This window comes from Salvelinus fontinalis, chromosome 1 (genome assembly GCF_029448725.1).
Source record: "Salvelinus fontinalis isolate EN_2023a chromosome 1, ASM2944872v1, whole genome shotgun sequence".
Taxonomy (NCBI): domain Eukaryota; kingdom Metazoa; phylum Chordata; class Actinopteri; order Salmoniformes; family Salmonidae; genus Salvelinus; species Salvelinus fontinalis.
This window is the reverse complement of record NC_074665.1, coordinates 35,432,131-35,559,872: the sequence shown is the minus strand read 5'-3', so window position 1 is coordinate 35,559,872 and position 127,742 is coordinate 35,432,131. Positions and strand designations below refer to the sequence as shown.

At 41.5% G+C, this 127,742-nt stretch overlaps 3 protein-coding genes across 3 annotated transcripts; all 3 read right to left on the bottom strand.

The window, feature by feature from the left end:
- Nucleotides 1–7,165: 7,165 nt before the first annotated feature.
- On the bottom strand, nucleotides 7,166–9,948 carry npm3 (nucleophosmin/nucleoplasmin, 3). Its single transcript, XM_055920118.1, has 5 exons — nucleotides 9,764–9,948; nucleotides 9,397–9,482; nucleotides 9,010–9,129; nucleotides 8,601–8,694; nucleotides 7,166–8,250 (listed from the first exon to the last, which is right to left on the bottom strand). The coding sequence occupies exons 1-5, from the start codon at nucleotides 9,846–9,848 to the stop codon at nucleotides 8,153–8,155; spliced, it is 483 nt and encodes a 160-aa protein (XP_055776093.1). The 5' UTR covers nucleotides 9,849–9,948; the 3' UTR covers nucleotides 7,166–8,152.
- Nucleotides 9,949–13,461: 3,513 nt separating this feature from the next.
- On the bottom strand, nucleotides 13,462–50,639 carry LOC129853742 (protein O-GlcNAcase-like). Its single transcript, XM_055920108.1, has 18 exons — nucleotides 49,913–50,639; nucleotides 41,245–41,296; nucleotides 40,950–41,047; nucleotides 40,422–40,552; nucleotides 39,966–40,137; nucleotides 39,714–39,812; nucleotides 39,262–39,546; nucleotides 38,164–38,322; nucleotides 36,584–36,771; nucleotides 36,066–36,320; nucleotides 35,333–35,536; nucleotides 31,647–31,821; nucleotides 26,603–26,688; nucleotides 20,572–20,676; nucleotides 20,204–20,295; nucleotides 19,920–20,112; nucleotides 19,404–19,563; nucleotides 13,462–19,073 (listed from the first exon to the last, which is right to left on the bottom strand). Exons 1-18 carry the CDS (start codon nucleotides 50,082–50,084, stop codon nucleotides 18,937–18,939), a joined length of 2,763 nt encoding a protein of 920 aa, XP_055776083.1. The 5' UTR covers nucleotides 50,085–50,639; the 3' UTR covers nucleotides 13,462–18,936.
- A 10,750-nt stretch (nucleotides 50,640–61,389) lies between these two features.
- Nucleotides 61,390–108,052, bottom strand: pprc1 (PPARG related coactivator 1). The gene is made up of 14 exons (XM_055920096.1): nucleotides 107,957–108,052; nucleotides 98,309–98,446; nucleotides 97,959–98,111; nucleotides 96,669–96,749; nucleotides 94,334–96,407; nucleotides 94,123–94,176; nucleotides 85,129–85,189; nucleotides 84,770–84,837; nucleotides 83,732–84,449; nucleotides 80,717–80,911; nucleotides 79,587–79,665; nucleotides 79,232–79,353; nucleotides 75,528–75,679; nucleotides 61,390–65,545 (listed from the first exon to the last, which is right to left on the bottom strand). Exons 1-14 carry the CDS (start codon nucleotides 108,035–108,037, stop codon nucleotides 65,442–65,444), a joined length of 4,080 nt encoding a protein of 1,359 aa, XP_055776071.1. The 5' UTR covers nucleotides 108,038–108,052; the 3' UTR covers nucleotides 61,390–65,441.
- Nucleotides 108,053–127,742: the final 19,690 nt, after the last annotated feature.

The window sequence follows — 127,742 nt, the reverse complement described above, 5'->3', positions numbered from 1 at the left end:
TAAAGCAAGAAGCACCAGTGACTCGGTCTAGAAAAAAGTGGTCAGATGAAACAGACTGGAATATGTTCCGGGATTCTTCCGATGGCATTGAGGAGTACACCACATCAGTCACTGGCTTCATCAATAAGTGCATCGATGACATCGTCCCCACAGTGACTGTACGTACATACCCAAACCAGAAGCCATTAATTACAGGCAACATTCTCACTGAGCTAAAGGGTAGAGCTGCCGCTTTCAAGGAGCGGGACTTTAACACGGAAGCTTATAATAAATCCCGCTATGCCCTCCGATGAACCATCAAACAGGCAAAGCGTCAATACAGGACTAAGATCGAATCGTACTATACTGGCTCCGACGCTCGTCGGTTGTGGCAGGGCTTGCAAACTATTACAGACTACAAAGGGAAGCACAGCCAAGAGCTGCCCAGTGACACAAGCTAAATAACCTTTGCTCGCTTCGAGGCTTGTAACACTGAAACATGCATGAGAGCTTCAGCTGTTCCGGACGACTGTGTGATCACGTTCTCTGCAGCCAATGTGAGTAAGACCTTTAAACACGTCAACATTCACAAGGCCAGACGGATTACCAGGACGTGGACTCTGAGCATTATCCCAGAAACCCACTCAATTTGCATACCGCACCAACAGATCCACAGATGATGCAATCTCTATTGCACTCCACACTGCCCTTTCACACCTAGACAAAAGGAACACCCATGTGAGAATGCTATTCATTGATTACAGCTCAGCGTTCAACACCATAGTACCCTCAAAGCTCATCACTAAGCTAAGGACCCTGGGACTAAGCACCTCCCTCTGAGACTGGATCCTGGACTTCTTAACGGGCCGTCCCCAGGTGGTAAGGGTAGGCAACAACACATCTGCCACGCTGATCCTCAACACGGGTTCTCCTCGGTGCGTGCTCAGTCCCCTCCTGTACTCCCTGTTCACCCACGACTGCATGGCCAGGCACGACTCCAACACCATCATTAAGTTTGGAGATGACACAACAGTTGTAGGCCGATCAATGACGATGATGAGACAGCCTATAGGGAGGAGGTCAGAGACCTGACCGTGTGGTGCAAAGACAACCTCTCCCTCAAAGTGATCAAGACAAAGGGGATGATTGTGGACTACAGGAAAAGGAGGACAGAGCACGCCCCCATTCTCATTGACGGGGCTGTGGTGGAGCAGGTTGAGAGCTTCAAGTTCCTTGGCGTCCACATCATCCACAAACTAACATGGTCCAAGCACACCAAGACCGTTGTGAAGAGGGCACAACAAAACCTATTCCCCCTTAGGAGACTGAAAAGATTTGGCATGGGTTCTCAGATCCTCAAATGGTTTTACAGCTGCACCATCAAGAGCATCCTGACGGGTTGCATCACTGCCTGGTATGGCAATTGGTCGGCCTCTGACCACAAGGCACTACAGAGAGTAGTGCGTTCGGCCCAGTACATCACTGGGGCCAAGCTTCCTGCCATCCAGGACCTCTATACCAGGCAGTGTCAGAGGAAGGCCCTAAAAATTGTCAAAGTCTTCAGCCAACCTAGTAATAGACTATTCTCTCTGCTACCGCACAGCCAGTGGTACCGGAGCACAAGTCTAGGTCCAAGAGGCTTCTAAACAGCTTCTACCCCCAAGCCATAAGACTCCTGAACAGCTAGTCAAATGGCTACCCAGACTATTTGCATGCCCCCCTCCCCCCTATTCTATGCTGCTCCTACTCTCTGTTATTATGTATGCATAGTCACTTTATAACTCTACCTACATGTGCATGTTACCTCAATTACCTCGACATCGGTGCCCCCGCACATTGACCCTGTACTGGTACCTCCTGTATTGTGCCCCGCTATTGTTATTTACTACTGCTCTTTTTAATGATTTGTTATTGTTATTTCTTACTTTTTTAGGCATTTTCTTAAAACTGCATTGTTGGTTAAGAGCTTGTAAGTAAGCATTTCACTGTAACGTCTACTCCTGTTGTATTCGGCGCATGTGACAAATAAAATCTGATTTGCAAAAATGATGTAATATGCCAGAGAGGTATGCATACTGTAGCTAAGAAAGTAATACTAAGTGTATGTTGTGTAGTAAGCTGTTAGTAGCCCATGTGCCTCACCCTAATAATTTGGTCTAATTTCACGTCTTAATTTCGCCCACTGTTCTGACTTGGTGGTGCACATGTAGTCTATAACCTGTTTTTGAGAAGGGCAATCATCAAATATTGTTAGAGCTTTCATTGTCTGCTTATATGCCCACTTTATTTATCCTACGGTTCTGACTTGGTGTACTGGGAGAACACTGTAAGAACGGCCCATGTTCTGAATTCTGTCACTGTACATTTCAAAAGTGCTGAACAAATTGTTATATTGACTACGTACGTCCTAGCTCGCTCATTAATGTCTTAATCGAAAAGACGGATTTCCTCTTATTCGCTTGTCGTCCCCTTATGCCATAGTGTGTACAACTCAATTGTCAGTAGAAACCACATTTGTTAAAGCAAGTCAGCCATATCAGCTATGCTTTTTTTAAAGGCAATAAATGAGGCTGACTTGTTTTGCTGCCAGACAAGGCTCCGCTGATAGCCAGGTGTAGCAGCGGTAAGGTGTTGGGACATAGGCGGAAATCCCAGGGGGGACGGGGGGGGACACGACCCCCCCATCTTGGGAAAAAGATGATTTGTCCCCCCCAATATATCACTGTAAACATAACTATGTAATTTCAATAATATTAATAATACGCAATGAAAGCACTTGTGCTGATTATAGACACTTAATAGCGCATTTAAATTTCAAAAGATTGCGACCCCCCCCGCCCTTTGCCTCACAATGGTTTGATCCACTGCCAGTTCTTTAGCTGGCAAGGTAATAAAGGGTTCGTATCTACTGTCCGAAAGGGACATGTACGTAACTGACGCGAGGTTAATCCAGTCAGTCCATAGCAGGTCCATAGCAATGTTATTTATTTATTTTTATGTTGGCAGGATTCACACACACTATAGCTGAATTTGCAGAGCTAGCGCGCAAACTAAAGCAAACATTAACTATCAAGCTAGCTAGTTCCTATTCCATTTATGTGGCGTCGTCAAAGATGGAATCTTTGCTATCGTCAGTTTATTCCAAGATCAGCATGCAGCTGTAGTGCTTCGACGTCCCTGTGATAAGGTTAGCAATAAACTGAAGTCCAAACTGAACAGAACAGAACTACACTCTCTTCTACCATTGTCTTAAATATATATAATGGTCTTGTTGCAAAAGATAAATTGTCGCTAGTGAACTTTTTTTATTTTATTTTATTTCACCTTTATTTAACCAGGTAGCAAAGATTATAGCAAACACACAGAAACGGAATTGGTGCTCGCTAGCTTTACAAATTCAGCTATTGTTGGAAGCCAGCCAATATGAAACAAACTATTTAAATTACAAAAGGTTGCAGCATGTGTTGTGTAAATGTGTGTGTGTGCAGCTAGGCCAGCCAGCCAGCCAGGTAGAAATATGGCAGAAAAAAGTAAGAAGACGGACATCAGAGTATTTGTCAGTACACCAAAACGCATAGTAAGAACTCTAGTATCCTAATATCTCAAAGACTAGTTGATAAAATGTTCATAAGAAAGAAGTGAAATGCTAATGGAAATGTTTCACAATGATGTCATTAGGCAGAGCAGGCAAGAGATGGCACACAGACAGCAGAGCTGGGGACAGATATGCAGGGAAAGATTGGCAGACAGGGAGTCTCAGGTAAGTTTGTTGAGTCTTTGTTTGGCAACATTATGAAAGGTTCTCAATTTTTTTGACTTGTAAAATAGGGACATAATTGGAAAATGCCATGGATACCCCCACTCTCAACTTAAACTGGTGACTAAACTAAGATTTGTTTACGGCAATGGTATTGCTGTTGTGATTAATTGTGTAGTTTTGGGTACCGGTAGTTAGGAGTACAGCAAACACCTTATTTATTTTCTAGGAGACAGACTGAGTCAGTTAGGGTGGTGAAAGGGAAAGAGCCAGGGAGAGAGACTTCAGAGGACAGTGTCACAGCCACGGCAGGACCAAGTGTCACCCTTGTTGCCAGCAGCACCAGTATAGGGGACAGTGGCACAGCATTGTCCAGTTACCACAGTGATGGCACAAAACCATATCAGCCACACCCACAATTTATAGAACCGCAAACTCTTGCCAACAGAGTGTTGACGTTTCAAGAGAGATGGTGTCGCGATTTCCCCTGGCTACATTATAATCCATCAATAAAAGGAGTTGTTGTGTTTTCACTGTAGCCAAGGGTTTTCAAGCCAGCCATCTTTTGGCCAAAGAGCTGATGCTGCCTTCATTAGTGCAGGATTTAGGAACTGGAGAAAAGGCATTGAAAAATTCACAGCACATCAAAATAGCCAAACCCACCGCCACTTTGTAATTGTAACAGCACACCAGCTAAATCCAATCAGTGTCCAGTTATGTCCAGCGCGTGGGGTAAACTGCAGGATGACGCAAGGCATTGCTTGATGAAAATTGTTAGTTCGGTGCGGCATGTAGTAAGACAGGGACAAGCTTTTAGAGGCCACACGGATGACAGTGGGAATTTATACCAGATTTTGAAACTTAGGGCAGAAGAGGATGATCCCATTTTACTGAAGTGGTTAACAGAGCGTACCACAATGTACACAGGCCCCAAAGCACAGAATGAAATTCTGAACATCATGGCCAATAGTCATTCGAGGCATTGCAGCTGAGATTAGGTCTCTTCCGATTGTACAATTTTCATTAATTGTTGATGGTACTCAAGATGTCTCTGGTGCTGAACAGGAGAATGTCTGTCTGCATTATGTTGACCATGACCTTGTCCCTCACAAGGAGTTTATTGGGCTATACAGGGTGTCGGAGACAACAGGCGAGGGCATTGCGAAAGTGCCAACTGATGTGTTGTTGAGGAAACCCGCAAACATATGCTCGGTTCTTTTGTTCAGTAGTGTGTATAGCAGTGGTTCTCAACCTTTTTGGGGTACTGGAACCCCTACATATTTTGAGGCAAGGCAGGCAAGGTTTTGAGCGGTCCTCAGGGACCTCCACCCCCTCTATATTATATGTAAACTTACTGGAAACCTTGTGGTACTGACTACATTCATTACACTTTTTTATTTCACGGACCCCTTGCAATTAGTCCATGGATCCCTGTTTGAGAACCCATGGTGTAATTGATAGTTGTTCTTTTGTTTAGTAGTTTTTAGTACACTTACAAATGATTTATTTCATGTTATTTTATTTAAAATTGCATACTTTGTGCAACATACTTGTCCATAGCTGCTGTTTGAAGAGTTGAGACACTGACTGAAGGATATTTTGGTTGATTTATTTGGGTTTTTCATTGAAGTAGTTATTTTGCTTTTAGAACTGTACTTATTTTAAGCTTTTTGTTCTTGTAAAGATATTGTATTAGACTCAGGCCAGGTGGACATATTTAATGACTATATAAATGTATCAGAAAAAGTCAAATTAAAAGGTCAATTCAATACGGAGACCAACTTTGTGATGGTTCTCAATGGAGATTCTTTTAGATGTGATCACACCATGTTCATTGTATTTATGAAAACTACACCCATACAGTGTACAGTACCATTGTCACCTACTGACCTTTCTTGATATTGCTGGTTGTAAGTACGAATACCTGCATACATACTGGACTGGTAAGGAGCACTGCTATAACTATTATTAGTAGTAGAATTATAATGATTTAAACATTTGAACAAGTTGGGAAAACCCTTCAGTTAACTACTGTACCTATCAATTATCCAGTTGTAGGAATTATGGTTCCTCAATATACATTTAACAACGTATGCTATGTGTTACAGCACTACTTTTGGTGTCCCCCTCAGGAATTGCTCTTGAGAAAAGTTAATGTAATTGTCCCCTCCAAGGTTGATCTCAGATTTTCGCCCCTGTGTTGGGACTGCTGTTGGGACAGCTTTATGTAGTCCCTAACCGTTTGTGGGCACCATTTGTCACCATTATAGTGCAACTAATGTATTGTTTAGTGTTGTGTAATGGATGTGCTTGCATGCATCCCACAAATTATATATATTTTTTGCCCCACCAAGATTTATGTGCTAAAATCACCACTGCCAAGGACACATCATTATCGTATAGATCAGTCTGTTACATAGTTACAATATTTCCCTGCCAAAGATGTATTTTTGTAATATCGATCTTGTTAGAATACTTTGATTTTAAGTGGCTGCTTGATACGTTTACTGGAGTGGAGATATACTGCATAACTGGAGAGATAGAAATCATGTTTATATGCAAAACAGCATTGTTTTGTATGGTGAGTTACATGTTGAAGGGATGTCAGACAAACACACTAAGGCATTGGATCTATTCTGTAGAGATCGAACCAACAGCTGTCTGTGCAGAGGATTTCTGTTTAGTGGTTTTCACACAGAAATCTGTTACGCCCCCTAGTGTTTATATTTCTCACCTATTAGTAGATATGTATTGGTTGTTTTAATTTTATGAAGTCAATCATGTCTGATCTACCCTCCTACAGTTCTCAGCCATGTTCTGCTATTAGCCATAGTACATCTGCAAGCCTTTAAAGTGAGGGAAAACAAATGTCTTCTATGTGTGAAACTATTCCTAAAGCTCTCAAAGTTCTCTTCCATAAATTACATTCAGCCAGATTCCCCTCTAAACCAATAAATATCTGGAAAGAGAAACACATCTATTAGCCTTTGAAACTGGGCTGCGTTTATCAAGTGCCTGCATTTAAGCCAAATGGAATGCCTTATACCAGGGTTTCCCAAACTCGGTCCTGGGGCCCCCACTAGGTTCACATTTAGTTTTTTTGACCTAGCACTAACCAGCTGATTCAAATAACCAACCCACCATCAAGCTTTGATTATTTGAATCCGCTGAGTAGCACTAGGGCAAAAACCAACACATGCACCCAGGACCGAGTTTGGGAAACCCTGTCTTACACCTAGAGCTATGTGTAAGGGTACGTCTGCCTATTGTTTGTGTGTGAAGGGGCAGGGGGCAAGGCATATCTTAAGAATAACACAATTCAATGAAATACCATAGCCTCTGATGGCCAATCAACACTGGGCATAACATGAGATGTCAGACTCAGAAATGTACAATTGATTTGATAAAAAGCCAATAAATGAGACTTAATAATACCAAAAGTGTTTTTATTTATAGAATCTGAAAATGTACAACAAAAACGTTCAAAGATAATATCTCAAATGATCAATTAGCCAGCTTTAATTTCCCTAAATAGTACAAAACTGACAATATTTTTTTTGTGCTGCTATTTTCAATAACCTATGTTCAATGTTAGCTTGAGTGTTTCTCAAAGCTACCTGGCTAACTTATTTATCCCGATTTGTTCAAATCCAACCCAGCCAGAAGAGCAAGAAAACCAATACATTAACACCCACCTTTCCAACCCCCTTCCCCACCAACCTGGAAACCCCATTTACAATTAGGTTTAATATGTTATCCAAATAAACGATAGCATGCAAACATGAATGTATATCCACTTCAGCAACAAAAATAGTACATTTCAACTCTGAAAGTCAATAGTAAAAAAATTCAGTCAACTGATGGTGCTGTAACCACGTGAAGAAAGTATGTAGGAAACTATGGCAGGGATTCATTCAGATCAGCTTTTGATCATTGACAATTAAAAGGTATTTTCTGACTGAACCGACATATGTACCATTTACCGTGAATGCGGTTTCCGATCGGACCCCAGCCTAAAAGCGTAGTTATCCATTTCCACTCAACCAAACACTTGTTACAATAATAATAAAACCATCTTAGGATCTTGATTGTATTTAATACATTGCAATTGATTCTTTATAATGAAACCAAACACTTCCGCAGCCGAAAACAAGAGCTCGCTCCAACAGGCCAAAGAGTAGACTAATCCCTAGGACATGGTTCAGTAACCACAACCCAAACATGGCCACAGTCAAAGATAAAAAATGAGGTCCGTATTCGTGCACCTTTCATCCATAATTTCCCCCCGGTATTTTTCTTCCCACATTTCTAAACAACTTTGCAGTGGGGTAGAAAATCTGAATTTCATGTTTCCTATTGGTACAAGAAAATCTTTATTCCCTAACAAAACATTTATTAATCAGATATCCAGTCCCGTTACAACTTCTGTTTCTTTTTGGCTGGTTTGATGGGGATTATCTCTTCATCCAAGTCTTCTTCTTCACTAGACAAGTCAGAGTCAGCGTTGTCAGAGGCTGGTAGAGGGGGACACAAGTTATCAATCACTAGGAAAAAAGCAGTTTCTCGGTTAGGACTGTTAACTCTGTCTCACTGCCAACAGGTCAGAGAACTTAGACTATCCCTTTAAAAGAAAAGATTCATCTATTTTGAATGTTATATAGTTTTTTGTGCATCTCTAAGCACTGTACCCATTCCCAGGGTCATTTCATGTTTTCATGTGTATTTGAGCCATTGCCGCTCAAATAGGCAGAAATACAGCCGGTATGACGAGTTTTGCATTATATGATGGGTGAATCTTCTCCTTTAATGTATATGTGGTCATGATCATGTCCTTACAGGCCAATTATTAAAGCAATCATTTTACCAATGAGGTGCAGACCGCTAACGGTCACTGGTCCGGTACCCGACTTCAGTCTAATGGTGACAGGGGCCTTCAGCTCAAACTCCCCAAGACTCACCTGAGGAAGACAATTGAGATTCCCAACCACACACACACACACCACAAGGCAGACCGGCAAAGCAGACATTTAATCCAAAATCAACCCCTAGCCCTTTCAGATCCACACAAATGCCTAACAACTAGACAAACATCTGAAGCCTCAGTGTTACGGGTGGCCAGTGCATTATGAGATTGTTTCATTTCCCACATGTGGAAAGTCAGAAACTTTACAAATAAGCAGTGTGTAGGAGAATGTAGAAGTGTCTTCTTTTGAATCTCATGTTTCCTTCCCCTCCCAGTCTGAAGTAGGTGGTGGTGTATGTGTGCCACTCACCATTGGCAGGCAGTTGATATGGAGGTTGGCGACAGGTACAGAAATAGTTTTCCCCTGGTGGTTCATAGCAGTCACCTCCACCACATTACTCTCCTCCTTCGCTCCCTCTCCCAAGCAAACCTAGAGATGTATACAATATTTGTACAGCAGGGACTTCACTCCCTCAAAATAGAATCATACAGTGGATTTGAAGAAGCATTACATAATTGATTCACGAACGTTTCTGTATCAGAGGCATGTAAGCTATGCTAGAGCAACATAACTCTGGATCCTGGCACACCTGATACCACTGGTTCCAATGTCATGAGTATCATGTCTTAGAAAAAAGTTAGTCTAATTGTAAAGAGAGTTAAGTGATATAGTTAGCTAGCTTAAAGTAAAACCCACCGTCCGTAGCTCGAGAAAGTGTTCCAAATCCTCCTCTTCGTCCCCTTGGAATGTGTAGAACGGTACTTTGGAGGATAATTCACAACCTACGAAGATACAATGTTGCAATTTTAGCTAACGTTACACGTGTGGTTCAGAGACGGATGTAACATTAGCGCGTACAGTTGTGGTGTATAATAATTAGGACAAAATCTAAATATATTTTAGCAGTCTTTCTTACAATATATTAGTCTCTAAATCGGTTACTCTCATTGTAAAATAAAAAATGCAATCAAACAAGATCCAAAATACAACGTGATGGCATCCCCACGTGTGCTGCTACCAATAATTTTATACGACAGATTGTTTTGGAAAAGGCGATCCTTACTGAATACATAGCTCTCCAATCTCGATTGGCCAACACTCCCGTGGTCTTCCGAGCAGCAATCGTCTTCTCCGTGACTGTGCGACATTTTTGATTGTGTGAAAATAAAGTAAATGTATTAGCTAGCTCGATGGAAGATCAGACTCGCATTCAAGAGATGCAACATATGACGTCAAAAACAAATCGCGTCGCAGGCGTAAATACGTTTCAACGTGTGTTTGAAGGGGAGGGGCCAACGGGCTTTGGTTTGGGTCTGGAGTTTACTTGTTACAGCATCAGTTATTGTTGGTCTTTCAATATAAGAAGTTAGAACAACTAATTCCTTATCATAAGTTTCCATCCAATTGGTTTCCATCCAATTGGTGACAGATTTTCATGCGAATATTCTAGAATCCACATAACGTAAGTATTTAAATACGTAAGTATTTACTCGCATTTTCCCATCAGTGGTGTTTCCACCAAATGGTCTTGTGGCTAAAAATCAGCGCGTGATTGTATAGTGCACACAACATACATTTTTCACTTAAGTTTTCATGCACCAAATAAAAAGTTAATATGTTTCCATCGCATGTTCAACTCTACTGATAGTTTTGTCACAAACACTTTTGCGTTAAATAGCAAATATGCCTACTTTGGTCTTGGCAAGTGTGCCCTAGCCAAAAACTGTCAGATACAGTGCGGGTAGACTGTGCGGTACTCTACATGATGCTATTATATACAGTACCAGTCAAAAGTTTGGACACACATACTCATTCAAGGGTTTTTCTTTATTTTTACTATTTTCTACATTGTAGAATAATAGTGAAGACATCAAAACTATGGAATAACACATGATATCATGTAGTAACCAAACAAGTGTTAAACAAATCAAAATATATTTGAGATTTGAGATTCTTCAAAGTAGCCACCCTTTGCCTTGATGACAGCCTTTGTACACTCTTGGAATTCTCTCAACCAGTTTCACCTGAAATGCTTTTCAAACAGTCTTGAAGAAGTTCCCATATATGCTGAGCACGTGTTGGCTGCTTTTTATTCACTCTGCGGTCCAACTCATCCCAACTAATGGGGATCCTAATAAATACTAAATACAGTAGTCTATATAATACCTGTTACATAGTTACAGCTATTTACTTGCTTGTTCTGCCCACTATGATTCACTTGCTCCCATTGGAAACGACAGGCTCTGGTCTATTTTGGGTTAGTTATAAACACCTTTGGTATGACTTTACGCGAATAAAAACTATGGATGGAAATGTGATCGAATCCTATGTATAGTCGTGGCCAAAAGCTTTGAGAATGACACAAATATTAATTTTCACAAAGTCTGCTGCCTCAGTTTGTATGATGGCAATTTGCATATACTCCAGAATGTTATGAAGAGTGATCAGATTAATTGCAAAGTCCCTCTTTGCCATGCAAATGTACTGAATCCCCAAAAAACATTTCCACTGCATTTCAGCCCTGCCACAAAAGTACCAGCTGACATGTCAGTGATTCTCTCGTTAACACAAGTGTGAGTGTTGACGACGACAAGGCTGGAGATCACTCTGTCATGCTGATTGAGTTCGAATAACAGACTGGAAGCTTCAAAAGGAGGGTGGTGCTTGGAATCATTGTTCTTCCTCTGTCAACCATGGTTACCTGCAAGGAAACACGTGCCGTCATCATTGCTTTGCACAAAAAGGGCTTCACAGGCAAGGATATTGCTGCCAGTAAGATTGCACCTAAATCAAACATTTATCGGATCATCAAGAACTTCAAGGAGAGCGGTTCAATTGTTGTGAAGAAGGCTTCAGGGTGCCCAAGAAAGTTCAGCAAGCGCCAGGACCGTCTCCTAAAGTTGATTCAGCTGCGGGATCGGGGCACCACCAGTACAGAGCTTGCTCAGGAATGGCAGCAGGCAGGTGTGAGTGCATCTGCACACACAGTGAGGCAAAGACTTTTGGAGGATGGCCTGGTAGCAAGAAGGGCAGCAAAGAAGCCACTTCTCTCCAGTAAAAACATCAGGGACAGACTGATATTCTGCAAAAGGTATAGGGATTGGACTGCTGAGGACTGGGGTAAAGTCATTTTCTCTGATGAATCCCCTTTTCGATTGTTTGGGGCATCCGGAAAAAAGCTTGTCCGGAGAAGACAAGGTGAGCGCTACCATCAGTCCTGTGTCATGCCAACAGTAAAGCATCCTGAGACCATTCATGTGTGGGGTTGCTTCTCAGCCAAGGGAGTGGGCTCACTCACAATTTTGCCTAAGAACACAGCCATGAATAAAGAATGGTACCAACACATTCTCCGAGAGCAACTGCTCCCAACCTTCCAGGAACAGTTTGGTGACGAACAATGGCTTTTCCAGCACGATGGAGCACCTTGGCATAAGACAAAAGTGATAACTAAGTGGCTTGGGGAACAAAACATCAATATTCTGGGTCCATGGCCAGGAAACTCCCCAGACCTTAATCCTATTGAGAACTTGTGGTCAATCCTCAAGAGGCGGGTGGACAAACAAAAACCCACAAATTCTGACAAACTCCAAGCATTGATTATGTAAGAATGGGCTGCCATCAGTCAGGATGTGGCCCAGAAGTTAATTGACAGCATGCCAGGGCAGATTGCAGAGGTCTTGAAAAAGAAGGGTCAACACTGCAAATATTGACTCTTTGCATCAACTTCATGTAATTGTCAATAAAAGCCTTTGACACTTATGAAATGCTTGTAATTATACTTCAGGATTCCATAGTAACATCTGACAAAAATATCTAAAGACACTGAAGCAGCAAACTTTGTGGAAATTAATATTTGTATCATTCAAAACTTTTGGCCACGACTGTACACTTCAGGGCACAACGCGGGACTGTGAAGACATACACGCATACACATATTGTATTATTTTAGTACTGTACATTTTAGATTGTAATTTTGTAGTAAGAGTAATGTAACTATGTCATGTATGACGTATCATTTTATTTATGAAGTAGGCTGTTGTTTTGTGATGTAGCCTAATTGTTTAGTTCCTGTTTGGACCCCAGGAACAGTTGCTCAAGGCAGCAGCTAATGTAGCATTGACAGCAGATGCAAATCTAGCGCCCATGCATGGTCGTCTAGGCTTGATGTGAATTCCCGGTAATACCTACACTCGTGTCCCCCGTGGACCGGCTCATATATAAAGCATCCTTCATTCAGGCTGGAGAAGTCATAATCTTCCTCTTTTGACTAGATTTATTGGCGTCAGGGAGGAAAAAAACAAGGAAAATATGCTTACTTTCTTTATGAAACACCATTTTTGTATTTTTGAACAATTTAGGATGTAGCACACCGCATTCAGCCAAATGTGTGCAACATTCTACATTGTCAGAACATTCAAAAATGGTGGTGCATAAAGAAAGTAGGCCTACCCATGTTTCCACCTTCTCGAAATTAAAACTAGTTGAGGGAAATTTGCAGCCTGAATGGAGGATGCTTTCTGTTTGAGCCGGTCCATGGGGTACACGAGTATATTACTGGGCACATCCAGCCTAGTGCAGATATAGTACACATGCACTGTCGGCTGCTTAGGCTATAACTAATGGGGATCCTAATAAATACTAAATACAGTAGTCTACACAATACCTGTTAAATAGTTAGTTGTTTACATAACTCAACACCCAGTCATATCAGTAATCATAACACATTTTTCACGAGTTCATACAATAATACACTACTCAAAACACTTTTTACATTGTTTATTAATATTATAAACCATCATTTTCCTTTTACATACACATTTTACAGAAATGAGTTACATTATCAGTAAACGGCCCCCTCAAAAAAACCTATGTCCCTATGTATGTATCATCAAATGCAGGCCTACAATAATCCCTTTCAACTGCAGCTATACTTTCAAAATCAGGAGGCAGAAAAAAAAGCAGTCGTCACAATAGCACAAGCAATGACAAAATGTCTGACGTTATGGAAAAGTGAATCCTTCAATATCAGTGGAGAACTGGAAGGATACATGTTTTATTCTCTCTGGGAAATTTACTTGACCACCACAGAATAACATAGTACGGAGGGTGACGTGTTGAATAGAGAAGACAAATACTTCAATCTAACTACTGTTTAAAATGTTTCAACTGATTCAGGCTTGTGCTCATTGAGAAATGACAAAAATCAGAAAACAAAAATGAGCTAACCAAATACTTGTCTTATTTCCCCCCTATTCCTTTACAGGGTTTAATTGACTTGTCTATTGTCTGCGGTGACGTCATAGGTTGAGGAAGGGCATCAAGCTATCAACTACCCCCGGTGAACTAGACTGTAATATGGATGTGATTTTTTTCTGCTGATGTTTGCTAAACCAAACAAATCTAATAAGCATCATGCACAGCACAGATGTACTGTATGTAGCAGTATCAAAACATCACATTGGCAGGCAGCTAGGACAAAGCAACATGAGCTACGGCTGATCCTCCTGTTACAAAGAGAAGGCTTCATGTTAGGATCAAAGTGCTTTTTACTCGCTTTACATAAACAAAAACAGCAAAATGAGAAACACTGAGTATAAAACATTTAACACATATGTAGATACAAAAGGCCCAGGTATAGTATATCACTCCCTCCATTTCTCTTGACACAGCCAGGGCCAGTGAAGGTAGTCAGTCAATGTCACTCTAGCTTAACAACCCTAAGAAGGGCAGCAATGGTATTCAAGTGAGTGCAAAGTTGTAGGACGTTGCAGATAGAAATGTGGCGTACAGAGCCGACATGGTTCCTCATTCTGCTTTGCATGGAATCGCGTCTGTTCTACACAGTATATTTCTAACTGAACATGATGTCCTGGATAAGATTATGGTTAGTGGTTAGCATTCCTCAGCACATCATGGGAAGTTGAGAAATAGAGCAGCTGTATTATAGTGGGAGTGCTAAAGCATCTGCAAACTGTTTCGTCCTATTTTCACATTTTCTAACATTAAGATTTGGCTCATCTCTCTTGGCTTAAGAGCCAGAGCACTGGATTTGTGACTGAATCTAGAGACCTTTCAGAGCAGATGACCCACCCTTGAGGCAAGGTGCGTTCATTTTTAGCTCGCCTGGGGTACCGGAAGGTAGATTATTCCATGGTAATTAAATGTCAAAACTCAGCCCACCCTGGGCACCAAGTAATCTAAAATGAACCCACCCATTCTCAAGTCCCCTTATGTATATGTCAGGTGGATTGACAGTAGATAAGAGTGTGTGATAATCACCTGTGAGCTACAGTACAGGGCAATAGGGCCCTTGGAGATATCCACAGGTAGAAAAATCATATAGAAAGGCAATGAACCAAAAGGCAATACAAAAGCAATATATAAACATACTGTAAAAAATAGGGATGTGCATCTTTCCTTTTTAAGACGATTCTATACGTATCTAGATACGATACAGGAACGATACGTTTTAGTTTGAAACAATTCTGTGCCATTAGGTTTGATTAGAGAACGAATCGATGCGATTCGGTCGAGGCGATGCACTAACATTTGTTGCATAAACACATTCATTTTCCATTCTAAATTAAAATCTGCTGTTGATGGAGCTAATGAGCTGGGCCTCTGTGTGTGTGTGTTTGTGTAAATTATGTATTTCTATGCGGTGTATGTACTATGCAGGCACCTGAGATGAGCCATAAAGGAGACTAGGCATCTACCAACCCACTACCAGATTGGGGGGGGGGGGGGGGGGGGGGGGGGGGGGGGGGCATGTTTTTTGTCCCCCCACTGTTTCTGAAATCAAAATTGAGAAATTTAGCAGATTAAGTGTTAGAGCTAGCAATGTATCAATATTTATTGTTCACAAATTAGCTATGACATAGGCAATGAATATATAGCACAACTTTCTTTCAAAATCAAATGGTTTTGACCATTTGGAGTGATATCCTCTTGCGTCGACCATGCCTCGCAAAAGTGATTGGTGTCCTTGTCATGAAATTATCAAATTTACCCTGTATATCTAAAAATGACCATCTACACTGATTGTTTAAAGTAAAACTATCAAAACTATTGCTGATGGTGAACCTGAATAATCAAAACAAAATCTAGTGTAAGCCCTGTTCAGCAGGTATAGCCAGATGAGTTGTCTCTGGTAGCTTACTTTTATTCCGGTAAAACACAATTTTCAACAGCACATAGATAGCAATAACGTAGCAAATTACATAGGTTGTCACTCAACTAATAAAGCCTAATATCATGCAAGCCATTTCAGCATTTGCACGCTGAAGGTGCCGCACAGATGTGCAAGAGCAGGAACAGGTCGCCTACCTTGTGCAAAACTGGGCACTGTGCGCAGTTTGACCAACAGTGTGTGAATGCAGCCTGCAATTTGGGGCATTCCTGAATGTGGGCATTCTTATCCTGAATATGCAGAAGCAGGAATACCAACATACAGGAACTCCACGAATTGCGGGCCGCAATTGCACCCTTCTCATACACCTTCCAAACCAAGATGTTTTTCCGCTTTTTCATTTAGCATCCCGATAACTTTTTGCTGACTTCTCTTTATATATGAAAGGTATTGCTGGCGACTTGGTTGCGGTACAGTTCTGCCTACGGCTTAGTATGAAATGTAGCCGTAGTGTTGAGGCGGCATTGGCACGCTCTTAAGTTCTTGATGGTTGCTAGGCACCAACAGTTACTACTATCATCCTGGCAGTTCTGAACTTTGCGAGACATGTCACTTCACCCATCTTCGCATAGCCCACCATATACACAGTATCCTTAACTATAACTGGATGGATCCATAAAGAATTATCGTTGGAATAGACATCACCGAATGACAAAAATATTGGAATAAAGTAGGCTAATCCAATTGAAGGCATCAAATTGTTGCTTACTGAAACTCCCAGTCATCCAACTGTTATAATACATTTCATTGACGCAGCAGCCTACATGCGTGTGGTCAACTATTTCAACACCGTTTCGCACTGCTTTGAGACAAGCATGGGGTCTTGATAAATCAATGTCAGATTTTTATTTTCACCGAACCTCTGGATATTGGTTAACTACAATTAGGCTGTGGTAATGTTAGCTAAGTTGAGGTGAGTGCTGCTCATGATCATCTTGTCTGGTTGGGTCATTTATTAGCACCAATCAGAACATTTTGCCAGCATGTTATGTAGCTTAACAAGTGAATTATTTTGCTCTTCACTGGCAGTCGCCTAGTAGCCTAGGCCTACTCCCGACCAAAAGCCTGTGACTTGTCTTAATCAATCAATGTGATTTTGTTTCACTGAATCTCGTCTGTATATTTGGTTAATTCTCTGGCTGGGAAAATAAGTGGAGGTGGTATAGCTCATCGATCGGTTTGCTCATCCATCACTGATCAGAAACATTTAGCACGCAATAATGTAGCCCAAGTATGTTTCGTCTGTTTAATTAACAAAATAAATATTGATTTCACGTGCATGCCACAGCCATATAGGCCGCACAGACCAGTAACAAAATTAAACTCAAAACATGGCATTCTATTATTTTTGGGGAAAAAATGGGTTTTGTTTCTTAGGTCCAGCCTAAAACTAATTAATAATGGATTTATTTGTGATGGAGTATATTCAATGGATTTATTAAAATAGGATGTCCACCCACATTGGCCCCACGTCTACTCCCACACTTGCCGGCATGTGCACGGGAGATATAAAAAAAGGCTTATCCTGGCAAGAATGTGGTAAAAATGTGACTGAATTGTGCCCTAAAAACATTGCCTGTTTTTATTTTTATTTTTAACAGGCAACATACCGTAAAGTCTGTCTGTAAAGGGTATCAGTTTGACTAGGCTACTGATATTGCCTGGGGTTGTTCGGCATGCAAAATGACTTGTAGATCAATGACTGTCAACACAGTTACATGCAGTTCGACACTGAAGGAAAGACGACGCATCAGTTGTCACAAAAGTTGAGAAGTATTTTCAGAAGGTAGAAAGAATGTAATATGAGCAAAACATTTTGGTGAACCGGCAATTTGTAACGTTTAAATCGTTTTCTGACCGATGCATGCTACATTTGGATCGGTTTGGGGTCCGTGGACCCGTACACTTATATCTTAAAACATTTTAAAATCGGGTACCAATGCGTATTGGTAAATCGTTACATCCCTAGTAAAAAACATGGCCAAAAGCAAAGGGTTAAGGGAATAAACAAACCATAACATAAGTGACAACTTCCACATATTCCTTTCTCTCTCTTCAAGGTTATCCATTTCTACTCAGGTGGGTTTCAAGAAAATAACTCGTTACTTAAGTCTTCAGAAGTTTCCTCGAACACTCAAACATATGATTTCATCTGCATGTCTTGGTTAGGTAAACTATTGAGGAATCTGTAACACACCAGAAAGATACCATTTTTCAAACTCAAGAGTGAAATGGATGCACTAGAAAACAGTATTGGTGGAATCATAAACCACTCTCCACTCTGTTAGCTAGGAGGACCACCTGTGGTGCAGGAGAAAACTGTAATATACTTTAAAGGCCCCTTTTCCCCAACCAGCACCCCATCAGCTAGGCCTATACTAGGGTGTAGTGTCATGATCTACTACCAAGTCTCAAATAACTCCCTATTCTCTATACACTGCACTACCTTTAACCAGACAAAAGTAATGTGTTACACGGGGAGCAATTTCAGATGGAGTAATATCTCAATACACCCCCTGACTGTGTCTGCGTGAGACACAGACAGACCCCCACTCGCGGCTACTGACAGTCAAGTCGAATGGTCTGAAAGGCTAATGGGAGTGGATGGCACCTGACCAGCTCCTACTTCCTGCAGCCGCACGGGGAACAGTCATCACCTCCATTCTGGAGACCAAAGACAGAGGGAAACCGTCCGCCATCTTGGCTCAAATCAACACACACAGGGCTTTACAGATAACCTCTGTGGCTCTTAACAGTTTCGGATTCTGTTTCAATCCGGCAGAGCTCTTGGCCTTTAGCGGCAGCACAGTGAATCTGTACAAGATGCGATGTTTCTGAACACTGTCTAAAAACAGGCTGCCTCTAGCCTTGTCTAGTCCAGCTGGTTGAAGTATAAAATCATCAAGTATTGGTTGTTTTGTAAAGGTAACAGACAGTGATCCTTAGCCTGGCTGACTTAAGCTTTCTATACAGCTCCATGGTTGCTTGGTTAGCAAGGCTAACTGTCTCAGAAGCTGCGTCCCGTGTTGATGATGTTGTAGTTGTTCTCAAAGGCTGCGGCCCATGATGATTATGTCTTTGGGGAAGCCCTCCATCTTGGCAACCTCGAAGCAGCCAAGCTTACTGTAGAAGTCCATCATCCTCTTGTCTGCCTGACGCACCTCACAGAACGCACCAATGGAACCTGGGGGGAAAGAGTAAACAGCTTAGCAACATAACAGTTATGGTAACACTACTTAGAACCTGCCGATATGTGTTAGAATTTGTTATAAGCATGTATGAGCCTTTATATACGTCTCTCTACGTAGGACATTTTCAACAGACTCAAAATGGCTGGTATTTAGCTAGGACCATTATGAGATGACGATACAACATAAGGGGGTCATACATGCTCATGACAAGCATCCTTATACATTATAATTGGGATGTGGACGACTGAAGTTTTCGATAATGGATCATAGACGTTTGCTAATGTGCTTGATTGATTAAGACAGGTTCTGTCAACTCCGCCTACCATTGGCCTTTAGGGAAGAGAGCAGGCACCCCATCATGCTCTTGGCCACGCTGGGGTCGGTGACCTTGGCATGGATGTCCACTTTGATGAGGGACGGGAAGTTGGAGAGGAACGATTCTGGGAGGCCCTCCTCCTCCTCATGGAAACTCAACATCATCTTCTACGGGAGATGGAGAGAGATCGTTTGCCATTTTAGTAATTTAACAGACACTATCATCCAGAGCAATGTACAATAATACCCGTCACACTACCATGCCCACCTGAACTGTACTGAGCGGTCTCGGTTATTTTCCTTTGACATCGTCCTTACCAGAAACTATGGTGGATGCGTAACCAGGCCAGCCCAGTACAGCTCAGTTCAGTAGTGCGAAAGGGGTATTTGTGCATTCGACCAAAGTAGGTAAGACAACCAGATATCATGTTCATGGCACAACTAAAATATATATATAAAAAAGTATCACAGAACTAGAATGAAAACAGTCAAGCGAAAGAGACTCCGTCAACCCAGTCTCCTACCTCAGCCTCAGAGAGGTCCTTCTGGCAGTCGGGCTTGTTGTATTTCTCCTGCATGGAGGGGATCCAGCTCATTTTACACTTCTTGACAAAGGGCTTGACGTCCACAGTGCCCAGAGCGTAACCACAGATCCCCTCCTCGTCCTCCAGGACAAACCCATAGTCTGGACTCAGGTTCAGGAACCCTCCTACTAACCTGGAGAAACAATTCACATTAGGGTGAATTGTCTCCACTTTCATAGTTTTCAAAATAAATGTTAGATGACAACGGGAAAAAAAGTTCTTACCTGTCGCCTATGAGGTCTGGCTCCTCTCCAGAGAAGGGCAGTTCCTCCACTCCTTCAGAGTACATCTCTCTGCAGATCTTATAAATCGCATGCTGGAACACACGATCAGTTAGAAAGGACTCAGAATGACACGCGCACACACACAGGAATGGAGGAGACCCGCTGACAGTGCAGAATGGGTAAACAGGCCTACCGATGAACCTCAAAGCAGTGTTTAAGTGAGGACAGCTCAGATACCAATAGCATGTAGTTACACCCAGTCTGTTCAGCTAATCAGTGACTGCATACAGGGAAATAACACCCACCTATACCCACACACAGACACACCTACTGATGTAGGACAAAGGTGCCATAAAAACTCTCCTTACCTCATCTTTAGCATAGTAGGGCCTGATGGAATAGATTTTGGATGTTGGCAGTGCGGGAGGAGGCTGGAAGAAAAGATCGTTTGCCCCGTCGATTGGCAACAATCTCTGTCGAGGGATCAAAACAGAAAGGTTCAGTATAACTGACATCAGGCACGGTCTCTGCATTCAATGTCTCAGAGCTCCTTTGCTACTGCTAAGACACTGTGGCACCAACAACAGCTGGGTGTCAAAGTAAGGTTAAACCAGCCAATGGTCCAAGACATGGAAGCAACATTACTAAAAATGGCTTCTGTGGCACTTTTGGCTAGACAGTGAACAGCAGTAGCAAATCAACCCATCTGTTTTTATGAGAGTATAGCACAAAGAATGTTTTCTTTTAAAAGACAGAGGAATATGAGTTACAGGTGTATATTGGAGGAGTAAAGGCTTGGTCTGAGAAAGGTGCTGCTGGCTAAAGGAGATACTGCTGCTCCATTCCCCGTGTCTGGTCTAAGGCATCACTTCGAGTCGCTGCGCTGGGCAGGGCCCTCCTGTAGAGAGAAGTCATGATGCTGGCGCTGACACAGTCACAAAACTCCAGGAGCAAAACTACACAAGTCTAACATACAGGACCAGTCAAAAGTTCATTCAAGGGTTTATCTTTATTTGTACATTTTTCTACATTGTAGAATAATAGTGAAGACATCAAAACTATGAAATAACACACATGGAATCATGTAGTAACCAAAAAAAGTGTTCGGTGGCTACTTTGAAGAATCATGTAGTAACCTTTGCCTTGATGACAGCGTTGCACTTTTGGCATTCTCTCAACCAGCGTCACCTGGAATGCTTTTCCAACAGTCTTGAAGGAGTTCCCACATACAGTATTTGATACACTGCTGATTTTGCAGGTTTTTCTACTTACAAAGCATGTAGAGGTCTGTCATTTTTATCATAGGTACACTTCAACTGTGAGACGGAATCTAAAACAAAAATCCAGAAAATCACATTGTATGATTTTTAAGTAATTAATTTGCATTTTATTGCATGACATAAGTATTTGATACATCAGAAAAGCAGAACTTAATATTTGGTACAGAAACCTTTGTTTGCAATTACAGAGATCATACGTTTCCTGTAGTTCTTGACCAGGTTTGCACACACTGCAGCAGGGATTTTGGCCCAGTCCGCCATACACACCTTCTTCAGATCCTTCAGGTTTCGGGGCTGTCGCTGGGCAATACGGACTTTCAGCTCCCTCCAAATATTTTCTATTGGGTTCAGGTCTGGAGACTGGCTAGGCCACTCCAGGACCTTGAGATGCTCCTTACGGAGCCACTCCTTAGTTGCCCTGGGTGTGTGTTTCTGGCCGTTGATGGGTCATGCTGGAAGACACAGCCACGACCCATCTTCAATGCTCTTACTGAGGGAAGGAGGTTGTTGACCAAGATCTCGCGATACATGGCCCCATCCATCCTCCCCTCAGTACGGTGCAGTCGTCCTGTCCCCTTTGCAGAAAAGCATCCCCAAAGAATGATGTTTCCACCTCCAAGCTTCACGGTTGGGATGGTGTTCTTGGGTTTGAACTCATCCTTCTTCTTCCTCCAAACACGGCAAGTGGAGTTTAAACCAAAAAGCTCTATTTTTGTCTCATCAGACCACATGACCTTCTCCCATTCCTCCTCTGGATTATCCAGATGGTCATTGGCAAACTTCAGACGGGCCTGGACATGCGCTGGCTTGAGCAGGGGGTCCTTGCGTGCGCTGCAGGATTTTAATCCATGACGGCGTAGTGTGTTACTAATGGTTTTCTTTGAGACTGTGGTCCCAGCTCTCTTCAGGTCATTGACCAGGTCCTGCCGTGTAGTTCTGGGCTGATCCCTCACCTTCCTCATGATCATTGATGCCCCACGAGGTGAGATCTTGCATGGAGCCCTAAACCGAGGGTGATTGACCGTCATCTTGAACTTCTTCCATTTTCTAATAATTGCGTCAACAGTTGTTGCCTTCTCACCAAGCTGCTTGCCTATTGTCCTGTAGCCCATCCTAGCCTTGTGCAGGTCTACAATTTTATCCCTGATGTCCTTACACAGCTCTCTGGTCTTGACCATTGTGGAGAGGTTGGAGTCTGTTTGATTGAGTGTGTGGACAGGTGCCTTTTATACAGGTAACGAGTTCAAACAGGTGCAGTTAATACAGGTAATGAGTGGAGAACAGGAGGGCTTCTTAAAGAAAAACTAACAGGTCTGTGAGAGCCGGAATTCTTACTGGTTGGTAGGTGTTCAAATACTAATGTCATGCAATAAAATGCAAATTAATTACTTAAAAATCATACAATGTGATTTTCTGGAATTTTTTTAATAGATTCAGTCTCTCACAGTTGAAGTGTACCTATGTTAAAAATTACAGACCTCTACATGCTTTGTAAGTAGGAAAACCTGCAAAATTGGCAGTGTATCAAATACTTGTTCTCCCCACTGTATGTTGAGCATTTTTTGGCTGCTTTTCCTTCACTCCAACTTATCCCAAACCATCTCAATTGGGTTGAGGTCAGGTGATTGTGGAGGCCAGGTCATCTGATGCAGCACTCCATCACTCTCTTTCTTGGTCAAATTGCCCTTACACAGCCTGGAGGTGTGTTGGGTCATTGTCCTGTTGAAAAATGATAGTCCCACTAAGCGCAACCAGATGGGATGGCGTATCGCTGCAGAATGCTGTGGTTGCCATGCTTGTTAAGCGTGACTTCAATTCTAAATAAAATCACCAACAGCGTCACCAGCAAATCACTCCAACACCACCGCCTCCATGCTTCATGGTGGAAACCACACATGCGGAGATCATCCGTTCACTTACTCAGGGTCTCACAAAGACACGGTGGTTGGAACAAAAACAATTCTAATTTGGACTCATCAGACCCTCTAATGTCCATTGCTTGTGTTTCTTGGCCCAAGCAAGTCTCTTCTTATTGGTGTCCTTTAGCAGTGGTTTCTTTGCAGCAATTCGACCATGAAGGCCTGATTCACGCAATCCCCTCTGAATAGTTGATGTTGAGATGTGTCTCTTACTTGAACTCTGTGAAGCATTTACAGTTGAAGTCGAAGTTAACATACACTTAGGTTGGAGTCATTAAAACTCATTTTTCAACCACTCTACAAATTTCTTGTTAACACACTATAGTTTTGGCAAGTCGGTTAGGACATCTACTTTGTGCATGACACAATTCATTTTTAAAACAATTGTTTACAGACAGATTATTTCACTTATAGTTCACTGTATCGCAATTCCAGTGGGTAACACATTTACATACACTAAGTTGACTGTGCCTTTAAACAGCTTGGAAAATTCCAGAAAATTATGTCAAGGCTTTAGAAGCTTCTGACAGGCTAATTGACATCATTTGAGTCAATTGGAGGTGTACCTGTGGATGCATTTCAAGGCCTAGCTTCAAACTCAGTGCCTCTTTGCTTGACATCATGAGAAAATAAAAAGAAATCAGCCAAGAGCTCAGAAAAAAAAAATTGTAGACCTCCACAAGTCTGGTTCATCCTTGGGAGCAATTTCCAAATGCCAAATGTACGCAAGTATAAACACCATGGGACCACTCAGCCGTCATACCACTCAGGAAGGAGACGTGTTCTGTCTCCTACAGATGAACGTACTTTGGTGCAAAAAGTGCAAATCAATCCCAGAACAACAGCAAAGGACCTTGTGAAGATGCTGGAGGAAACAGGTACAAAAGTATCTATATTCACAGTAAAACGAGTCCTATATCGACATAACCTGAAAGGCCGCTCAGCAAGGAAGAAGCCACTGCTCCAAAACCCCCATAAAAAAGCCAGCCTACAGTTTGCAACTGCACATGGGGACAAAGGTCATACTTTTTGGAGAAATGTCCTCTGGTCTGATGAAACATAAATATAACTGTTTGGCCATAATGACCATCGTTATGTTTGGAGGAAAAAGGGAGAGGTTTGCAAGCCGAAGAACACTATCCCAACCTTGAAGCACGGGGGTGGCAGCATCATGTTGTGGGGGTGCTTTGCTGCAGGAGGGACTGGTGCACTTCACAAAATAGATGGCAACATGAGGTAGGAAAATTATGTGGATATATTGAAGCAACATCTCAAGACATCAGTCAGGAAAGTAAAGCTTGGCCGCAAATGGGTCTTCCAAATGGACAATGACCCGAAGCATACTTCCAAAGTTGTGGCAAAATGGCTTAAGGACAACGTCAAGGTAAAGTCAAGGTATTAGAGTGGCCATCACAAAGCCCTGACCTAAATCCTATATAAAATTTGTGGGCAGAACTGAAAAAGCGTGTGCGAGCAAGGAGGCCTACAAACCTGACTCAGTTACACCAGCTCTGTCAGGAGGAATGGGCCCAAATTCACCCAACTTATTGTGGGAAGCTTGTGGAAGGCTACCCGAAACATTTTACCCAAGTTAAACAATTTAAAGGCAATGCTACCAAAATTGAATTGAGTGTATGTAAACTTCTGATCCACTGGGAATGTGATGAAAGGAATTAAAGCTGAAATAAATCACTCTACTATTATTCTGACATTTCACATTCTTAAAACAAAGTTGTGATCCTAACTGAGCTAAGACAGGGGATTTTACTAGGATTAAATGTCAGGAATTGTGAAAATTGAGTTTAAATGTATTTGGCTATGGTGTATGTAAACTTCCAACTTCAACTGTATTTGAGCTGCAATCTGAGGTGCAGTTATTCTAATGAATTTATCCTCTGCAGCAGAGGTAACTCTGGGTCTTCCTTTCCTGTGGCAGTCCTCATGAGAGTCAGTTTCATCATAGTGCTTGATGTTTTTTGCGACTGTACTTGAAGAAACTTTCAAAGTTCTTGACATTTTCCAGATTGACTGACAGTCCCTCTGAAAGTAACGAGGGACTGTGGTTTCTCTTTGATTATTAGATTTTTTCTTGCCATAATATGGACGTGGTCTCTTACCAAACAGGGCTATCTTCTGTATACCACTCCTACCTTGTCACAACACAACTTATTGTTTCAAACGCATTAAGAAATAAATTCCACAAAGTAACTTTAAACAAGCCACACCTTTTAATTTAAATGCATTCCAGGTGACTACCTCATGAAGCTGGTTGAGAGAATGCCAAGAGTGTGCAAAGCTGTCATCAAGGCAAAGGATGGCTACTTTGAAGAATCTCAAATAGATTTAGATTTTTTTGGTTACTACATGATTCCATATGTGTTATTTCATTGTGCTGATGTCTTCACTATTACTCTACAATGTCGAAAATAGAAAAAAAAAAAATGGAATGAGTAGGTGTGTCCAAACTTTTGACTGGTATTGTATATTAAACATTAGATACAGCTAAAGACTAACCACCAAGTCTTTTAAAGATCATCTACTACAGAGTTGAGAAAAAAACTGTTTCCAACAGTCTAGGCGTATCATCCAACAGTATATTCTAGTCTAGGAGTATCGTGTTTGCTCATGGAGTTCTTTGTGCGTGCGGACTCGCTTGCGTTCTCGCTGGCGCTGCGATGCATACGCTTCCGTGTGCAAAGGGGTGATTTTTGCACTGAGCTTTTCCTGCAAAGAAATGAGATGTCATGGAAATCCAACCCTAGCCATGCCACACGTTCAGGGGAGAGGTGGCAGAACGCTTACCCCAAGGAAAAGCAGCATCTCCTTTGGGCAGTCAGCTGAAAGAAATTCGAATTTGAGACACTTTGGAGATTAGAAAACCAGTGTGACTGCTTTAGATTTTTAAGATGTAAGTTCACCCTTTCCCTTTTTAGACTGATCAGACCATACCAGATGCTGGTTGGACCAATACCTTTAGAAATTCACAGGCACTCTGTCCCAAGACATGGACTTATTTATATAATGATTCTGAGGTATACACCTTTTAAAGAGATTTAAACCTTGTAATAAGCCCACCTTAGACAGACCAAACCCTTTCGCGTCTGCTGTGCGCAACAACCACTTTCTCTTCAAAACAATTATTTTCTTTACTAGCATTACATCACATTAATGATCTGTGAAGTCAGTGCATTGGTATATACCTGAAACTCTCCTGCTAGACCGCCCCTAAAGGCCCAAGGCTCTTGGTCTCCACTAAGGAACTGTGCAGTGGCCTGACTACGGCACCCTGTTAGGAGCACACAGCGGCGGATGGACACAGCATTACCATGGGACCCAGAGATAGAACGGAACTTGCAGATAGGTGGTGGGCGGGGGTTCAAGGAGGGTCAGGTTATCGTTATTTTCCAATAACTCTAAAGAAAATAAAAAGCTTTTTTAAATAATAAAATGTGTAAGAAATGGGTTTGGTTGGACTTGGGGCTCGAGCAACTAAAGCTTACTTTTGTGTGTTTCACTGGGAAGAATCATTGAGGTCATAAAGCCTGAATCAATTAGACTCAAACAGTCTGGTTCACTTGCAGTGAGAACCTCCAAGTCATCCATACTCTAACTAGCTTAACTGACCTTAGATCAGTGTTTAGGGGGAACTCGTCCTACTGTGTAAGCTTCAGCTGCCGTCGCCCCACTGATCCCAGCACCTCATCTGAAGTCACATTCTCATCTAACCTGCCTCAGCACATGACTAGGGAGCAGTACTCAAACCAGGAAGAGCGAGAGGCTTTGAATTTTTTGTTTGTTTTTAAACTCAACATAGAGAGTATAGTTCCGTGCAGACACATAACTAAAAGGGGTGCAGTTTCAGTGCACCTCAAGTGCTCGCTTAACTGGGGAGTATCTACTATGGTGTTGGCACTCTGCTCCATTCTTACGAGAGCAGCCTTGAAAATTGTATTGTCAGTCACACCTTTCAAATATATGAGTGATTGCCATCATTGGTTGTTGTGCCTGTGAAGCACTTTGTTACAAAAAAAGTGCTATATAGAGTAAGATCAGATTGATAGACGATGCCACATCTGGTGATGAGGTCTCCTGTCATGTGTAGACACAGATGCAGCACGAGAACATTACAGTAGAGTTAACACTTCTGCTATAGCATACCGTAACAACCTCACCCTGACTAGAACACTTCCTCTGACGAGGCTGGCTCCACTCATCACATAGATGCACCCACACAGAGGAACTCACAGCTAGCTTTTAGCTGCTTGGGAGTGAAGCACCACCACACGCCATTTGTTGACATCAAATAATCACTGGAGACACAGATCTCTATCTTAATAAAACTGTTATTTCACAGTTTTGTTCTGCTTGCCTCAGCGTGTCATGTTGCAATGTAAGTTGCTAGTCGCTTCGTGAAGGAACGACTAGTCACTTTCAAAGCATATTAAAGACTGAAAAATGTGGTGTATACTGTAGTTAGTACCCCCAAACTAAAGGATGGTAGAGAGACTAACAATCTGAAAGCCTGGTGTGAACCCCAGTGTGTAGGTGCACCCAGTGCCTGTCCAAGCCACATCTATGAAAAGGCCTACTGGTAAAAACATACATGTTAGAGAGAAACAAACACTGTCAGAGAAAAAAAGATTGAAATACGTTAACGCTTATCGCTCACTACTACAGCTCGCTGCGCAAAATGTGACTGTGACTTCATCCGGAGGGCAGCTTTCCTTCCATCTCCCAAATCAAATCTGATATGAAAATCAATCAAAACAAAAACCAATTACAAAAGGTGACAAGGCCTGCAGTGGGCATACGTCAGCCACTGTGATCCAATAGCAGTAGAAACTGGTACTGAGGATTTGTCCATCTGCACACGATGAAAGGAGAGAACAGTAGAAGATGGTCGTTAGTAAATGTGTCCAAGTAACAACACCAGGGAGGAGAAGGTAAGACTGACTGCCGGTTGCACAACTACAGACCAGTAAGGGGATGGATACATAGAATAGAGCTCTGATAGGGCCTTGAGGGCGGTTTAGTAATAAAAGAGAAGCTGTTGTCTACACAACAATAGATTGACCTGATGAGGGAAAGCCTATATGTTGCTTAATGTTCTGTTTAGCTAGCCCACAGCCAGTGCTGTTTAGAAAGACAGACCTCCACTAAATTATTCACAAAGACCTAGAAAATGGTTCTCTACAGTCTAAAATGTTATACTGGTTTATAATGCCATTATAGCTATGATATAGCAGTGGTTCTGCCAGTGTGGGTTTGCTGCCTGCTGTTTACTGTATAGGTTAGAGTCTTCTGCTCTGGACAGAAACCTGTGAATGAAACATGGTTACTGTGTAACCTACAGGCCATGCTAGTGCTTCAGGATTGATCAAAACAGCTTTCTATGGCTGCAGACGACCTCTCACAGAAAAGTTGTTCTAACTGTATAATGGTGCATTTGGGATCCCTGACTGGTTGACTCATTATCAAGACATGTTCCATGTAGTTGAGGTGTGTGTAAGATGGAGTGTTTTTAAGTCCAAAGAGAATTGGCTCCGATACAGTTAGAAGAAACTATTCACGAGAGGCCAGCGAGAGGCCACTCAGAGCCAGCAATAACACTGGTACACAGAGCATGTGTTGAGAATAGGCTCTGCACTGACCTTGCAGACCTCTGCAGTTACTGCATTAGGGAGGGCATTTAATGAAATTAATAGTTTCAATACGGTAACATTTTGTACCGGTAATACATTGGCTCTGAGCATTCATTGTTATCTTTGTTCCTGCACCAGAATGGCCTTCCACAGTCAGTCACCTTGCTCTCCAAGCTCGTTGGCACGCTAAGGGGTGGGAGTGAAAGCAGAAGCCCGTTACTTGACACACAGCAAGCAGCAGTACCCCATATCTGGACCTATCACCACTGATACTGGCAATTCACTTAGTTGTGGTGGACCAATTTATTTCGGGGGGCTAGCAGTGCAAGCGGCATTCAGTCAGTCGAAAAGTAAAATGAACAAATCAAGAAGTTCAATAAAAACAGAATCAAAACCACGATTGAAAAGCAATGTAGAAGATGTCTGTCTGGCACTGGTGGATATATAAACTAAGCCTAAATTATCCTAATACTAGCCGTAAGAGCTGACAACAAGAGTGCTCTAGACTCACCTTGAACACAGGTGAAAGCCAAGAGAGGTGAAATATTGCGTTACCATTTCAAATATGCTTTATCCATCTGTTAAGCAGACTGGGCAGTGGGCACTAGTTACAGTACCTGTGCAGATGATTAATATGTGCATGACTAAGACTGGATGGCAGATGAAAAATCATACAGCCGCACTATCAATTCTTATCATGGAGAAACTGTAATATGGTCATAAACATATCTGTAATGCTCATAAAGATGCTTACCTCAATGATATTCACCTCTGTCAATTTTCAGCTCATCTAAAACTAGCCATGAGAACAGCTGCATTTTCACTGGATTAATACTTCACCATGAAGCTTAAAGACGTGACATTTATTTTTTGATGCCTACAGTATATGCGTTTCATGTCCTACACTTACTAACTGTTCTGCTGCTCTGAGGAGTCGGAGTCATGCTGAATTGTTCCAGGTGTTCATACAATACGTACCTAGTTGGTCTGTGTGTATGAGTAGGGACGTCAGACATTCAGGCTGCTGCACGGACACTATGGAGACTCTAGTCTAGAGCATTTATAAACTCTCTAAATGGTTAAATAAGTGAGAAACAGATGCCATTGTTGTAATAGTTTGTGTGGGCAACACATACTGTCATCTTAAATTGAAATGTTGAATGACTTAGTATTTTACATCAAATTATTGTATATTGCGCTAATTTCCCTAACGTGGACAATTTGTGTTACTACCTTACACAAGCTTGCATTGTCACCCTATAAAATTAAGTGGAATTACACAACCTTTTTTACCTCCGATTGGTGATGTTAGTATAAAAGTTTATAGTCATCACAATGACATAAGATTGATTGCTTAAAGCATATCAATATCTTAGGTTTTGTACCGTTGATTTTGTAACATGCTGGGATGCGCAGGACTTAGAATGCAGAGTTAATGAAACGGCACGGAACATTCAGGGCGGTCTCTCTATCAAAGTCACTGGCCACACACCAATACATGGATTTGACATTCAAACGATCACTTAAATAACAGCCAACCATTGTCACTGTTGATGTCCTATGCCACGTCGTGATTATTTTACATTAACTAACAGAAAATTAAGTCTATCCCCTTTTCCACGATGGTAGCCTCCCGAAATCAACATCCAATATATAGATATAAGCAAGTTCTCATCTAACCAACCATGTATAGGTTATACCAAGTTTCAGTGTGGCCGTTGAATAGTGTTAGTTTGAACAGCGCTACAGTCCAAACATTTGCCCCCTGCTTTATTGATTTCAGCGTGATATCGATGGAAGCGATTAACAAAAAAAGTGTTACGTACACTGACCGCGTTGGCGACCCACTTGAATCAAAATGCAACACTTCAAAATGCTGTCTTCCACAAATTGTCCTATAACCAGTGATGTACACATCATTCCCAGATTCAGTGTGTTTTTTTTGAGCTGTGTTAGTTCTCCCCCCTCTCACGCAATTGATTTCAACATGACATCAATATGAATGGTTGACAAATAAGAGTTGTGTTTCTCTTTCTGTTTCGGTGACCCACAAATCAAAGTGCATCACTCCAAAATGTAACGGACTGTCTTTTGCAGGTTGTTGTCTAACCAGTTATGTAAAAAATCTCAGTTTCCATGTGTTTTTTTTGTTGTTGTGTTAGTTTCAAAAGCATGTACAACATGATTTCCTCGCTATATCAGTGAATTATTGACACTTGTCAAGACAACTGTATTTTTGGTGCATGTGCAGTTTATAAGGGGCTTTTATGATTACTATTGTTGTACATGTATGTGTAGATTGAAAACAGAAACATAAAATGTTCTAAGTGTCACAAACTGTTTCTGCATATTAGTTATTGATTTGGACACATTAAAATTGTTTTGACATTGGGCTATTTATGAAAATGTATTGTCAACAGGAGGCAGCGTCAGCATTAATTTCCAATGGCATTGTACTTAAAATCAGGTAAAAACTGCTGAATGATTCCAAAAATGTGCCGCGATTAATTTATTTTGATGATATATCAGAAATCACCAAAACGGGTTTGCCCTGCCTAATATGAGTGTGGTTGTGTGAGCGTGTGTGTGTGTCTGTGCGTACCTAGCCACTGGACAAAGGACTTGACCATGGAGGTGATGCTCTTGATGTCCCAGATGTAGGGGTAGAGGTCGTAGAGGATGGTGCGGTTGGCTGAATTAGACAGCCTGGTGAACATCTGGATGACCGAGCAACACATCTCCTCAAACTTCGCCGCCCGGGACTTCCACTCCACAACCTGGGGGCAGACAACAGGGTGGTGTTCTTTAGGGCACCTTATGTCTTTAAACAGAATCTTAAATACCCCCCCCCCCCCTCCTTTCTATGCCTGTGATATGTGGTTGTCCCACCTAGCTATCTTAAGATGAATGCACTAACTAAGTTACTCTGGATAAGAGCATCTGCTAAATGACTAAAATCCTGGTAGTCTCTCCCTGTTTCTGTCCATTTTCTTCTGTTTGGTGCTTAATGAACATGACCCAGTTGAGACTTGTTTAAAGAAAACATCTCCAATGGTACCATGGTCACTGATAGAACTCATCCAGTCTTTAAAAAAATATATGTTTTATTAACAAACAAACAAGGAATAGTCACATGCAAACAAACTTTTTACATTGCCAGGAATCATAAACAAACAAATCATATTCATTAATAATAAAACATGTTATAATTGCCTTCTTGTTTTTCATTTTAGTTAGAGTAGTGCCATATTATTTAATTCATTTATAAAGTGAAAAAAGTTAGGTTTTGAATTAGACCATTTCCATTTGTGAATATGAAATGTACCTAATATTAATTCAATATACAATATCTTTATTATTAATGTCAGAATTTCTCAAATAAACCATTATATCAAAACAATTAAATATTACAACTGGTCTTGTTTTCTGTGTAACAAAGTTCTATATGTCAATCCAAAACATTATACTATAAATACAGGTTAAAAAAAACTAATGAAAAAGGGTTTCCTCCATTCCACAGAAATCACAATTAGTCAATATTCAGCTTGAATCTTTCCAAAATGTTGTTTCACAGGAAGATTCTATGTATAATATTAAATGAAACTTCCTTTACCGTGTTACTGATACAATATTTTCCATGCTTTCCCCCTTTGTATATACCATAGATATTAGACCAAAACAATCTTGCTGAGGGAAATGTAGCATCACAAACAATATTCCTAATCTGTTTATTACTATTATTTATCTTTTAGGATGTTAATATGGCCAATGAATATATTTTCATGTAAATCGATGTTACTCACATCAAACAGAGGAATACAAAAAATAAATAATAATCTTGGAATCGCATCAAACAATTGCATATTCTTTCATGGTTATTGGAATTCTACAATTATCAAGAAATTCCCCATATAAGAGTATCCATCCCCATTCAGTAACTGCCCAAATAATTTTTTGTTTGTTCTTAAACCAGTTAACAAAAAAAGAGAGACTTATTTTTAAATAGTATATCTTTGTTGTTCCATAGAAAGTATCTGTGAGGGGGAAAATTATGTTTATATGCTAACATCCAAGCTAAAAGTGCCTGCTCATGGAATTTGGCCAATTCTAGAAGGATTTCTATAAACATCAAAATTATACCGGAGCAGAAATTCTAAACCACCAAGAGTCAAATAAATACATACGGAAGACATTCCAAATACTATTTTGGTTCTTAATATACTTCAGAATCCAATTTATTTTCAAAAAGTATTATTTAGAGTATTGAAATCTAAAACCTCAAGGTATCCGTGTTCTTTGGATTACTGAGAATATCTTTCCATAGATAGTGAGGCTTGTTCCTCCAAATAAAATTATAAATGGGGATAAGGGATAAGATAACAAGACATGGATAACCCGACCTGGATAACCATCAGCTTCGGACAATAAAACCTGACCATTTGAAATAATCTCTCAGTAACTAGAGGTTCAATTTCTTATTTATTTTCAAGAAAAACTCTACCATTCAGGAAACTGCTTTAGAAACCCTATTCCCGTCTCTCAAAAATATGGTGGTATCATAGTTTAAATTCATTGCTGAAATACCTTAAATTCCCTTTCTTGATATGAAAAGCCATAATTTGAGTAACCAATACAAATATAAATGCTAAATTGGGTACCTCTGCCTAATGCCATGTCCAACATCAAATCTTTGAGATGTCCCGTGCGCTAATTTCACAGAGCTAATACAACCACTGTATAAAGTTGACTGCTTAAAAAAGTAATCAAACCCCAAAAAACATACTGCTATGAACAAACTCATCTTCTACAGTGTCAAAAGCTTTATTAAATCTACAAACTTGAGAAAATGATCACGGATGAGGTTATTATAGTCAATCATATCTAAGATCAACCTGATGTTATTACTAATGTGTTGACCATACATAAACCAGACTGTTCTTCATCAATTATATGACGTAAATCTTGTTTCCACCTCTTAGCAAATACAAGGGCAAATAACTTTTGTTCATTATTTAACAGGCCAATGGGCCTCTAGTTGTCTATATAAAAGAATAGCCTTATTAGGTTTGGAGATCAAAGTAATTACACCTTGCTTTAAGGAAGCCGGTAACTCCCCGTTTTCTATTGATTCTTGGAACATAGTAAGAATGAAAGGAATCAATCGATCATTGAATGTTTTATATAACTTGCTTGTTAAACCATCACTTCCAGGGGATCTATAGTCCTTAAGGCTTTTAATACAATCTGTTACCTCAATTTTAGATAACTCGTCACAAAAATCCCTGAAACATTATAAATCTTCATAGCAGTGTTTGCTACATTGTCCCCCAAAAAATCCATATTGGAAGTTGACTGGGCTGATGTATACAGATTCTGATAAAATTGGGAAACATGCTGAGAGATTTCTTTTGGATTTTTATTTGGAGTAATTGATCATTAATTTACATCAGAAGTCATTATATTATTTCTCTCTCTTGACACAAGCAATTTCTTTCCCCATCGTTTCTATTTGCTTATTTGAGCTGTTCTTGCCATAATATGGACTTGGTCTTTTACCAAATAGGTCCATCTTCTGTATAACACCCCTACCTTGTCACAACACAACTGATTGGCTCAAACGCATTAAGAAGGAAAGAAATTCCACAAATTAACTTTTAACAAGGCACACCTGTTAATTTAAATGCATTCCAGATGACTACCTCATGAAGCTGGTTGAGAGAATGCCAAGTGTGCAACGCTGTCATCAAGGCAAAGGGTGGCTACTTTGAAGTAAAATATATTTTGATTTGTTTAACACTTTTTTGGTTACTACATGATTCCATGTGTTATTTAATAGTTTTGTTGTAAAGAAAAAGCCTTGAATGTGTAGGTGTGTCCAAACTTCGTTTTTGTTGCAACTGCAGCCTAAAATGAACAACTTTGTGAGAAACCGCTAAAATTGTTCCTCGGCTAGAAATTTTACAACCTCCATGCAGCCATCTTGAGCGACCCCTCATCCACAGTTAGAACTAAATGTATCGACACAACAAAACGGTCATCTCTGTGAGGAGATTTTACATTGTGTGTGCCACTGCATAGATACAGTTTCAGTGTTTTAGACCCACCCCCAACGGCTGTATAAAGGTACTACACAACTACCATTTTGTACCGCAGTGGTGATCACCACCACACCTGAATATTTCCTAGCTCTGAATATCAGAAAAACTTCTAATGACTAACAAGGCTAATTTAGGGATAATCTCCCTCCTCCTTACCCATCCCTCCATCCCCTACTTCCCTTCCACCTACCTTCTCTGGTTCCTTGCCCTCGCAGTTGACGCTGACGGTGCTGCTATTGGCCCGTAGCCAGTTGAACTCCTTGAGCATGTGCAGGGCTTTGGGTCCGTATTCATAGGGCAGGTAGAAGAGCTCAGCTAGCAGGGTCAGGTCCTCCAGAGAGAGAGGCTCTGCCATGTACAATGCCTTCTCATTGGGACCAGGCACAAAGACATCCTGAAAGACAAATAAAAGTAATTGTTTAAACATAAGTCACTTAATTGCAAATCACTTTGGAAAATCTGAGTCACGGACACACACACGTACGTCACACACACCAGAACTGGGTTCAAACACTCTTGAAGATATATTCCCGACACAAAGACATTTGAAAGTAAGTATTTGTATATTTCTTGTTTGAAAATACAAGTAGTTGAATATTGGAATGCATTTGGAAATACACTTGGAAAGTATTGGCATGTATTTTAAAATACACTTGTCGTGTATTTGACTATTTTAAAATACAAATATTTAAATACTCCCATGAATTTGAACCCAGGTCTGGTATTTGAAATAATGTATTTGAAAATAGTTTCAAATACTACGCTATTTGTAGGAAATGTTTTGAAAATACTTTCAGATACTTTCAATAGAAGTAGTTGATTAGGGCCGTATTATTTGAAAATACACAGAACATAAGTATTTAAATAACAAATAATAAAACATGTATTTGAACCCAGTTCCGACACACACACAAACGACTTACCTGTTTGAGCTGTTCGTCTGTCTGCATGGGGGCCATGTCAATGTCCTCCTCTGGAGACTTGGACTCAGGAACCAGGACTTCCCTGTCTGTGTCCATGGGCTTCAGATCCTCTGCCATCTGGTCTATAAGGACCAGGCTGCTCTTGGTCTCAGTTGCAGCCTCTGCTACAGGGTCTGACTCTGGCTCCGTCTCATCTGGTTTCTCCACAACCATCTCCATGGGCTCTTCGTCAGACTCCTTCTTCTCAACATCCACCTGAACAACATTAGAAATGCTTAGAAAACGTTTAGGAAACAAGTTATTGCCTCAACATCTTGGTGAACCCATGTAGAATTGTGTGTTTATTCTTGATCAGTTGTAATTAAATATTTTGTTTTGTTGTACTGTATGTAGACTGTGAGACTTGACACAACAGAGACAAACTAGGGAAACCAACTTAAAACCATTGGATGTGCACTGCATACTGTATGTTCTACCCTATCTAATATAAAATTGATCTAAGTTAAATCAGTAACTACCTCCTCCACCTCTTGTTGTTGCAGTCTCTTGGCCATGGGGTGGTTGTTGGGGTCGGGGGCGCCTGTGGGGGTCATGATGGGCTGTTGGAACACTGTAGTGACTGTAGTAGCAGAGCAGAGGGAGGAAGCACCTAGTGATGACACGTCAATAGCTGAACTCTTAGCTCCGCTGTGGGGTACCTGGCGACCTGGAGAGGAGACAAGAACAGAGACATTGTCAACACGCTATACAAAATACTTTTATAACAAATATCAACATACTCGACAAAAATAGAATGGCTAGCTTTAATGCATGAGTGAAATAAGTGTTTGAAATCCAGTGCTGAATTTTTAGAGACATTTACCATTGTTCCAAATGATACAGTATGAGTTATTTAAGTTATTTAAGTGACAATGCCCGAGAAGCAGGTGTTCGGAGGATATATTGGCACGGGTGTTTAGGCCCAAGACGAAGTCGAGGGCTGGCAAATCATTCCAATATATAATCCAAACACTGGCTTCGAGGGCATTATCACTTTTATACAACGGGTTGCCAAAATATTCGAATGATTGACATTCTTTAATTAAAAAATTATTTTGATGCATTTATTCATACTATTTCATCCTTCCACAAGATATAGTCCCGACACAAATCTAGGGTTGCTACCCAAGCCAGCTGGTCGTTTGTTCTATTGGCTCTGTTGACAGAGATGCGACCCAGTCGTTCAGTCTTTTTGTTCTGTATCTATGGACGCGACCCAATCGTTCGTTCTAAAATGTTCCCTTGCCAGCCTTATCCCTTCCTTGCTAGCTAGCCAACTACAAAGCAACAATCTATCCGCAATATTAAAGCTGGTCCATCCCCTAAAAAAATTAAAAATAAAATAAATATATATATATATATAGAAAAAAGCTAGCCAACTACAGCTAACTTACAGTCATGTCAAACAGTGCAGACAGAATAACAAAAGTAGCTGCATTTGCATTTGTTTAAGCTGTTTTCTAGTGACATTTATTTGGATACATCCTGAACAATAAGATAATGAGGCACGATTTCACCTGGCATAGAAAATGGACTCTCACGTCAGGACACTTACTCAGAGGAGCTAGTAAACAACACAGCTAACACAATATCTTTAAACTGAAGCAGGAAAGACTGCAAACTAGCAGTCTAAATTATGCCAGCTGATTCATGATTTCGACTGGCTGAGAAACGCTGCCTTCCTCTGTCTAGACACGTTCATTACTATGGGACAGTTGGAGATCGAATTTGAATATTGAAATAATGTTTCAAATGTCAGAGATAGACAGCAAGGTTTATACAAATCTCTGCTGTTAAAAATAAAATGTTAGTCTGAAAGAAATGTGAGATAATGTCTAGATGCTTTTTATAGGAGATACAGTTTATAAAGTGCCTGACTGGGCTGATGAGACAGTGGATCGCGCAGTTAGAGGGAACTGGGTAAATACGCATTTTAACGTCATAGATTTAGCCGGTGGTAACTTGTGGCCGGCTGGAATGTGCTTTTAACCAATCAGCATTCAGGATTAGACCCACCCGTTGTATAAATGAGAGATGATAGGTAGGTGACGGTTCTTACTGTTGTACTGGTGAGGCACTACAAACTCCCCCAGCCACTCTGTGAGGGCCAGTTTCAGGGCCAGTTGAGGGCTGTACAACATGTCTGTCTCTAACTCCTCATCACTGCCCTCATTCTCCAGCTTGATCTGGATAGACACAGTACTGTCCTCTCCATCCGCTGAGAGGAGGGAGGAGGATGGAGGAAGGAGAGAGGGGGGGAAGGGAGGGAGGGAGAGAAGGGAGATAAATAAGATTAAGATTACTTTATTGGTAAATTTCACACAAAATCCAACTGAAATTTGAGTTCTGCTTTTAACCCAACCCCTCGAAAGACACATACAGGTTTTGGAGAGGTGCGGGGGCTGCCACACTGATAACCAAACAGATCACCATTACCAGGTGTAATGTACAAGCCTGTTTGAATACTGTGAAAGTGCCTCCTTCCCTTCCTCTATTGGAGTAATCAATAACGTGATTGGATTTAATTGAAAGCCATGTAATCTGAATAGACACAATGCTGTCCTCTTTCGAGCATAGATATAATATTTTGTGTCATTGTTAAAAACCAAAACAGACACGAGACTTTGGCAGCCATTTCGTGTACCTTGTGTGACAGTGAGTGACCCTACTCTACAAATACCAAAACATTCACTGGTTCTCCAAATAGACACGTGTCTCCAACACGATACCCTGAGGAATTCACACATGAATTAACAAGCAGAAACACTGTTAAAGACCCTAAGTCTTTAAGACAGGGATAACTACAAGGGTTACAGTCCTGTCGTACTGCTCTTGGTTTCTATGTTGAACTTCATTAATCAATTATTGTCATTAATTGGCAATAACACTCTCAGATTCAGGACAACAATGAAAATCAACACACACAGCAGTCGTGAGAACCAAAGCTGTACATCCCTGCTTTAAAAAATGTGTATTTTTAGCTCAATCTGGCACATTACAGAACATAATGTCCCTGACGAATAAACCTAATAAAGTAAGTGAATAAATAAATATTTAAATAAATGAAGTCCATCCCAGTCAGACGTACCCATGACGATGATATGTGTAATTTCATAGTACCCGAATCCGAATGTGCCAGAAATCAAGTCAGACTTACTCATGGTGACATCCTTGCGCACTCCGTTCATGTTGGACTTGTACCAGGTGGCCAGAGTGTGGATGGCCACGAAGTTGGACTCAAACTCACAGTTGGGGTTGGTGAGAACCCCCTTGAGGCGGGGGATGAGCTCTGTGGAGCGCCCCTTGTACGGCCCCAGGAACAGACGCTTCTGGTCGTAGTCGTTGGCATGGATATTGTCCCAGATTACCGGAGCTCTCTTCAGGATCTTAGAGACCTCCTCTATGGACTCCACTGTAATGTCTTTGGATACCACCTTAGGACCTAGAAACATAATGTCACATATATGTAGGAGTCATGCAAGTTCTAAAGTATATTAAAAAATGTGTTACAAGGTCCGTTACTGTGTTTTTATCTTATAATGGTATGGTTAATTCCATCTAATGAGTGCCAAAACATGTGGGATATGAACTAGTTTGGATCTACTGTACCTGTCCACAGCACTTCAATACCAGGCAGCAGCTTCTCTCCCACTGTGTGCAGGTAGGGAGACTGGGCCACATTGGGGTAGCAGAACGTTCCACAGTACTCTGGTTTAGGGAGACAATGAAAAACATACATGAAATCTATATCTTCCTTCAACTTTGAATCCAGACCAAATTTCAGTAACAACATACATGTGGGATATGGACTAGTTTGGATCTACTGTACCTGTCCACAGCACTTCAATGTGTGTGTGTTACCTGTGGGGCAGAAGAGGAAGGTCTCAGGCTCTCCCAGGTACTGAAAGATCTCGTTGGTGATGGACACCTGGGCATGGGCGAAGGAGCTGAACACTTCCTTGTCGGCGGGGCACATGTTGTGGTCGATGTCGTCAAACAGTAAGGCAAATGACTTGCAGCCAAAGTGAGTCACCTAAGGGAGAGAATGAATAATGATATGTTATGTTAAGACTCCGGCAAACGAGTGAGTGCAGACCGTCAAGGATGTAGAGGCTATGTATTCCATCAAGGATGTAGATAAGACTATAGGCCTACATTCTTAACTGTGGTGAAAGATTATCGTTATTAGCAAGATAGTACTCCTCTAACCCAATCCTAAAATCTCTATAAGCTCATAAGGAGTTATTTTAGTGCGTCGTCTGAAAGGAGGAGATGCATTTAAAAAAAAACATTTTAACAGTTGGTCCAGTTGGTTACCTGGTCCAGTTTCCTCTTGAGTGTGGACACTTCTTTCTGGTTAGAGAAGGTGATGTCTAGGCCTGGGGAGATGGCATAGATGAACTCGGTCCCATACTCCTTTGCAGCACTGATCAGGGTCATCAGTTGTTCTATAAGAGAGAGATGCATTAGTTACAGATACTATTTCACATCAGCGTGACACCCACTCACACACACTCAGTATTGATGTGAAATATGTGTGGCATGGTTTGTTTATGACATCGCTGTATTGTAACTAATATTTCAAATATGTCCTGAAATGCTGAAGGGGTGCTCAGCCATAGGAATGTAAAACAAATGCTATGAGTAGGTTCAAGGCGGCAACTTAATTCCCTTCGAAAATGTTTCATGCTGACGCGTTTCAGAGCAAGCTTCTTTATCAAAGCAGAGCACTATCGCAAGAAGCACAAGCAGCAACACCTGCGCACTTTCGTTTGTTTATTACATATTTGTCTGTATATGTGACAGGAATCAGTTCAACCCATGGCCATGATGAGACAACCTTACCTGCTTCTTCTACTGAGTACATCTCTCTCCAGAACATCCTGTGTTTGTAGTCATCTTTAGGCGCGTAGAGGTATGTGTTCAAGCCCCATTTCTGCTGTCTGGGGAACAACACATATTGTGATTAACACAGGCTTTGTGTGACATGGTTTGTTTATCGCAGAACATATTGACTAAATTGATTTAAGCCATTTCTAATTTGATGATATTGAAAACTTCAGTACATTCACCGATCCCATTATGATAGAGCACTATTCAACACCATATGCCAGCCTGCTGTACATAACTATTAAATTACCTCCTGAACAGCTCTTTCCTTTGTTCCATTGTCCATGGCCGGCCGTAGAAGCCTGTTGCAAACAAAAGAAGAAAGATTGTCATTTAAGCCCTTGTTCTACTTACCCAGAGGCTTATGGATGCTATTTGAATGTCTCAGCGTGCAGTATGAAGGAAGTTAGCTGACGTTTTGCAAGCCAATGCTAACTAGCGAGCGCAATGACTGGATAAAAACGGTATCCACGAGTTCATCCGACTCTGGGTAAGTAGAAAATTGAAAGAATCTTAAATGACAGAATCTCACAGTATACCTTTAACACACACATCAAACATTACCGGCCTGCAGACATCCATCGCTATCTATTCCCCTGGCTGTGTACATTCAGCTGCCATGTGTGTGCCCTGAAGACTGTATGGGTGTTGCATCAGGCTCCTCCTTGATCAGTGTTTTCCACACATACTGTAGCAAGAGGCTGTTGTTTAACAGTGTTTTTTGTAGCACATGTGATGGTATCACATGTGTGTGAAACAAATACCCACAAATACCCACTGGATTGACGAAAATAATAATATAATTCTGCCAGGTCATATCAATGGGCTACTTTGTACAGTTGTGGCCAAAAGTTTTGAGAATGCCACAAATATTAATTTTCACAAAGTCTGCTGCCTCGGTTTGTATGATGGCAATTTACATATACTCCAGAATGTTATGGAGAGGACAAGGCTGGAGATCACTCTGTCATGCTGATTGAGTTCAAATAACAGACTGGAAGCTTCAAAAGGAGGGTGGTGCTTGGAATCATTGTACTTCCTCTGTAAACCATGGTTACCTGCAAGGAAACACGTGCAGTCATCATTGCTTTGCACAAAAAGGGCTTCACAGGCAAGGCATTAAGATTGCACCTAAATCAAACATTTATCGGATCATCAAGAACTTCAAGGAGAGCGGTTCAATTGTTGTGAAGAAGGCTTCAGGGCGCCCAAGAAAGTCCAGCAAGCGGGATCGGGGCACCACCAGTACAGAGCTTGCTCAGGAATGGCAGCAGGCAGGTGTGAGTGCATCTGCACGCACAGTGAGGCGAAGACTTTTGGAGGATGGCCTGGTGTCAAGAAGGGCAGCAAAGAAGCCACTTCTCTCCAGGAAAAACATCAGGGACAGACTGATATTCTGCAAAAGGTACAGGGATTGGACTGCTGAGGACTGGGGTAAAGTCATTTTCTCTGATGAATCCCCTTTTCGATTGTTTGGGGCATCCGGAAAAAAGCTTGTCCGGAGAAGACAAGGTGAGCGCTACCATCAGTCCTGTGTCATGCCAAAAGTAAAGCATCCTGAGACCATTCATGTGTGGGGTTGCTTCTCAGCCAAGGGAGTGGGCTCACTCACAATTTTGCCTAAGAACACAGCCATGAATAAAGAATGGTAGCAACACATCCTCCGAGAGGAACTTCTCCCAACCATCCAGGAACAGTTTGGTGACGAACAATGCCTTTTTCCAGCACGATGGAGCACCTTGCCATCAGGTAAAAGTGATAACTAAGTGGCTCGGGGAACAAAACATCAATATTCTGGGTCCATGGCCAGGAAACTCCACAGACCTTAATCCCATTGAGAACTTGTGGTCAATCCTCAAGAGGCAGGTGGACAAACAAAAACCCACAAATTCTGACAAACTCAAAGCATTGATTATGCAAGAATGGACTGCCATCAGTCAGAATGTGGCCCAGAAGTTAATTGACAGCATGCCAGGGCGGATTGCAGAGGTCTTGAATAGAGGTCGACCGATTATGATTTCGCAACGCCGATACCGATACTGATTATTGGAGGACCAAAAAGCAGATACCAATTAAATCGAACAATTTTTAAAATTGATTTGTAATAATGACAATTACAACAATACTGAATAAACACTTATTTTAACTTAATATAATACAGCAATAAAATCAATTTTGCCTCAAATAAATAATGAAACATGTTCAATTTGGTTTAAATAATGCAAAAACAAAGTGTTGGAGAAGAAAGTAAAAGTGCAATATGTGCAATGTAAGAAAGCTAACGTTTAAGTTCCTTGCTCAGAACATGAGAACATATGAAAGCTGGTGGTTCCGTTTAACATGAGTATTCAATATTCCCAGGTAAGAAGTTTTAGGTTGTAGTTATTATAGGACTATTTCTCTCTATACAATTTGTATTTCATTAACCTTTGACTATTGGATGTTCTTATAGGCACTTTAGTATTGCCAGTGTAACCGTATAGCTTCCGTCCTTCTCCCCACTCCTCACTGGGCTCGAACCAAGAACATAACGACAACAGACACCATCAAAGCATCGTTACCCATGCAGAGCAAGGGGAGTAACTACTCCAAGTCTCAGAGCGAGTGACGTTTGAAACACTATTAACGCGCACCCCGCTAACTAGCTAGCCATTTCACATCGGTTACACAAGCCTAATCTCGGGAGTTGATAGGCTTGAAGTCATAAACAGCGCAATGCTTGACGCACAACGAAGAGCTGCTGGCAAAACGCACGAAAGTGCTGTTTGAATGAATGCTTACGAGCATGCTGCTGCGTACCACCGCTCAGTCAGACTGCTCTATCAAATCATAGACTTAGTTATAGCATAATAACACACAGAAATATGAGCCGTGGGTCATTAATATGGTCGAATCCGGAAAATATAATCTCAAAAACAAGACGTTTATTCTTTCAGTGAAATACGGAACCGTTCCGTATTTTATCTAAGGGGTGGCATCCATTAGTCTAAATATTTCTGTTACATTGCACAACCTTCAATGTTATGTCATAATTACGTACAATTCTGGCAAATTAGGCGGCCCAAACTGTTGCATATACACTGACTCTGCGTGCAATGAACGCAAGAGAAGTGACACAATTTAACCTGGTTAATATTGCCTGCTAACCTGGATTTCTTTTAGCTAAATATGCAGGTTTAAAAATATATACTTCTGTGTATTGATTTTAAGAAAGGCATTGATGTTCATGATTAGGTACACATTGGAGCAACAATACGCACCGCATCGATTATATGCAACTCAGGACACGCTAGATAAACTAGTAATATCATCAACCATGTGTAGTTAACTAGTGATTATGATTGATTGTTTTTTATAAGATAAGTTTAATGCTAGCTAGCAACTTACCTTGGCTTACTGCATTCGCGTAACAGGCAGTCTCCTCTCGGAGTGCAATGAGAGGCAGGTGGTTAGAGTGTTGGACTAGTTAACTGTAAGGTTGCAAGATTGAATCCCCCGAACTGACAAGGTGAAAATCTGTCGTTCTGCCCCTGAACGAGGTAGTTAACCCACCGTTCCTAGGCCGTCAGTGAAAATAAGAATGTGTTCTTAACCGACTTGCCTAGTTAAATAAAGATTAAATAAATAAGATTAATAAAACAAAAATCGGCCAAATCGGTGTCCAAAAATACCGATTTCCGATTGTTATGAAAACTTGAAATCGGCCCTAATTAATCGGCCATTCCGATTAATTGGTCGACCTCTAGTCTTGAAAAAGAAGGATGAACACTGCAAATATTGACTCTGCATCAACTTCATGTAATTGTCAATAAAAGCCTTTGACACGTATGAAATGCTTGTAATTATACTTCAGGATTCCATAGTAACATCTGACAAAAATATCTAAAGATACTGAAGCAGCAAACTTTGTGAAACTGTATATTTGCGTCATTCTCAAAACTTTTGGCCACGACTGTAGTCTCCAACAGTGGCCCAGGTTTTTGGCATAGATGGTAAAGCTCTCATTTCTGGACTGCAACAGTGTAATATTGTGCCCTCCACAGCACTTGATATACATGGATTGGTAGGTTACACTATACTTAGATACTTCAAATACTACCTAAGACACTTTGGCTATTTATCTCCATACTCAATAAATGGTGAAACAGTATGTGTGATGGTGTTCTTTGTCCGTATGTATATGCATGAAACGTACATTATGGAAAACATGTCTCACACTCAGTCGTAGTTAGTAGAATAATGAATTTATTGACAAGATCTTAGCACTCAACTTTTAGAAGGTTAGTAGGAAATGTAATAAATTAAACCACCCAAATATACTCCCATTCAATGAACATTTAGTATCTGAAAGTCAAACATTCATTTCCCAACTGCTTTTTCTATAATCCTACAGGCTCTTCATAATTTTCCATACCTTAAATTCCAATGCATCCAACATTATGCATGCTCACCATGGTATAGGGCAGCTGCTATTTGAGAACTCATCTGTTTTAGAAATCAAACTATGGTAACTTAACAGAGCACATTGTACAAAAGTTTTTAAAGAATATTGTATTGCAAGGTATGCTATATGTACTAGCTAATATGCAACTGTCATTTTTAAATCTCCATTCTAGCATACATGACACACCTTTATATCTACAGGCTTTTATTTGGGCTTCCATTCAAAGTATATGATTGAATTTCTTTAAGCCTGCAGTTAGTTACTTGAAATTAGACAATCATGCCAAAACATGATTCAACAATTGAATTGACTGACAAAGAGATAGCTCATGAAACACAAATTGACATTTACAGTAGAAGGCTAGTCTAACATTGGCTAGCTTTCAATAAATTGGCTAAATGGTCAACGTAGTTACCTCTTCATATGAACAAGACAATTCATATTGTACGCTGCATATTTCAAATGCACTCAAACATATATTTCTTATTTCAGTCTGGAAGCTAGCTACCTATATATTTCCTCTTCATCAGACAGTAGCTAGCGTTTTCACAAGAGGCTGTGTTTACATCGTAGATAGAAGCAGGCTATTGGCTACCTTCATCACAAGGGGTATGTACAGGAGATCTGGTTGGTTTAGTTTAGTAGGCAGTGTTGAAATATACTATTTATGAAAAAATGTGCAATAATTGAAGCTGCCAACAAATGTTATCCTATATTTTTTACTGTCATTACAAAGAAAAACAGAGGCGGATAAACCCAAAAAAAAACATCTAACGATGCACTTAGCTGTTCACTCCAATTTGCATACCGCCCCAACAGATCCACAGACGATGGCATCTCTATTGCACTACTCACTGCCCTTTCCCACCTGGACAAAAGGAACACCTATGTGAGAATGCTATTCATTGACTACATCTCAGCATTCAACAACATAGTGCCCTTAAAGCTCATCAATAAGCTAAGGATCTTGGGACTAAACACCTACTTCTGCAAATGGATCCTGGACTTCCCGCCCCCAGGTGGTAAGGGTAAGTAACAACACATCCGCCACACTGATCCTCAACACGGGGTTCCCTCAGGGGTGCGTGCTCAGTCCCCTCCTGTACTCCCTGTTCACCCACGACTGCACGGCCAGGCACAACAGTGGTACTTCCTGATCACCGACAACAACGAGACAGCCTATAGGGAGGTCAGAGACCTGGCCGTGTGGTGCCAGGACAACAACCTCTCCCTCAACGTGATCAGACAAAGGAGATGATTGTGGACTACAGGAAAAAGAGGACCAAGCACTCCCCCATTCTCATTGACGGGGCTACAGTGGAGAAGGTTGAGAGCTGTCCACATCACCAACAAACTAATATGGTCCAAGCACACCAAGACAGTCGTGAAGCAGGCACGACAAAACCTATTCCCCCTCAGGAGACTGAAAAGACTTGGCATGGGTCATCAGATCCTCAAAATGTTCTGCAGCTGCACCATCGAGAGCATCCTCCTGACTGGTTGCATCACTGCCTGGTATGGCAACTGCTCGACCTCCAGCCGCAAGTCTCTACAGAGGGTAGTGTGAACGGCCCAGTACAGGCCAAGCTTCCTGCCATTCAGGACCTCTAAACCAGGCGGTGTAACAGCTTCTGCCCCCAAGCCATAAGACTCCTGAACATCTAGTTCACCCAGACTATTTGCCTTGCCCCCCCACCACCTCCACTCTGTTGTCATCTATGCATGGTCACTTTGATAACTCTACCTACATGTACATACTACCTCAACTGGCCGGTGCCCCCGCACATTGACTCTGAACCGGCAACCCCCGTATATATTGTTATTTTTTGCTGCTGCTCTTTAATTACTTGTTACTTATCTCCTATTCTTAACCATACATTTTTTTAAACTGCACTGTTGGTTAGGGGCTCGTAAGTAAGCATTTCACAGTAAGGTCTACACCTGTTGTATTCGGTGCATGTGAGTAATATAATTTGATTTGATTCAACGAGTGGTCTGAGGCAGGCGTTAGATTACGAACTTTTCAAATACAAAGTTAATGGCTCTGGGAAACAGCTCGAAGATTTAAAGATGCACTATGCAGGAAACGCTGAGCAATTTCCTGGTTGCTAAAATTCTAATAGTTCACCTAATTTCAGTTTATGTGACAAAACAAGCAGTGTAGAGAATCATTGTACATTCTATAGAGCTGTAAAATGTATTTTCCATAACCAAAATTATTGTATTTTCAGCTGTTTGAAGCTGGTGTACAAAACTTAAGATCGAAACTTAGTAAAGGGAAGCTAAGAAATAGCTCACATAGAATAGAGAGAACAATTAGAACAGATCAAATCAAATTTTATTTTACACATGCGCCGAATACAACAGGTGTAGACCTTACAGTAAAATGCATACTTAAAAGCCCTTAACCAACAATAAAGTTAAGAAAATACCGAAAAAAGGTAAGAGATAAGAAAACAAATAATTAAAGAGCAGCAGGCTAAAGTTAAATCTAGACTTGGTTTCCTCTATTGTAATCGCTCCTCTTTCACCTCAGCTGCCAAACTAATCCTGATTCAGATGACCATCCTACCCATGCTAAATTACGGAGACATAATTTATAGATCGGCAGGTAAGGGTGCTCTCGAGCGGCTAGATGTTCTTTACCATTCGGCCATCAGATTTGCCACTAATGCTCCTTATAGGACACATCACTGCACTCTATACTCCTCTGTAAACTGGTCATCTCTGTATAACCGTCGCAAGACCCACTGGTTTATGCTTATATATATATAAAACCTTCTAAGGCCTCACTCCCCCCTATCTGAGATAACTACTGCAGCGCTCATCCTCCACATACAACACCCGTTCTGCCAGTCACATTCTGTTAAATGTCCCCAAAGCACACACATCCATGGGTCGCTACTCTTTTCAGATCGCTGCAGCTAGCGACTGGAACAAGCTGCAACAAACACTCAAACTGGACAATTTTATCTCAATCTCTTAATTCAAAGACTCAATCATGGACACTCTTACTGACAGTTGTGGCTGCTTTGTGTGATGTATTGCCGTCTCTACCTTCTTGACCTTTGTACTGTTGACTGTGGCCAATAATGTTTGTACCATGTTTTGTGCTGCTACCATGTTGTGTTGCTACCATGCTGTGTTGTCATGTGTTGCAGCCTTGCTATGTTGTGGTCTTAGGTCTCTCTTTATGTAGTGTTGTGATGTGTGTTTTATATTGTATTTCTTAATTAAAAAACATATCCAGGGCCCCCGTCCCGCAGGAGGCCTTTTGGTAGGCCGTCATTGTAAATAAGAATTTCTTCTTAACTGACTTGCCTAGTTAAATAAAAAAATACATTATTTAAAAAAATCGGTAAATAACAACAGCGGGGCTATATACAGGGGGTACCGGTACAGAGTCAATGTGCGGGGGCACCGGTGTCGAGGCAATTGAGGTAAAATGTACATGTAGGTAGAATTATTAAAGTGACTCAGATCTACAGCTTCTTAAGAGAAGAGTGCAATTGCGGCTTGCAATTCCTGGCGTTCCTGCATGTGGGCATTCCTGCATCCGCAGGACACCCTCTATAATTCTCTATCGGTACATTTTGAAGCTAGGACAGGCGGGAGGTGGGAGCGCTCCAGTACAGTAGATGGCGTTAATGCACAATCACGTTGTATGCCAGCCGCTGATGAACCACCTAGAAGAAGGGGTGGGAGGGACAACGGTAACTAGGTAGCCATACACCGTGTCCTTCATCCTGGTGTCACCCCAGCCTCCCACCTGCTGTGCTAGCAGGAGGGAGGAGACCGGTAGACAGTGTCCTTTCGCCCCCGCCTGTCAGGCAGTGTTTTCCCACGGTTCTGTTAACGACAGTGAGTGCAGGTGTTCGGCAGGCGGGAGCGAAGAACACTCTACCGGTTTCGCTCCCACTAGCTAGCAAGGAGGACTCCGGGAGGCGGAAAAAAAATCTGATAATACATTCAATGGGATGCTCGAGGGGGGATGTTCATGAATCCCATTGCATGTGGAATACCCACATGCAGGAACGCCCCGAATTGCGGGCTGCAGTTGCACGCAAGATCTCTGCTTATAGACTTGCTTTCAATGAGAATGACAGATCTATAACTCACATGTCTATGTGAATTTGGTCAGATGGCCCAAGCAGTTACATATTGCAGCTTTAAGATGCTCATACGAAGTTTCTAATGATAGCCTTGTGATACTTTTGGGAAAGCAGACCGTGATCGATTTTAAAATAATGACATCCCATAATTCCTCCGAATGGGTCATCGACCATGAGCAGTTGTTAAAAGTACAATGGAGTGTTAATAAGTGTCCTGCATAATCACAATTGTTCTCTAATTATTCTGGCATTCTTTCTGCATTTGACTAGTATGCTAATCTTGTAAGCATCAAAATCATAACACGAAAATCACTAGCTATACCAAATCAATTAGATTTTTGTTCAATATATGTTCTACTCACCCTCCACGACTCCACTGATGAATTTCCTGCGGCACGATAGTTCCGCCCCGATGCTTCTCGGTTCTTCCACTGAGCCAGGGGCTTCTGAACCAGCCTCAGACGGCCCCGAGCTTGGGCTCGCCTCAACCTCCACTTGAGACGTCCCCACCACCGCCTTACCTTTCTGAACCATTTCTATAGACTGTCTGTTCTCGTAGTTAGCAACAGACAGGGTTTAGGGAAAAAAACGTGCTTGGACGAGGGGAGTCTGACCCGAAACTCCGACAATAGGAGGTTAGCAGGCCATCCGGGCGACTTGAAAGGAGAGGGGAAATGAACCGTGTAACGTTAGTTTACTGACAATCCCCGGCGTTGTTCACAGGCCGCAGTGTGAAAAAATATTGCTCGACTTGTCTGTCCAAATTAGATTCTTGCAAACTATTTTCTAGTAAAACGAAACGACAGCTACTAGCTTCAGTTAGTTGCCAATCTGTAAAAAATAAACAGTCTAGCTAATGTAACGTTGCTGACTATCGTCGTGTACCGCTGTGCTAAAATACTTCATTCAGAATAATATTCGTTGACATATTCGTGCGCTAAAATAATACAATTACGAGTAATCAATTAACGTTATGATTTTTCCCCCGTTGAATATATATTCGTCTTCTAGATTTTCCCTGGTTTTCGCAGCTTCTTCCTGTTTACACCGATTGCGCATGCTCAGAAGACTGGATCAAACCAGTCACAACCGGACTTTTGTGGCAAAACACAATTCCATAACCAAGATAGTAGAGTTCCATAACCAAGATAGTGGACATCTTCTTCTTTGGGTTGACGGTTCGCATCCAACTTTTGGGTACGTACACCGCCACCTACTGTACTGGAGTGTGAGGTCAGTCACGGCCTACCTAGATTAACGTCCAGTAATACAAAATTGTGGAAAAGGAAAATTACCCTGCCAACTATTAGCCAACACACAAAAGTGAAAAACACCACCCCATTCTACTATTTACCCCTATCTAATCCTACTCCATGCCAACGGTCTGGGAGGACAAAACACTACCACTCAACACCCCCTGCAAATATTCTGCAGTAAAATCTCTCCATCCTGACTACTTCAATGCAGCTGCCGCCAACCTCACCCTGTACCCATCTTTCTCTACCACTCTCTTCACTGCTTCAGGATACAACACTTTCTGTTCTACTCTAACCCTGGCAACCGCAACCTGCTTTTCTCTCACCCGACACCTCCGCACTCCAGTCCCATAGGCATTGGAGTCACCAGACCCGGGCTTTCAGGGCTTTAGCCCTGACTGATTTTTGTCTCAGCCCCGACTCTTTTGCTCTGCTGGCATGGTGTAAAACAAACTAGGCTACAATGCAATGAACACTACAATCATGTGCCCTGGCCTGCCCTACCCTTTTAGTGCTGCCGAAAACGTCCTAAGAAATGATATGTTGGCGCGCGCAAAGTTGAGAACCATTTTTTTAAATTATCATGCTATTACTATAGCACATGTTGTTAGCGCATGAAGATGTTATTCAGAGTTATTGAACTCACAAGTAAGCCATATTCGAGTAACATACATTTCAACTTGTTGACTCAAAAGCTGCACTGACAGATAACGTTAAGCTAACTAACTACAGGATTTAGGTCAGAGCTTTGTGAAGGTCAATCCAATACCTTGAGTTTGTTGTCCTTAAGCCATTTTGCCACAACTTTGGGGAAGTATGCTTGGGGTCATTGTCCATTTGGAAGATCCATTTGCAACCAAGCTTTAACTTCCTGACTGATGTCTTGAGGTGTTGCTTCAATATGTCCACATCATTTTCCTACCTCATGATGCCATCTATTTTGTGAAGTGCACCAGTCCCTCCTGCAGCAAAGCACCCCCACAACATGATGCTGCCACCCCCGTGCTTCACGGTTGGGATGGTGTTCTTCGGCTTGCAAGCGTCCCCCTTTTTCCTCCAAACAGAATGATGGTCATTATGGCCAAACAGTTATATTTATGTTTCATCAGACCAGAGGACATTTCTCCAAAAAATACAATCTCTGTCCCCATGTGCAGTTGCAAACCAGTGTTTTTTTTTATGGACGTTTTAGAGCAGTGGCTTCTTCCTTGCTGAGTGACCTTTCAGGTTATGTCGATATAGTACTTGTTTTACTGTGGATAGAGATACTTTTGTACCTGTTTCCTCCAGCATCTTCACAAGGTCCTTTGCTGTTGTTCTGGGATTGATTTGCACTTTTCACACCAAAGTACGTTCATCTCTAGGAGACAGAACACGTCTCCTTCCTGAGCGGTATGACGGCTGCATGGTCCCATGGTGTTTATACTTGCGTACTATTGTTTGGACAGATGAACATGATACCTTCAGGCGTTTTGAAATTGCTCCCAAGGATGAACCAGACTTGTGGAGGTCTACAATTTTTTTCTAAGGTCTTGGCTGATTTCTTTTGATTTTCCCATGATGTCAAGCAAAGAGACAGTGAGTTTGAAGGTAGGCCTTGAAATACATCCACAAGTACACCTCCAATTGACTCAAATGATGTCAATTATCCTAGCAGAAGCTTCTAAAGCCATGACATAATTTTCTGGAATTTTCCAAGCTGTTTAAAGGCACAGTCAACTTAGTGTATGTAAACTTCTGACCCACTGGAATTGTGATACAATGCATTATACGTGAAATAACCTGTCTGTAAACAATTGTTGGAAAAATTACTTGTGTGATGCACAAAGTAGATGTCCTAACTGACTTGCCGAAACTATAGTTTATTAACAAGAGATTTGTGGAGTGGTTGAAAAACAAGTTTTAATGACTCCAACCTAAATGTATGTAAACGTCCGACTTCAACTGTATATTGCTTGTGTGTGTGTTTGTCTGATTAGAATACTCACTGAGAAGGCTCTGAGACTATGCCGTCTCTGTAATAATATAGGAGCTCCAGGAAAGCAATACTTCAGACAGCAAATTAGAGATGGGAGCGAGAGAGAGTAGCAGGAGGTACAGAGAGAGCATAGAGAGGTCCACACAAGACAAACATGTCATATCTGACAGGTCGCTCCTACCAGGTGGCGTGGCGAGAATCTGTCTCCGCACCACGTGCTCTCACCACTGGTGTCCCCCAGGGCTCTGTTCTAGGCCCTCTCCTATTCTCGCTATACACCAAGTCACTTGGCTCTGTCATATCCTCACATGGTCTCTCCTATCATTGCTATGCAGACGACACACAATTAATCTTCTCCTTTCCCCCCTCTGATAACCAGGTGGTGAATCGCATCTCTGCATGTCTGGCAGACATATCAGTGTGGATGACGGATCACCACCTCAAGCTGAACCTCGGCAAGACGGAGCTGCTCTTCCTCCCGGGGAAGGACTGCCCGTTCCATGATCTCGCCATCACGGTTGACAACTCCATTGTGTCCTCCTCCCAGAGTGCTAAGAACCTTGGCGTGATCCTGGACAACACCCTGTCGTTCTCAACTAACATCAAGGCGGTGACCCGTTCCTGTAGGTTCATGCTCTACAACATTTGCAGAGTACGACCCTGCCTCACGCAGGAAGCGGCGCAGGTCCTAATCCAGGCACTTGTCATCTCCCGTCTGGATTACTGCAACTCGCTGTTGGCTGAGCTCCCTGCCTGTGCCATTAAACCCCTACAACTCATCCAGAACGCCGCAGCCCATCTGGTGTTCAACTTTCCCAAGTTCTCTCACGTCACCCCGCTCCTCCGCTCTCTCCACTGGCTTCCAGTTGAAGCTCGCATCCGCTACAAGACCATGGTGCTTGCCTACGGAGCTGTGAGGGGAACGGCACCTCCGTACCTTCAGGCTCTGATCAGGCCCTACACCCAAACAAGGGCACTGCGTTCATCCACCTCTGGCCTGCTCGCCTCCCTACCTCTGAGGAAGTACAGTTCCCGCTCAGCCCAGTCAAAACTGTTCGCTGCTCTGGCACCCCAATGGTGGAACAAACTCCCTCACGACGCCAGGTCAGCGGAGTCAATCACCACCTTCCGGAGACACCTGAAACCCCACCTCTTTAAGGAATACCTAGGATAGGATAAAGTAATCCTTCTAACCCCCCCCCCCTTAAAAGAGTTAGATGCACTATTGTAAAGTGGTTGTTCCACTGGATATCATAAGGTGAATGCACCAATTTGTAAGTCGCTCTGGATAAGAGCGTCTGCTAAATGACTTAAATGTAAATGTAAATATTTCTCTCAAGCCAGAAGAAGTAATTCTTGCTAAACATTACCTCTCCACTTCTGACATGTCCTGTGTGTATAAACTGTTAGACCCTGATTTGTTCCTATCACTGAAAGCAAACATACAGGCCGCGCTGACCATCCCAGTAAGCAGCTGTGAGAGATCTTTCAGTGCATTAAGATGCCTACATACCTGGTTTAGGAGCCCAATGATCCAAGATAGAATGTATAATGACAATTGAAAAAGATGTACATACTAACACGCCTGGGAAAGAGTGAAGTCATAGACAGGTTTGCTCCTCCTGTTTCATTTAATTTCTAATCTTTATGGATGGACTAACATTCAAGTACTGCGTAATATAACTCACAAACATTGCGAATATTTAGTTGGTGAAAGGATTGTATAATGGTATGATTGTATGCTGGTATGTACATGTGTGTAAAATTGTGAAGTGTTGTTACTACAGGGGTGTTGGAGGGGGTGAATTTGTTTTTGTGTAATTAAATAGGTAGAAATATTGTCCTGTAGCTAATTGACCCCCCCCCCCCCCCCACACTCTACAGTTATAATACAAGCCTACTGCTAATGTGAGTTTACAGTTTCAACATAATTTAAAGGATGGCAGCTTAAAATCCCAATCTTGCTATATTGCACATAAATAGAACATTATTTGATGCTAAACATTAATTTGTGTTCTAGGCTGCCACCCTTTGGATTGTTTTGGAACTGCACTTTGCACTGCTATTCATTAGTTAACAGTAACATTAAGCTTTTTTATTATTATTGCTTAACAAATATTGGACATGGTTAATAAAAAAATTGCTACGAAATAATGATACAAGTACTTTTCCCAACAACTTTTTTTAATGGAAAATTACAATATAGTTATGCAACTCACTAAAAGTGGCAGTAATAAAGCCTCTTGAAAAAGCCAAACCTTGACCCAGAAAATATAAAAAACTATCAGCCTATATCGAATCTTCCATTCCTCTCAAACATTTTAGAAAAAGCTATTGCGCAGCAACTCACTGCCTTCCTGAAGACAAACAATGTATACGAAATGCTTCAGTCTGGTTTTAGACCCCATCATAGCACTGAGACTGCACTTGTGAAGGTGGTAAGTTACCTTTTAATGGCGTCAGACCGAGGCTCTGCATCTGTCCCCGTGCTCCTAGACCTTAGTGCTGCTTTTGACACCATCGATCACCACATTTTTTGGGAGAGATTGGAAACCCAAATTGGTCTACACGGACAAGTTCTGGCCTGGTTTAGATCTTATCTGTCGGAAAGATCTCAATTTGTCTCTGGGATGGTTTGTCCTCTGACAAATCAACTGTACATTTCGGTGTTCCTCAAGGTTCCGTTTTAGGACCACTATTGTTTTCACTATATATTTTACCTCTTGGGGATGTCATTCGAAAAGATAATGTTAACTTTCACTGCTATGCGGATGACATACAGCTGTACATTTCAATGAAACATGGTGAAGCCCCAAAATTGCCCTCGCTAGAAGCCTGTGTTTCAGACATAAGGAAGTGGATGGCTGAAAACGTTCTACTTTTACACTCGGACAAAACAGAGATGCTTGTTCTAGGTCCCAAGAAACAAAGAGATCTTCTGTTGAATCTGACAATTATTCTTGATGGTTGTAAAGTCGTCTCAAATAAAACTGAAGGACCTTGGTGTTACTCTGGACCCTGATCTCTCTTTTGACGAACATATCAAGACTGTTTCAAGGACAGCTTTTTTCCATCTACGTAACATTGCAAAAATCAGAAATTTTCTGTCCAAAAATGATGCAGAAAAATGAATCCTTGCTTTTGTTACTTCTAGGTTAGACTACTGCAATGCTCTACTTTCCGGCTACCCGGATAAAGCACTAAATAAACTTCAGTTAGTGCTAAATACGGCTGCTAGAATCCTGACTAGAACCAAAACATTTGATCATATTACTCCAGTGCTAGCTTCCCTACACTGGCTTCCTGTTAAGGCAAGGGCTGATTTCAAGGTTTTACTGTTAACCTATAAAGCGTTACATGTGCTTGCTCCTACCTATCTTTCCGAGTTGGTCCTGCCGTACATACCTACACGTACGCTACGGTCACAAGACGCAGACCTCCTAATTGTCCCTAGAATTTCTAAGCAAACAGCTGGAGGCAGGGCTTTCTCCTATAGATCTCCATTTTTATGGAATGGTCTGCCTACCCATGTGAGAGACGCAGACTCGGTCTCAACCTTTAAGTCTTTACTGAAGACTCATCTCTTCAGTAGGTCATATGATTGAGTGTAGTCTGGCCCAGGAGTGTGAAGGTGAACGGAAAGGCTCTGGAGCAACGAACCGCCCTTGCTGTCTCTGCCTGGCCGGTTCCCCTCTCTCCACTGGGATTCTCTGCCTCTAACCCTATTACAGGGGCTGAGTCACTGGCTTACTGGTGCTCTTTCATGCCGTCCCTAGGAGGGGTGCGTCACTTGAGTGGGTTGAGTCACTGACGTGATCTTCCTGTCTGGGTTGGCGCCCCCCTTTGGGTTGTGCCGTGGCGGAGATCTTTGTGGTCTATACTCGGCCTGGTCTCAGGATGGTAAGTTGGTGGTTGAAGATTTCCTCTAGTGGTGTGGGGGCTGTGCTTTGGCAAAGTGGGTGGGGTTATATCCTTCCTGTTTGGCCCTGTCCAGGGGTATCATCGGATGGGGCCACAGTGTCTCCTGACCCCTCCTGTCTCAGCCTCCAGTATTTATGCTGCAGTAGTTAATGTGTCGGGGGGCTAGAGTCAGTTTGTTATATCTGGAGGACTTCTCCTGTCTTATCCGGTGTCCTGTGTGAATTTAAGTATGCTCTCTCTAATTCTCTCCTTCTCTCTCTTTCTTTCTTTCTTTCTCTCTCTCAGAGGACCTGAGCCCTAGGACCATGCGTCAGGACTACCTGGCATGATGACTCCTTACTGTCCCCAGTCCACCTGGCCTTGCTGCTGCTCCAGTTTCAACTGTTCTGCCTGCGGCTATGGAACCCTGACCTGTTCACCGGACGTGCTAAAAAAGCCAACTGACATTTACTCCTGAGGTGCTGACTTGCAGCACCCTCGATAACTACTGTGATTATTATTATTTGACCATGCTGGTCATTTATGAACATTTGAACATCTTGGCCATGTTCTGTTATAATCTCCACCCGGCACAGCCAGAAGAGGACTGGCCCAGGACATAGCCTGGTTCCTCTAGGTTTTTTCCTAGGTTTTGGCCTTTCTAGGGAGTTTTTCCTAGCCACCGTGCTTCTACACCTGCATTGCTTGCCGTTTGGGGTTTTAGGCTGGGTTTCTGTACAGCACTTTGAGATATCAGCTGATGTACGAAGGGCTATATAAATAAATTTGATTTGATTTTGATTTGCAGCCCAAAAATGGCACCGGAAGAAATGGCAGAATAATGGTAAAAATTGTAAAAAAGAGCTTCTGGATATCAGGACAGCAATCACTCACCTCGGATTAGACAACGTTTTTTCTACAACAAAGAAATGTCGGTCCTGAGAAGAAATGTCGGTCGGAATGTCTTGTGCGTACAAGACATTCTCCAAACACCCCACAGGACCGACATCCCCGTTATTTGCAAGAGGAAGCGACGCAGGTACAGAGGACAAAGAGCCGGATGCCTGGTCAGGACCCGGAGAAGGCGACTGGGAAAGCTGCCGTTACCGTCAATACTACTCACCAACGTGCAATCATTGGACAATAAATTAGACGAGGTACGATCACGAATATCCTACCAACGGGACATCAAAAACGGTAATATCCTATGTATCACGAAATCGTGGCTGAATGACGACATGGATATTCAGCTAGCGGGATATACGCTGCACCGTCAAGATAGAACAGCACACTCCGGTAAGACGAGGGGGGGGGGGGGGGGGGCAGGGCAGTCTGTGCATATTTGTAAACAGCTGGTGCACGAAATCTAAGGAAGTCTCTAGATTTTGCTCACCTGAAGTAGAGTATATTGTGATAAATTGCAGGCCACACTACTTGCCTAGAGAGTTTTCAGCTATACTTTTCATGGATGTTTATTTACCACCACAGACATATGCTGGCCCTAAGACTGCACTGTATAAGTCAGCTGTATAAGGATATAAGCAAACAGGAAACTACTCACCCAAAGGCGGCGCTCCTAGTGGCTGGAGACTTTAATGCAGGGAAATTTAAATCAGTTCTGCCAAATTTCTATCAACATGTTAATTGTGCAAACAGAGGGGGAAAAAATTCTAGATCACCTGTACTCCATACACAGAGACGTGTACAAAGCTCTCCCTCGCCCTCCATCTGACCACATCTCTATCCTCCTGATTCCTGCTTACAAGCAAAAAGCAAAAATTAAAGCAGGAAGCACCAGTGACTCAGTCTATAAAAAAGTGGTCAGATGAAGCAGATGCTAAACTACAGGACTGTTTTGCTATCACAGACTGGAACATGTTCCGGGATTCTTCTGATGGCATTGAGGAGTACACCACATCAGTCACTGGCTTTATCAATAAGTGCACTGAGGACATCGTCCCCACAGTGACTGTACGTACATACCCCAAACAGAAGCCATGGATTACAGGCAATATTCGCACTGAGCTAAAGGGTAGAGATGCCGCTTTCAAGGTGCGGGACTCTAATCCAGAAGCTTACAACAAATCCTGCTATGCCCTGCGACGAACCATCAAACAGGCAAAGCGTCAATACAGGGCTCAGATTGAATCATACTACACCAGCTCCGACGCTCGTCTTATTTTTTTTATTTTACCTTTATTTATACAGGTTTTTTCTCATTGACATAACATCTCTTTTCCAAGAGAGACCTGGTCCAATAGCAGCAGAGGGATCAACGTTTCCGACAAAACAACTTACATACACCAACACAACATTAAACAAAACTATAAACACACATACAGTACAACAAAAACATTTTACATTAAAAACACAAACGTCTTGACTAAAAACAGCTGGCCTAAAAACAATTATTCTAAAACACTCTTCTATGATATATACATCGATCAAGTGTTTAAACTCCACCAATGAAACTAGATTTTAAAATGTTCAGGAGAGAATTCCAGGACCATGGAGCTAAGTAACTAAAACTATTTCTACCATGACCTGTTCTAATTTTTGGTACTGTTAGAAGCAAATCAGAATGGGACCGTAATTTATATTTATTTACTGACCTGACTAAAAAAGAAAAGAGATAATGGCATTTACCCAATATGGCCTTATAAATCAGTGTATACCAGGGTTTAAGCCTACGCAAGGTCAATGACGACCAGTCAACAGCGCTGTAGAGATCACAGTGATGTTTTAGACGTTTCTGATTTGTAATGAACCTGAGGGCTGCATGATACACTGAATCAAGTGCTCTCAGTGTAGTGGCTGAGGCCTGCATATATATAACATCACTCAAATCTAAAACCGACAGTAATGTACATCCTACCTGCTCCTTCCTGGCCTCAAAAGAAAAACAAGCCTTATGCCGGTAATAAAATCCTATTTAAGCTTGAGCTTCCTTATCAAGTTCTCTACATGCACAGTGAAGCTCAACTTATCATCAACCCCCACACCCAAATATTTGTACACTTTAAACTTCTTGACGCACGGATCCCTTTAACGGGATCATTTTCGTAAACAACAGCTGAATTGCAGAGCGCCAAATAAAAAAAAAATACTACAAATATTTATTTTCATGAAATAACAAGTGAAATATACCAAAACACAGCTTAGCTTGTTGTTAATCAACCTATCGTGTCAGATTTTGAAAATATGCTTCACAGCGAAAGCAATCCAAGCGTTTGTGAGTTTATCGATCACTAGACAAAACAGTAAGAGCACCTAGCAGCAATGTAGAATGGTCACGAAAGCCAGATATTGCTGCAAACGGTGCTTCAACAAAGTACATAGTAAAGTGTCTGAATACTTATATAAATGCTTTTTTATTTTTTATAAATTAGCAAACATTTCTAAAAACCTGTTATTGCTTTGTAGTTATGGGGTATGGTGGTCTATTTCTCTCAATCTACATGATCTAATAAATGTTTTATCAATAAGGCTGTAACTTAACAAAATGTGGGAAAAAGGGTCTGAATAATTCCTGATTATTATGTACAATCATGTTCATTGATTGGATTAAGATGAACCATCTCTCCAAATCTAGCGGACCAATGGAGACTCATTGTCTACACCTCCCTCTAAACCCCGCCCTTCATGGAAAAATAATGCCAAAACTCACAATCAAAAAGACTGGCAGTGAAAGCAAAAAAAACAGACATCGAAAGCAAAGATATGAGTAGCGTATCCAACAGGTAGTACATGCAGGCAAGAGCGTAGGCAAAATGTATTCAATAGGATTGGTTGCTGGGAAAGTTTAACTGAAAACCATTTTTGCATTTGTTTTCAAATATATTTTTTACTCATTTGTTGAGTTTTGCTCTCGCTTTAAAATTACTTGCTTACACGTTTTGCTTTTGAGGTCTTATTTCTGTCTTATACATTTCGTTTTTGATATCAACATTCATTACTTCACCCGTCCTTAAGAATATTTCACTCAACTTTAACTTTCATGTGTTAAGGTTTGTCGTGTTAAGGTTTCTCTTCTGCATTTTCCCCTCGCAAGATTACTGTTAGTACATCATGTTTTAAATTAGAACATTGTAATTATGCTTTTGTGCTGTTTTGTGCTGTTTTGTCATGTTCACTATTTATTTTATTTTGAATTCAATACATATGGTGTGAAATTGACCCCATATCGCACTGCATGAGGCAAATGGTGGTCACACCAGATACTGACTGATTTTCTGATCCATACCCTTACCTTAAAAAAAAAAGATATCTGTATTCCCAGTCATGTAAAATCCATAGATTAGGGCCTAATGAATTGATTTCAATTGACTGATTTCCTTATGAACTATAACATCTTTGACATTTTTGCATTTATATTTTTATTCAGTATAGATCCATTCTCTGATCCTTTTACTGGGTGTCAGATCATGCTGCAAGAGCCCCAGATTGTTTGGAGGATGTCCTCCGGGAGTTGTCATAATTACTTTAAGTCTATGGAAGGGGGCGAGAACCATGAGCCTCGTAGGTTTTGTATCCAAGTCAACGTATCCAGAAGACGGAAACTAGCTGGCCTCCGGCTCCATCATGGCGCTACCCTTCTGAGTGCTGTTGATGCTACTGTAGACCTTCTAAAATGTGTTTGATATCAATTATTGTGACATGAATATATTTAGTATAGTTATCTAAAAAAGGACAAATCTAATGTTAATCATAGTTTATCATTTCCTTTATTACTTTTTTTGTTGCTTTTAATCTTTTCATACAAATCTTCACTTCAATAGAAGGTGTAAGCTTGCAAAAACAAAAGAAACACCCAAAACAAAGACTGGTAGCTACAGTGCATTCGGAAAGTATTCAGACCACTTGACTTTTCCACATTGTTATATTAATTTTATCATTTTCTAATAAGACTATTTTCTCAAATCGACACAATTCCCCATAATGACAAAGCAAAACAGCTTTAGACATTTTTGCCAAAGTATTAAAACCAGATACCTTAATTACATAAGTATTCAGACCCTTTGCTATGAGACTCAATTGAGCTCAGGTGCATCCTGTTTTCATTGATCTTTCTTGAGCTGTTTCTACAACTGGATTGGAGTCCTCGTGGTAAATTCAATTGATTGGACATGATTTGGAAAGGCGCACACACACCTATGTAAGGTCCCACAGTTGACAGTGAATGTCAGAGCAAAAACCAAGCCATGAGGTCGAAGGAATTGTCCATAGAGCTGGGGCACAGATCTGGGGAAGTGTACCAAAAAAAGTCTGCACTATTGAAGGTCCCCAAGAACAGTGGCCATCATTGTTAAATGGAAGCAGTTTGGAACCACCAAGACTCTTCCTAGAGCTGGTAGCCCAGCCAAACTGAGCAATCGGGGCAGAAGGGCTTTGGTCAGGGAGGAGACCAAGAACCAGATCTCAAGTGTTCCTCTGTGGAGATAGCGAAACCTTCCAGATGGACAACCATCTCCGCAGCACTTCACCAATTAGGCCTTTATGGTAAGGTGGCCAGACGGAAGCCACTCACTCCTTAGTAAAAGGCACGACAGCCCGCTTGGCGTTTGCAAAAAGGCACCTAAAGGACTCTCAGACCATGACAACAAGATTCTCTGGTGAAACCAAGATCTTTGGCCTGAATGACAAGCGTCATATCTGGAGGAAATCTGGCACCATCTCTAAGGTGAAGATCCCATGGCACTTATCGTAAGAGTAGGGGTGTTAACCCCGGTGTCCTGGCTAAATTCCCAATCTGGCCCTCAAACCATCATGGTCACCTAATAATCCCCAGTTTACAATTGGCTCATTCATCCCCCTCCTCTCCCCTGTAACTACTCCCCAGGTCGTTGCTGCAAATGAGAATGTGTTCTCAGTCAACTTACCTGGTAAAATAACGGTAAAATAAAATAAAAAAAAATGGTGGCAGCATCATGCTGTGAGGATGTTTTGTACTGGGAGACTAGTCAGGATTGAGGGTTAGATGAACGGAGCAAAGTACAGAGATCCTTGATGAAAACCTGCTCCATGGAGCTCAGGACCTCAGACTGGGATGAAGGTTCACCTTCCAAAAGGACAATGACCCTAAGCACACAACGAAGGAGTGTGGACAGTCTCTGAATGGACACTCAGGGACAGTCTCTGAATGTCCCTGAGTGGCCCAGCCAGAGTCCGGATCTGTACAGGTGTGCCAAGCTTACAGAATCATACTCAATTAGACTCGAGGCTGTAATCACTGCCAAATGTGCTTAAACAAAGTACTGAGTAAAAGATCTGAATACTTCAGTTTATTTTTAATACATTTTCAAAAAACAGTTTTTCGCTTTGTCATTATGGGGTATTGTGTGTAGATTGATGAAGGGGAGAATTTTTTTTTTAACCCATTTTAGAGTACGGTTGTAAGGTAACAAAATGTGGAAAAAGTCAAGGGGTCTGAATACTTTCCGAATGCATTGTATATCACAAAGCAGGAAAATGTGTTATACATCTAACATGTCAAAACATTCAGAAATAGCATTTCAGAGTTCAAAGATAGACAGGCTTGAAGTGAACATGGCATAAATGATTTCACACAAACAATCCATATCAAAAAAGGCAGACTTCCTCAATTCAACAGTTTCTGAATAATGATTCTGATATATTGCTTCAATCAATGACATTGATTACATTTGACTCTTGAATAGAACTCTGCCTTATTAGCTTCATACAATGCCTTAACCTGATGATGATAGGGGGCGCTATTTACACTCTGGGGGAAAATTGTTCCCAATTTAAACGGCCTCGTACTCAATTCTTGCTCGTACAATATGCATATTATTATTACTATTGGATAGAAAACACTCTAGTTTCTAAAACCGTTTGAATTATTTCTCTGAGTGAAACAGAACTCATTCTGCAGCACATTTATTGTCAGGGAGTGAGATTTCAGAAATCGAGGTCCCTGTTCTGGGGTCAGTTTATAAGTCCCAATGTAAGCTATGGGGCTACATGCACTGCATACGCCTTCCTCTAGATGTCAGTAAGCGGTGAGAATTTGAATGGAGTGGATTGCGCAATCTGGGACCTTATATAAGACCGTGGAACGGAAGTACCGTCCTTTTCAACGGTGCGCCTGGCGCAAAAAGACATCACAATGGCGTCCTGCAAACGCTTTCGTTTTAGTAGTTCTATATCTCCGGTCATGTTTTTATTCGTTATAGGTGTTAAAGACATCATAAGGTAGTTAATTTAAACCGACTTATAGCAGTTTATTGCGATTTTCCTGGATTTCTTTGTGATGCGCGTTCACGAGTTGGACACCTCTCCAGTGGGTGGCTAACGTTTAGCAGCTAATTCGACAGGTCAAGAGGACAACTTTCAGCCAAAAGACGATTTTTCTGAAGAAAGGACACCGTGCCCAAGATTCTGATGGAAGCTCAGCTAATAGTAAGCAGTCTTTATGCTGATAATTCATTGTTCTGTTGAAAAAAATTCAAATGCATTAGACTCCATTACTTGCAGTGTAGCCTTGCTTTATCGCACGCTGTATTGCGCAGTTACGTTAATTTAAACAATTTAACCTAATTTAAACAATTTAACCCAGCGATTGCATTAAGAACTAATTTGTCTTTCAATTGTCCAACCTGTATTTTTTTTGTCAAGTTTATGAATAGTTTGATAAGAATAGGTGCCTTTCCAAGATAGCGCCGGACAGATTGCTTGACGTTATGGACACTATTCTCATTGTATAAGCACGATTTGTGCCGCTAAATATGCACATTTTCGAACAAACTCTATATGCATTGTGTAATATGATGTTATAGGACTGTCATCTGAAGAATTCTGAGAAGGTTAGTGAAAAAAATAATATATTTTGGTGGTTTATACGTTATTGCTATGTTTGGCTTGAATCAATGCTGTTGTAATTTTTGCTATTGTGCTAAGCTAATATAACGCTATATTGTGTTTGCGCTGTAAAACACTTAGAAAATCTGAAATATTGGCTGGATTCACAAGATCTGTGTCTTTCATTTGCTGTACGCTGTGTATTTTTCAGAAATGTTTTATGATGAGTATTTAGTTATTCCACATTGGTCTCTATAATTGCTCTGGCTGCTTCGGTGCTATTTTTGACGGTAGCTGTGATGGTAGCTGCAATGTAAAACTGATTTATACCTCAAATATGCACATTTTTCGAACAAAACATAAATTTATTGTGTAACATGTTATAAGACTGTCATCTGATGAAGTTGTTTGTTGGTTAGTTAGGTTGGCTTTGTGCATGCTACCTGTGCTGTGAAAAATGTCTGTCCTTCTTTGTATTTGGTGGTTAGCTAACAAATATACGTGCTGTTTTCGCTGTAAAACACTTTAAAAATCGGACATGTTGACTGGATTCACAAGATTTGCATCTTTCATTTGCTGTATTGGACTTGTTAATGTGTGAAAGTTAAATATTTCTAAAAATATTTTTTGAATTTCGCGCTCTGCCTTTTTAGTGGAATGTGGGAGGAGTTCCGCTAGCGGAGCGCCTGGGCTAGACAGGTTAAACCAAGATGTAAAGGTTCTATTACTCTATAATTTCTGCTTGCAGCTTTAAAAGTTATTGTATGAACCAGAAGAGAGCTATATCTGCATGTAAATTAATGTTAGCTGGCTAATGTATCGACCGTGCGTTGTGGTCCACACCCTCGGTCAAGGCGAAGCCAGCGATGATAGTGGGAGGAGCCTGCCAACGGCTATGAGGTAAGTCTTAGTGTGGAGCCCCCAGTGGGCTGACCTCTGTTACCTCTTCAGACTCTTCTGGGCCTGCTTCAGTAAAGTGTCAAAGTCAAGGGCATCAAACTTGCCAGTCACGGGTGCCGACGGGTCATACTCGCGATTAGAATCTGGAGGAGAGAAGAGAGAAAGAAGATTAGAATTAGGTGGTATACCGGGGTATTTTGAAATGCCATCATTTTTATTTTAAGTCAGTATTCAATTGAGCAAGTCACATGGTATGTTTGTTAACAAAGAGCACATGGCGCAATCTAAGTTTCTTGACATGACGATCAACTGTTGACCAGCGCAAGAGGTGAGTTACACTTGAGTCCCACAACTAATGTTAGCCAGCTAAATATCTTAACTACCTAAAATGTGCCAAATACATTTTCTCCAGCTCTGTGCCCGATATCCTGATAGCGAGGGAACTTAGGCTTACGGGTGTTTTAATGATGCAGCTTTCCTACAAACGGCCGAAGATGCAACATGCGTTTCTCAAAACACCACGCAAAAAGAATGTTTGCCAAGTGTGTCGCTGAGGCACACGTCGATACGGATAGGATCGAAAGGCAGCGCTGCTCTCAGATCAGTTTTCTCCATTCAAATCTTACCTTAACATAATATCAACAACACTGACGACAGATCAGCTCCTAGAAAGATATCACCTATGGCTGCAAATATTGAGCCATCTTATTCTAATGCTTAGCCTATAATAGGCACATCATTGTGGCCATGTTACACATCATGCAACATACTGGAGCAAAAATTAGACGAGTTCCATTTGAAAAATTGTAGGGTAATTGAATGAACATTAGATTTCAAAATGATTTAATTATATAGGCCAATAATGTAGGCTCTTTTAATGCAGTCATTTCAGTTTTATTTTGAAGCATCTTTTTATTCTTTTCTTGTTTGTAGGGATGTGCAAGGTTATTTTAATATCCAAACAGACATTCTATTCGAATACTTGTGAGAAATTAAAGCCCTATTTTTAACACTGAAAAGGCTATACAAATAAAGTATACACGTGACATTGTTGCACACACAAATATATCATGACCATTCAAATTATTTATTTGAAATGCGCCCCGTAAAAGTACCTAGTAGCAGACCGGTAGACTTCACGTGTAGCTTGTTTATGTTGGACAATCAAAAAGTGAAAGTGGCAAAGACACTCAATGTGTAGCAAGTGGAGTGATGGTTCACTAATGCAATGTAATTCAAGATGAAATAAAATTTCGGAAATGAGGAGTGGGCTACAACGACCAACTAATAGGTAGGATGGCGTTTTATCTGAAAGGGTTTGGGGAGAAAGCGCAGCATGTGGCCTCAACTAGCGACAGCTGCCCAGCTTAGCTCGCAAGCCAGCTTGTCTAGGCTACTCCATTAAAGACAGTAGTCTTGGCTGTAACCGAATTGCCTCGGCATCTCTCTCATCTGACCCTCCCATCTCATACAGTTGAAGTCGGAGGTTTACATACACCTTAGCCAAATATATTTAAACTCAGTTTCACAATTCCTGACTTTTAATTCTAGTAAAAATTCCCTGTCTTAGGTCAGTTAGGATCACCACTATTTTAAGAAAGTGAAATGTCAAAATAATAGTAGAGATATTTATTTCAGTTTTTATTTCTTTCATCACATTCCCAGTGGGTCAGAAGTTTACATACATTCAATTAATATTTGGTAGCATTGCCTTTAAATTGTTTAACTTGGGTCAAACGTTTTGGGTAGCCTTCCACAAGCTTCCCACAATAAGTTGGGTGAATTTTGGCCCATTCCTCCCGACAGAGCTAGTGTAACGGAGTCAGGTTTTAGGCCTCCTTGCTCGCACACGCTTTTTCAGTTCTGCCCACAAATATTCTATGGGATTGAGGTCAGGGCTTTGTAATGGCCCCTCCAATAACTTCAATGTTGTCCTTAAGCCATTTTGCCACAACTTTGGAAGTATGCTTAGGGTCATTGTCCATTTGGAAGACCCATTTGCGACCAAGCTTTAACTTCCTGACTGATGTCTTGAGATGTTGCTTCAATATAGCCACATCATTTTCCTCCCTCATGATGCCATCTATTTTGTGAAGTGCACCAGTCCCTCCTGCAGCAAAGCACTCCCACAACATGATGCTGCCACCCCCGTGCTTCACGGTTGGGATGGTGTTCTGCGGCTCGCAAAAGCATCCCCCGTTATCCTCCAAACTTAATGGTCATTATGACCAAACAGTTCTATTTTTGTTTCATCAGACCAGAAGACAATTCTACAAAAAGTACCATTTTTGTCCCCATGTGCAGTTGTAAACCATAGTCTGACTTTATGACAGTTTTGGAGCAGTGGCTTCTTCCTTGCTGTCGATATAGGACTCGTTTTACTGTGGATATAGATACTTTTGTACCGGTTTCCTCCAACATCGTCACAAGGTCCTTTGCTGTTGTTCTGGGATTGATTTGCACTTTTCGCATCAAAGTATGTTCATCTCTAGGAGACGGAGCGCATATCCTTCCCGAACGGTATGATGGCAGTGTGGTACCATGGTGTTTATACTTGCGTACTATTGTTTGTACATATGAACGTGGTACCTTCAGGCGTTTGGAAATTGCTCCCAAGGATGAACCAGACTTGTGGAGGTCTACAATCTTTTTCTGAGGTCTTGATTTCTTTTGATTTTCCCATGATGTCAAGCAAAGAGGCACTGAGTTTGAAGGTAGGCCTTGAAATACATCCACAAGTACACCTCCAATCTACTCAAATGATGTCAATTAGCCTATGAGAAGCTTCTAAACCATGACATCATTTTCTGGAATTTTCCAAGCTGTTTAAAGGCAGTCAACTTAGTGTATGTAAACTTCTGACCCACTGGAATTGTAATACAATGCATTATACGTGAAATAATCTGTCTGTAAACAATTGTTGGGAAAATTACTTGTGTGATGCACAAAGTAGATGTCCTAACCGACTTGCCGAAACTATAGTTTGTTAACAAGAAATTTGTGGAGTGGTTGAAAAACGAGTTTTAATGACTCCAACCAAGTGTATTGCCCAAGATTCTTTGTAATATGTTACAGGAGTGTCATCGGAAGAATTCTGAGACGGTTAGTGAAAAAATTAATATATTTTGGCGATGATAACGATATCGCTCTCTTTGGCTTGAAACAATGGTCGGGTAACGTTTGCATATGTGGTATGCTAATATAACGATTTATTGTGTTTTCGCTGTAAGACACTTAGAAAATCTGAAATATTGTCTGAATTCACAAGATCTGTGTCTTTCCATTGCTGTGAGTTGTGTATTTTTAAGAAATGCTTTATGATTAGTAATTAGGTAATACACGTTGCTCTGTGTATTTATTCTAGTCGAGTTGTGATGGTGGGTGCAATTGTAAACTATGATTTATACCTGAAATATGCACATTTTTCTAACAAAACCTATCCTATACAATAAATATGTTATCAGACTGTCATCTGATGAGGTTTTTTCTTGGTTAGTGGCTATCAATATCTTTATTTGGCCGAATTGGTGATAGCTACTGGTGGAGACAAAAAATGGTGGACAAAGAAAAATGGTTTCTTTTGCTAACGTGGTTAGCTAATAGATTTACATATTGTGTCTTCCCTGTAAAACATTTTAAAAATCAAAAATGGTGGCTAGATTCACAAGAAGTGTATCTTTCATCTGGTGTCTTGGACTTGTGATTTAATGATATTTAGAAGCTACAATTTACTTGTGACGCTATGCTAGCTATGCTAGTCAGTGGGGGGGGGGGATGCTCCCGGATCCGGGTTTCTTAGGCAGTAAAAGTTAACTTCTTCTAGCTGCAAGCCCGAGGCCGGCCACAATATGACAACAGCCACTTCAAGTGCAGGGCGCGAAATTCAAAATATATTTTTTGGAAATATTTAACTTTCACACATTAAGTCCAATACAGCAAATGAAAGGTACACATCTTGTGAATCCAGCCAACATGTCCAATTTTTTAAATGTTTTACAGCGAAAACAGCACGTATATTTATGTTAGCTCACCACCAAATACAAATAAGGACAGACATTTTTCTCAGCACAGGTAACATGCACAAAGCCAACCTAACTAACCAAGAAGAGGGGCAGTATTGAGTAGCCGGATAAAAGGTGCTTATTTCAAACGGCCTCGTACTCAATTCTTGCTCATACAATATGCATATTATTATTACTATTGGATAGAAAACACTCTAGTTTCTAAAACCATTTGAATTATATCTGTGAGTAAAACAGAGCTCCTTTTGCAGCAAACTTCCTGACAGGAAGTGGAAAATCTGAAATCGATGCTCTCTTCTAGGGGCTGCCTATTAAAGTCCTTGATATTTATTCGTTTAGATGCACTTCATACGTCTTCCACTAGATGTCGACAAGGAGTGAGATATGAAATGGAGTGAATAACTTGATCTGGGCTCGTATAATAGCTCTTTGTATGACGTGTCACCAGTTTCCTGTTTTCTGGAGAGAGCGTCAAGGGACCTGGATTTGCCTTCTGATAAGCTGTCGTTATGGACGACTAATATCTCCGGCTTTGATTTTATTTGATACATGTGACAATATCATCGTAAAGTATGTTTTTTCAATATAGTTTAATCAGATTATTGAATTTTTTTCGGGAGTTTTGCTGTGTTCCGTTCTGTTTGTTGACATGGAGAGATTCGCGCCACTTGGCAAGTGTGCTTGCTAAATCGAGAGGGAAAAAGGCCGTTCTAAATCCAAACAACGATTGTTCCTGACAAAGGACCCCTTGTACAACATTGATGAAAGATCAGCAAAAGTAGGACCCATTTTATGATGCTATTTCATATATCTGTCGAACATGTTGTGCTAGTCGTTTGCGCCCAGCTTTTGGGTACTCTCTCGCTATACCTAAGCTGGATGTGGTAATGAAGTTATTTTTAGAATTCTAACACGGCGATTGCATTAAGAACTAGTGTATCTATCATTTCCTATACAACATGTATTTTTTAGTTATGTTTATGAATAGCCATTTGGTCAGAATATGTCAGAAAAAGTGTCAGAAAAAAATCCGGACGTTATGGGAAAAAGATGCTACGTTAGCACAATGTATAACCACTGATTTCAGCTCCAAATATGCACATTTTCGAACAAAACATACGTGTATGTATAACCTGATGTTATAGGACTGTCATCTGATGAAGCTTATCAAGGTTAGTCAAAAATTATATATCTTTTGCTGGTTTGTTACGATCGCTAACTTGTGCTACTAGGAAATGGCTTGTGTTTCTGGCTATTGTGGTAAGCTAATATAACGCTATATTGTGTTTGCTGTAAAACACTTAATAAATCGGAAATATTGTCTGGAATCACAAGATGCCCGTCTTTCATTTGCTGTACACTATGTATTTTTCAGAAATGTTTTCTGATGAGTATTTAGGTATTTGACGTTGGTGTCTAATTATTATGGCTGCTTTCGGTGCAACTTCTGATTGTAGCAGCAATGTAAACTATGATTTATACCTGAAATATGCACATTTTTCGAACAAAACATAGATTTATTGTATAACATGTTATAAGACTGTCATCTGATGAAGTTGTTTGTTGGTTAGTTTGGTTGGTTCTTGGTTAGTTAGGTTGGCTTTGTGCATGCTACCTGTGCGGTGAAAAATGTCTGTCCTTTTTTTGTATTTGGTGGTGAGCTAACATAAATATACGTGCTGTTTTCGCTGTAAAACATTATTATTATTATTATTATTTTTTTATTTTTTTATCGGACACTTTGGCTGGATTCACAAGACGTGTACCTTTCATTTGCTGTATTGGACTTGTTAATGTGTGAAAGTTAAATATTTCTAAAAAATATATTTTGAATTTTGCGCCCTGTACTTGAAGTGGCTGTTGTCATATTGTGGCCGGCCTCGGGCTTGCAGCCAGAAGAAGTTAACAGTTCTTTTTTTAAATAATTTTTATTCTGTACAGGTTTCTTTTTCACTCTCATTTAGGTTAGTATTGTGGGGTAACTACAATGTTGTTGATCCATCCTCAGTTCTATTGCAGCCATTAAATAAATGTTTTTTTCAAGTCACCATTGGCCTTATGGTTAAATCCCTGAGCGGTTTCTTTCCTCTCCGGCAACAGAGTTAGGAAGGACGTCTGTATCTTTGTATTGATATAGAAAATCCAACGTGTAATTAACAACTTCCCAATGCTCAAGCGGATATTAACCTGTTGAGGATGGGGGCGCTGTTGAGACTATTTATGCTAATTGGGTAATTTTTGAAACGGCTTCCCACAAAATCCTTGATCGTACAATATGCATATTATTATTATTATTGGATAGAAAACAGTCTATAGTTTCTATAGGAGTTGAAATTTTGTCTCTAAGTGGAACAGAGCCCATTCTACAGCAATTTCCCTGACATGGAGTCAGATTTCAGAAATGTTGGCCACTGTTCTGAAGTCAGTTAAAAGGGCACTGTTATTGCTATGACTATACGGACACTTCTTACGTCTTCCCCTGGATGCCTTTACGTGATGACGATTCCAATGGGGTCGATTGCGCGTTCACAGGCACTACAAATGAAAAAACCCTGTAGCTAGCAAGTCTTTTCTTGGTGCGTAACGCGCGTGGAAGACACCGACCCGCTCCTGTTCCAAGCGTTAGTTTAGCCTGTTATATTTCTCCGGTCATCTTTTCACTCGTTATAGGAGTTAAAAACATCATAAGGTAGTTAATTTAAAGCGTTTTATAGCAATTTATATCCGTTTAGTGCGATTTTGGGACATTTATTTTTGAAACGATGTGAATAGCTGGGCACGCTTTTCAGTTCATCCCGAACGCAGTTGGCATTTCCACATGGCAAGAGGACAGCTTTCCACCAAAAGACGATTACTCCCAAGAAAGGATCCTTTGCCCAAAATACTGATGGAAGAACAGCTCAAAGTAGGACATTTTTATTATGATAACTCGTGTTTGTCGAAACATTTTAGTGGCTTAGGACGCCATGTTTTTTGACGTAGCTTCGCTTGGCGCAAACTGTATTGAAAAGTAAGGTTAAATTAAAAAATGTAATTCCGCAATTGTATTAAGAATTAAATTGTCTATCAATCCCTGTCCACCCTATATTTTTTAGTCACGTTTATGAGTATTTATGTATAAGAGTAGATCACTGTCTAAGTGGCGCAAGGACATTTTCTGACCAGCTGAGCTACATTTCACATTGTCTAACCATGATTTTGGTGGCTAAATATAAACGTTTTCAATCAAACTCTATATGGATTGTGTAATATGATGTTACAGGAGTGTCATCTGAAGAATTCTGAGAAGGTTAGTGAAAAAATGAATATATTTTTGGCGATGTTGACGTTATCGCTCACTTTGGCTAGAATCAATGCTGGGCTGCTATGTGCTATGTGCTATGCTAATATAACGATTTATTGTGTTTTCGCTGTAAGACACTTAGAAAATCTGAAATATTGTCTGTATTCACAGGATCTGTGTCTTTCGATTCGTGTATGCTGTGTATTTTTACGAAATGTTTGATGATTAGTAAGTAGGTAAACACGTTGCTCTAAGTAGTTTTTCTATTCCATTTGTGACGGTGGGTGCAATTGTAACCTATGCCATCTACCTGAAATATGCACTTTTTTCTAACAAAACATATTTATGGTATGGGATAGGTTATCAGACTGTCATCTAATGAGTTTTTTTGTTGGTTAGGGGCTATAAATATCTTAGTTTAGCCGAATTGGTGATGGCTACTGGTGTTGGTGGACAAATAAAAGATGGTGGATTATGCTAATGTGTTTTTAGGTAATAGATGTACATCTTTACATATTGTGTCTTCCCTGTAAAACATTTTAAAAATCGGAAATGTTGACTGGATTCACAAGATCTGTGTCTTTCATTAGCTGTATTGGACTTTAATGTGTGAAAGTTAAATATTTAAAAAAAATATTTTTTTTGAATTTCGCGGCACTGGTTTTTCAGTGGGGGGGGGGGGGGGGGGGGGGTGTGCCGCTAGCGGCACGCTGATCCTAGACAGGTTAACCTCTAGGCTAGGGGGCGGTATTTTCACGTCCGGGTGAAAAGCGTGCCCAAAGTAAACTGCCTGCTACTCAGGCCCAGAAGCTAGGATATGCATATTATTAGTAGATTTGGATAGAAAACACTGAAGTTACTAAAAACTGTTTGAACGATGTCTGTGAGTAATGAAGTAGGGCTGTTCAGAACGAGGGTCGAGTCTAGTGTACTGTTGTGGTTGGAGCGCACGACCTGAAAGCTTGCTCCACTTTGTTTTTATCCGCTATTGAACGCAGTTTATCCCATGTTAAATTGTATCGATTATTTACGTAAAAAAATACCTAAAGTTGTATTAGGAATGTTGTTTGGACAAAGATTACAGGTACCGTATTAGATTTTGGTGGTCATGTTACGTGTTACGCGAGTTGGAACCAGTGTTTATCTGGATCAAATGCGCCAAATAAATGTACATTTTGGAGATATAACGACGGAATTAATCGAACAAAAGGACCATTTGTGATGTTTATGGGACATATTGAAGTGCCAACAGAAGAAACTCTTCAAATGTAAGGCTTATTCAAAGGTAAAGAATTATATCGTTATTTCTGAGTTGTCGCGCCTGGCGGGATGAAATATGATTGTCTGTGTTTGTTTGATGGAGTGCTGTCCTCAGATAATCGCATGGTTTGCTTTCGCCGTAAAGCCTTTTTGAAAATCTGACACCGTGGCTGGATTAACAAATTGTTAAGCGTTATTTTGACATATTGCAAGTGTATTTTCAAGAATGTTAAATATTTACAATTCTGTAGTTTGAATTTGGCGCCCTGCACTTTCACTGGATGTTGGTCAGGTGGGACGGTAGCGTCCCATCTAGCCTAGAGAGGTTTAATGTCTTAATTTTACCCATCTACAAATAGGTGCTCTTCTTTGCGAGGCATTGGAAAACCTCCATGGTCTTTGTGGTTGGGTCTGGAATTCACTGCTTGACTGAGGCACCTTACAGATAATTGTATGAGTGGGTTGCAGAGAAGAAGTAATCCTTCAAAAATCATAATAAACACTATTATTGAACAAAGAGTCCATGTAACTTAGGCAAATGTTTACTCCTGAACTTATTTAGGCTTGCCATAACAAAGAGGTTGAATACTTGACTCAAGATGTCAGCTTTAAATAGATAAACATTAAAACATTTCAGAAAATATAATTCCACTTTGACATTATGGGGTATTGTATGTTGGCCAGTGACACAAAATCTCAATTTAATTCATATTTACATTTAGGCTGTACCAACAAAATGTGTAAAACGTAAAGTGGTTTACATACTTTGAATGGACTGTATTTAGAATATCCGGATATCCGACAAAAATGAATGATACTATTCGAATAGTGACATTATTTCAAACCTCCATCCCTCCTTGTTTGTAACAACTACAAAGACATTGGCAACTTTGTTGTGAAGTTCTGCGTTACAGAGACAGAATCAAGATGTTTCTATGTTTAGCGGAAACATGTATAAAGTAATGAACCAAAAACAAAACAGACCTAATGACGCACTTAGCTGTTCTATGAGTGGTCTGAGGAAGCTTGTAAATAAGTGCAACTATGCATTTGGTTTGTTAATGTGCCAGCTAGCCACCTATAGCTTGCAAGATCAAGCATCTTGGTTAGAGCAGAGAATCAAAGTGTGAGTACCCTTTTGAGATAGTTACACAACTAGGAGCATGGTTGTCTGTCCATGGAATTCGCTTGAGCTTGTTAGCATTTAGCTAGCATCCACTACAGGAATTTGCTAGTACTTTGTTAGCATTTTTTGGTTAAGAATTAGCACCCCTTGTGCGCATTTCCAGTAATACCGTATACCCTGGTATGGTACAGGAACAGTAGGTATGGATATCTGGATACTGTCCAACCCTAATTAGCATCACCTGCAGGATTTGAGGGAACATAATCTTTGCTAGCTCTCCTTGCATCACTGCAATCTTATGTAGGTGTATACCAAGAAAGGTGACAGTACAATATGATCATTTTATCTTAATATTGACAACTAGTACCAGTGTTGACAACCCAAAAAATGGCACTCATTATTTACACAAATTATTTCTATAAACCATGTTTTACCTAGATCAGCGTAGCTCGTCTTGCAGAACTGTCTCCTTCCTCCGAAGCAGAGGTCAAAGGGGAGTTCGTCAGGCTTACGGAGCTTGCTGCCGTTCTCGATGGCCGTGAATGCATCCTTCGTATCGTAGTAGGTCACAAACCCATAGTTATCCCTGTCACAGAGATTGAATAGCAAATATTAAACATGCAGGAGACAGAGGGTTGATTCATTATGGCACAAAATGGAAGACATTTTAAAATACAAAGACAAACATTTGCATTGATTAGTGGACAATTCCGGGTAGTCCCTCCCTGTTAGTCGGTTTTATTCTGCTTGGGGACATGAACGCTAGATCTTGTTGAGGTGTGAGTTCTTAAAAGAGCCATTGGTGGTTTAGCCTGGTTGTTGCTGTAGCACCTATAGTTTGGGCTGAGAGACCACGGAAAGGGTCAAGCAAGGGTTGGTGTTCTGGGTCTGGGAAGAAAATGAGTCTTAAAGTTGTGTTCAGCAAGCACAAAACCAAGTTACCGGCAAACAAAAGGTTTAGCGATGGAAGTGGTAAGACCATGGCTGTGGCGGTCATCAAATTTTGACACCCGGTAACCATCATGCAAGTAATTGCTGGTCTTACGGTCATTTACCGTTAATTAACAAACACATTTAGCATCTCCGGGCTTCCACACATAGCCTACAAGCATCTAATGCAGACCTTTGGAACATCTACACTTTTAAAAAAGTCAAATAAAACCATTCAATATAGCCTAGACCATCACTATAAATCCATTTTAGGCGGGCCCCAAAAAAATAATATAGCACAATTTACAAGAACAGAATAGCATATTCTGAGTCATCCTTATGTTAGGCTCTGCTCTTGCTATGCCATGTGACTATGGGCCACAATAGTTTATTTAGCAGACAAGATTTGCTTATAATTCCCGTGGCATTTTATAGTAAGAATAAAATTGAACATAGCTGAATAAAATAAGGATATTTTTCTCCAACCAATTTCCCATGGAGTGCGCACATGCTGCTATTCGGTGTTGAGAATTTGAAACAGAACCTCCTATATGCTTAATTTAGAGTTATTTATGGTACTTCGTGACACAAAACTTCTGTTTTGATTTCTAATACATTCTAAGGCTGCATGATGCAAATAATGATGATTTGAAAAAAGTGAAGCCATGCACTCTGCTCCGTTTCTTGTGCAGGCTGCACAGACTTCATCAGTCTCATTCGCAATTTGACAAGCACTTCATAATATTCTAACCCATCAGACTATTCTCAATGTAATCTTGTCTTTACTTATGACCTAATGTGTGTAAATAAGTGGAGGCTCCTCAGGAGGACCATCCTCGGTGAATTTCGTAAAAACAAAATTTCAAACATTTAAAAAGTAAACATTTTTAGATTAAACTATACTAAATACAATCACATATCACCAAATAATTGATTAAAACACTATTTTTCAAAGAAGGTCCTCAGTAGCCTCAACGGGACTGTGGTGGAGCCGGAGGACAGCTAGCTTCCGTCCTCCTCTGGGTACATTGACTTCAATACAAAACCTAGGAGGCGCATGGTTCTCACCCCCTTCCATAGAATTACATAGTAATTATGACAGCTTCCAGAGAGGTCCTCCAACCTATCAGAGCTCTTGCAACATGAACTGACATGTTGTCCACCCAATCAAAGAATCAGAGAATGAATCTAATATAGAAAGCATAAGCTATAGCTAGCTAGAACTACAGTGCATTAAAATGTAGTGAGTAGTTGAGAGAAAGCCGATAGTTGAACAGTTTTGAACAAATTCATTTCTTTAAAAAATGGAGAAGTGAGAAAGTGTGTCCCCCCCAGTTTCGCTTAGCTAGCAAATGCAGCTAGCTATTGTCACCTACTCAAACACCCTGCTGAAACAGAGGGATATTATGTTAGCTAGCTGGCTATGACTATCCAACGCAATACTGGAACTCTTCCAAGTCAAGGTAAGCTTTTGGTTTTACAAATGTATTGCCACTGAGGCCCGCCGGTGTAACTGCTCACTAGCGTTACTCCATGATTGTAGCAGGTTTAGTAACGCATTAGTTCTATTAGCTATGCTGACTATGAGGTTACTTTAGCAAATATGGTGACAACGATGTAGGCTGTGTGTAGCGGTTTGGCTTGTGACACACAGCTGATGTGTTGTGTATTGAAGTCCACAAGCAAAGGGAAGAGGTGCAGCGCATAGATGCGAGAAGGAATACTACGTGGCTGCTATGAAAGTTCACTGTGCTTTTGCGTGATCAGGGGTGTATTCATTACACTGATTCTGTTAAAAAAACGTTTCTTAAACGGAAGCAAACGGAACAAAACAGGGATAAACACCTGAATTTGTCCAACAGAAATACTAATTTTCAACTGTTGGACTAATGAATACAGCCTATATTAGCTAGATGCAGGCAAGAGTGTGCAAGGCGGTATTGAATGACATTGTCTGTCACCTCACATTTGTTGTAGCAACCTGATGGGTATAGGGAAAATTTGAGTAGCCTAAACAAATCGCTGTTACATTGAACTGGGTGAACTGAATTTGAATAACAGTCATCCAATAGGTTGTTAATAGAAATAAGGCCATACTCATGAGAAACAAATCGTCCTCTTAAAAACAGCACTGACCACCACTGGTGCAATTATTTCTTATTTAGAATGGGCCACAAAAAAAAAGTGATCTGTAGCCTGCACTAACGAATGTGCAGTTATGTTTTTAATATGCCAGGTAGGCTTCACCGGTTGTAAAGTGGATGAATGTGCTTAATTTAAGGTATTTATCAATAAATATAGCAGGACGAGAAAGCTTGGACCCTCTTATATAGTGAGCAGTCAAAACACTTCACATGCAATTGCGCAATGACTAGCCTTATAAGAACACATTTCACTAGGCTCTGTAGGCTATGGGCTCTCCAGACTATTCAATTTAATCTAGTCTTTACATATACTAAATATTATGTATAAAATTACATTTGATTTAAAAAATGGGACATTATGCACCTGTCGGAACAGGGGCATAACAAAGACACTTGAATAGGGAATGGAGATCGTTTTCCCGCGGTTAATTTCCATTCCAGCTAGGTAGGCTGCTCCGGTTGTGCTTAATATTATCAACATTAGGAAAGTTGAGAAAAATAAAATAGGCCTAGTCTATAGAAAGCTGATGGAGGCAATCAAAACTGTTCTTACACAATTGCACAGCCTATAGAAATGTTGCACAACATGGGCTTATAGGACCACTTATTTAATTGCATGCATCAACCAGCTATGAGGAGCTGGCTCTCACTACACAACAAGTGATCCTATTCCACTCAATCTCAATGCCATAGCTCTCATGAAATGTTTGATTTTCGATTGCATTTACATTGATGTCAGCGTGATTAGAGGGACAATAGAGCATTGAGTACCAGGCCATTAGCAAGTTTGGTAGGCTACTAATAGCCATCAGAGCCCAGTTTTGGAGAATCCTCGTTACCGTGACTCAGCGGTCACGTGGAATTTGACTGCAATCATGACTCGTGACTGCCGGTGTGGAGGTAAAATGGTCACCGTAACAGCCCTAGGTAGGATTCAGACCTGTTCAATAGAACTAGTTTTTAGTTTCAAAATGTTTTTCATATCGTGCCGACAGAACATGAGCCAGGTTCCAGGCATTACTCGTTATTGAAACAAAACATGACCTGTGTTAAAGAGTACTTACCCATGGCCTCTGAAATGTAAAGTGCACTCCTCAATCTCTCCGTACAGAGAGAAGCGTTCATTCAGCTCTTTATGAGTCATTGTCTCTCGGATTCGCCCTACGTAAACAACCCGACGCTCATCCTGAGGGGAGAGAGAACGGCATTAGTCAGCTAACAATTATTTTTCTGCAGCATACACACGGTATCAGACGGGGCCCTTCTCAGACAAATGCCCATGTCTTCAACTGAAAAGAAGACGCTGCTCTGGGGAACTGAACACAGAAACACAGAACGCGACCTTGACCCCCAGTGACAGACTGTCCCGTTCCGACTTATCATCACTGGCTAACTTCACTTTAATAGAAATGTACTCACAATGGCTTTATCTTTGAGTCTCTTCCCCACCTCACTGTTTTCTCTAGATTCAGGCCGGTAGCCTGGTCTGAAAGACGGGCTGTGGAAAGAAACGGAATAGGAGACGTGGTCAATGTTATATAACTAAAAATCTGTATCCATGAAGCTAAGTACAGTGCATTCGTAAAGTATTCAGACCCCTTCACTTTTTCCAAATGTTGTTACGTTAGTCTTTTTCTAAAATGGATCAAATAAAAATCTACACACAATACCCCATAACAAACCGTTGGCCAGAATGCCAAGCATCAGGTCTGGAGGAAACCAGGCACCACTCATCACCTGGCCAATACCATCCCTAAGGTGAAGTATGGTGGCAGCACCATGCTGTGGGGATGTTTTTCAGTAGCAGGGACTAGTTAGGATCAAGGGAAACATGAACGGAGCAAAGTACAGAGAGATCCTGGATGAAAACATGCTCCAGAGCACTCAGGACTTCAGACTGGGACGAAGGTTCACCTTCCAAAAGGACAATGACCCTAAACACACAGCCAAGACAATGCAGTAGTGGCTTTGGGACAAGTCTCTGAATGTCCCTGAGTGGACCAGCCAGAGTCCGGACTTGAACCCGATCAAACATCTCTGGAGAGACCTGAAAATAGCTGTGCAGCGACGCTCCCCATCCAACCTGACAGACCTTGAGGATCTGCAGAGAAGAATGGGAGAAACTCCCCAAATACAGGTGTGCCAAGCTTGTAACTTCATACCAAAGAAGACTCAAGGCTGTAATCGCTGCCAAAGGTGCTTCAACAAAACACTGAGTAAAGGGTCTTAATACTTACGTACATTTTATATTTCATTTTTTATAATTTTGCTCATATTTCTGAAAACTGTTTTTGCTTTGTCATTATGGGGTATGGGGGAAAACAATTTTATGAATTTTAGAATACGGCTGTAACGTAACAAAATGTGGAAAAAGTCAAGTGTTCTGAACACTTTACGAATGCACTGTAAATTATGTTATCCTATCCCAAGTATTCAGGAAAGCATACACTGATCTGACTGCATGTATGCATTTTTGGTTAGTTTGAACTGACCAATACCATAGGAAGAAAATGTAACTCATGGTTGTTTGAGGAAAGTGCTTTAATTACCTGCGTTGTCTGCTGCATCTACTCCACGCCCGTCTGTGGGGAGAGCGGGAACGGGACCTACTCCATGATCCTGATCGGGAAGAGGAGTAGGAATATCGCCGCCGCCTTGGAAAGCAGGCCAGGGAACGAGAGGAGGAACGAGAGGAGGAGCAAGATGAGGCACTGAAGCTGCTATCAGAGTGACGAGGCCTGTACCTGGAGGAGAGATGAACGGGAAGGGAATCTGTCAGTAATGTCAGATTAGGATGGACTGGATATCGCCATTAGTCATATTGGTTTAAGCCAATGACATCACCTTTTTGATTGCTACATTGGTAGCAGATGGAGGGGGAGATAGTTTGTTCTATGAAACACATATGGAATTATGTAGTAACCAAAAAAAGTGTTAAACAAATCAAAACAAAGACACGGTGGTTGTAACCAAAAATCCCAAATTTGGACCCGATTTCCACCGGTCTAATGTCCATTGATCGTGTTTCTTGGCCCAAGCAAGTCTCCTCTTCTTATTGGTGTCCTTTAGTAGTAGTTTCTTCACAGCAATTCGACCATGAATGCCTAGCTCACAGTCTCCTCTGTTGAGATGTGTCTGTTACTTGAACTCTGTGAAGCATTTATCTGGGCTGCTATTTGAGGCTGGTAACTAATGAACTTGTCCTCTGCAGCAGAGTTAACTTTGGGTCTTCCTTTCCCGTGGCGGTCCTCATGAGAGCCAGTTCCATCATAACGCTTGATGGTTTTTGCGACTGCACTTGAAGAAAATGTAAAAGTTCTTGATATTTCCCGGATTGACTGACCTTCATGTCTTAAAGTAATGATGGACTGTCATTTCTCTTTCTTATTTGAGTTGTTCTTGCCATAATATGGACTTGGTCTTTTACCAAATAGGGCTATCTTCTGTATACCACCCCTCCCTTTATACAACACAACCGATTGGCTCAAACGCATTAAGGAGAAAATAAATTCCATAAATTAACTTTTAACAAGGCACACCTGTTAATTGAAATGCATTCCAGGTGACTACCTCATTAAGCTGGTTGAGAGAATGCCAAGAGTGTGCAAAGCTGTCATCAAGGCAAAGGGTGGCTACTTTGAAGAATCTCAAATATATATTTCGATTTTTTAAACACTTTTTTGGTTACTACATGATTCCATATGTGTTATTTCATAGTTTTGATGTCTTCACTATTATTCTACAATGTAGAAAATAGTAAAAATAAAGAAAAATCCTTCTGACTGGTACTGTATTTGTTCAAAACAGATACATCTGTGCTAGAGGTCAACCGATTAGTCGACATGGCCTATTAATTAGGGCCAATTTAAAGTTTTCATAACAATCGGTAATCGGCCTTTTTGGACACCGATTATGTCCGATTACATTGCAATCCTTGAGGAAACTGCGTGGCAGGCTGACCACCTGTTACGTGAGTGCAGCGTCAAAAGGACCCTGTGGCTGCAATGAGCCATGGTAAGTTGCTAGCTAACATTAAACTTATCTTATAAAAAACATTCAATCTTCACATAATCACTAGTTAACTGCACATGGTTGATGATATTACTAGGTTAACTAGCTTGTCCCGCGTTGCATATAATCAACGCGGTGCCTGTTAATTTATCATCAAATCACAGCCTACTTCAACTTTGATAAACAGGTGATGATTTAACAGAAGCACATTTGTGAAAAAAGCACGTTCGCTGCACATATGTACCTAACCATAAACATCAATACACAGAAGTAAAAAATGTTTATACCTGCATATTTAGTTAAGAAAGTCATGTTAGCAGGCAATATTAACTAGGGAAATTATGTCATTTCTCTTGTGTTCAGTGCAAGCAGAGTCGGGGTATATGCAACAGTTTAGCCGCCTGGCTCATTGCGAACTGTGTTTCTTCCTAACAAAGACCATATTAATTTGCCAGAATTTTACATAACATTGAAGGTTGTGCAATGTAACAGCAATATTTAGACTTAGGGTTGCCACCCGTTCGGCAAAATACGGAACGGTTCCGTATTTCACTGAAAGAATAATCATTTTGTTTTCTAAATTATATTTTCCGGATTTGACCATATTAATGACCAAAGGCTCGTATTTCTGTGTGTTTATTATAATTAAGTCTATGATTTGATATTTGATAGAGCAGTCTGACTGAGCGGTGGTAGGCAGCAGTACGCTCGTAAGCATTCATTAATTCGAGCAGCTCTTAGCAATGCTTGAAGCACAGCACTGTTTATGACTTCAAGCCTATCAACTCCCGAGATTAGGCTGGCAATACTAAAGTGCCTATAAGAACATCCAATAGTCAAAGGTATATAAAATACAAATGGTATAGAGAGAAATCGTCTACGCGTCATAACTCCTATAATAACTACACCAAAAACTTCTTAACTGGGAATATTGAACCACGAGCTTTCACATGTTCTCATGTTCTGAGCAAGGAACTTAAACGTTTTTTTACATTTTTTTACATTTTTTACATTATTTTTTTTTACATGGCACATATTGCACTTTCTTCTCCAACACTTTTTTTTTTGCATTATTTAAACCAAATTGAACATGTTTCCTTATTTATTTGAGACTAAACAGATTTTATTTATGTATTATATTAAGTTAAAATAAAAGGGTTCATTCAGTATTGTTGTATTTGTCATTATTACAAATATATATATATATATATATATATATATATATATATATATATATATATATATATATATATATATATATATATATATATATATATATATATATATATATAAACGCCCGATTAAATCGGTATCGGCTTTTTTGGTCCACCAATAATTGGTATCGGCGTTGAAAATTCATGATCAGTCGACCTCTAATCTGTGCCCATGAACCAACTTTTTCCCTCACTGAATAGAGATGACTGGGATGAATATGGACATTCTCTTTTAGACAGATATAAGACTCCGTGACATTAGAGGACACCGCCTTGCCAGGTGACAGGGGGGACAAATAGCTATAAAGACAGAAATAAAAGAGGAAATGAGCATCTCACCTCTTCCTGGGTAGAGAGCGAGATCTAGACTGAGAAGAGGAGTCCGACTCCGAGTCAGTAAAGTCAGGGCTGGAGGAACGGTGAATACTCCTTTTCCTCTTCCTTCCTCGCTTTCCTTCCCTGGGGCTTGGGCTAGGCCTGTGGGAGAAGGTATTATTGTAACTTCGGTAATACCTCCCTTTCTTGGGACTCCTCTCCAGGGGACCAGCCTGGTCCATCAGCCTGGTGGGAGAGGCATCAGGGGTCTCCAGCACAGAGCTAGTCCTGTCAGTCTTTACATGCAGGGGCTGGGGAACTAGGGGGGCCTGATGGTTCTTCGTACCCAGGGCAGTTGTGAGGGTTTGGAGGGAGGGGGCAGGGATCCTCTGGGGTACCCAGGTAGTGTTGCTGCCAAGTGGCTCGATGGTGATGGCTGCTTGCTGTTTGACATTCCAGCGCTTGCCTGGCTCTCTTGCAATAGCCATGGGTTCCTTCTGAAGGAGGGAGTAGTCGTGGTCTGAAAAGGCCAGGGTGAGAGACACTGGATTGGGGGTGGGAGTTATAGGGGGGCTGGGGGGCTTGCTCCGAAGCTTGTTGGAGGGCAGGGGCTGCGTGTCGATCTGGATGGCCTTGGAGGGTGATGGTTTGGGGGCCTCAGTGGCTTGGCTCTTACCAAGGAGGGCAATTGGGACCAGGGGCTTCCACATCTGGTGAGGAGGGGTAGCTGGAGGAGTCAGATCTGGAAAGAGATGGGAACAGAGTAGTCAGCTACTGTTCCAAATGAAGCAGAATAACTCTGGCAGCCATTTGAAGGTAGATTTTGAAAGACATTAATGGCTATCAAGCATTTTACCAAGAGAAACAGGTAACTTTTCATTACTCCATTGAGTGACAGTGCGATTTAGGTTAGTGGTGTTAACATACTAAAAACAAGGAAGAAGTTAACAGTGTATTATTAGCATTAGCAATGTACAGGGTGATTGGTGTGTGATTAGCATTTGCACTATAAAATTACCATTAGCAGCTAACAGGGTGAACAGTGTGTACAGTAGTTCGTACCTGCAGTGCTGGTCAGGTCATGCGCTCGGACTCTCTCCACAGGGGTCCTATCACATGGCTGCGCCACACTACGATAGAAACAAACCTTCAACACACTGCTTTATTGAACATGTACACTTCTAAGAGGAGCCTATGGCTTGGTCCAGAAACCACACAGACGAAGACAGTAGAACATTTTCACATTTTCGAACTGCTGAACAGAAACAAATAGAAAATGGTTGAGCGCTTGGCCCATTGTGGGGTCAGAAGTCAAGGACTTCGGTTTGCGGTAGGTCTTGGCGAAGGCTCTCCATACACACATGCACGTACACATACATACACACCGACCCAGAGCAGCATGGGGCTGTAGGGTAACTCACCTAGAGTTTCCTACAGCTGCTGCTCTACCAGAGACCTCCGGAACACACTGCTCCTCTTTAGCTGGAGAGAGAGGGGGAAGAGAAAGCATGAGTAAAAGCAAGGAATGGAGGAAGGGGGTAGGGTAGCACAGTTACCATTCTCCACCAACAAAACATCATAAGGACTTGTTTCCATGATATAATTTAGATTTTGGGACATCTACATGGAGGTTTCAGCCAGTATGCTAGGCCTGGACTAGTCAAACGTGGTGTCATTACACACACGCCAGTGGAGGGGCCGACAAACACGTCTGGCTTCTTGTTCTAGCTGGGGCCTGTACTTCCAGCCAGAGAAAGGAAGCAGTTGCGAGAGTTAAATGGATTTGTGGACAGGGCAGAATTTCAGCAGCTCAGCCGACATGACCACATAGCTGCTGCCCTGACTAAGCTACAGGATTGCTTCGCTAGCACAAAATGGAATATGTTCCGGACTCATCCGATGGCATTGAGGTGTTTAGCACATCTGTCACCGGTTTCATTAATAAGTGCGTCGACCGCAGAGTGAACGTACGTACCAGAAGCAATGGAAAACAGGCAACATCCGGACTAAGCTAAAGGCTAGAGCTGCCGCTTTCAAGGAGCAAGACACTAATCAGGAAGCTTATAAGAAATCCCGCCACGATGAGCCATCAAACAGGCAAAGCCTCAATACAGGACAAACATACATGAGAGCACCAGCTGTTCCAGACAACTGTGTGATCACGCTCGCCGTAGCCTATGCGAGTAAGACAAACAGGTTAACATTCACAGGGCCAGATGGATTACCATGACGTGTACTCTGAGCATGTGCTGACCAGTTTGCAATTGTCTTCACTGACATTTTTAAACTCTCCCTGTTCCAAGCAGACCACCATAGTCCATGTGCCAAAAAACACCAAGGTAACCTGTCTAAATGACTACCTGTAGCCATAGAATGCTGCAAAAGTCTGGTCATGACTCGCATCAACACCATCATCCCAGACACCCTGGACCCACTCCAATTCGTATACTGCCCCAAAAGATCCACAGATGACGCAATCTTTATTGCACTACCACCTGGACAAGAGAAACACCTAAGTGAGAATGCTGTTCATTGACTACAGCTCAGCGTTCAACACCATAGTGTCCTCCAAGCTCATCACTAAGCTAAGAACCCTGGGACACTTCCCTCTGCAACTGGATCCTGGACTTCCTGACGGGCCACCATCAGTTGGTGAGGGTAGGCAACAACAGATCTGCCACGCTGAACCTCAACACAGGGGCCCATGCTTAGTCCTCTCCTTTACTTCTAGTTCACCAACGACTGCATGGCAGCGCACGACTAAGTGTGCTGAAGACACGTCGTTGGAAGGCCTGATCACCGACAAGGATGAGACAGCCTATAGAGAGTTGGCCAGAGACCTGGCACTGTGGTCCCACTGCCAAGGGTCGGCAGTGTAGCCTAGTGGTTAGAGTGTTGGACTAGTAACCGGAAGGTTGCAAGTTCAAATCCCCGAGCTGACAAGGTACAAATCTGTCGTTCTGCCCCTGAACAAGGCAGTTAACCCACTGTTCCTAGGCTGTCATTGAAAATAAGAATTTGTTCTTAACTGACTTGCCTAGTTAAATGAAGGTATAAAAATACACTGCTCAAAAAAATAAAGGGAACACTTAAACACAATGTAACTCCAAGTCAATCACACTTCTGTGAAATCAAACTGTCCACTTAGGAAGCAACACTGATTGACAATAAATTGCACATGCTGTTGTGCAAATGGAATAGACAAAAGGTGGAAATTATAGGCAATTAGCAAGACACCCCCAATAATGGAGTGATTCTGCAGGTGGTGACCACAGACCACTTCTCAGTTCCTATGCTTCCTGGCTGATGTTTTGGTCACTTTTGAATGCTGGCAGTGCTCTCATTCAAGTGGTAGCATGAGACGGAGTCTACAACCCACACAAGTGGCTCAGGTAGTGCAGCTCATCCAGGATGGCACATCAACGCGAGCTGTGGCAAGAAGGTTTGCTGTGTCTGTCAGCGTAGTGTCCAGAGCATGGAGGTGCTACCAGGAGACAGGCCAGTACATCAGGAGACGTGGAGGAGGCCGTAGGAGGGCAACAACCCAGCAGCAGGACCGCTATCTCTGCCTTTGAGCAGGAGGAGCACTGCCAGAGCCCTGCAAAATGATCTCCAGCAGGCCACAAATGTGCATGTGTCAGCATATGGTCTCACAAGGGCTCTGAGGATCTCATCTCGGTACCTAATGGCAGTCAGGCTACCTCTGGCGAGCACAAGGAGGGCTGTGCAGCCCCACAAAGAAATGCCACCCCACACCATGACTGACCCACCGCCAAACCGGTCATGCTGGAGGATGTTGCAGGCAGCAGAACGTTCTCCACGGTGTCTCCAGACTCTGTCACATGTGCTCATGTGCTCAGTGTGAACCTGCTTTCATCTGTGAAGAGCACAGGGCGCCAGTGGCGAATTTGCCAATCTTGGTGTTCTCTGGCAAATACAAAAAGTCCTGCACGGTGTTGGGCTGTAAGCACAACCCCCACCTGTGGACGTCAGGACCTCATACCACCCTCATGGAGTCTGTTTCTGACCGTTTGAGCAGACACATGCACTTTTGTGGCCTGCTGGAGGTCATTTTGCAGGGCTCTGGCAGTGCTCCTCCTGCTCAAAGGCGGAGATAGCGGTCCTGCTGCTGGGTTGTTGCCCTCCTACGGCCTCCTCCACGTCTCCTGATGTACTGGCCTGTCTCCTGGTAGCACCTCCATGCTCTGGACACTACGCTGACAGACACAGCAAACCTTCTTGCCACAGCTCGCATTGATGTGCCATCCTGGATGAGCTGCACTACCTGAGCCACTTGTGTGGGTTGTAGCCTCCGTCTCATGCTACCACTTGAGTGAGAGCACCGCCAGCATTCAAAAGTGACCAAAACATCAGCCAGGAAGCATAGGAACTGAGAAGTGGTCTGTGGTCACCACCTGCAGAATCACTCCATTATTGGGGGTGTCTTGCTAATTGCCTATAATTTCCACCTTTTGTCTATTCCATTTGCACAACAGCATGTGCAATTTATTGTCAATCAGTGTTGCTTCCTAAGTGGACAGTTTGATTTCACAGAAGTGTGATTGACTTGGAGTTACATTGTGTTGTTTAAGTGTTCCCTTTATTTTTTTGAGCAGTGTATATATACTGTATGTAACTAGTATTGAAATATGATGTCACTACACTGAAATATGTAAGAAATTGAAAAGCTGTGAAAATCTCAATGCTATCCAATTTGTGAGTCGCTCTGGATAAGAGCGTCTGCTAAATGACTTAAAAAAACAAAACAAAAAAAACAACCTCCCCCTTAACGTTAGAAAGATAAAAGGAGCTGATCATGGAGTACAAGAAATGAGGGGCCGAGCATGCCAACATTCACAGGTCTGTAGTGGAGCAGGTCAAGAGCTTCAAGTTCCTCAGTGTCGACATCACGAAGGATCAATCGTGGCAATGACAATGCCTCGTTCCCAGGCTAAAAAGACTTGGCACGGGCCCTCAAATCCTCAAAATGTCCTACAGCTGCACAATTGAGAGCATCTTGACTGACTGCATTACCACTTGGTATGACAACTGCTTGGGATCTAATCACAAGGCGCTACAGAGGGTAGTGCGTATTGCCCAGATCATCACTGGGGCTGAGCTCCCTGCCATCCAGGACCTCTACACCAGGCGGTGTCAGAGGAAGGCCCTAAAAATTGTCAAAGACCCCAGCCATAGACTGTTCTCTCTACTACCGCATGGCAAGCGGTACCGGAGTGCCAAGTCTAGGACAAAAAGGCTTCTCAACAGTTTTTACCCACAAGCCATAAGACTCCTGAACAGGTCATCAAATGGCTACCCGGACTTTTGCATTGTGTGCACCCCAACTCCTCTTTTTACGCTGCTGCTACTCTCTGTTTATCATATATGCATAGTCACTTTAACTGTACATTGATGTACATACTACCTCAATTGGGCCGACCAATCAGTGATCCCGCACATTGGCTAACCGGGCTGTCTGCATTGTGTCCCACCCAACACCCCCTCTTTTACGCTACTGCTACTCTGTTCATCATATATTCATAGTCACTTTAACCATATCTAAATGTACATACTACCTCAATCAGCCTGACTAACCGGTGTCTGTATGTAGCCTCGCTCCTTTTATAGCCTCGTATTTGGACTGTCTTTTTACTGTTGTTTTATTTCTTTACCTACCTATTGTTCCCCTAATACCTTTTTTGCACTATTGGTTAGAGCCTGTAAGTAAGCATTTCACTGTAAGGTCTACAACTGCTGTATTAAGCGCACGTGACAAATAAAATTTGATTTGAAAAAATAATTGAGTGTATGTAAACTTCTGACCCACTGGGAATGTGATGAAAGAAACAAAAGCTGATAAATAATTCTCTACTATTATTCTGACATTCCACATTCTTAAAATAAAGTGGTGATCATAACTGACCTAAGACAGGGCATTTTTACTTGGATTAAAAGTCAGGAATTGTGAAAAACTGAGTTTAAATGTATTTGGCTAAGGTGTATGTAAACTTCCGACTTTAACCTCTTGGAAATAGGGGGCGCTGTTTTCACTTTGGGAAAAAATCTTGCCCAAATTAAACGGCCTCGTACTGTTCTAGATCATACGATATGCATATTATTATTACTATTTGATAGAAAACACTCTGAAGTTTCTAAAACTGTTTGAATTATATCTGTGAGTAAAACAGAACTCATTTGGCAGTAAACTTCCAAACAGGAAGTGAAAATTATGAAAATGGGGCTCTGTGTAAGGCCTTGCCTATTCAATTGCCATTTATTTATGGATCTGTATGCACTTCATATGCCTTCCACTAGATGTCAACAGGCAGTAGAATGTTGAATGGGGTGTCTAGCTTGATGTGAGACCGAATGAGAGCTTTTGGAGTGACAGATCCGCCCTTTTGGCAGTATTCAGCTGCGCACCAGGGAACACGACATCGTCTTCTGAAATGCGTTAGGTATACACGACGAAATGCTCCGTCTCGGACTTTATTGGATACATACGAGAAAATCATAAAGATGGATTTTCAACTGAGTTTAACCAGTTTATTCGACGTTTATTGTGACTTTTGGAATTTTTTGTTCCATGCGCCAAGAGTTGATGGACATGTGCGTGCCACAATGCTAGCCAAAGTTGCTAATTCGACAGAAGAAATGGACATTCTAAAACAAAACAACTATTTATTGTGGAACTAGGACTCATTGCACTACATTCTGATGGAAGATCAAAGGTAAGAGAATATTTATGATGTTATTTCGTATTTATGTGGAATATGTTGGCTCCAACATGGCGGAGAATGGCTGGGCGCTGTCTCAGAATATTGCATGCTGTACTTTGTTGTTGTTGTTTTTTTTTTTTACATCTAACACAGCGGTTGCATTAAGAACCAGTGTATCTTTCATTTGCTGCACAACATGTATTTTTTAGCAAAGTTTGAGTTTTTTGGTTAGATTACGTGACTGTCCAAAATTTCTCCGGACAATTTGGTGCATTATGGCGCCGTATTCACAATGTAAAACCAGGATTTGTAGCTATAAATTTGCACATTTTCTAACAAAACATAAATGTATTGTATAACATGATGTTATAAGACTGTCATCTGATGAAGTTGTTCAAAGGTTAGTGATTAATTTTATCTCTATTTGTGGGTTTTGTGAAAGCTATCTTTGCGGTGAAAAATGGCGTTGTGTTTCAGGATATTGTGGTGTTTTCGCTGTAACTAGGCTAGGCTATGCTAGTCAGCGTTTCTGATGAGAATGATCCCGGATCTGGGATGGGTAGTCCAGAAAGGTTTTAACTGCATCTACCAAAATTACCTTGTAGCCCTGAACATCGACTCGGTACTGGTACACCGTGTATATAGCCAAGTTATTGTTACTCATTGTGTATTTATTATTATTACGCGTTATAACTTCTATTATTTCTTTATTGTCATTCTCTGCATTGTTGGGAAGGGCCTGTAAATAAGCATTTCACTGTTAGTCTACACCCTGTTGTTGACGAATACAATTTGATTTCACTCTCACACATTAAAGTAGTAATGGAAGAAAATGTTACCAATTTTCTCCTTGGGGATAACTACATGGTTACTAAAAAGCATAGAGTGTTATCAAAATCCATCTCCTGAAACAACTATATCCCATGTTTCCAACTTTCACCTCAATGTTTGGACCTGAAAACCACGTAGCTAGATTAGACAATGGCACCATGTTCACGTGCAGAATATACACTCACATTAAACAGTATATGAAGTAACTAACAATGAACTCAATTGCCTTAGTGTGTTGGAATGAAAAACTAGGCTAAAACACAGAAAGGCCTCCAGGAATGACATACTGATAACCTACCGAGAATGCTCCTTACATGTGGACAGTTGATAATTGGATGTTTCTACATGACTAGATTTAACCAGAAATTCTCACTAAACCGAAGGAAAATGTGGTTCTCAAACCCAAAGTATGAAAGCCCCTCTTTAGATAACTCATGAATATAAAAGACAACACGTCCAGCGCTGCTTCGCAAGCTACTAACCTGCACCAAAACACGTAAGACAATGAGCACGTTCCAGATCGAAACGCAAAGCCAAATGCTTGGGTCAGCCATTGACTTCATAAGGACCTTAAACCTGTTGGGGATGGGGGCGCTGTTTAGACTATTTATGCTAATGTGGCTAATTTTTTTAACGGCTTCCCACAAAATCCTTGATCGTACAATATGCATATTATTATTATTATTGGATAGAAAACAGTCTATAGTTTCTATAGGAGTTGAAATTTTGTCTCTAAGTGGAACAGAGCCCATTCTACAGCAATTTCCCTGACATGGAGTCAGATTTGAGAAATGTTGGCCACTCTTCTGAAGTCATTTAAAAGGGCACTGTCGTTGCTATGACTATACGGACACTTCTTACGTCTTCCCCTGGATGCCTTTACGTGATGACGATTCCAACGGTGTCGATTGCGCGTTCACAGGCCCTACAAATCAAAAAACCCTGAAGCTAGTCATTCTTTGGGAGCTGCGTCATGAGCCTAGAGGACCCCGGCGCGCACCTGTTCCAAGCGTTAGTTTAGCCTGTTATATTTCTCCGGTCATCTTTTCACTCGTTATAGGAGTTAAAAACATCATAAGGTATTTAATTTAAAGCGTTTTATAGCAATTTATATCCGTTTAGTGCGATTTTGGGACATTTCTTTTTGCAACGATGTGAAAAGTTGGGCACGCTTTTCAGTTCATCCCGAACGCAGTTGACATTTCCACATGGCAAGAGGACAGCTTTCCACCAAAAGACGATTTCTCCCAAGAAAGGATCCTTTGCCCAAGATACTGATGGAAGAACAGCTCAAGGTAGGACATTTTTATTATGATAAATCGTGTTTCTGTCGAAACATTTTAGTGGCTTAGGACGCCATGTTTTTTGACGTAGCTTCGCTTGGCGCAAACTGTATTGAAAAGGATAAATTAAAAAATGTAATAACGCAATTGTATTAAGAATTAAATTGTCTATCAATCCCTGTCCACCCTATATTTTTTAGTCACGTTTATGAGTATTTATGTATAAGAGTAGATCACTGTCTAAGTGGCGCAAGGACATTTTCTTTACCAGCTTGTCTACATTTCACATTGTCTAACCATGATTTTGGTGGCTAAATATAAACATTTGCGATCAAACTCTATATGGAATGTGTAATATGATGTTACAGGAGTGTCATCGGAAGAATTCTGAGAAGGTTAGTGAAAAAATTAATATCTTTTGGCGATGTTGACTTTTATCGCTCACTTTGGCTAGAATCAATGCTGGGCTGCTAATTGCTATGTGCTAAGCTAATATAACGATTTATTGTGTTTTCGCTGTAAGACACTTAGAAAATCTGAAATATTGTCTGTATTCACAGGATCTGTGTCTTTCGATTCGTGTATGCTGTGTATTTTTACGAAATGTTTGATGATTAGTAGTTAGGTAAACACGTTGCTCATTGTAATTATTCTAGTCCATTTGTGATGGTGGGTGCAATTGTAAACTATGCCATCTACCTGAAATATGCACTTTTTTCTAACAAAACCTATCCCATACCATAAATATGTTATCAGACTGTCATCTAATGAGTTTTTTTGTTGGTTAGGGGCTATAAATATCTTAGTTTAGCCGAATTGGTGATGGCTACTGGTGTTGGTGGACAAATAAAAGATGGTGGAATATGCTAATGTGTTTTTAGGTAATAGATGTACATCTTTACATATTGTGTCTTCCCTGTAAAACATTTTAAAAATCGGAAATGTTGACTGGATTCACAAGATCTGTGTCTTTCATTAGCTGTATTGGACTTTAATGTGTGAAAGTTAAATATTTTAAAAATATATTTTTTTTGAATTTCGCGGCACTGGTTTTTCAGTGGGGGGGGGGGGGGTGTGCCGCTAGCGCCACGCTGATCCTAGACAGGTTAAGAGTCTTGGCACTAAATTCCTCCAACCATCTCATCAGTCAATTAAGGCCAGAGGTAGCCCTGCTCTGCAACCCTTCACTTTTTCATCACACAATCCAGTGAAAGTGATCCTGGGGACAGATTTAGTACAGTACTACTGAACTAGCGGACCCACTGAGCTTTTAGCCAATACCAAGTCACAGATGTTAGCTAACGCTAAGACCATTAAGCCACTAGTATGCCATAGAAGGGTTTTACATGGATTTTACTTCAGTGGGAAACAGTGAGCCATTTTAAGCAGATTTCCTGTCTGTTTTCTAACAAAAATGCTATTTTTCGGTACTTTGTCATATGTGAAATATCGGCAATGCCAAAGAAACATGGAAATGTGAAAGAAATGGGAACTACTGAAGAAATTTGGCAGTCATTTTTTTAAACTGTCCCCTACAGCCAGAGAGAACTCGTGTCAATACCTCAGAGTCCATTTCACTCACCTTGTGTCTCTTCAAACTGCTCCAGCAGGCTGGTGAGGTCTGCAGCTTCAATACCTGTGAGAGAGAACAACCACTCACTACTATACCAATAAACCACAACAACTAAAGCCAGGAGAAAACACTTTACATGTTTGTAATTGCTCTACGGATGTGGCAAATCTAACATCCAAGCAACCAGAGGCTCAGTAGTAAGTTCAGGATATCCCCTTACCGATTTCACCGGTGAAGGCCTCTATCGGCTCCTGAGTAGGACTCCTGGCTTTGGGGGCCTCCTGGGCTGGAGAACACCTCACTGGAGGTTTGAAGGCCTGGACGTTGGAGGGCTTGGCTGGGGCAGACACAGGAGTGATGGTAGGTAGCTCAGGCACCCTAGACTGGGGCAGAGCAACTACTCCCTTCTGGAGATTAGTAGACACCTTCAGAGCAGGGGTAGGTTTCTGTACACAAACAGCAGCAGCGTTGGGGTTTAAAGTTCTCTTGGGTACAATAGTAGCGACGGGGGTGGGTTTTTGGGGTATAGGAGCAATTAAGGTGGACCTGTGGGCATCTGTAGTGGTTTTAGAAGAGGCTCCACTGGAGCTCTGAGATTTGATAAGGGCCACAGTCTTCAAGGAGGGTAGCTGAGACTGGAGCAGGGGGTTTGAGAGTGCAGGCTGGGGGGCCTGGGGTATACAACACTTCACAGAAAGGGTCTGGGCCTTGGTAGAGGGGGTTTGGGATGGTATCGCCTTCACAGTACTGGATGCAGGCATAGCGGAGATTAGGGGCTGGAGTTGCCTAGCTTTAGATGACTGTGGAGTAGGAATAGCCGCTTGCTGGGGAGGGGTGGTAAGAGCCACATTTTCAATGGCAACTTTGCTAGAGGAATATGACTTGGAGGCCTGCATGTAAGCAGGAGGCACCAGCAGGGCTTCAGGTGTAGGAGGTGCTCCTGGTCCCATGGGCTGCCAGGCTGCTTTCACTTCCTCCACCTCATTCTTCCCCGGGGAGGGGTGGGGGCCTCTGGAGGAGGGGGTGGGGAGGCAGGGGATGGGGATGGGGGGCAGCTCTGTAGGGGCCTCAAGGAGGATGGGCCACTTGACGCTCTGGTTCTCCAGTCTCTCTAGGGGGGCAAGTTTCTTTTGCTGGCGCAGCAGCCGGTACTGCTGGAGGGACAGGGGCTTGGGTTTGGGTTCAATAGCCTGAGGGGGGATCGCCTGGTGGGCCACTAGAGGGGCAATGTTGGGCTGCATCGTTGGCTGAGGGGCCACTGATACAGGGTTGGCACTGGGAAGGTTGATTGTCATTGCCTGGGGGGCTTCCATCTGGTGGGCAGCTGTAGAAGCTGGGGGGCCTTGAGGCTTCCCGCAGGCTGTGGTTGGTTGGGAGACCTTCTCGGGGGTCATAGTCATTGGCAACAGGTCAGAGGCGGGCATGACCTTAATGCTGGGTTGTTTGGGAAGTACTAGGGTGGTGACTTCCACATGTTTTTCGGCGGCATGTGTCGCTCTCCTCTTGTGTTTTGGCGCCTCGGGGGCGGCCGTAGAAATGGTGGAAGTTAACGACTTGATCTTGACCTTTTTCTTCGGTTTGGCTGTCTCCTTGACAGGCTCGCAGGACGAGGATTCCTGGGCTGCTCTCCTCAGGACCCTCCTCTCTGCCTGGTCAGGTTCAGGTGTGACTTCGTGAGGTGAATTCTCCATTTTGTTTTTCCGTTTCCTTCGAGACGGACATCTCTCTGCAGTCTCCTCCTTTGGTCTCCTGTTGATGACCTTCTCACCCCTTGCCTCTGACCTCAGGGTCACCGCGGGGTCAGAAGGGCCAGCCACCTCTGCTGGGTCATCCCCAATTACGACATCATCATTCGCAGACTCTTGCGTCTCCAAAATGGCGGCCTCCAAAACTTCATTTGGAACCCTCTGCTCCGCTTCGGATGAGTCTTCTACTCCAGGCAAGGAGAAAGAGGGATGACAGAGGGAGAGGCCCATATCGGGGAGGGCAAATATAGATTCTTGATGCACTCCCTGGTCCACCACCTCCAGCAGTATCCTTTTCTCTGCCAGCATCTGTTCTTCCCCTTCTCCATTCTCCATGCACACAGCCATGCAGTAGGGGTGCATGTGTCTGACCAGCTCTCCTAGACTCACTGACATGCTCTCTCCATCCTCGCCCTCTTCCCCCATGTGCTGCTCCAGAGCCAGCGGAAGAGGCAGATTCAGGCCATCCCAGTTCAGGAGCTCTTGCTCTCCATCCTCTTCCTCCTCTCCGTCACTCCTCTGGACAGACTTCTGTGTCCTGGGGAGACTCTAGATAGAGAGGAGAAACATCTGGTCAACGTCTGGGGCTTTCTCCATTCAGCTTGGAGGTTTAAAATGCCTGGAACACCTGTATATGCAGACTTTCTCACCGGCTACACTATTTGTTGTGTCTGCACTTTAAAGCAATAATTATTTGAATGAAGACTTGAAGATTTCATATGTACGTGTCAATATGAAAATACCAAAATAACTAAAGTGATACAGTCTAATGCATTTACAACTGGGATGTAATGAAAGCAGATGAACTACCTTTCCTGTGGAGAACTGTCTTGTGTTGCAGAGTGTCTCTCTCTCTGGAGGCGAGCGGGACAAGCACAGCAGTCTCCTCAGCTACGATATGAGAAGAAACAAACATCACAATCACACATAGGACAAACTCAACATCAACAGTGAATCAACAACACAGTTTAAGCATAAAAAGTTGTCATTAATTCCAGTTGCCTATTCGGTTAGACAGCCTTGCTTCTTAAAGCTGGGTCTATCTTAGCCTCCACTAGATTATACTTAGTGTCCATTCAACCAAGTGACTACCGTAAAACATTTGCACTACTACATGGCATATCCAAATTATAAAGCCTAAAGAAATGCTAGTCCTCACTGAGCAAATGATCTTGTTTTGAAAACGAGAACTGCAACAAAGATGCCAGGAGGGGAAAAAAAACAAAGAAATCAAATTGACATCAGTGGCAGCTGTACAGATAAAGCCCATTGGATGAGTTAAATTCTCAAACATGGCAGAAAGCCAACACAATATGCTGCTCAGTCACCTTATTAATTCAGCCACTTACTTAGATAACTAGCAAGTTAAACTTATTTTTCCACGCAGGAAAATAAGATAAAAGCATAAGAAATACACTACATATGCACAAAACTATGTGGACACCCCTTCAAATTAGTGGATTCACCTATTTCAGCCACATCCGTTGCCAACAGGTGCACACAGCCATGCAATCTCCATAGACAAACATTGGCAGTAGAATGGCCGTACTTTAGAGCTTAGTGACTTTGAACACCGTACCATCATAGGATGCCACCTTTCCAACAACTAATTTTGTCAAATTTCTGCCCTGGTCAAATGTAAATGTTATTGTGACGTGGAAACAACTAAGAGCAACAATGGTTCAGCAGCGAAGTGGTAGGCCAAACAAGCTCACAGAACGGGACCGCCTTGTGCTGAAGCGTGTAAAACACGTGTAGTGTCTCAGCTGTTACAGGGAACGATGATAAGCTTCATAATGTGACAGGTGAAATGAAGATCGGAGTCTGCTTTATCTTCTAACATATTGCACAAGTTGACTGCTGGAATTTACTTAAGTAGCTACAAATATTACAATGTATAGAAACGGTATTGAAAAACACCCCTGGGGCTAGTTCCATATACCCCGGTATACTGCCCAAGCTGTGCTTGCACGTTGGCCAGGACCAGCTGGGAACTCACAGGGGTGTGTTCCCTGACCTGATAATAGTTCAGAGTCGGGCAATATGTCAAACAGGGATAAGGTCACAGTTCGTATGTGTATGGTGTCTATTAGGACTCACCGGAGAGTGTTCCCGATATTTCTGGCCAGACAGTAGGTCCGAGTCTGGCAGCGTGTCAAAGTGGGAAAGGTTCTCATTGTCCACGTTATCCAGGATCTCCGTCAAAGCTGTGAGCAGTGTAGCCTGGTTCACCTCATCAAGTCCAAATTTATTCTGAGAAAAATAATGTTTTTTTGGGGGTGTTACATTTCACACAATTCAGCAAAGTAGCAGACAAGTTTGTTAAAAGTTAGAACTATTGTAGTTACCAAAAAGTAAAATTACTACCTAAATGTGTCTCTGGTCTGAAGTAAAATAGTGTACTATATAGGAAACAGGGTGTGGTTTGACCTTTGTCCTTGGGGCCTTACCTCTCCTGAGGGTGTGTCCTCAAAGATGGACAGTATGGAGGGGTCCAGACAGCAGTGGAGGGCCTCCAGAACCTCTCCTGTATCCAGCTCCAGTCTGGGCACGCTTTCACTGGACAGGCCCCCATGGAGATTCACCACCTGATGGGGAGGGGGGGGTTGGGTCAGTAAGTCCGGAGACAGTCGAACGATCAAAAAATCCCCCCAAGCACCTAGGCAAGTCGTGTCTAAGTCATATTTGAAGTACTGTTTAATAAATATATCCAGTAGTTATTGATAGCTTCATCTTGCTATTTGATAGGCTGGGTGGTATTTATTTTTCGCTGTATTACTTTAACCATGCTCCATTCCTCTCAAACCTACACATGGAGAGAGGGCCTACCTACACACTAGCAGACGATGAAGTCCTTTAGGGCTAGTTAGGCTGGATGTTAACCTCTTGACGCCAGGGGTCAGATTTTTTTCATGTTTATTTTTAAAATAACGTTAAACTTCTTGCCAATAGGGGGTGCTGTTAGCACTTTGTAATAATTACGTTCCCAAATTAAACTGCCTCGTACTCAATTCTTGCTCGTACAATATGCATATTATTATTACTATTGGATAGAAAACACTCTCTAGTTTCTAAAAACGTTTTAATTATATCTGTGAGTGAAACAGAACTGGACTTAGAGCAATTTTCCTATGTGTATGTGAGAATGCCAAATTTTGCTAGCTGCTCTGAGACCTGTGTATAAATCTGCCTGTCTTCTATTGGTTGAGATGCATTGCATACGCCTTACCCTGGATGTTAGCGAATTGGTTAGACTTGAAATGGAGTGTCTACGTAGATCTCAAAGGTTATAAATCACTTGGCAAAGACGTGTCTGTTCTTTTCCCTCTTCGCTCTGATGCACTGAGGACCTTGGCATATTGTACTAGAACCATCGGTTATAGATCTTAGAAATTTCCGGCTGTGTTTTTATTCGATATAGGCTTTAAAGACATCATAATCTTATTTTAAACCGAATTATCAGTTTATGTCAGTATATTGCGATTTTCGGGTATTTCATTTCCTGGCGTTCTAGGGGGTTGGGTATCTCTCTCTCTCATGCTAATGTTTACTGCTAATTGCAACGTTGAAGAGGGCGTTATACAACCTAGCAACGATTCTTTTGGACAAAGGACACCTTTCCCAAGATTCTGATGAGAGTTCATCAAAAAGCAAGAACTATTTATGCTGATAATTCGTTGTTCTGTTGAAAAATGTGAAATGCATAAGCCGCCATTAATTGCAGTGCAGCCTCGCTTTATCGCACGCTGTATTTTGAAGTAACGTTAATTTTGAAAATGTAACCCAGCGATTGCATTAAGAACTAATTTGTCTTTCAATTGCTGTCCAACCTGTCTTTTCTAGTCAAGTTTATGATTATTTATTGATTAGAATAGGTGCCCCTCTAAAAATTTCTCCTGACATTTTCTGGGCAGCTTTGCTACTTTTCTCATTGTATAACCATGATTTGTGGCGCTAAATATGCACATTTTCGAACAAACTCTATATGCATTGTGTAATATGATGTTATAGGACTGTCATCTGAAGAATTCTGAGAAGGTTAGTGAAAAAATTAATATATTTTGGTGGTTTATACATTATCGCTATTTTGGCTTGAATCAATGCTGTTGTGATGGTTGCTATTGTGGTAAGCTAATATAACGCTATATTGTATTTTCGCTGTAAAACACTTAGAAAATCTGAAATATTGTCTGGATTCACAAGATCTGTGTCTTTCTGTACGCTGTACGCTGTGTATTTTTAAGAAATGTTTTATGATGAGTAATTAGCTAATACACAATGGTCTCTGTAGTTATTCTAGTTGCTTTGGTGAGAGTTGTGATGGTGGCTGCAATGGTAAACTATGATTTATACCTGAAATATGCACATTTTTCTAACAAAACATATTTATTGTATAGCATATGTTATCAGACTGTCATCTGATGAGTGTTTCTTGGTTAGTGGCTATTTATATCTTAATTTGGTCGAATTTGTGATAGCTACTGATGGAGTCAAAAACTGATGGAGTAATAAAAGTGGAGTCTTTTGCTAATGTGGTTAGCTAATAGATTTACATATTTTGTCTTCCCTGTAAAACATTTTAAAAATCGGACATGTTGGCTGGATTCACGAGATGTGTACCTTTCATATGCTGTATTGGACTTGTTAGTGTGAAAGTTAAATATTTAAAAAATATATATTTTGAATTTCACGCCCTGCACTTGAAGTGGCTGTTGTCATAAATGTACCGACGTCGGGCTTGCACGCCAAACAGGTTAACTTCTTATGGCTGCAGGGGGCGTATTGAGTAGCCACATAATATGTGCCCATTTCAAACGGCGTCGTACTCAATTCTTGCTCGTACAATATGCATATTATTATTACAATTGGATAGAAAACACTCTAGTTTCTAAAAACGTTTTGAATTATTTCTCTGGGTGAAACAGAAATCCTTCTGCAGCACTTTTCCTGACCAGGAAGTGAAATGTCAGAAATCTATGCTTTGTTCAACTGCATGCCTATACATGGGTGTGTTACGTAGGAGTCTACAAACACTTCCTACGCCTTCCCCTGGTTGTCAAGATGCGGTGAGAAGAAATTTCGTGTCTATCTTGGTCTGAGGTAGAATAAAAGCTCTTTGTTTGAAGTGACCGTCCATATCCTGTTTCCGGAGCGCGCGAAAGAGGACATGGATATGGCTTCTGTTTAGCTGTCGTTATGAAGGACGAACATCTCCGTCTTAGATTTTATTTGATACATGTCACCATATCATCGTAAAGTATGTTTTTTCAATATCGTTTAATCAGATTATTGAAATTTTTTCAGGAGTTTTGCCGTGTTCCGTTTTCTAACTTTGTTGACGTTGGAGTGATCCGTGTCACTTGGCAAGTGCCCATGCTAAATGAAGAGGGATATTTGCCGTTCCAGATCAAAACAACGACTATTCTGGACAAAGGACACCTTATCCAACATTCTGACGGAAGATCACCAAAAGTAAGAAACATTTTATGATGCTATTTCTAATATCTGTCGTGCATGTTGACTGGTCGTGGGCGCCAAAGTGTTTCTGGCTATTGTGGCTATGCTAATATCACGCTACATTTTGTTTGCGCTGTAAAACATTTAATAAATCGGAAATATTGTCTAGAATCACAAGATGCCTGTCTTTCAATTGCTGTACACTATGTATTTTTCAGAAATGTTTTATGATGAGTAATTAGCTATTTGACGTTGGTGTCTGTAAATATTATGGCTGCTTTTGGTGCAATTTCTGATTGTAGCTGAAATGTAAACTATGAATTATACCTGAAATATGCAAATTTTTTGAAAAAAAACATATGCTATACAATAAATATGTTATCAGACTGTCATTTGATGAGGTTGTTTCTTGGTTAGTGGCTATTTTTATCTTTATTTGGCCGAATTTGTGATAGCTACTGATGGAGTCATAAACTGATGGAGTAAGAATATTGGTGTCTTTTGCTAACGTGGTTAGCTAATATATTTACATATTGTGTCTTCCCTGTAAAACATTTTAAGAATCGGACATGTTGGCTTGATTCACAAGATGTGCACCTTTCATCTGGTGTCTTGGACTTGTTAATGTGTGAAAGTTAAATAGTTAAAAATATATATTTTGAATTTTGCGCCCTGCACTTGAGCTGGATGTTGTCATAAGTGTACCGACGTCGGGCTTGCAGCCCAAACAGGTTAAAACCTCTTATGGCTGCAAGCCCGTCGTCGGTACACTTATGACAACAGCCAGCTCAAATAGTGTCTGTAATTACTCTGGCTGCTTCGGTGCTATTTGTGACGGTAGCTGTGATGGTAGCTGCAATGTAAAACTTATTTATACCTCAAATATGCACATTTTTCGAACAAAACATAGATTTATTGTATAACATGTTATAAGACTGTCATCTGATGAAGTTGTTTCTTGGTTGGTTCTTGGTTAGTTAGGAAGGGAAGGAAATTCAAAAAATATTTTTTTGAAATATTTAACTTTCACACATTAACAAGTCCAATACAGCAAATGAAAGAAACATCTTGTGAATCCAGCCAACATGTCCGATTTTTTAAACGTTTTACAGCGAAAACAGCACGTATATTTATGTTAGCTCACCACCAAATACAAAAAAGCACAGACATTTTTCACAGCACAGGTAGCTTGCACAAGACCAACCTAACTAACCAAGAACCAACCAAGAAACAACTTCATCAGATGACAGTCTTATAACACGTTATACAATAAATCTATGTTTTGTTCGAAAAATGTGCATATTTGAGGTATAAATAAGTTTTACATTGCAGCTACCGTCACAAATAGCACCGAAGCAGCCAGAGTAATTACAGACACTAACGTGAAATACCTAAATACTCATCATAAAACATTTCTGAAAAATACATGGTGTACAGCAAATTAAAGACAAACATCTTGTGAATCCAGCCAATATTTCAGATTTTTTAAGTGTTTTACAGCAAAAACACAATATAGCATTATATTAGCTTACCACAATAGCCAGAAACAAAAGCCATTAACCAGCAGCAAAAGTTAACGATCGTAACAAAACCAGCAAAAGATATAATTTTTGACTAACCTTGATAAGCTTCATCAGATGACAGTCCAATAACATCAGGTTATACAATACACTTATGTTTTGTTCGAAAATGTGCATATTTAGAGCTGAAATCCGTGGTTACACATTGTGCTAACGTAGCATATTTTTCCCAGAATGTCCAGATATTTTTATGACACTCGCCTATCCTGACCAAATAACTATTCATAAACATTACTAAAAAATACATGTTGTATAGGAAATGATAGATACACTAGTTCTTAATGCAATCTCCGTGTTAGAATTCTAAAAATAACTTCATTACGACATCCAGCTTACGTTATAGGGAGAAAGTGCACAAAATCTGGGCGCGAACTAATAGTAAGCATGTTCCGACAGATATATGAAATAACATCATAAACGGGACCTACTTTTGATGATCTTCCATCAGAATGTTGTACAAGAGGTCCTTTGTCCAGAACAATCGTTGTTTGGTTTTAGAATGGCATTTTCCCCTCTCGAATTAGCAAGCCAAACTTGCCAAGTGGCGCGAAGCTCTCCTTCCTGAACAAACGCAGACAACGCAACACGCCTAACGCCCGAAAAATGTTCAATAGTCTAATAAAACTAAATTGAAAAAACATACTTTACGATGATATCACATTTATCAAATAAAATCAAAGCCGGAGATATAGACGTCTTATAACGAATGCTTTTCAGAAGCCAAAACTGGTGACCTCTATGCGCTTCCTGAACAGAGGAATTCTGGGGTCATGTCATTCCAAGCTCTCTCTTTTGACCATAGAAATACCTAGAAACCCCATTTCACCTCTCACAGCCTATTGACATCTAGTGGAAGGCGTATAAAGTGCATGTATACTAATAGATATAAAGCACATTTATAGGCAGGCCCTGGAACAGAGCCCTCGATTTAAGATTTTTCACTTTCTGACAGGAAGTTTGCTGCAAAATGAGTTCTGTTTTACTCACAGATATAATTCAAAACGGTTTTAGAAACTTGAGTGTTTTCTATTCAATAGTAATAATAATATGCATATTGTACGAGCAAGAATTGAGTACGAGGCCGTTTGAAATGGGCACCTTTTATCCAGGCTACTCAATACTGCCCCTGCACCCCAAAGAAGTTAACCGTTAAAATTGGTTAGCTGCCGAAAATACATATTACCGGTCATTCTTATCAGTCTATAGGTCAATTTGCATAATTTTGTGGAATTGAAACTGACGCATGCATTTTTGTTAGTTGTCACGCATCTTATTTATCACACATGCACAGCATACAGAGCCTTGTTTGCGGAACAAAAATGGCCCATCACCTGTCATACAGCGTGAGAGCAGCTCCTCAAAAAGCTAGTACTGGAGTGTAATGATAAAATAATTATCTGATGAAACATTAAAATAGGGGCCTTAGTGTTACTGCCATTAGACCATAGAACCACAGTGAAGGAAAAGCAGCCAACAAGTGCCCAGCATATTTGGGAACTCTTTCAAGACAGTTGGAAAAGCATTCCAGGTGAAGCTGGTTGAGAGAATTTAAGAGTGTACAAAGCTGTCAAGGCAAAGGGTGGCTACTTTGAAGAATCTAAAATATACTGATTTGTTTAACCCTTTTTAGGTTACTACATGATTCCATGTGTTATTTCATAGTGTTAAGGTCTTCACCATTATTCTACAATGTTGAATATAGTAAGAATTGAAATATTTAAAAAAAAACTGGAATGAGTAAGCGTCCAAAATTTTGACTTTTACTGTACATGTTTGTGAATCTCACCTTCATAATAGTTTGTTGCACAAACAGTTCGGACACTAGATGTTTTATTGAGAAGACCGATTTTCGGGATGTCTCATGGTCTGAAACACCGCTGTTGCTCTCCCACCTTTCACTGCAGATGCAGAAAGCCAATATTGACAGACAGACCCAACCAATGTATAATAAAAAAAACTTTTTTTTTTAATGAGGATTTTTTATTATAGTAATTAAAATTCTGTGGGGCAGTGGAAATTGACTCAAGGAATAACCAGCATTTCTCTCCTGTTGCATTGGTTTTCATAAACTTTCATTGTCCAGAAACCCAAAGGCACAATCCTTGTCCTATTAGCAACCCATCCTTGTTGTTTCTATCCTTGTTGACTCCCCCCTCTAAATTTCTAAAGGAGATCTTCATATCGGACACATGTATGTACCACTGGTATTTGATGCGCTGTTTAGAAGTGGGTACCTGCTAAAAGGATTTTGGAAAAAGCTGCTTCATTAGAGCAGTTGCATGTTCAATAATAGGCTATAGCCTTTTGACTGTACAACAATATGCAACAATAGCAAGCCTGTTTTCATTAAGCTCTTAATGAAAAATGTAAGTTACTTGCATAGTATTTTCTGTTGGTCACGTTTTTTATTATTACCATATGGCAAAAAAAATTGACTGTTTGTCGACCCGTTAGAGGTTCCGCAGTAAAATTTACCAAAATTAAGCTGAATAGGTGGGTGCAGGCCAGGACAAACAAACTCCACCCCTCAACAATTATGAGTCTGAGGGGAGCATTCGGACGCAAATTACCAACTGCCCACAGAATGTGAAGTAAAGGTATACAAAATATTGACAGCGAAATCCAGATGGTGTGCGAAGGGGCGGCTATAAAACCTGGGATGCGGAGAACACGGACGTTAACACGGAATCCAAACAACCATATGCGAACTTCGTAGGGAATCAACTTAATGTATTGACAATTAATTAGCCCAAGTTTATCATAAGACATGAACAAAATGCATCAGTGTTTCGTATTTCCTGGAACCTTCTGAAAAGGCAATGTGAATTCCACATCAGTGTGCGCGAGCCGAGTTGTCGGACAACACGAGTTTCGTAACCGGTATAGCCAATATTCCTGATACAGAAAGTACGTTAATGTTAATCGTAATTATCCATTATCCGAAAAAAAAATTCAGGTGCCCGCACACATCTTTCAATCAAGCGCGAGGTGCTACGTGATCTAAATAAATTAAATGGATAGCTTGCCTGTCTGTAAAGATAAGTGCGCTCGCTCTACGTTGATCCCGCTGCTCTGATTTGGATGAAGCAAAGCTGTATTACTCCATCCACCCGTCTCTTCATAATTCCACCCAATCACTTTTCCTCTCATGTTCCAGTCTAATCAGTTAGATTGCTGCTGCCTCATGTTAGTCTGCTACTACGATAAATCAAATGGCAAGGACGTTTGATAGCCTAGCAAGCTATCCAAGTGCATAATATCTAACAAGCGGGGTGAGATGACCAGCCGATGCGCATTCTGACTAATGACAACAAACTTGTTGAAATGACATATAGGCAAGCCAACAACAATCAACTTTTCTAAATACATAGATCGTTCAAGGATACGCAAAGGCTGGAAGTAGTTACGCGACATTTCTAAGACAATCGAATTAGATCAATATTAATGTATCTTGCTAGCCTGCCATCTAACCAGCAAAAATGCTAGGGGAAACAGTGACAACTATAAGGCGACAGCTTTACGGTCAGTGTTAGCAGGTCAGATAACAAATTACATTAGCAGAATAAGTATCATTAATGAACAGTAGGCTTAGTATAGCCCTTTGGACACCAAGGAACTTGCCACTCTCGACCCGCTCCACTTCAGTCCCGTCTAGTGTCCACATCACCAACAAACTCATGGTCCAAACACAGTATCAAGCATCCATCATCTATGTAACCCACATGTCATTATGTTCAGCATTGAACTGGACCCTGCCCAGAAGGACGTTGCCCCAAGAGATCTCCTTCCTAATTATCACGTTTTGCACTGCAACAAACCGGGCTCCGCTATCGCAGACGCAAGGTACCTCGTGGAATCTAGACAGGCAGTATTGTAAACACACGTGTGCTAATAATACCGCAAATATATTTTTGTGGTCTGAAATGTACACAATGACTGGTATGCTGGTTTCTGAGTTGAATGAGTAAATGTATAGCTGTTTGAATCCGTCAACATGTGATGCATTCCTCACCACGTGTTTCTCATAAATAGGCATGGCAGAGGATTTTTTTATTTAAAATTATTATAATCATATACAACTTCAGGCAATTAGAAATGTGGTGCCAACATATTTTTTTAAACAAAAAGTCCTGCATGTTTTCAACTCAGTGTAGCCAGGGATTTCACTAATTTCAACACATCAAGCTCGAGTTACCTGCAGCCAACTGTAAAATAACGTAACCGGTATTGGCATTGTTGTACATTACATATTGTTATTAACAATATTTCTAATAACGAGAACGCAGTCTAATTTAGCGTTTTACGACGGCATGCATTTAGAACCACGTGTAAATGACTACGACTCGAGACTGAATTTGAAGAGGCACGGGCTAAAGAAACATCTATCAACATGACGCATATAGATAGATATTATAGGTTCATTATAATCAGCACATTTGGTTAAATTATGTCATTGCAAGACATTGTCATTGCAAGATGTTTTACAGACTTCCAACTAGCTGTCAATGGCCTCATCTCGGACGAACAAACTGGACATCTCCCAACTTATAGCTAACGTTACAGTAGCTAGCTAAAACCACTCGTCCAAGTGGTTTTACGTTGGCTATATTTGTACATTAAAGAACGGCCATTGGATAACTAGACTAAATCATCCACTTTAGTTTGACCGTGGCAGTTAGTAAATAATGAAATCAAAAAGACTTGAGTTCAACACATTTAAAGCCAAAAAGCACGTTGTCTATCTAACCGTTAGCTAACTAACGTTACACATCCAGGCTAGCAATAGATTAGTTAGCCAGCAGGCAACTTCACATACTGTTTGGATGCTACCTAGTCACTACCGCAGTTAAAGAAAACACAGATAATCGATCTACTTATCAAGGGATAAGATGTAATCGGTATTCTCCAACCGGCTGCTAATAATCAACCATGCCATGATTGTTCTGGACAGTGGCTGTATCCACGTGTCACTTTTCCAGCGCATCATTCCCAGCACACGAGACATTCCCATACAGCACAAATACACGCATGATACCAAATATACAACAGTATCACCTTTACCTCGTCTAGAGTATTTGTTGAGAAAAACTCCATGTTGCAGGCAGCTAAAATCTCATCGCCTGCTCCCCACCGCGCCGCCATTTTAGTTACAACACTCTCGCGCTGTGAAAATTCTTCTTCTATGAGGTTTAACGGTGGTTGGCATCCAATTTGTTGCATTACCGCCACCTACTAGACTGGAGTACAACTCCCTTACACTTTGCTTGAAAAATAAAAATGTACTAAATAAATACCCTACCATCTAACACTACACTCACTAATTAAAAAATGTTAAATAAAATTAACACCACCCTACTCCACTAATTCAATGTATTTATTCCTACCTCATGACATCAACATGAAAGGATGGAATATCACCACTTATCACACACACCCTGTAACTCTTCTGATGTCAAGTCTCACACACCCAAATACCTCTCTGCACCTGCCACCACAACCTACATTTTCTGCGACTTCTGTTCCATCTCTGCAGTACAGTTGATAACCATTGCTATAAATGCTAAAAATCCAATCTTACGGAAACTTATATCACTTTTTGGCCTATCCCTCTGTACTGGTATATCTCTACCACTCTCACAACTCCTCCCCCTTAACCCATCTTCCTCTACTTTCTTCACTGCCTCAGCATATGACAACTTCTGCACTATTCTAACACTGGAAACCTCAACCTGTCTCTCTCGCACGGGACATGTCTGATCCCCAGCTCCATGGGCACTCCTACAATTAACACATTCCACTACTTCCCCCAATAATACACCTTCCTTTGTCTCATGCCCTTCTGCACACTTCTCACACCTTGGACCCTCCCTCCTACACAGTGTTGCCACATGCCCATAAGCTTGACACCTGTAACATCGTAATTTATTCGGCACATACGCTCGTACAGGATAACTTATATATCTTAACTTCACTTTGTCGGGCAAAGATCAACTTCAAAACTCAGAAGAACAGACAACGACTCTTCTGTTTCCCCCCTCTCACCACCCTGTCTGCGTCACATCAAACGACGAGCATCACATACACCGGGAATCTTTCCCCTCAGCTGGTCAACTTTTAAATTTACTGCTACCCCAGTTATCACTCCTTTCCTTGGTGCCATTTTCTTGAGAGCTAAACAATTCACTATTCTTGCCCCCATTCGTTTTACTCCGAGCGCATTCTCCCTCTGACCAACAGAAACACAAACAATTATCACTAGACCACTTCTGCTTACCTTCACCAATTCCACATTACCCAACTCTTTTTCACTCACCATGAAACCACACAATTTTCATTTAATGGATTAGCCAAAAGACAAGAGTTCACTTTTTCCATAAACTTCACTCCTACTGTCACAGACTCATCTTTTTCCTGATCCTCGGTGCATACCTCGGTCTCCGATACCTTCACCACACCTACCACCTCCGATACTTTACCCTCACTCACTTCCATTTCTCCTCCTGTATTTAGCCCCCTCTGCTTACACTTTCTACCATTCTTCTTGAACAAACCACATCCCTTTTTTCCACTATTTTTATCCGACTCAAGGTCACCCTCTTCTTCTCTCTCTCTCTCTTAGACCTCCTCTCCCTCTCTTTTTCCTATTATTTTTCCTCCGTTTCCAAGTACATGTCTCCCTATGATAATATTGCACTACTCCTGACAACCATCTTGTTCCTGCTTTCTCTTAAGGGACTCCATTTCCACTGGGGGGCGCGTTCAGCAGGACGCAACCCTTTACGTCCCGTCCCAGCAACAACCTCCTCTGTGAAAATTAATCATCCTGATAGACCAAGACCGGCATAGGGACACGTGGTATTTGCATTCTCGGCTAAATTATGCACAGGGTAAGAGTTTAACTCCGCCCCTCAGCTAAATCTGGACAGGGCTTGAGCGGGAGATGGCGGAAGCAGAAGTGTCAATTAAAGCTGAAAGCACGTCGAGTACAGTTAGCGAGAAAGATGAGTGGACAACAGTGAAGTCCAAGAATAGAACAAAAAGGGCAAGAATTGTTGTGGAAAATGAGTCTGATGAATCATTGCTTGTTAGGGTACGTTTTTTTTGGATAAGGATGTTTATTTGGGAAACCCATTTGAAGTCACGAGGATGGTGAAGACGGCGTTGGGAAAAGTGGATGCAGTCAAAGTAACCAGGGAGTGGTATGGTATTGTTATCTCTGGCATCCCATTGGACATTGATAATCATTATCTTAGGCTAACAATTCCATGAGTAGTTCATGCACGTCGCTTGACCCGTATGGGGAAAAGGAGCAAAGTTTATCTGTATTATTGATGTTTTTTGAAGAGTATTTACCACCTTATGTAAAGTTGGGATATATAAGATATGCCGCAAGTGTCACACCCTGACCATAGAGAGCTGTTTATTCTCTGTTGGTTGGGGCGTGATAGTGACTAGGGTGGGTCATCTAGGTGTTTAATGGTTTATGTTGGCCTGGAATGGTTTCCAATCAGAGACAGCTGTTTATCGTTGTCTCTGATTGGGGATCATATTTAGGCAGCCATTTCCCCTTTGTGTTTCGTGGGATCTTGTCTACGGATAGTTGCCTGTGTGCACACCAGTTGATTCACGTTTCGTTTGTGCTTTTGTTGGTTTGTTTGGTGAGTTTCTGTTTATTAAAAGATGTGGAACTCTATGCACGCTGCGCCTTGGTCCGATTACTATGACGAACGTGACAGCAAGAGCGTTTGTGCAAAACTCAATACTATGCAAGAAGTGTTAAAAACTTTGGCCAATTGTTAGTTGATGGAAGGAATATGTTATTAAAGAGTCTGTGAATATAAAATGTTGCAAATGTGGTGGGGAACATATTTCCCGAATTCTCTGAGTGACCTGTTAGGGTGAAAGAGGTTGAGCTGTCAAGGATCAGGGCTGTACAACAAATCTCTTATGTGGAGGCGGTGAAGAGAGTTGAAGGGGCAAAAGGCCACAGTTCTGAAGACGATATGGCGGTGGATGCACCTCAACCAGTTGCAATTGTTTAATGTCAATCAAGTTGGATACACTTATTATGAATAAGGTGGGATTTGTAGCATTTATAGCCACAGTTAACACAGATGGTTGCCGTTTTATGGGCTCCTAACCAACTGTGCTATTTTGTTTGTTCTTTCACGTTGTTTGTAACTCATTTTGTATGTAATGTTGCTGCAACCATCTCTTATGACCGAAAAGAGCTAGGCAGTGTCAGAGGAAGGCTCCAAAAATTGTCAAAGACTCCAGTCACCAAAGTCATAGACTGTTCTTTCTGCTACAGCACGGCAAGCGGTACCGGAGCGCCAAGTCTAAGACCAAAAGGCTCCTTAACAGCCTCTACCCCTAAACCATAAGACTGCTGAAAAATTAAATAGTCCGGGCCACCCTGAAAATAGCTGTGCAGTAACGCTCCCCATCCAACCTTACAGAGCTTGAGAGGATCTGCAGAGAAGAATAGGAGAAACACCACAAATACAGGTGTGCCAATCTTGTAGCGGCATACCAAAAGAAGACCTAAGGTTGTAATCACTGTCAAAGGTGCTTTTATAAAAATGTGCAAAAAAAAATCTGCACTAGTTTTTGCTTTGTCATTATGGGGTATTGTGTGTAGATTGATGAGAAAAAAAATCATTGAATCCATTATAGAATAAGGCTGCAACGTAACTAAATGTGGAAAAAGTCAAGGGGTCTGAATACTTTCCGAATGCACACATGTTCTTTATTATGCTTTACGCTTAGAGGCAATGTTTCCCCATTTGTGGAACCAAACAAATACACACACACAACAATGCCCATCTTTTAGAGCAGATGTTTCTAAAAATGTGTACGTGGGAATAAAGTTTGTGACAAACCAGAAAAAAATGGGGGAAAAGTCATGAAATTCTTCTGGGAATTGCCAGGGACCTTTACAATACAATATCACAATACATACTGTAGGTGCCGATACGATAAGTATTATGATTCTATCTATATGTATTGCGATTTCAATACTGTTATTCGATGTTCCAAACATTTTGCTCACTATATGTCTGCTGCAGAGGGACAAGAGAGATCCATGAGAAAACAAGTTATGATCAGTCATGGAAATGCAAGAAATATTGCACAGTAAAAAGGCCTCTTCAATATTTATTTCTGGCTTTCATTATCGTCATGCCAAGCTAGAATTTGTACATTGTATTATCAGAAATGTAAAGTGTAGAAAGAGAGGTCTGTGAAGAGGGATGGGTTTCATTAGGATTCAGATTAGGCATAGATGCTTGTAATGCCCAACTTGTTCAGTCATGATGATAACACTGACATAATAACATCATGACACCCTTCCAAGTCAACACCTACAATACCTCCTCATGTACAGTATACTCCAAATGCCATTCTGTTGGGGCTGTACTTTGTTAGATGAATATCTCACATTAAAATGCCCTCTCATATTTTCATTCTGTCTTTCATTAATGTCCTACATGATACATTTGGATGCTGTTCACATGGGAAACCATCTAGACCAGGCTAAACATTTGTGTGATTTTGAGAGTCCATCTTTCATTACTGTACTGCATGTAAAATCTTTGGTTCAAGATTGTTTAGCTTAAATGTCCATCATGTCAATGAATTTAAGAGAAACAGATTGACCTGGTATACTTTGGGGTCACATAGAATATGTACGCTAACCTGTAATCTGTGTAAGAGGCGATATCTTGTGAGAAATTGTCAGTTGTAACCCATTTGCCTGAGGCTTCCAGCCCTCTATCAAAATATAACAAGTCATATGAGCTTGAAAAGGGTTAATTAACAACCGTTTGGTTCAAAGATGTTGAGAAAAGTGGCTTTGAAGAGTCTGACATGGAATATCATGCTTAAACCTAACCTGTGAAAAATGTATGTACTACAACAATTTCCTTTTTCTGGTTTACATCCAAACCTGTATTGTGTTTTTTGTTTTCACAGCCCTTCATGTAATGAGAATAAGGACAAGTGTCACATGATGGATTAAACATGTTTGGAGAATTTGTCATTGTGGTTCCCAACATGACTTCTTTGAGACATGCTATACATCATGAGAAAAATGCAGTTTAAAGCCATTCACCTTTGGATGAAAGTGTACAAGGTTTTCATTGTAATCCATTAGGGAGTCACATGACTGTGACCGTATGAATAAACCTGCTATTAAAGATGTTTGGCATGTTGGGTTGGGTAGGTTACTTTCTAAATGTAATCAATTACAGTTACCTGTCCAAAATTGAATCAGTAATTTAACTTTTGGATTGCCCAAACTCAGTAACGTAATCTGAGGCAATAGAAGAAGACAAAAATGTATGTTACCAATTGAACGACATCTATTGCAGGATAAATCAATGTTAAAGTTTACATAGCTGGCCATATATGGATGCAAATTTTTACTTTATGAGTTGGTTATGTAGGCTTTTTCTAACCCATTGCTTTCTACTAAATATAATAATACGATTAAATTATATCTTTTTTGGAATGATTGGAATTCTGATAGACTTTGGTTTTTAATGAAAATGTTGTACCCCTTGATCTTCAAGAAAAGGACTTGGAAATATAGAAGTATAGATTAGCCATATTGCTTTACCTGAGCATAATCCCAAACAAATTATTTATTAGCCAGCCCTACTCTGTTGTTAATGATTTTGATGTCATGGAGGACTGATTGAGCTCATTGATTCGAGTTGAAAAATAAATGCTGCACTTATGGAATGGCATGCTTTGAGCACTACTCAAAAGTGCTATTTACATGTGAAAAATGAATGCATTATGCTGCATTAGCTATAGGTCTATTGTTAACTTTTTAGTTGGTGACACTTTGATATCTTGATAATATGCAGCTGATTAAAGGGCAAATCCACAGATGAAACAATAACAAAACGGCCACCCCGCCTCCGTTTTGGCAAAAAGTGTAACCACCGATTAATAGACAGAGCTATGGATGCAAGGACTGACCATCCATGATATCAAAATTATTATTTTAACTATGTTATGAGGCTATATAGTTTTGTTACACTTACAAAGTTTACAGACACTGGAGAAAAACAAGCTTATATTTTGGTGTAAATTGCTGTACAATATAATCTTGTTGCCATCTGATGCACATTCAGATGTCATAAATCAGCACTGCAGAATATTCCCTGTCCTATGCCGTGCCTTGATTGTATTACTGTTGATGATATCTGGAAATGTGCATTTACACCCTGGCCCATCTACTGTTGCTAGCCCCAATTCTGACTTGTGCTCTGATATCTGCTTCACTGATTTCTGCCCTCGTAAAAGCCTGGGTTTTCTGCACATTAAAATACTAGAAGCTTATTACCTAAAATTGATCAATTAAAAGTGTGGGTTCACAGCTACAATCCAGATGTGTTGGTCATTACTGAGACGTGCTGTGTCAGTGTTTTGAATACCGATGTTAACCTTTCTGGTTATAACCTTTTTTGGCAAGACAGAGCTTCCAAAGGTGGTGGAGAGGCAATCTTTACCAAGGATCACCTTCAGTGCTCGGTTGTCTCCACCAAGTCTGTCCCCAAACAATTTGATCTGCTGGTTTTAAGCATTAAACTTTCAAAAAGCTCTTTGTTGACTGTTGTTGGGTGCTATCGTCCTCCATCAGCACCGGCCTGTACCCTACCTGCCTTAAGCTCTCTCCTGGCCCCTTACACTAAGTCTGAATTTGTCCTGCTAGGTCACCTAAACAGGGACATGCTTAAACCAACTGACCAAGTCCTAAAGCAATGGGACTCCCTAAATCTTTTTCAGATTATTATAAATTCCACAAGGTATGACTCCAAACACCCAGAAAAGGCTACTCTCCTCAATGTTATCCTCACAAATAATCCTGATAGGTATCAGTCTGGTGTTTTCTGTAATGACCTTAGTGATCACTGTTTTACAGCCTGTGTTCGTAATGGCTGCTCAGTGAAACGACCAGTCCTGATTTGTCATAGAAGCTTGCTAAAAAACTTTAATGTGCAAGCCTTCCTTCATGAACAGGCCTCTGTAAAATGGTGTAGAATCTGCTTGATCCCATCAGTCGAAGGCGCTTGGACCTTCTTTTTTTGATATTTTCAGTGGTATTGTTAAAAAACACGCCCCCATAAAGGAAATGAGAATTAGAAACAGGTTCAGCCCCTGGTTCGACCGTGATCTTGCAGAGTTACTCCACCTCAAGAATTGCACTTGGCGAAAGGCTCGGCACACGCATACTCAGGCTGACTGGCTCTCATTCAGGTAAATGAGAAATAAGTGCACTCAGACTATCCGGAAGGCCAAAGTTAGTTACATTCAGGAACAGTTCTCTCTCTATGGATCTAACCCCTAGAAGTTCTGGAAAATGGTTAAAGACCTGGAGAACAAACCCTCCTTCTCACAGCTAGCTGCCCATGTCCCTTAATGTTGATGTTGTAGTTGTTGCTGACAAGAAGCAGAGCACTTTGAGCACATGGCTGAGCTCTTTAATCACCACTTCATTAAGTCAGGTGTCATGAAGTTGCCCTGCTGGTGAGGTTTATGACCCCCCATAAATACCTTTCCCCCTTTTCTCTCTCTACTCTACAGAATAGACTCTTGGAAAGCCCTTTGTTAACATAGAGAGAGTATGGTAACATCAAAAGATTGGGAACGGAACAATATTTCGGTAATCCAACCAGTTGAAAGTATCCATTGGGTACTTAAAGAATATGATGTCAGATCACTTGTCATCTGAGACATTATTACTGATGATAGAACGACATAAATTGTATCATCTTGGAAAGTCCACACATTCTAGTTATTAGATTCACATGGAATTGTTGTGCAATTTAAATGTTTAAATATGGAACTATTTGTGAAAAGATTAAATGTAATTTTAGTTTTAAAAATGAGAGAATTGTTTTCATAAGTAAAATATGCCCACTCAGTGGCCACACCCAAGTGAATAGGCATTGGTTGGAAATGATGAACCAACCCCTTTTCTACATTTACTACAAAAGCCCGTTGACGAAAGTCAACCTTGTGTTCCCGATGACGTGAGGACTGATGTCCATACGTTTAAAAGGGCTAATATCAACTAGAACCTAACGAAATTAACTTACGTTCCCGACGACGTGAGGACTGGTGTCCACACGTTTAAAAGGGCTAATTTCAACGTGGAAGTGACGATCGCCACGCTGGAAGGACGAATTTTGACTACACCAGGCAGAATATAGCACGAGCTGAGTATGGCAACTTGGTATGAACTTTGAACTCTTATTCACTAAAGAAGTGATACATGCTAGACATCGAGTTGTCAGCAGCAGCTGTAAACATGCGTGGCCTAGGAAAGGACGGACAATCTCTTCAGAACAACAGGGTACTACAAAGTATCCAATCTACCACACGACGACAGACTACAACGTGTCCACCCAGAAATATTCTTCAAAGGACAAGGGAGATCGCTGCTGGGCAACCCAGCCTTCCATCTTCGACCAATTTATCGAAGCGCAGCTCAGAGTAAATATATTTATTGCATTTTCCTTTTCCGAATGGGCGGTTATTTAGAATGCATATGATTCTGTATTTACGATAGCTTAGCTTCATAAGGTCCGATAGAGACCCAATCCTTTTTTTCCTCAGTCTTCCCGCTCTTTCGTTCAAACCCAACCCCTTTCTTTGTGTAACCAGCTGTCGTATCGGTTTCGTCTGCTAGGGACGTTTTCTTTTATGACATAATTAGTAATCAATGTATGATCCATCCTGTGTATATGTAATTCTGTGTGATTATTTAGGTATTTAGTAAATAAATAATTAAACCAAATTTTGTATTGCTGATTCAACTTGTTAGCCAGGGTTTGTGAAGATAGCCAAGAATTTTACGACGTTCAGATGAGACTGAAAACGGTGACGATTAATAATTGACTGATATTGATATAAAAGATTACCAGACCTTTAAGAGTTTATTCGGAAGACAACAGCTCTATAAACATGCTTCCGTGGTGCCCCGACTTCATTGTGAATTACATTTACATTATCAGTTTAAATAAGGTAATATTAATTACAGAGAATTGATTTGATAAAATATCAAAATCAGGTAATATTAATTACAGAGAATTGATTTGATAAAATATCATGTCATATATCATTTAATCCATAGTAAAGACACGACACAGGATTCCCATTTGACTCAGCCACGCCTCCTTGCCCGTCCAACATTTCCTCATTTCCCACACCTCTAATATGACTATCCCCAATGCTTCTCCCACTTTTTCCCCTGCCCCGCTACAAAGATTCTCCCTGCAGGCAGTCACTGAGTCCGAGGTGCTAAAGGAGCTCCTGAAACTTGATCCCAAAAAAACATCTGGGTCAGATGGTTTAGATTCTTTCTTCTTTAAGGTTCCTGCCCCGATCATCGCCAAGCCTATCTCTAACCTTTTTAACCTGTCTCTCCTTTCTGGGGAGGTTCCCATTGCTTGGAAGGCAGCCACAGTTCGGGGGGGCAGGAGGTCCAAAAAGTTGTACCTGAACCGAACTGGAGCTGGTGATTTTCTTCCCGAACCGAACAGTGCTTTTCAAATCATGCCTTCTGCATGCTTTGTGTGGTCGCATTCTTCCTTACAAGACCTTCGCTTGAAAAACTAGAAAAAAGTGGCATTAGTACGGTTTGTCCATCTTGAGACGCTGTAGCCAGTATATACTTCCTCAAAATAGTCTGGATTAATCTTTAGATAACTCAAGTAATCTGTCATTAATTTTAACGTTTTTGCTGAAGAGATGTCGTGGAATATCTAATCAAAGGGAAGAGAGACTGCAGATTCTTTCAAACAACACTTTATTATAAGATTAGCAAAAATGGAGAATCAACTATCCACTCAACAGTGCATAGTTGAAAAGCTCAACGAACAGTAAAGCCTTTATTGAGAAGCACATTAATTTTGTATATGTGGCAGTCAGCAGATAGACAACTAATTACCTTCTACACACTGTGCAGACTTAAGATCGCACAAGGTTATCCCGAGGGCTCAACCGTTTAACTGCATTCACAATAGCAAAACACTATAATGTGCTCCTTTCTGCAAGTTTCCATAAATGTGACTTTCTGTAGATGGTAAACCCACGGGATGGCACATGCTGCGGCCGCACCCAAGCAGACCTTAGCTATATGCCCAGTCTTATGACTAAGTTCCACAAAGACAAGTTTGTATTAGGTTAGAAAAACACTAGCATATAACAAGAGACAATTCTTTAAACAGTAAAACACGAGATAGCATGACTAATTATGTCATTTTCCATGATAGTTCCTCCCTTTTGAGACTAACTCTCAACCTTATAGAAAATGAATTACAAACATTTCCATTAAACAAGCATTAACATAAGGAAAAAGAGGGAAAAGGAAATACTTTCTTACACTTAGTACATTACAATTGTAAATGACCTCCGTTGCCATTGAGTTTCACCCCTTCACATAGTGCAATTCATTCTCAGAAGGGGGAAAGGAACATATGAATTTAAACATCAGTACATAATTTATCACCACACACAAGGCAATAGCTTCGTTGAGACTGTCCATATTGCCACAGGGTCACCATGACTTCTTAGGGCTACTGTCTACAACTTCCGGTGAAATTGGAGGGCGCGCAATTCAAATAAATAATCATAACAATTATGGATATTAAACATTTAGGTACATACAAGTGTCTTATCGGATAAAAGCTTAAATTCTTGTTAATCTAACTGCACTGTTCAATATACAATAGGCTTTACAGCGAAAGTATGCCATGCGATTGTTTGAGGACGACGCCCCACATCAACATATTTTTCCCGGCACAGGCTTCATAAAATTACAAATAGCGATTAAATATTCACTTACTTTTTTTAAATCTTCCTCTGATTTTTTATCCAAAGGGTCCCAGCTATAACATGTAGTGTTGTTTTGTTAGATAAAATCCTTCTTTATATCCCCAAAAGTCAATTTAGTTGGCGCCATCGATTTGAGTAATCCACTCGTTCAACATGCAGAGAAAGGAATCCAAAAAACTACACCTAAACTTTGTTTCAACAAGTCAAAATATGTTTCTATTTAATCCTCAGGTACCCTGAAATGTAATTAAACTATAATATTTCATACGGAAAGAAGTATGTTCAATAGGAAAGCAAAATTAGCAGGTGCGCGCACACTCAAACACGGATTTCCCAACTGGTGTCGTCGTACTAAAACTCATATTTCTTCTTCATTATTCAAGTTACAAGCCTGAAACCTTGGAACAAAGACTGTTGACATCTAATGGAAGCCATAGGAATTGCACTCTTGGAGCTGGAATTGTATATGCCCCTATGCTTTCCATTGTAAGAGCATGGGCTCTCCCCAAAAAATTATTCTGGTTGGTTTTCCTTTGGATTTTCTTCTACCATATCAATTGTGTTATAGTCTCATACATTATTTTAGCATTTCCACAAAACTTTAAAGTGTTTTCTATCCAATGGTACCAATTATATGCATATCCTGGCTTCTGGGCCTGAGTAACAGGCAGTTTACTTTGGGCACATCAGTCAGGTGGAAATTGAGAAAAAAGGACCCTAGCCTGAAGAAGTTTTTAACCATACCTTGGGAGCACCATTCACATAACTCCTGCCGTGAGCATGGCCTATGGAAATGCTGCACTATTAACTCAATGTTTTACCTCGGAGTTATGGATCATCAGTCTTCATCAGACATGTGATCAGGCATATGAAATAAATCAGGTAAATAGGGTTCTGAGGCGTCTCTTTCAGGGGTCAGTAATGGCATGGCAATAATAGTCTCAACGGCTTTGCTGCACAATTTCTTAACAAATTTATAATCAGCATTATTGTATTTTTTTTTAAACTAAGCCATAAATCAACCAATTAAATATTGTAGCTCCCCTAACACCAAATAATGAACCCATCCAAACGGATTCCAATCACCACTGAGCTTTTTCAGATGTTTCACTACAATAGTAAAGTTACCCTCACCCTGGGGTATGAATGTACAGCAATGGTCACCTATCATTTGGCACACTCTTATGCAAACATTCTGTCCCTGTATGGACTTAGCCTCTGGCTACAAATACATTTTGCACAATGAATCATTCTATCTAACCCATAACACGTTAGTCACTACTGCTAGTCCACGTACATAGTTATAAACATACTAAAACATGCTCAAGTCAATTATACTGTATCATCCAGAATGCCATATGTATTGATGCGCTTTAACATTAGAACTCTGATAACATGGTTGTCACGCCCTGGCCTTAGTTATCTTTGTTTTCTTTATTATTTTAGTTAGGTCAGGGTGTGACATGGGGAATGTATGTGTTTTTGTATTGTCTAGGGGTTTTGTATGTTTAATGGGGCAGTGTCTTGTATTGGGGTTTGTATGTCTATGGCTGCCTAGATTGGTTCTCAATTAGAGGCAGCTGTTGTTCATTTGTCTCTGATTGGGGCTACAACGGAGTGTGGCTACAACGGAGTGTGGCGAAGTCAGGTAGGAGATCTGCGCCAACTCTCCGTGCTTACCGTGGGAAGCGAGAGTACGGGCAGACACCGTGTTATGCGGTAGAGCGCATGGTGTCTCCTGTACGTGTGCATAGCCCGGTGCGGGTTATTCCACCTCCCCGCACTGGCAGGGCTAGATTGGGCATTGAGCCAGGTGCCATGAAGCCGGCTCAATGCGTCTGGTCTCCAGTGCGTCTCCTCGGGCCGGCATACATGGCACCAGCCTTACGCATGGTGTCCCCGGTTCGCCAACACAGCCCAGTGCGGGTTATTCCACCTCCCCACACTGGTCGGGCTACGGGGAGCATTCAACCAGGTAAGGTTGGGCAGGCTCAGTGCTCAAGAGAGCCAGTACGCCTGCACGGTCCGGTATATCCGGCGCCACCTCCTCGCCCCAGCCCAGTACCACCAGTGCCAACACCACGCACCAAGCCTCCTGTGCGTCTCCAGAGTCCTGTTCCTCCTTCACGCACTAGCCCTGTGGTGCGTGTCTCCAGCCCGGTACCACCAGTTCTGGCACCATGCACCAAGCCTCCTGTGTGTCTCCAGAGTCCTGTGCGCCCTGTTGCTGCTCCCCGCACTAGCCTTAAGGTGCGTAACCTTAGCCCGGTACCACCAGTTCCGGCACCATGCACCAGGCCTACTGTGCGCCTCAGCCGGCCAGAGTCTGCCGTCTGCCCAGTGCCGCCTGCACTGCCCGTTTGCCCAGTGCCGCCTGCACTGCCCGTCTGCCCAGAGACGGGCAGTGCAGTAGGCCTGTGCTATCCGTCTGCCCAGCTCCGTCTGAACTACCCGTCTGTCCCGAGCCGTCAGAGCTGCCCGTCTGTCCCGAGCCGTCAGAGCTGCCCGTCTGTCCCGAGCCGTCAGAGCTGCCCGTCTGTCCCGAGCCGTCAGAGCTGCCCGTCTGTCCCGAGCCGTCAGAGCTGCCCGTCTGTCCCGAGCCGTCAGAGCTGCCCGTCTGTCCCGAGCCGTCAGAGCTGCCCGTCTGTCCCGAGCCGTCAGAGCTACCCGTCGGTTCCGAGCCTTCAAAGCCGCCCGTCAGTCAGGAGCCGCTAGAGCCGTCCGCCAGACAGGAGCCGCTAGAGCCGTCCGCCAGACAGGAGCAGCCAGAGCCGTCCGCCAGACAGGAGCAGCCAGAGCCGTCCGCCAGACAGGAGCAGCCAGAGCCGTCCGCCAGACAGGAGCAGCCAGAGCCGTCCGCCAGACAGGAGCAGCCAGAGCCGCCCCCCAGACAGGAGCAGCCAGAGCCGCCCGCCAGACAGGAGCAGCCAGAGCCGCCCGCCAGACAGGAGCAGCCAGAGCCGCCCGCCAGACAGGAGCAGCCAGAGCCGCCCGCCAGACAGGAGCAGCCAGAGCCGCCCGCCAGACAGGAGCAGCCAGAGCCGCCCGCCAGCCATGACCAGCCAGAGCCGTCAGCCAGCCATGACCAGCCAGAGCCGTCAGCCAGCCATGACCAGCCAGAGCCGCCCGCCAGCCATGACCAGCCAGAGTCGTCAGCCAGCCATGACCAGCCAGAGCCGTCAGCCAGCCATGACCAGCCAGAGCCGTCAGCCAGCCATGACCAGCCAGAGCCGTCAGCCAGCCATGACCAGCCAGAGCCGTCAGCCAGCCATGACCAGCCAGAGCCGTCAGCCAGCCATGACCAGCCAGAGCCGTCAGCCAGCCATGACCAGCCAGAGCCGTCAGCCAGCCATGACCAGCCAGAGCCGTCAGCCAGCCATGACCAGCCAGAGCCGTCAGTCAGCCATGACCAGCCAGAGCCGTCAGCTAGCCATGACCAACCAGAGCCGTCAGCCAGTCCGGAGCTGCCCCTCAGTCCGGTGCTGCCCCTCAGTCCGGTGCTGCCCCTCAGTCCGGTGCTGCCCCTTAATCCAGTGGGGTTTATATGGAGGGTCGACATTAAAAGGAGGCCACCAAAGCGGGTAGTGACTATGGTGAAGTGGGGGTCACGTCCCGCACCCGAGCCACCGCCATAAGAAGGCCCACCCGAACCCTCCCCTTCTGTGTCAGGTTTGCGGCCGGAGTCTGCACCTTTGGGGGGGGGGGGTACTGTCACGCCCTGGCCTTAGTTATCTTTGTTTTCTTTATTATTTTAGTTAGGTCAGGGTGTGACATGGGGAATGTATGTGTTTTTGTATTGTCTAGGGGTTTTGTATGTTTAATGGGGCAGTGTCTTGTATAGGGGTTTGTATGTCTATGGCTGCCTAGATTGGTTCTCAATTAGAGGCAGCTGTTGTTCATTTGTCTCTGATTGAGAGCTATATTTAGGCAGCCATATTCATTGAGTTTTCGTGGGTAATTGTCTATGTCTAACGTTAGTAGCTTGTTCCTGCACTTTCGTTTGTAGCTTCACGGTCGTTTGTTGTTTTGTTTAGTTTGTAAAAGTGTTTGTTTCGTCTTCGTTATAATTAAAAACATGTATTCGTATCACGCTGCGCCTTGGTCCACTCTTTCACCAGAAGACGAGCGTGATAATGGTAAAATAAAACCCCTACTATCAATGTTATACAACCCACATTTAGAATGACAGTCTTCAGTGCTTCATGTTGAGTCTATCACTCAAATTCAAGACCCTCATTTTAGCACACACAAAGTTAGAATATAAATGCATATATATACAGTGGGGAGAACAAGTATTTGATACACTACCTATTTTGCAGGTTTTCCTACTTACAAAGCATGTAGAGGTCTGTAAAAATCCAGAAAATCACATTTGATGATTTAAGTAATTAATTAGCATTTTATTCATGACATAAGTATTTGATCACCTACCAACCAGTAAGATTTCCGGCTCTCACAGACCTGTTAGTTTTTCTTTAAGAAGCCCTCCTGTTCTCCACTCATTACCTGTATTAACTGCACCTGTTTGAACTCGTTACCTGTATGAAAGACACCTGTCCACACACTCAATCAAGCAGACTCCAACCTCTCCACAATTGCCAAGACCAGAGAGCTGTGTAAGGACATCAGGGATAAAATTGTAGACCTGCACAAGGCTGGGATGGGCTACAGGACAATAGGCAAGCAGCTTGGTGAGAAGGCAACAACTGTTGGCGCAATTATTAGAAAATGGAAGAAGTTCAAGATGACGGTCAATCACCCTCGGTCTGGGGCTCCATGCAAGATCTCACCTCGTGGGGCATCAATGATCATGAGAAAGGTGAGGGATCAGCCCAGAACTACACGGCAGGACCTGGTCAATGACCCGAAGAGAGCTGGGACCACAGTCTCAAAGAAAACCATTAGTAACACACTACGCCGTCATGGATTAAAATCCTGCAGCGCACGCAAGGTCCCCCTGCTCAAGCCAGCGTATGTCCAGGCCCGTCTGAAGTTTGCCAATGACCATCTGGATAATCTAATAGGAGGAATGGGAGGTCATGTGGTCTGATGAGACAAAAATATAGCCTTTTGGTCTAAACTCCACTCGCCGTGTTTGGAGGAAGAAGGATGAGTACAACCCCAAGAACACCATCCCAACCGTGAAGCATGGAGGTGGAAACATCATTCTTTGGAGATGCTTTTCTGCAAAGGGGACAGGACGACTGCACCGTATTGAGGAGAGGATGGATGGGGTCATGTATCGCGAGATCTTGGCCAACAACTCCTTCCCTCAGTAAGAGCATTGAAGATGGGTCGTGGCTGGGTCTTCCATCATGACAACGACCCGAAACACACAGCCAGGGCAACTAAGGAGTGGCTCCGTAAGAAGCATCTCAAGGTCCTGGAGTGGCCTAGCCAGTCTCCAGACCTGAACCCAATAGAAAATCTTTGGAAGGAGCTGAAAGTCCATATTGCCCAGCGACAGCCCCGAAACCTGAAGGATCTGGAGAAGGTCTGTATGGAGGAGTGGGCCAAAATCCCTGCTGCAGTGTGTGCAAACCTGGTCAAGAACTTCAGGAAACGTATGATCTCTGTAATTGCAAACAAAGGTTTCTGTACAAAATATTAAGTTCTGCTTTTCAGATGTATCAAATACTTATGTCATGCATTAAAATGAAAAGTAATTACTTAAAAATCATACAATGTGATTTTCGGGATTTTTGTTTTAGATTCCGTCTCTCACAGTTGAAGTGTATCTATGATAAAAACTACAGACCTCTACATGCTTTGTAAGTAGGAAAACCTGCCAAATCGGCAGTGTATCAAATACTTCTTCTCCCCACTATACTGTAGTGGACTTCCATCAGCACTCAAAGAAACAATCATACACAAGACACATCAGATAATACAGTGTTCCATTAAGTGGAATAGACACCTTGTAAAGTAAACGATTCCAGGGCCCCTTTCCGGTAATCCTATTATTTTAACCTGTTGCATTAATTTAGTCAAAATATAAAACCTGTTTTAACAAATCTAGGACCTTCAAGAAGTTGGCGCTGTCAGCTCAATATTCAACAGCTCAATATTCAATGCTAAAACATTCACTTTAGATACTTGCTACTGTTCCACGTAATGGAAACAGATTATCGTTTTAAATGACATTACCTTCCTTCTCAAATTCACTGGTGTTACATAAACTACAAAATCGAGCAACAATAATCAGAAACTGTCAAAGAAATTTTCCGATTCAACTATTCAGACCTCTGCTTCAAATGTTCCACTGCATCCCTTACAGTCTGATCCAGCCCAGCGAGCACATCTCGCTTTCACCCACGGCCTAAAACATGGAATTATTAGAGTTTATCCAAAAACCACTAATAACTAATGACACATTTCCATCCACATTATTTGAAGGCATTGTTTTCATTTCAGTCTACCAAAACAATATTACTCTATATTTTTAATACCAAACTCTATAGGATATTCCCTTTCTGGTTCACACTTATTAAACATCTATTATTATAAGATGAACATGTAATGCGCAAAATACACAAAATACATCAGCCAATTTCTAAGGGAAAAGATACATTTCAATGAAAGTTTAAATAGTTCACAATACTTGAGCCTCTTTCTGCCCAAAACTTCAATTCAGTCAGTAACATAGACCCAATACTATTGAAATGACCAGTAAATCCCGCAAATAACCCAATTATAATGGTTTGTAGTCTTAACATCTGGCACATAATAATGACACAATTACCAGAAACTATCCGTAAAGTTAATCCAAGTGTTTCTTTGCAAAGATTTCACATGCGCAAAGCAGATTCAGCAGTCAACAACATTTATTGATTTGGAAACAGATTTGGCAAGGTCAATAAAAACAGATTATATTTTCCCTTGCGACATAATGAAATTCTTTCATTACATCACATTTACTCCGCAATGATTTTTAATTTGATGGAAACCCTAATTTGGTTTATTACGTCATTTCAAGTTGTGTCTACATTCAGTGTGATTTCTCCCTAACTCTTACTGCGAAAAAAACCAACACATTTTCAAGCCATATGGGCTATTTGATTTAAATGTATTAAATGTGTTTATAGTTTCATTGGTTAGGGTAAGTGAATTCCCCATACTTTCCCAGACCTTCCAAGCCTGTCCAACTTTTTAGAGTATCAGACGCATGCGGCAAATTAGAGATTCAACTCGCAACTCGAATTGGGGTTCTTTCCCCCCCACCTGCTCGCGCTGTCTGATCGCAATTATAGAATTGTACCAAATCAAGTCTATAAAAAGGTTGGAATACTTTCTTCTTGACAGAATTCCATTTACACATATGGTAAAAGTCACTAACATGATCTAATTAGAAAGAACACAAAGGGCCTTTATTCTTGGGAGTTTTTATTTATTTTATTAAAAAAATAATACGTTATTTGTTAGGTACAACATGTACAAAATGTACAAACATCTTATCCACGAAAAAAACAACAACTCAGATATGATAAGAATAAATGTTCGAAGCAGAGCATCAGTATCAAATAAACACGTTATCCATAATAAAACCGAAAAAGCTATGATAGGAAAGTGGGTGGAGAACTTCAAATGTTCAGGAAATCATTACCTAGACAGATTTGCCTGGTAGCTAGCAGATTTTGCCGCAGGGCATCAGGGTATTCTTCTCTGTGGCAAACAGTTCCTCTGACAATCATTGAAACCTTCTTAGTAACGAGGGCACTCAGCGTGTCTGCACTGAGGGAGTCTCTGTACTGGGTTTTGTTCTTGGAAACGAGACTGAATATTCGTTCACAGTCCGCATTGCTGTGGAATATGACCAATGTCCCCAGCATCACAGCCGAAAGGTGGGAGTAGACCAGGCTGCCCCCCCTTTTCAATGTGCCGATTTCTCTCTAGGCCTGATCCGTGCGCATGTTGACCAGACTCTGCTCAAAGGTTGTTGCCTGATAGAGTCTAAACTCATCTCCACCAGATCAACAGAGGCTCGCTCAGGAATAATGCAGGGAAAGTGTGCCATGAAAAAGTTGAGGGCTGAGAACTTGTCAGCGCCCACTGCATGCCGGACGAGCACATATCCAAATGGAAATTTCAGCAACATGTAGTCTACAGCAGAAGAAAATAAGTTTGACATCTGCATAGAAGGTCTTCAGATCCAGCGTGCCTTGGCCCCCAGGTTTAGTCTCTATAGTAGAGGAAAGCTTGCCACCTCTCAAACTGGGCCAATCTCACAAGGATTGGCTTTTTAGACAAGGTTCCTAATCAATACTAAAAGCTAAATAATTTTGAAAACATAAAAACAAGAAGAAAGATCACATCGACACAGACCGCAAACTGACTACACAATGCTTAAGTAGGCTACCGGAAAGGGAATCTGAACGCTGTATGCTAAAATATTCTGGTGTTTCAGCCTATGTAAAGGTGCCTATTTTATTTCTTTGCAGCGCATACATCATTTCAGATTTCCGAAATTAATACAATCTCAAATCTAGTGCAAAGGCATTTTAGAGGCATTGCCTCTATAGCTAATACCAGACACTCGTTCATTCTTCATCGCGCAATCAACGATGTTCAACTAAAATAGACCACTTCCTGTCGATTCCAATGGGAGGTAAGTGAGTGGAGTAGGTGGTATCAATTGTCGAGATGGGTTTTTCAAATTCATGTTTAATGGTTTATCAGATGTCAGTCAGGTGGCTTAGTGACGTAAATAAAAAAATTGTCATCATATTCAAATTAGGTTCAAAATGAGATGCAGACGTTGGACTGGAGATTTGGAGAAGAGGGACGTCAACACTTGATTTGATGTAGCTAACATTAATAAGCAACTATTCGTTGTTGAACCTTTTATAACTCCAACCAAGATAGAAAGTAAGTTAGAAATATATAGTTTAATGTTATACAAATTATATATTAAAACGTTTTGTAGTGGGCGTTAACTGTTTGGCTAGCTATTTTCCGGTAACATGCTGATGAACAGTAACGGTAAGTTAGCCAACAGTTA

Coding starts and splice junctions, on each gene's coding strand:
- pprc1 (XM_055920096.1), bottom strand. CDS start 108,037: ATGGCGGCGCGGTGGGGAGCAGGCGATGAGATTTTAGCTGCCTGCAAC. Junction 79,354..79,586: donor GACTCAAAGATAAAGCCATT/GTGAGTACATTT, acceptor CTCTCCCCTCAG/GATGAGCGTCGGGTTGTTTA. Junction 65,546..75,527: donor GACGAGCTACGCTGATCTAG/GTAAAACATGGT, acceptor TCTCTCCTCCAG/ATTCTAATCGCGAGTATGAC.
- npm3 (XM_055920118.1), bottom strand. CDS start 9,848: ATGTCGCACAGTCACGGAGAAGACGATTGCTGCTCGGAAGACCACGGG. Junction 9,483..9,763: donor ATTGGAGAGCTATGTATTCA/GTAAGGATCGCC, acceptor GTATCTTCGTAG/GTTGTGAATTATCCTCCAAA. Junction 9,130..9,396: donor ACTTTCTCGAGCTACGGACG/GTGGGTTTTACT, acceptor ATACATCTCTAG/GTTTGCTTGGGAGAGGGAGC.
- LOC129853742 (XM_055920108.1), bottom strand. CDS start 50,084: ATGGTTCAGAAAGGTAAGGCGGTGGTGGGGACGTCTCAAGTGGAGGTT. Junction 38,323..39,261: donor GCGCAAGGATGTCACCATGA/GTAAGTCTGACT, acceptor CCCTCCTCTCAG/CGGATGGAGAGGACAGTACT. Junction 31,822..35,332: donor AGGGCAAGGAACCAGAGAAG/GTAGGTGGAAGG, acceptor GTCTGCCCCCAG/GTTGTGGAGTGGAAGTCCCG.